The sequence below is a fragment of the Esox lucius genome, chromosome 10 (genome assembly GCF_011004845.1).
Source record: "Esox lucius isolate fEsoLuc1 chromosome 10, fEsoLuc1.pri, whole genome shotgun sequence".
Classification (NCBI taxonomy): domain Eukaryota; kingdom Metazoa; phylum Chordata; class Actinopteri; order Esociformes; family Esocidae; genus Esox; species Esox lucius.
Genome location: NC_047578.1, coordinates 26,114,503 through 26,258,681, shown reverse-complemented (window position 1 = coordinate 26,258,681; position 144,179 = coordinate 26,114,503). Strand labels below are relative to the sequence as shown.

The window sequence follows — 144,179 nt, the reverse complement described above, 5'->3', positions numbered from 1 at the left end:
ACGAGTCGAGAGCCTGGTGGACAAGGTCAGTCTGAGACTTCTAGCAGTACATTAGTACTAGAGTTCTACATTTAGTTAACATTTACATTAAGACATGCTATACAAGACATATGATATTGAGTGCTTTAGAGTGTAGTAAAATCCTAAACAGAACTAAAATGACCAAGCCCTTTTCTCTTCACCATTAAGAAGACAGTTGATGTTTTTGACCAGAGCATTTTTCCTTGACCAGGATCCAAAAGGCCCTCAGAGACATTAAGGCCACGGTGAACTCCAGAATGAAGACTAAAGTCATGCCAAAGCAGCTTGTGGTACATGGTTCCACCGTTGTGCACATCGTCACTCAGGTGTGTGATGGCAATTTCTTCAAGCAGAACTTTTAAAGGAGTAAGGACAGAGACAAAATTATCTTGCACAATTAACAGTTCATTTGCAAATAGAGAGACGCATCAAATGCTTACAAACATAATCATCAGAGGAGTCTCTAACTTAATACATGACAATCATCAATACTTATAGTGGAAATTAGGGGTGTGGTAAATGCTGCCCATCTGTCTTGTGTCACATAGGTTTTACCCAAAGGGCGGGCTGACCCCCACCTTATCCTTCCTGCCATAATGTTTACTGTTGTGTTTACCTAAAGGGGTCAACTGACCTTAACCCCCCCCCCCCCCCCCAAGGACCACATTCCTAAGAAACAAAAGGACTGACAACAGATGGTCAAAGTACCTAGTAATGCTCTGATATTATACAGACATGTGTGTCACAATCAAAGTCAATATTTACATACCAGGCAATTTCTCAAATGTACCTCAGTTCAAAATGTCCATAACAGGTGCTGTCTCACTTATATTAACCAGCCTATTTGGAGACAGCTGCTATCGTGGACAAGACCCAAGCTCATCTGCGGTCTATTCCCTGGGTTCAAGTCACGGAGGAGGAGGAGCTGTCTAACTCCCAGTGCATTGATTCCTATGAGGTGACCAAGGCTGTCATCAAAACCCTGGATCAGTTGCTAGGCCCCAAAACACTGGTGGGTATAGGCTCACAGATTTTGACAAGGTACATTGTTCATCTTGTTGGCCTGTCCATTGCTGAGACAGTACATGACATTTATGCTGCCAACCAAGAGGAGAGACGTATTAGCCAGGATATGGTGAACATCTGAGTCATCTGTGATGTTTTGGTGACGTTTTGGTGAAGTTCATGCTTCAAATTCACCCAATGAACAGACTCGGCTCCAAACAGCTCAACCAATAGGCCCTGCTCTTACTGGTGGTTAAAATGGCCTCAGTAGCGTTTAATGTCTTAAGGAAGACCCTGGGTGTTTCCGTGGATTAAAAGCTGTGTACCCCCATCTGCAACATGAGATGGTACTCCACATGCAGAGTACCTTGGTCCATAAGTTTGGCACAACAATCAAGATAAAACAGTTGGTGGCTAATAAGGACCCGCTGGTTATTTCCACCATAACCCAGGCCATCTGTGAGGGAATCTTGCCTGTATACAAAGGCATTGTTGTAACCCATCCACTTCAAGTCCCCGGCCCACAGCGTCCAATAGCTAAGAGCTATGAAGAGGCTATGGAGACAAAGCTGTTTGCAGTAACTCTACCCGAGGACCTCAAAAAAAATCTACCATCATTACAGGCCTCAGGTCGGGAAACTGCCACTTTTCCAGAAAGCTTTTCCACCTGACTAGCCGTGACAAGTTTGAGTACATCCGGCGTGTTACTCCACCTCTCTCCTCTAAAAGAGACACAGTGTGGATTCATCCTAAATACTTCTTTGGGGACGATGATGAAGAGGTGGAGATATCAGACAACACAGTGCCTAAAAACCCTCTGGCTCTAAATGTCAGCCATGCTGCCTTTTTAAACGAGTTTCCACTAATCGACGTATTCCAGTCCACCACAACAGACTTAATTGACCGTAAAGCAACCTAGGTATGTGCCAGTCATGGTCAAAGTGAAAACAGGGGTTATAACAGATGACTCTGAGGTGGCTAGTAGTAACTCATTTGAAGTGGAAACACAACAGCATGAAGCAACAGCTGGGCCTAAGCCTGACACCAAACCAGTGAGACCCCAGAGAAAGCATTCTGAGAAGATCAAAGCATACATCAAATCAGGACAGTATTTGAAAGACAAACATCTTTATGAACAGGCCTTATATGGCTACAGTGGACAGGCTGTAAGAGACCAGGCTCTGAAAGAGGCGGAGAGAAACAAACCCAATATTATTATCTTTCCTCTGTTACTAGTCTGGAACGTATTTAATGATGCATTCTTGACCTGGCGATATGTGTCACAGGACATTCGTCTTTGTAATGATATTGTTGATCACATCCACACACACATTTACAACTTAGCCTTCCTCAAACCACACACAAACCAAATGAATTTATACACACACATTTACAACTTAGCCTTCCTCAAACCATGGAATATTTTGCCTCAGATTAGGAAAGGATGCTCTAAATGTCACTAAACATCCTCTGCAATGTAATGTCAATGAAGCTGGCAAATATACGGTAGGGGCACTTTCTATAAAGAATACAAAGAATAACATTAGTCATCTAGACCACGTACTTAATGTTTACTCATTTGGAATGCCACGATCACCCCCTCACTTACTTTGAGGTGACTCACGTGCTTTCCCCCACACGTGCGCTGGTTCGATTTATTCAGTTCCCGTTCTCTCTAAAGTATATTATACATTTAAAGTTTACATCGGATAAACTTTACCACTGTACGAAAATATACAAATAAATCAATATACATTATATCCCTGGAAATGTACGTATGAAAATGAACCAAACTTACGATTTTGCGATTGCTAGGTCTGACGATTGTTGTTCACTAAAGGAATCCTTAACCATCCATCAGCCTTGACCATAATTCGCATTAACACAACTTATGAATCTCCACGTTCAACCACGTCTTTTTCCTAATTTCCAGGTTTTCCATCTTAACTTGCGCTGCGCCCACTGGTTCTATGAACAATATACACAAAACCATTTTGCAGTTTCAAAAGGAAGATGCATTTTTTGCAAAAACACTGTCCTTCAATATGTGAAACTCAACTTTTTACAGCTGACACTTTCAACACCGTTTTCGAGGTGTAAACACAGACAATAATAAGTGTAAACCAGAGGTGGCACCACAAAAAGGGGTGAGGCAAAATTTGGGACATATCGGGGCATTTCCCCAAATATCGGGGACCAGACCATTTTCCCACAATTTGTGAGGTAACCTTTTGTCCTACTTATATGCTTAGTTGACGAAAGATAATTGTAAATATTCAAATATATTTGAGTAACTCAGTAGACACTTATCCAGATGGACAAGGCATGTAACAATAGATAAGTATAAAATGCCGTATATCCAATTATTAAATTGATCAACAGCTCATTTCAGAAAGGTGTTTATAAAATGATATTCCCATTCCATACATCAGAGTTTATTGAATCACGTCATTATGTATTCCACTCTTCTTCCTAACTCGTTCCTGCTAGTTTCTATCGCTAGGTGTCATCATGGCGGCTTTTCACGATGACTGTCTGCGAAGGACAGTTTTGTTGGCGATAGAATCCATTAGCTACTTATCCTAGTGCATTAGTCGTCATCCATCTGTTATGGTTGGACAGAATTATTTATATTTTCCGAGTAGACGACTGGAATTTTTAGCTAGCTAGGTTTTGAAAGGTTTTACAAATGCCAACGTAACCAGTCTCAATTTAACAAACTGACTTAATTAGTGTCCCTTGCCCTGGCCTTGGGTAGCAGCAGCAGATCATTTCATCTGAACTTGTCTTTTTCCTATGGCAAACATGTAATCAGTGAGCCTTAAATAATACTACTTAGCTAGCTAATTTAATAATGTAAGCTACAAAATACAGGTTTTTTCACCAAATTGTCGATGACGACAATTTGGTAGTGAATGTCGGAAATCGGAACATTTTAGTGTTTCACAGATATTGTTCGGGACACGAGATCTTAATGCAGTGGTGAAAAGAGAGCACTATCAGCTACTGACGGTAGAGGAAATCACATACAAGCTGTCCAAAGCTACATACTTCACAGTCCTGGATGCAAGCTCAGGCTTTTGGCAACTAAAGCTGAGTGAGGAAAGCTCACGTCTATGCACGTTTAACACACCTTTTGGTCGTTACAGATTCCTCAGACTACCCTTTGGAATTAATTCTGCACCAGAGGTGTTCCACAGGACAGTGAAGCAGCTTTTTGAGGGTATAGAGGGCGTCAAGACCTACATTGATGAAATCCTCATATGGGGAGCACAAATGAACAACATGACCAGAGGTTAAGGCAAGTACTTGACAGAGCCAGAGCATTTAGCAATTGCTAGTGAGACTGAAGATGAACCTTTCCATGCCAGAAACAGTCGCAATATAACCGTATACAGTTTCAGTTAAGGCTTACTATAACGTAACTACTATATGTTGTAGCCAGCAAATTAGTTTGTCTATCCTGACCCAAAACGCATGCAGGAATGTGTACTTCGAAAATCCACCAGAAACAGTGGCAATATAATCGTGAACTGTTTTATTTCAGGCTTACTATAATGTAGATACTAACGGTTTTAGCCAGCAACGTTTTGGTATTTACGGAATAATTCATAATGCCTACATCGTTCGCCTGCGAGAAGATACAAACTCGAGACCTGTAGTTAAGTCCGCTTCTCTAACCACTACGCTATTTAAGAAGGGGTAGTCAGTCAGTCAACCACTACACTATTTAACAAGGGGTAGTCAGTCAGTTAACCACTACACTATTTAACAAGGGGTAGTCAGTCAGTTAACCACTACACTATTTAACTAGGGGTAGTCAGTCAGTCACTCAATCAGTAAGAGACATTTGCTCTTACTTACCACTTACGTGGTCCGGCAAAAACAATGGGGATGTCATGATATCATATAAGTTTGCCAGTCTGTATTGTGATGATATAAGGGTAATGCGACAGAACAAATCAAGATCGCTAAACCCCACGTTGTGTCCGGAGTCTCTCATCATAAGTAAAACGTAACAATTATCTGTGTTACTAAGCAATTATTTTTTTGAGAGGCATGGAGGAGATCACTGTGACTGACAGGTGCATTCACCTGTTGCAGTCAGCGTTTGAGGTAGTGCGTTTGAGGGTAGCACCCTCCTGCGCACTTAATGCACCCCTTTCGCAAGTGTGCATCAGACCGGACTTTGTTATTGGCTATTACCCAGAATACATGTAGTGTCGTGACGTTTCGAACAGCTAACCAATGGGGAAGCAAAAAGTTGGTTTGGCGCAGGTAGGACAACCGGGAAGAGTGGCGACAAGCAATGGAAAAGAAATAACTGTCCCAGTTCTGCTCTGAACAGCTTCAGGCCCATGCACTTTCAACAAGTGTGCAGACCTTAGGGCGTAGTGCGGATATTGAGACAGGCCGTTGGTTAATATTTTCTTCGTCGTCCAAAGCACTGTCATTATCGGCGGAGGGGATGAGGGTATATTTGCAAACCGCAAGTCGGGGGCATGACTTAATATTGGGGTTCCTTAATTAATTAAGTTACGACCATTGACGTGGTGTTTTTGATTTCGGTAAGTGCTTCCATATGACAACCTCTATATTTAGGGATAGTTAACGTGTTCACTAAGATCACTTATCTACTAAATTCTTTAAATCTGAGATTAGAATAGCTTGTCAGTGACAGAACATAGAAAACACGATAACCCTTATAGCTACGTTTAAAGATAGCTAGGTATGCGATGAAGTAGGCTACTTGTTAGCCAGCTCTAGTCAATTAGGGTACCTTATAACTAGCTAAAGATGCATATATGCAAGCAGGCAAGATCCATATATTTTCTGGCGCCCCCAAAGAGTTCTGCTTGTTAAACAAATTGGAAATAAATGCATTTCAAATCCTCTCCGAATGTGTTTAATTGCAATTTATCAAACAATTGTTTAACAAGCAGAACATAAACAGAAGGCTAATGAGATCCTCTAACTGACGTAATTTTCCCATGTTATTTTGTTTTTTCCTGTTTATACTTTCTCCTTAAATCATCCGCCCCATTCAGTCAGCAGCATGGAAGTAACATGGAGGAGAACTCAAATGTCGAGTCAACTGAATAACTTGTACCAAAGAAAATGTCAGTCGTTTGGACACATTTTGGCTTCAGTAAAGACGACACCTAACAAAATGAATTCACATGTACACACAGAAACAGTTTCAGCAACCAATGGTAATACCACCAATATGTTTCCACACTTGGAGCACAATCACGTTAACGGAATATGAACAGTGCATGGCTCATACAAAAGGGACTGACAAGCACCCAGCAACAAGTGCTTCCACAAAGCAGGTGTCATAACACAAGTATTTCCAAATGCTACACATTATGAAAGGATTCAAGAAGATGTTAATAAATGACTGACACAATTTGTTACTGCATTGCGAAGGACATGGCTTCCATAGCTAGAGTGGAGCACAGTGGGTTTAAACACCTTGTTAAAACTCTTCAAAGAAGATACACTGGGCCATCACAACCATATTTTCCCTAATCTGCACTGCCCAACATGCAAAAAAAATTTCGTAAAAAGGTAGCTGCTTAACTGAAGTCTGTTCAGCACTTTGCAGCCACATCTGATCTCTGGTCAAGTAGGATGATGGACCCATACTTGAGCCTTACTTTGTACTAACATTGAAGTTGCACAACAGATCCCTTGAGACAGCATATTTCCCAGTGGATCACACATCAGAGATGATCGCACAGGGCCTGAGAGACATGCTTTCTGCGTGGGAACTAACGGAAGAGAGCCTTGTTGCCATAATGAAAGACAACGGGGCTAATATTGTTAAAGCTGCACAGCTCAATGGATGGACACGGCAGCAGTGTTTTGTACACGGGCTGTACCTTGTAATCGGTAAGTGCACATCAGCTTAACAGACACAATGCTATAATATTCAATGATCTAATTGGGGATACCTGGGTGGTGACTGGCTGCTATATTCTTTCTGTATTTGTTGTTTATGTGTCATAAATGATCATGTCTAATCTTTTTAAAGTGGGGAGAACAAGTATTTGATAAACTGCCGATTTTGCAGGTTTTCCCACTTACAAAGCATGTAGAAGTCTGTCATTTTTATCATAGGTACTCTTCAACTGTGAGTGACGGAATTTAAAGATCCAGAAAATCACATTGTATAATTACTTTGCATTTTATTGCATGACCTAAGTATTTGATATTCTCCTTTTCTTTTCTGTTCTGATGTTCTTATTATGCACTTTGTGGCTGTTGGGCTGAAACAATTTATTTGTGTGAGGTTTTGAATGGGATTGTGTTTTCGTTATTATTTTGTTTGTACACGTTATTTTGGGTATTTGTTTATTCATTGGGTGTTGTTTTGTTTTTGTTTGTTCAAAGATCTTTAGGGGTTGGTTATTCTATGATTTCTATGCTTGTTTAGGCTTAATTTGTGTTATTCGATCCACCTGTTCCTCGTTTAGGTATTGTTTGCCGTTTTCCAACAAAAACACACTGTACCTAGATTTACCCATGTAAAATACTTTACACTCTTACAAGAAAGGGTAAGAGTGTAAATAGAACCATTTGATAGAACCATAAATGGTTCTATCAATTGCTTCATATTTGGAACCCCTAAAAGGTTCTATATAGAACCATTTTATGTGGTTCATTTTAAAGAACCCCAAAGGGTTTCATAAATAAATACTGATAAACCCTGTTTATGATATAATAAATAGTTAATACATAGATTATATATCCATCCATCTTCTTCCGCTTATCCGGGGCAGGGTCGCGAGGGCAGCAGTCTAAGCAGAGATGCCCAGACTTCCCTCTCCCTAGACACTTCCTCTTGCTTTTCCGGGGGGACACCGAGGCGTTCCCAGGCCAGCCGGGAGACATAGTCCCTCCAGCGTGTCCTAGGTCTTCCCCGTGGGTCTCCTCCCGGTGGGACGGGCCCGGAACACCTTCCCGGGAAGGCGTCCACGAGGCATCCGGAACAGATGCCCAAGCCACCTCAGCTGACCCCTCTCGATGTGGAGGAGCAGCGGCTCTACTCTGAGCTCCTCCCGGGTGACCGAGCTTCTCACCCTATCTCTAAGGGATCGCCCAGCCACCCTGCGGAGAAAGCTCATTTCGGCCGCCTGTATCCGGGATCTTGTCCTTTCGGTCATGACCCAAAGCTAGGTGAGAGTAGGGACGTAGAGAGCTTCACCTTACGGCTCAGCTCTTTCTTCACCATGACAGACCGATACATCGACCGTATTACTGCAGAAGCTGCACCGATCCGTCTGTCAGTCTCCCGTTCCATCCTTCCCTCACTCGTGAACAAGACCCCTAGATACTTAAACTCCTCCACTTGAGGCAGGACCTCTCCACCAACCTGAAGTGGGCAAGCCACCATTTTCCGACTGAAAACAATGGCCTCGGATTTGGAGGTACTGATTTTCGTCCCGACCGCTTCACACTCGGCTGCAAACCGTCCCAGTGCATACTGAAGGTCCTGGTTTGAAGGGGCCAACATGACAACATCATCCGCAAAGAGCAGAGACGAAATTGTGTGGTCCCCAAACCTGACACCCTCCGGCCCCTGGCTGCGCCTAGATATTCTGTACATAAAAATTCCGAACAGAACCGGCGACAAAGGGCAGCCCTGCCGGAGTCCAACCCTGCCGGCAATGCGAACCAAGCTTCTGCTTCGGTCGTACAGGGACCTGACAGCCCTTAGCAAAGGACCCATGACCCCATACTCCCGAAGCACCCTACACAGGATGCCGCGAGGGACACAGTCGAATGCCTTCTCCAAATCCACAAAACACATGTGGGTTGTTTGGGCAAACTCCCATGAACCCTCCAGCACCCTGTAGAGGGTATAGAGCTAGTCCAGTGTTCCACGGCTCGGACGAAAACCACACTGTTCCTCCTGAATCCGAGGTTCTACTATTGGCTGTATTCTCCTCTCCAGTACCCTGGCATAGACTTTCCCGGGGAGGCTGAGAAGTGTGATCCCCCTGTAGTTGGAACACACCCTCCGGTCCCCCTTCTTAAAAAGAGGGACCACCACCCCGGTCTGCCATCCCAGAGGCACTGTCCCCGACCGCCATGCGATGCTGCAGAGGCGTGTCAACCAAGACAGCCCCACAACATCCAGAGACTTGAGGTACTCAGGGCGGATCTCATCCATCCCCGGTACCTTGCCACAGAGGAGTTTCTTGACAACCTCAGTGACTTCAGCCTGGGTGATGGACGAGTCCACCTCTGAGCCCTCAGCCTCTGCTTCCTCAATGGAAGACGTGACAGCGGGATTGAGGAGATCCTTGAAGTACTCCTTCCACCGCCCGATGACATCCTCAGTTGAGGTCAACAGCTGCCCACCTCCACTGAAAACAGCGTTGGTAGAGCACTGTTTCCCACTCCTGAGGCGCCGGACGGTTTGCCAGAATCTCTTCGAGGCCAGCCGATAGTCCTTCTCTATGGCCTCACCGAACTCCTCCCAGGCCCGAGTTTTTGCCTCCACAACCACCCAGGCTGCAGTCAGCTGTAGATTATATTTTATTAATGATATATTTTCATAACATGTTTGTAATAAATGATCTATATTATGTGAATACTAGTAAAGAAGAGAGTCATGCAAGTCATTTAAAATATTCTGTATTAATCATTGCATCAACAAGTTCAATCCAGTAAAAAAGTGTGAACATGTGAATTAAAACACAAAAAACATGCATTTTTTAAATGTCTCTAGACTACCTTTTTAAACTTTCTTCAGTACTGGGATAAAAATCTTTTTTGCTGTGTTTTAGTCTAAACAAGTAGCGTTCCATAAATGTTAGTGTATGTGAAATAGGTTTGGGGTACTAAACCCCAAAAAGACACTCCAATGCTCTGGCCACATCCATTTGTGCATTTAGAATGGTCACATCATCCATCTTGATGCATATCTTTTCTGCTTCAAGGGGATTTGTTGATCCATGGAAAATGATGGTGGGGTTGGGACTTGTTGTTTCCTAATGAATTAAGAAATTTTTAAGTTCAAATACAAACAGAAGTGTACTTGACAATATCATTAGAATAGATGTAGGTTACGCAGTGCAGGAAGTATTTAATCCAAAACCACGAAGCATGTAGACTCAACATTTACCTTGTCTAGGCAGAATAGTAACTTTCTGTTCTCTCTAAACAAATGGGGCAGAATGATCAGGGCTGCATTCCTATCCAGATCTGAAATTATAGAAAAGACAACAGATGGACCCAATCGAAAGAACACGTTGAATGCTTTGTAATCTGTATGTTTCTTAAGTAAGGTTTGCATTTTATGGGAAACATAAATGATGAGATGTACCTTCTCCATTTGCCTCATTGTTTCCAAGTAGACTGGATAAGAGGTCACGGTCGATTCCCTGTTTTGCCAGCCTGAGGATGTTGGGGGTCATTCTACGTAATGTGTTGTTTAAGTTTAAATCAATATCTTCCCCAAAGCGCATTGCCATTTCATGTCGCATCTTCAACAGAAGAGAATATAGAACCCAAACAAATCATAAAAAATACATTATTATGCTTTTGCTCTGTGTTATGAAATATTACAATGGCAACTTACAAGCCGTGGAACTTCAAGAAATGGAAACTTTTCCATCACCTCGTGTGTTGGTTTCCCCATGTACTCCACTCTTTTAAACAAAGATAGCCTCATTCTATTTTTAATTGCATAGTAATCTGGCTCTTTTTTGTGTAACTCTGCAATTATTGTTTTATTGTGCTCCTCAAAACTTGTTTCATCTTCTCCGATGGTTTCCAGATCCAACTTAAAAAAACAAAAACATTGTGCAGCACCGTAAAGGATCAAAAGATATATCTATACAACAACATATAAATACTGTACTATACTGCAAAAATTTGGAACACATTTTCCTCAACACTTGATCTTTTTACTAGCTGGAATTTGGAAGGACACAGGTCAGGAAGAACATTGATAAGGTTTAAAAATTTGTTTAGAATTCTGAGAGAACTGATATGAAATAATCACAAAGACATTAATCTAATTTATACATTCAACAAATTAATTAATGGATTATTAAATGAGGCAAACCTTCTGTTATGAAAAATGGTCCCCAGTTGTCTGGTCAATGTTTCTCTTGCACCCATATCTTTTCTTCATGAGCTGAACTGTTTCTGAGTGGATCAAATGAATACTTTTTTTAAATTTATTTCGTAGGCATTCAAGTAAGGTGTCCTGTAGAGATAAAAGCATACTTTATATGCATGCACTATTATGCAGGAGCTTTCCTGTAAAAGTGACCATTGTGGCATTTCAACAAAGTTGTACACACATGGCCAGAGGGGCTGCCATCCTTTAAGAAGGGATATTTTGTATTCAAGCTGCCTAGAACTTTGCCATACATTATGGCTTGGATACCTGAAAGCAGAATATCCTCTCAATACACAGTGCTCACCACAACAAATGTTAAAATGTAGTTTTTTGCTTTAAAAATTATTCAAAAAATCACCATGTGTGTTTTGTAATGTTATCGAACAGCACTTGGATTAAAAGAGAGCGCAGGTGGGAGTTATCCTTTTTTTTAAAGGATGGATCCTTTCTTCTGTGAGCCTGGTTGACCTCTGGGGGAAACTCTGGGAGAAGGAATGCAGCCAGCCATGGTTGCCCCACACATGGCTGTTGATGTCCTTTTCTGTTTAAAAAAAGTTAAATCTTTCTTAAATATTTGACATTGTTACTTTTTTCTTGCATTTTAAGACCACTTTACTTACTCAGTTCATCGTGCTTGAACCTCATAGGGCACTTGGGTTTCCTGTCTGTATGGTTAAAGATACAGTTGAATTAGAGCCTGCACTTGCCCTTTATTAATCCCAGTGTAAAGGACCCTTAAAGTGTCAGAAATGTTTTATATTTGTGCCTTTATTTTCTACAAGCTTTTAGGTCATGTTTTCAAGATATTTTTTGTAACTTTTGAAAGCAGCTTTGTTGCCTACTGAATTTGGCGCAGTTATATATAGGGCACACCTGCGTATGCCCGAGCAGGTGGAAGGAATGGGGAAGTTTACTTGAAGCAAAGGTGTTGTGGCGAGAGATAATTACATGAAATTTGCACCTAGCTGAAACGTGAAAAAGGTGATGTAATTACTTAAAACATTGATTTATTTTTATGTTCTGGATTTAATCAAAACATGTTGAACAAACCGTTTGTAATAGTATAAATTCTAATATCAGACGGGGGTAGTGTATGAGGAAGTGAAGTTTGAGGGTGAAAGTCTCTGGGAACACTGACTGGAAAGATGAGAGGAATTCACTAATTTGAAAACTAAGGACAGGAATGAGACTTCTTCTTATGATGGGTGACAAGATAATCACTCCAATCTCTCTGCACTTCAGATAAACATCCCAGTATGCATCACCTTCTGGGATATAATGTCCAATTAGAAAAGGCAAAATCCTAAGTAGACAGCAAATTTGAGCTGCTGATCCTTGTAATTTGTCCTGTTTCAGAACACCTTGTGGTATTTTTGTTGGGATGTTTCCTCTTTCATTTTTTCCTATCTGAAGCGCTTCCAACTCTGAATTTATGTTATTCAGAGAGACACTATCCAAACAATGAAATGCCTTGCAGATCACTATGGGTACATTGCCTTCCAAGAAGTCATGCACTATGTCTGGAGGAAAAGCTTTGGTGACATCAAAGTATTCTAGATTACTGAATGGGCATTCTCTGACCACACCGTAGGTCAGTTTTGATATTTCACTATTCTGTCTGACTATGTTCAGATGATATTTGTGTACCTGTGAAGATCGGATGATGACATTGTCTTCATTGACATGAGACCTTAAGTCTTTGTGTGTGGTCATACAAAACCTGCACACTCAACCATTGTTGAAACAGCAAGTGAATCCAGCCAAGCTATGAGCAGATAAATTGTCAGCTGAAATGGTAGCCAGAACACACCTGATATTGAAATTGTGTCCATTCACATTGATTGACAGTCCATCTAAGTATAACTTCTTAAGGTCATGAATAAGTGGAAGCAAAATTTTTCTGTGAGAATACCTCTGAAGCAGCTGATATCTTACAAGAATGCATAAATGTATGTGTCTCAGCTGTGACTTGAAGTTGGACTCTAGATTTCCAATAGTGAAGTAAAATGCTGTAATTTTGTCAAGGGATCTTTTGGAACCCAAAGGATTCACCACCTCAAATTCATCTGTGTAGAGATGTATACTAAGAATATTTGGGTCTCCAAAAAAAGGGCATTCTTGGAAAATCTTTCCATCTGTGAAGTTTTCCAAAAGTGCACTTGGAGCTTTTTCACTGTTTCTTTGAAAAGACTCAAAAATTTCCTGTTTTTCCAAATTAATTTTGAGAACATCTTTTATTGGCACATACTGAAATGTGTCTTCCTTCCGCTTGCTGTTAACACCCAGAATGTGTTCTACAGGCTCCACAAGAATCAGACTTTCTTTGCTGTATTGTAGCAATTTGTATTCAGATTGCACATACTCAAAAGCAGACTCAAATACTCTCTCATCCAAAAGCAAGCTGTCTAAGTCTTCATTGTCTTCAAGTTGAAATTCTGACTGTTCCAAGTGAAATTTTATTATTGCAGCATAGTTTTCTTGAAAAAAATGCAGAATGAACTGAAGGTTGGTAACAATGGTTTATTGTGTTACTTTGGGAATGAGATGCTTTTCTTGGATGTTTATTATAAAAGGAGCAATATGTTGCTTTAGCCCAGACAAAAGTGTGTTGATATCAATGGCAGGCAAACCAACTGGTTGTGAATTTCCAGCATCTAAAATGTCCTCTTCATTGTGCTCTGATGGTGTATTTTCCTTACTGTGACTAGTTGCATGAAATGCTGCTCTAGATGTGGTTTCTAAAAACGGGGACCATTGTTTTCTGAAAAATAAAGGAGCTATTACAATAGCTAGGTGACGCTATATATTTTTGGACTGAGTCTTAGTAACGCAATCTTTTCTCTCTTAACGGCGCTGCTAAACACGTCCCATTCACCAGAGGACGTTAACTACGACAGGCACTTTTAGTGAAAGTAAGTGGCCGTAGCTATTTGGTCCCCGTAACAAGGAAATCATAAATGGCTAATTTAGCTGACAATGGATGGATGATCTGCTTCAAATTCTGTTAAGCCACTTTGGTAAACTAACGTCGAAATTTGTTTAAGTTATGTAGTGGCTGCTGGCTAATGTTAAGTTAGCTATCTAGCTAGTGGCTAGCTAGCTATCTTTCGTTACTTATCGGCCAAGGTCGTAATAGTTGGTCGTAATGACCAACATTAGCAACCCACTTGCGTTGTATAACCAGCTATTTACTATATTGTTATTCTAATTTACGGGACTGTAGCGTAAGTTAAAATATTCTACTCGAGTCAATATCACTATGAAGTGCCTTTGGTGTCCTCATCAGGACTCACTCAGTGATCGTGAAAAGTCAGAATAATGAAAGTCTGAGGTCTTATTATAAGTGGTCAAACATTTGCACACATATCAGTGCAATGATAAGTTTCCTTCATTTTATAAAATTTTTTCATTGGATGTACGTGATTTTGGCATAAGTGGTTAAATGATACTAAATCCAAATTTACGGGACTGTAATTATCTCTCGCCACAACACCTTTGCTTCAAGTAAACTTCCCCATTCCTTCCACCTGCTCGGGCATACGCAGGTGTGCCCTATATATAACTGCGCCAAATTCAGTAGGCAACGAAGCTGCTTTCTAAAAATATCTTGAAAACATGACCTAAAAACTTGTAGAAAATAAAGGCACAAATATAAAACATTTTATTGTTCACAATAAGTTATTTGATAAAACAAGTAATTTTGATCATATATATTGTGTTTTCATAATCATATTGAACATTTTGCATGTGTCCCTGAAATTCGCCTTATTCACCTACGGCACTTCCTTTAAACCACAGGTGTCAAACCGGTTCCACAAAGGGCCGAGTGTCTGCAGGTTTTTGGTTTTTCCTATAAATTGGTTCCTAGTTTAGACCTACACAACCAGGTGAGGGTAGAAACTAACCAATCAGTGACCTAATTAACCAATCAAGTACAAGGAGAGAGCAAAAACCTGCAGACACTCGGCCCTCCGTGGAACCGGTTTGACACCTCTGCACAGGCTGTGGGGTACAGAAGTAACGTTGGCCCGCCCATCTGTAGACTTCTGTCATAACGTAACCTACAATGCCGCTGCATTGTTGTGTTCCCAAATGTACGTCTTCAAAGAGAAAGAAATCCTATACAGGTCAAACCTTCCATCGTTTCCCCAAAGATCCTGTACTTTGCCGTGAATGGATTCATAAAATAAGAAGAGTTTATGATAATAACCATTGCTAATCTAGACCATGTTAAGCACACAACTACGTATAAACAGTAACATCCATTTTACTGGGTTTGGGCATCCCAGTAGACGACATTACTGATTCGTTTTTAGCATCTGTGTTACCTGTGAGACCTGAATAATACCTTCCCCGACCCTACGTAACATCGCTATGTGAATTGAGCAACCCATGCCTGTAAACAAATTAACTTATACTTAATATTTAATCATTTTATTAACCAACAGTAGCACCCTGCCTTGCTTTGTAGTGATACATTTGAAACAAGCTATTTTGACTGATGGTTCCAATACACTTTTAGCTAAAGATCACATCAACTGCACATAACATGTTATTTTTAGTCTAGCAGGGAAAGATGAACTGTTGATATGAACGATCAAGATGAACTGTTGATATGAACGATCAAGATGAACATTTGAACGTTTAGCTAGTGTATTTGTTCTAGCAGTGGCACCACTCCTCAAACTGAGCAGTTTGCGGTCATGATACCTGAATGTTGTAAGGTGCCTCGTTTTTTCGCATTGAGCGAAAAGACTTAGCTCTCACACTGACTGTCTCGCTCCTCTTGACTGTCGGTAAAATCATTTATTGTTAACACTCAAAATAAGTCAGTCTGGTTCTGGTTAATATATCTTAACAATGCTTAGCATCAGTTTGTAATGTTGTCACGTCCTGTTGTTTTATCTAGCTAACAAGCTAACTTTAAAAGTAACGTTAACTAATGTTGATTTCAGAAGAAAAGCAGTGATCGTCCGTGCATTACCTTCCACGTCGTGAACATATCCCTCAATCCAGTTGCTGTATCCTTTCAGAAAAACAGCCCGGGGAATCATGCAGTCCTTATTGGCCCATTTTTTCGACATAGTCCATTGTTATTTCTGGAAGACATGAAAGATTTGATGTCCACACAGGTATCGCCATGATGACAGACGCCCGCTGCTGCGCTCTGTCAATAAACTTCCGGTTTAGAGTGTACCCCCTAGCCTCGTTTTGGATTTCAAGATGGAGGCGCGGTGAATAAGGCCAATTGCTGTCCACCCTGTCATTATGGGGTAAATGCCCCTTTAAGAAAACCACTGATGTTTTCAGTGACATCACTACGAGCATTTTGTCTTTCTTCAAAGAAGGCTGAAGCAGTGTCTAATTGCAGAGTAAGTATTTATACTTATGTTTCACAATTTTCATCATATTATGTGTGTAGTTGGATGTTATCAAGCTTAACATGTCCACTCTGTCATAGTGAAATATCAATTGATAGAAAAATCTGAACTTTGAAATATATTTGTAAAACAGTACACAGTCAGCTTGCTAACTGTAGTATGTTGCTAAGTGAAGGTCCACCCTGTCAGCAAGCCTTCCATGACAGGGTGGACATGGTTCATGAAAGGAAGGACATGTGCATAGTTTAGGCCACATGCTGATAATGTTACACATATTACAGTGCATAGTAAGAATGGACAATATGGACAATTTCTTTGGCGATATCGGTATCAGCAAACCTAGTTTGATAAGGCAAGCCTAGTTTACCGGGACTGCCAATTAAAGTGTGTAAGGTGACATTTTGAATCGTCTTTTTCAAGGAATGAGATCAAAAGGAGCTGAGATAGCAAGGAGATATCGGGAACGTCGTGATGCTGACCCAGACAGAAGAATAAAGTACCTTGAGAAAGAAAGGGTCAAATGGAAGAAAGACAGAGAGACTGGAAAGAAGGTTGTCAATGAGCTCAGTGAGAGAGAAGAGGTCAAAAAGAAAGAAATGGAGAGGCAAAAAGTCAAGCCAGAGCCAGAAACAGGGCCAGTGCTTTGCTACAGTCAGAGAAACCACCCAAGTCCCCTGCTGAAATTCCTGAAAGTTAGCGTGAGCCAGGGCCCTCCAGGTTAGATCAGTGGATGCTGAAAACCCCTGGGGAAGAGAACATTCGTTTATCTCAGTGGATGACAGAAGATCAAGAAGGATGAGAAGGTGTCAACAATAACAGTGAAAAGGGAGATAACAACAACAGAGCATGACCTTAACACAGATTTCCAGGAGAGGCTTCTCCATTTTAGGAACCAAGCTATCAGTCCAAATGAAATAGAGACATTTCATGTCTTTGTAAAAGGGAGGAAGGTGTTTTGGACTGCCCCTGCTTAAACCTTCAAGAGGTCACTCTAGCTAAGTCCCCAGCATGTGGAAAGACACCAGATAATCCTAGGAGACCAGAAATGATTGAGGTAAAGCACATTGGAGAGTGGTGCGTCGGTAATTATGACAATGAAGCATACCCAGGGATCATCATGGATGCAGAATGGCACAGTGTGAAAGTTAAGTGTATGTAACGCCATGGCATAAACAAGTTCAAATGGCCAAGTCTTCGGGACGACATCTGTTGGTACCATGACTGGCAGGTACTTTGCCTAATACCAAAACCACAGGCTCTGAACAAGCGCTCTGTACAGATAGAAGCGTCTGCGTGGAAGTATGTGGAACAGCAGAACTGAGCCATGTCTCTGCAGAAGGGGAGAGTTTGGAGATGCGTCCAAGTGATCTTTCTGTAATATTTTGTTTTTTCAAATCAACTGTTCTCCACTTTAAAAACTTTATTCAGTGGCTGCATGCAGGTAGAGTGGATCAAAACCAGTCTGTTCAACTGGTAATTTCCCCCTACATGGGAAAAGGCATTTTTTACATAATTTTTTTGCATTGTTCCTTGCATTTATGAGGCCATTCAGTGACTTTTCACATCGTGTCCACCCTGTCATGCCCAGGGTCATCCCTGTCATGTCTGTGTCCACCCTGTTATTTTCATGTTCTATGAAAATAAACAAATAATTTTCACAAGTTAGCAAAATCTTTTGTGTGATTCTTTATAAACAAATGAGGGCCAAATAGTATTGTTTGAAAGTTTGACCAGATATCTTTTTTGTCTGAGACATGTGGGAGCGAAGAAGAGTGCAGGCAAACCACAGTAGGTTGGAGCAGTTTTGCCCGCTTTTTAGAATTATTTTGGCCTTTTTCAGAAAGTTGCTTGTAAATATTGTAGCGCGTTGTTTTTTGGGGTTGTTCCAAAGTGCACATGCTTATTTGGGATTGTGTATTGTTTTGACCATGAGCACACGAAAACCGAGACCTTTTAATTCAATAAAAGCTGTAATGTCCTCATCTACTTTCTAGCCGTGCTGCCTAAACTGTCTGAGCTACTAACTGTGATTGCTTCCCTGCCCCAAATTAGTTCAGTGGCTAGAGGTGCATTCAATTTATTTTTGTTAGCAAATAATGGCAAATACATTTCCATTAGCTTTGTATTCGCAATCAATGTGTTGACAGAAATGATTGAGGTATTGTACCTTTGCATAGTTTGTCAAAGCAAATGCCGACAGGGTGGACATCTTCGTTAATTACAAAAAGTTGTTAATTTGATCTTGGGATAGTATAAAAGTGTCACATGTACGTGATTTTCTGTAACATTATTTGCATGCCAGTGTGAACAAAACATTTGTAGCTTGTCATAGAATGTAAAATGTGTATTTGTCCATTAGCCCAGGGCTTAGGAATATTAGTGGGAATCCTTCTATGCTTAAGTCTATGCTTGAACCTTAGCTCAGGGTTAACAAACAATTGTGTGGACACAGGCTAAGCTAACACAGGGCCAGTCTTAGTCTGGGGTTAAGAATAATGCAGTGTGAAAAGGCCTTTTTCAGGTTAATTACAATAGAACGGAGTCATTACAAGTAGTTCACAGAGTCGGAGTAGTTATTCACTCACTGGCCATGAAATGAGGCATACCTGCTTGATAATGCAAACAGCAAGTTATGTGGCTGCAACTCAATATAAAAGCATGTTGACATGGTCAATAGATTTAGTTGTTTGGAACAATATTTCAATAGGGAAATGCAGTGACTGACCAGATCCCCCACATTCCTCTACCTATCTAAACAATGGGACTCAAGTCCTTTAATCAGTAAGAATGCATCAGGCTTCAGAAACTTCCCCAACACTGGCATGATATGATTGTTGGTGTTTCTGCCTTCACCACACATGTACATTGCCCTCTTGAAGTAATATTTGTGAAAAGAATAGGTTATGTTCACCAGTTTGCTGGTCATCTTGCATGTCAGCTGTTGGTATGTTCTGTGACATACCACTTGATCTGTAACAAAAAGGGACAAAACCAGACCTAGGAAACAATCCTGGGTCTGTCAAGTTAGTAGTTCTTTTGGTCAAGGCACTTTGTTGTCCAAAAGGGTGTAGCTGGGTGTGAGAGGGAGAAAAAATAAAACAAATCAATAAATGTTAATTGCAATTTCCAAAGAGTTCCTGGTAAAGTACAGCAGAATAATGTATTGCAGGCTTATCAGACACTCATTTAATGATTTCATTTATTGCCCTTCCCTCACACAGTCAGATCCCTGATGTGGTTTTCAACGTTGTTCAGATGCTGCAGCCATGTTTATTCTGAAAAGTTAAACAGAGATTATTACTTCTGTGTCTAGATTACACTAAAACAACACTGAATTATAAAAGAAGGTACATCATTTGTGGAAAGCAACTTTGCCATCATAATCATGTCATCAAGCGTATTTAGACAAATAGTGATGATCCAATTGAGGACTTATTGAGGACGCAGACACACTGTAGATATCATATCTGGCATGTATTGTTTTCTGTCAATTTTTAATATAGTCACAAAGTTAATCAGCAGGAACAACTATGTATCATCCCAGCAATGAATTCCTGATTTGAAAAGTTGCTTTCTAAAACAATTGCTGGTTAGTGGTAACATTATTAGCAAATACCTTTTTATATGCTTTATCTTATTAGCATCGGTGTCCAAATTGCTGGCCATGGGTTGACTGTGTTTATTCCGTCTTTACATTGTGACTTATGTTGGAAAACTCACAGCATTACAAGGTATCTCACAATGGCTTTAAAAAATGCATGGATGCATACATAAATACAAAACATAGATTGGTGTAAAACCATGCAAAGGATTATAGAAGAACACAAGTTGCAACTAACCTCTGTAGGCTCCAAATCTATTCACTTTAGAGTAACATTCAGTGCTGGCTTGAAAATATGTGATAGTCATAACTCTTTTATAAATTATTAAAATAAACTCAACAAATCCTGATAATTTCTTAATAAACACTTTCCAAATAAAGGACACAAAAACATATGATTTATTTTCATTGTTGATTACTAAAAGTGGTTTATTTGCTTAACACAATCTCAATTTCATGTGTGCAAAAGTATGTGAACCTCTTCATTCAGTAGCTTGTGGCACCCCCATTGGAATCGCTATCTTGGACTAAATATCTCCTATAGCCCCTAATTAGGCTGACATCTTTTTTGAGTTATTTTATTGCCCACTCCTTACAGAACTCAGCCAACTGAATGAGGTTTGAGGGGTGTCTGGATGATTTGCCTGCTTCAGGTCCTGCCACCTTGATTGGATTAAGGTCAGACCTTCAATTTAGCAATCCAAAATAAGTCTTTCTCTTGAGCCATACTTGTGTTGATTTGTTTGAAGGTTTTGGGTTGTTGTTTTGTTGGAAGACCCACTTTCGGAAAAGTTCAGGTTTGTCCAGGTGGTCAATGGACAAGTTAAGGGAAGTTTGGTTATTGTAACGAGGACGCGTGTGGAGGATGCGCGCCACCCCTCCCGACGTGGTGTTCGGCGCACGTCATCGCCGGCCTTCTAGCCACGCCGCTCCTCCTCCCACGGCACTGTCATGTCTTGTTATAGCACGCACCTGGTGTCCATTCCCTCATTAGATCGCATATATAAGTTCCTGTGTTTCTGGGTGTCTTTGTGTGGTATTGTTCTATGTCCTTTGACTGTACTGGAGTATACGGATGCACGCCTGTTTTGCGTGTCTTTTCACTGTGTTCAATACAAGAAACGTTCATCGCCTCCCTGCATTTGGCTCGCCTTTTTTCGACGCACTCCACTACACCCACAACGTGACAGTTATTCTTTGACAGCAGTAGCATCTTCCTAGCAACCCACCCATGGATGCTTTTTTGATTCAGTGTTCTTATTGCCGACGCCTATATGGGTAAAACCCAATTGACCAGGTTTGTTTTTCTCAGTCCCTCCTAAACCTTTTCACAACAGTGCTTATGTTGGAATTGCTCCTACCACAGTCTCAAGATTTCCTAATCTAATACAGCGGTCTGTTTAATTTGGTTTGGGTACTCACTCTGCTGCTCTTTTTTATTATGTGGTTGCTAATCTTGAAAGTTTTTTTGGGATTATTGTTTCTCGTTCCATTTCCTGAATCCTATTATGAATCATTAAAGGGGGTTGTTAGTGTGTCGCTTGATTGGTGGTTTTGTTTAGCAAACCAATCATTTCAATTCCATATTGGACCCAGTCAAGATTTTGTAGGTTTTATGCTCCTAGGAGGTGCTCCCATCCTGTCTCTCACAAAGGTTTTTTTGACCTCCTGCTGCAGGTGGTTGAGTCAGATTCCGCACAGTGTGTTGTGCAAACATGCCCCGCATTACGGTGGCCCTGAAGTGCAAAACACAACGACAAATCATAAAACACAACAGCAAATCATAAAACACAACAACAAATCATAAAACACAACGAGAAGTCTCATCACTGTGTGTCGTTTAATACGTAGCTTGTGTTTTTGCTATACTTGCCACATAGTCCGATAGCCGAATAGTTGCCCTGGTCCACGCAGCTCTGTAAGGATGGCACGTCTCACCTCATCCAGTTGTGAATAGTTTTTCCTTCTGTACAACCTTGCTTCTCTCAAACGTGACTTCAAAGTGCGTATACTCATCCTGATGTTGTGATTGGTTGACAACATATCAACTACCACGTCGTATGTATGCCCTGCATCAAAATAATTCATTATAATAGCGAAAGTATCTTCGGGAGTACTCATGTTTTGAAAATAGGCGCTTTTCCGTGTTTTTCACCTCTTCTTCCTGTTAAAAGACAGGCAGTCCTTCTGTCCAATCAGGAGGTTCCGTCCTCTGCTAGCTAGGCCCTACCTTTTCCGTTAGAAGTTAATGTCGTTGTGTTTCATGATTTGTTTTTGTGTTTTCCTATTTGCCGTTGTGTTTCATGATTTGTTGTTGTGTTTTATGATTTGTTTTTGTGTTTTATGATTTGTCGTTGTGTTTTATGATTTGTTGTTGTGATTTGCACTTCAGGGCCACCGTAGTTGGGCCAACCAAGAAGTTCCCTTACCGTCCATCTTTGCTGTGTCTCGGGATGGGGGTTCATTCTGTCATGGGTATGGTGGTAGGACACAGGCGCAGGGAAGAAAGGGTGGTAGTAATCCATGTTTAATCAAAAGAAACAAAACAAAAGCAGCAACCAGTGACGTTGGGCAGCATGTACAAACCTAAAGTCAAAATTATGTGTGGCCAAACATAGAACATAAATAGGGTCCCCAATTGGAGGCAACGATCTACACCTGTCTCCAACTGGGGAGACCACCTTCTGTCCGGTCCTGTCTATGGCCCCAGCGCAGAGATTGCTTGGGGCATAGCTAGGACGTGATACCACTGTCTGATGTGGACATCATCAGCTCTAATGCATTTACATTTGTGTCATGTGGTGTTATCTGTAGCTATAGCTGCAGGTTGTAGGCGGGGGTATTTAGTTGGAACTACATGATGTAGTAGTTCCAACTAAATACCCCCCCCGGTGCCTCATGACAGAAAAAACACACCCTCTACAGTGGCACAGTGTCCAAGAAAATGTGATGTAGTGTCCTAATGGGTAGTGTCCTTCCAATGGAGAAATTGTGATGCAGTACCCTTTAGGGTGCCCCTATTTGTGAGGAAATGTTAAGCGCCCTGCAAGGTGATCCTATGTGCAAAAACAATGGAATAAGTGCCCTCTGGGTGCCCTTCCAGTGGAGAAAATATGATGCAGTGAACTAATGGGTGCCCTTCCAGTGGAAGAATTGTGATGCAATGTCCAAGGTGCCCCTATGTGCAAAAAAATTTGATAAAGAGCTCTCTGGGTGCCCTTCCAGTGGATAAAATCTGATGCAGTGTCCTCATGGGTGCCCCTATGTTTGAGGAAATGTGATTAAGTGTCCTAGTGGGTGCCCTTCCAATGGAGATAATGTGATGCAGTGCCCTGTAGGCTGCCCTACACGCTAGAAAATCTATTGGCCTCTACGTGCTCCTACATGCAAGACAATGAGATGCCTCTATGGTGGAAAATACCCTCCTGGTGCCCCCTGATTTTACACATCCTTTTAAAAAACCGTTCAATGGGAGCTTGATTCTACCTCAATTGAATTTCTGTTTGAAGCCCATAAACTCATCCAGACAGTTTTTAGAATCATTAGCATGTAGAAGTTAAAGGCTTCCGTCTTGACACCCTACCCCATAGCCCATTCATATGAAGAATACGGGAGATTGTTGTCAAATGTAGCACACAGCCGGTACTTGCCAGAAATTGCTGCAGTTCCTTTAATGTTGCTGTAGGCCTTGTGGAAGCCTACCTGACCAGTTTTCTACATTTTGGAGGGGCGTCCAGTTCTTGGTAATGTCTCTGTTGTGCCATATGTTCTCCACTTGATGATGACTGTGTTCCATGGTATATCTATGCGTTGGAAATTATTTTGTACCCTTCTCCTGACTGATATCTTTCAACAATTAGAACCCTCAGATGCTTTAGAAGCTCTCTGCAGACCATGGCTTTTGATATACCTGATATACAACTAAGAAAATGTCAGGAAAATCCAACTAGAACAGCTGAACTTTATTTGTGATTAATCAGAGTCACTTTAAATGATGGCATGTGTGTATTGACTTCTATTTTACATGATTTTGAATGTGATTGGTTAATTCTGAACACAGCCACATCCCCAGTTATAAGAGGGTGTGCTCACTTATGCAACCAGGTTATTGTAAGGTTTTCATTTTTCCCCCTTTGAAGATTTCAGTTTGTTCTTCAATTGAATTGTTCACATTATAGGTCACATTAAAAGTGGAAAAAGTTCTGAAATGATTTATTTTTTTCTCATTCTTTTACATCACAAAAACCTGGCATTTTAACAGGGGTGTGTAGACTTTTTATATCCACTGTAGATCATTTTGTCGTTGTCTTCTCCAGCATCTTCACAAGGTCCTTTGCTGTTCTTCTGGGATTGATTTGCACTTTTCGCACCAAAGAACGTTCATTTCTAGGAGACAGAACGCATTTCCTTTCCGAGCTGTCTTGATGGCTGAGTGGTGTTTATACTAGGGTACTATTGTTTGTACAGATGAACATGGTACCTCCAGGCGTTTGGAAATTACTCCCAAGGATGAACCAGGTCTACAATTTATTTTCTGAGGTCTTGGCTGATTTATTTTGATTTTCTCACAATGTCAAGCAAAGAGGCACTGAGTTTGAAGGTAGGCCTTGAAATACATCCAAAGGTACACCTCCAATTGACTCAAATGATGTCAATTAGCCTACGGCACAGTCAACACATTGTATGTAAACTTCTGACCCACTGGAATTGTGATATAGTGAATTATAGGTGAAATAGTCTGTAAACAATTGTTGCAAAAAATTACTTGAGTCATGCACAAAGTAGATGTCCTAACCGACTTGCCAAAACTATATTTTGTTAACATGAAATATGTGGAGTGGTCAAAATGTTTTATTAAATTACTTCAACCTAAGTGTATGTAAATGTCCGACTTCAACAGTATAGCTCATTCTCAATTTTAATTTTAACTAGGGTTTGGAAAAGTTTCACCATAAATGCATCAGAAATTTCTGGGCGCTGGTGCCAAACCACATGCAGCTGGTGCCCTTTTAAATTTTTTCGCCCCTGTCCCTCAGACAGCCTGAGTCCACCACTTTAAAGAGCAGTTCGTGCTTAATAACCCACCAAGATTTCTAATTTATAGCAGCTCTGCAAAATGTAATATTGCTTATTAGTTGGATTTTACACAAATAATATGAATGTAATCTAATATTTTATTTAGGTTACAATGTTCAAAAAAAGAATACATTCTTAATCAAATAATGAATGTTGTCAATAACAGAAGATTCACAAAATGGACCTCATATTTCAATGGATTTTTGCAGTAAACATAAAAGGTACCTGGTTTTGATATAATAAAAACCGAAAACAAAGAAATACATTTTAAATTCAATTCTTTATTTGCAACATTATTTCTTTATTGGAAACATTATTTAAACTGAGATAACAAGCAGTGCCAAGCAACTACATGCAACCACAACCCAATGAGGATTTCTAGTGGCATATTTTCTGCACACCATGGTAATGCCAGATGTGGAGATGACCCAAAGATGGCCCAAGTCGTAGGTCACATACTTTATTTTTAAGCACATTAGGATTTGGCTCCATCCTGTGCCTTATACTGGCTGAGATGCCGTTTCTGGAATAATTAGTTGGTTACACATGTTTAAAGCTCTTTTTTTTTTAACTTTATTATCTGCGTACAGCCTTTGAGATATATACACTCACCTAAAGGATTATTAGGAACACCATACTAATACTGTGTTTGACCCCCTTTCGCCTTCAGAACTGCCTTAATTCTATGTGGCATTGATTCAACAAGGTGCTGAAAGCATTCTTTAGAAATGTTGGCCCATATTGATAGGATAGCATCTTGCAGTTGATGGAGATTTGTGGGATGCACATCCAGGGCACGAAGCTCCCGTTCCACCACATCCCAAAGATGCTCTATTGGGTTGAGATCTGGTGACTGTGGGGGCCATTTCAGTACAGTGAACTCATTGTCATGTTCAAGAAACCAATTTGAAATGATTTGAGCTTTGGGACATGGTGCATTATCATGCTGGAAGTAGCCATCAGAGGATGGGTACATGGTGGTCATAAAGGGATGGACATGGTCAGAAACAATGCTCAGGTAGGCTGTGGCATTTAAACGATGCCCAATTGTCACTAAGGGGCCTAATGTGTGCCAAGAAAACATCCCCCACACCATTACACCACCACCACCAGCCTGCACAGTGGTAACAAGGCATGATGGATCCATGTTCTCATTCTGTTTACGCCAAATTCTGACTCTACCATCTGAATGTCTCAACAGAAACCGAGACTCATCAGACCAGGCAACATTCTTCCAGTCTTCAACTGTCCAATTTTGGTGAGCTCTTGCAAATTGTAGCCTCTTTTTCCTATTTGTAGTGGAGATGAGTGGTACCCAGTGGGGTCTTCTGCTGTTGTAGCCCATCCACCTCAAGGTTGTGCGTGTTGTGGCTTCACAAATGCTTTGCTGCATACCTCGGTTGTAACAAGTGGTTATTTCAGTCAAAGTTGCTCTTCTATCAGCTTGAATCAGTCGGCCCATTCTCCTCTGACCTCTAGCATCAACATTTTCGCCCCCAGGACTGCCGCATACTGGATGTTTTTCCCTTTTCACACCATTCTTTGTAAACCCTAGAAATGGTTGTGTGTGAAAATCCCAGTAACTGAGCAGATTGTGAAATACTCAGACCGGCCCGTCAGGCACCAACAACCATGCCACGCTCAAAATTGCTTAAATCACCTTTCTTTCCCATTCTGACATTCAGTTTGGAGTTCAGGAGATTGTCCCGACCGAAATTGAACAGGTGTTCCTAATAATCCTTTAGGTGAGTGTGTGTGTAATATATATAATATATATATATATATATATATATATATATATATATATATATATATAAAAATCATTAAAATATGCTACATTCTTTGTAAGCATTTACATTAATATAATACTTTACACTGGGCAGGAGAGGACATGACAGTTGTAAACTAGGGAAGATTATATGACAGCCAGATTGGAAATGAAGCCAGGACGTTGACGTTAACACTCTTAATCTTATGTGCCAAGGGAAATGTAATGACCATACTGTCAGGAGGCATGTTTAATGTCACATCGGAAATATAGTACCTCAAGCAGGGTAATGTCCTTTTCACTATTCTGGGGTATTACGATTTGATCTTCAGAAAAGAGAGAAAATTGCCTTTGTATAATTGTATATTAGCTATGTGATGTTTTACAGCAGGCTTAAACAAAATGTTTGTTTTCTTAATTTTTTTATTCCCTCCATAACTCTATCTATGAATTTGAGTGTTTACTTCTCTCCTGCCCCATAACTAAGTCGTTTTGTCATGAATCCTGTATCCTTCTCTTTCTCCCTCTTCTGGCCACACTCGCACTTACACACACACACGCGCGGGCGCGCGCACTCCCCATTGCGCACACGCACCTTCACTCACCCTCAGCTGTTCCTAGTTGCAACCAGCTATCGCGCTAATTCTCCCACACCTGTTCTCTTTCACCCCTGATTGTGTTTGCTACTTCTAGCTTCCCCTTTTCCCTGCCAGATTATTCTGTGAGTTATCCATGCAAGAGACGCTCTTTCTGTCCTGTCCTGTCCTGTCCTGTCCTGTCCTGTCCTGGTCTGTAGATGTACTACGCTGTGTTTGCTGAATTGCTGCTTACTTTAAACTCTGCCTAGTTTGCCTGCTGCTGACGACCTGCCTGAGCAATCTCTCCGTCAGCCGTATTAGCGTCATGCTGGCAACATTACAGATTCCGTAGCAACACTAAGACTTCCGGTTTTCAGATTTTGCCTTCAAAATAGGTGTCCGCGGTAAAACGCGATTTTAATAATATTAAATGTATCGATTTTGACACTTTGCTTAGTGTATATTGTAAAAATGTACTCTAGGAAATGTTCAGGAGAGTGGGTAGAATAATTATATGTAAAGAAATCAAGGGGCACTGTGTATTTGCAATTGTTGCTGGCATTTTACTCCACCCATCCTAGATCCTATTGGCCACAATGTAACTCAATGGATATTAAATATATATTCCCCTATAGAAAAAAAACTGTTCTATACGCCGCAGTGAATGTACTGTAGGAAATGTTCAGGAGAGTGGATAGAGTAATTATATGCAAAAAAAATCAAGGGGCTCTCTGTATTTGCAATTGTTGCTGGTGTTTTACTCCACCCACCCCATTGGCCACATTGTAACTCAATGCATATGAAATATATATTGGCCTATTCCATTGGCCACAATCCAAATGACTGATTAGCTATCAATTTAGATCCATTATCCCTTGTGTTAATGGTGGTGATAATCACTACTGTACTTGGGGATTACTTAACAATTCAGCCAATGATCTTAAGTAGTGGTAAAACACCAGCAACAATTGCAAATACACAGTGCCCCTTGATTTCTTTGCATATAATTACTCTATCCACTCTCCTGAACATTTCCTACAATACATTCATCGTGGCGTATAGAACATTTATATTTTTATTTTTTTATAGGCCAATATATATTTCATATGCATTGAGTAACATTATGGCCAATGGGGTGAGCGGAGTAAAACACCAGCAACAATTGCAAATACACAGTGCCCCTTGATGTAAATGTTAATCTTTGTAGGTACACCAAATCAGGAGAGCTTTAAAACAGATGCTTTCTGGATTTCTAATTGACCAATGCTCTTCACTTACCTCCAACTTGCACCTAATTACCGGCCACATACTTGTAAATTGCAATTTGGTTGTTGACACCCCAGATCCCTGCTGATCCCACAGTAATATGCATCAGAGAAACAGGCAGGCGGATCCATTCGTCACCTACCAGGTAGTAGGGAATTTGATTTTTATCGGTAGCAACCGCTTGTCCAACTCCTGCATCAATCTGTACCAGATCCTTGATCATTGATATCTGGCATTCCCAAGCTAGGGACAACAAACACCATTATACCAACAAAAAAGACAGACAAAGATAAGGATATCATCATGGAACAAACTTGCTTAAAAGATCCAGTTTGATAATGCATGTTTCAGATGATGGTTATTTACCATGACTGACAGCCAGGAGACAAAAGAGAAGAATAGCTGCAGTAGCTCTCATGATGAAGTGTGGTTGTATAAAAGATGAATTGTTTCAGTGCAGTGCTTTTATAGCCCTGTATACATCTTCCTGTAATACCTGTTCATCATGGAGCTGACGGTGCCAGATGGAGAATGTTGGGTAATGTTTGCTATTACATTGTTCTGAAAGTTTTTGCTGTATTTACCTTTTAAATTGTTTGCTGTTTCAACACCGGCACTATAAATATACAATATTATATAAGATTTAAAGCACCTGACTGTCTAATAAAACCATGATAAGTAGTGCACTCAATCTGGGATCTGGTGTTTGCAGGGTGTCTGGGCGTAAACCCAGATGCAAAATAGAGGCACTTTTAAACATTCATGATTGTTCTTCAGTATGGATATCAATGCATGTTTTCAAGGTTGTTGTGAATATACTGGGTTTCAAAGCATGTAAGTGGCAGCATCAAAATAAAAATGACGTACAATTGTTTGTTGACATTCACATTTTAGCCATTTATTAGACACTAAAATCCATAGTGACTTACACTGAGTGCATACATTATAAGAAGCTAGATGAAATTACCACACAGCTTAGTATTGTGTTCTAAGCAACAAATTAGTTATTGGCAAATATAAGTTCTGGAAAGAAGGCCATACAAAAAAATAAATAGAATTTAAATAGACAATAGAGGTAACTACAATGGGTGTGAGCAGATTTCAAATTGAGAAGAATCAGGTAGGGAAGTAAAAGTAACAATATCATATATAATATAATAATAATATAATATTTGGATACATTTCATCTAGTTTAGACTTGTAAAAATGTACTCTGTGTTAATCTTTAAGTTGTGTAAGCCCAAGATGAGGACAAGATGTAGTGGAGCATACCCTGTCAATCGCTTCATTCCACCACTCTTGTGTAAATTTAAAGTCCATCTACTGCTCCCAAGCAGATTTAGATAGTTGGTGGAGCACTTGACCAATGATATAATACAAAAATAGATCTGATATGTTTATTGTTTCAGCCAAAGTATTAAATCAATCAATCAAATTTATTTATAAAGCCCTTTTTACAACAGCAGTTGTCACAAAGTGCTTTACAGCGACACCCGACCCTAAACCCCAAGGAGCAAACAACAATAGTGTTGAATTTCAGTGGCTAGGAAAAACTCCCTAAGGTCGAATTTTAGGAAGAAACCTAGAGAGGACCCAGGCTCAGAGGGATGACCAGTCCTCTTCTGGCTGTGCCGGGTGAGATATTAAGAGTCCAATTGGAATAATAAATACATTTCTCTGGGCTAAATCCAGAGTCTATTTGATTTTAGACTAGGTCAGAAATATGACCAGGTGGACAAGTACAGGGACAGCAACGGGCCCCCCAAACCAGGTAATCCGCAGGTGTGGACCAGGACCTCATCTCCTCCTAAAATGTAAAACTGGAGGAGACTGAGAAAAGTTAGTAGTGCATTCCTCATATCCCCCAGCACAATAATATAGCAGCGTAACACCTTGGAACTGAGACGGGGGGGTCCGGTGACACTGTGGCCCTACCTGGGGGAGGCCCCGGACAGGGCCCAACAGGCAGGAAATCAATCCACCCACATTGCCAGGCATCAACCAAAGGGACACCCACCAATTGCAACCCCCCTGAATGAGGGCCGAGTATTGCTAGCAGCGTTCAACCCAATTGCACAGGTGCGCAACAGAGAGTCAACGACAAGCCAGTGACTCTTCCCCCGAAAGACATTGGAGAGAGGGCATCCCAGTGGCGAGGAGAGCCCATCTGGCAAGACATTATATTATCTCAAACTTCAGATTGTTTGGTTGATTGTTTGATTGGATAAGGAGCAAAAGTACAGAACTAAACAACATCCAGATGTTAGAAATCGAGTGTCCATTTTTTTTTTTATAAAGCCAGTCTATTCCTCTGGTATGATTAATTGATTTAGTATTCCATGATAAAAATCTTATAGGAGACTGGCAGCCTAGCCCATTGTTACTAATGCTAGTTTCGGCAACCATAGAAAATATTGAAGTTAAAAAGGAGGTAAAACTAAGCATTCGCAAACAAAATTAAGAAATTGGCTAAATGTACTGTATATTTATCAATATGCATAATAATGGGTAAATACTTGAAGTTAAAGTGCATATTGACTGAATGAGTAAACCAGTAGATATCAATTAATTAATTTTTTTAAAGCTCTTTATAAATCAGCAGTTGTCTGAAAATGCTTTTATAGGTACCCAGCTTGAAACCCCAAAAAGCAAGCAACAACAATAATTAATGCACAGTGGCCATGGAAACAACCTAGAAAGGAACCAGATTGTGAGGGGTCCTCTTCCCAGTTCTCTTCTGGCTGTGACGGGTGAAGATTATAAGACTACACGACCTTTGGGCCAGATCAATGCTTTTGCATGTCCAAATAACTAGCAGCGTAATAAATATTTGTAGGCTGTATCCAGAGATATTACTGGGTCGAAACCTACTCCCAAACACATCCAACTAAGACTAGTGTTGTTTACCTCAAAGAACCTGTTAATGTTGTATTCTTCTAAATGATTCTGGCTACAGAAAAATTACTCCATGGGCCTTCAAGAACAACTCAGGGTAAATGTTATTTCACCCAAATATGAATCTTGGACAAACTATCCCTTTAAACAGAATCCAGATCAGCTGCAGAACCAGGTGGACATGAACAGGGATGACAGGATGACCAGGTGGGCTTTGGGCAGTGACAGCTGTAATCATCAGGCGGCAACTAGATCTGCAACACAACCAGGAGAACTTTAGACAGGCACAGCTACGAGTCACCAGGTCAGGTGGATCCACAGGACAACAGCAATATTTGAGAGTGCCTTCCTTGGATTTAAAAGGCAACCCGGCAAATGTTTTAGAGTGACCCTGTCAAATAAACTAATGCAACGTAAATCATTGGGACTTAAGACAGGGCAGACTGACCCTGGCAACCCTGGACAGGGCCAACTAGGCAGGAAATAAATTCAGCCACTTTGCCAAGCATCAAAAAAAATTCTCATTTGTAATTAGACACTTCAATAAATGTCATTTGCTAGTTCCTGTGGGTTCTTGAGAGCAGTATAGGAAAAATGAATAATAAATAGAAAGTTAAAGTGTATGGACGCATTGAGTAGAATTGCTCACCCATGAGTATCACCAGCCCCCACTCAGCGCATACTGGACTGGATGTGCATCAAGAGACTATCAGTTATTCTTATGGCACCTGTTGGTTCAAGGTGTGGTTCACAGATATCACTTACTGTCCTCGTGTGAGGGCACATTTGGAGTTTTTCCAGTAATCAACACAAAAGAAAATCCACAGTGTCAAAGTGACAAATAAAATCTACAAATGTATTGCATAAGTATTCACAAACTTTCGTCAATATTTTGTAGACCCATCTTTGGCAGCAATTATAGCCGTGGGTCTATTTGTTTCATGATTTCTTAATCAGAAAGTGTTTTTGCAGATAACCAGCCTAAAACCTCAAGGAGCAAGAGAGTGTTGATGCACAAAAGTACAGTAGTAGAAGGAGCACTTCTATTGTTTCTTTACCTCCCCAGCTGGCCAGATCTGCACACTAGTGGACTTTACACATTCACACCTATTGATCTCGTCCAACTCCCGCTGGAAAAAGTTCACTGAGAGAGTCTTTCTTCTTATTGTGCATCCCCGCTGGCCTAAGAAGTTTTCAGAGTGGCTGGAGTTAATGACCCAAGGTTGGATTCTGAATCCTCGCTTAAGCTCAGTTTTTCAAACCAATATTATTGCATATTTATTCAAGGGACAGGTTCAACAGAAGTTTCCCAAATTGTTTTATACATTTTATTAATTTACTTGATACTCCCTTCTATTAATAGAAGGAATTACGTGCCAATTGAAAGGTAAGTTTGCCATGTGGTATCAGGGCCAAATTGGAAAAATAGTGTCCCCTAGTGGCCATCTAACACCACTTCCAGCAGCATCTAATATTCAAACCAGGAATCGACCTGATCTGACCCTGCTTGAGTGACTGCTTGATTCTAGGCACCTGCCTAGTTATTTTCCCAAGTAAAGGAGAATGACCTGCGTTAAAATCAAATGATTTCTAACAATTTCTAACAACGTCTGAAGGTGCCTATAATATTTTCTGGGATTTCTTTGTAGAATAAGTTTATTAAATGATTCAGATGTTTTGGTTTGGTTCAACTACAAACCAATGTGGATGGGAAAATAATTTTGAATTTCAACAATTCTAGAGGAAATCATGCAATATTTCAATTAACATTGCTCACAATCACTAACACACTATAACTGATTCTGTGAACTATATACACAAAACCATTTTTCTAAATCCCAGGAGGAAAACAGTTCACCCCAACCCATTAGCACTATTCACTTGTTTTCATGCAAATCTCTGTTCCGTTACCAAATGTTTTAAAAACTACACACAACTCTCTTTGTAAAGTATAATTGTCATCATGCTGCCATGTAGAAAACATTGCCATTCAATATCCAAACTAAAATGATTGGAGTACCACCATTGCAGAGGTGTTAATACTAACAAGCCCAATAAGTCAACATCAGGATGTTGGTATGAATGAAAAGGGCCACAGGTAAGCTCATTTCTGTTTTCAAACAACGGATGACAACTACAGAGAGAGGGGAAGAGGAAGAATGAGAGGTTGTAGGATGGAGAGGAAGAGGAAGAACAATGAGATTTGTGACACTGTCAGAAAATATAGCCCAGGTTAGGTACAGGATGCTGAGGCAGACAAAGAACATTTGAATAATTATTACCGAATACCTTTTTAAAAACCCTTACTAAAATGAACAATTATGGTGTTTGTGTGTTGTCCGTACAATTCAGCATTCTCCCTTGACTTAATTTACTGTCTATAATATATGGCGAAGTGCAAAATCTGGAACAAATAAAGGTTATTGATTCATTAATCTTTTTATAATTGTGTTTTAAATTCCTCACACCAATGTATTCAGTAATGTCAATGTATTTTATGCTTTTATGTGACTTTTTGTGGGCATAGTGTAATTTATATGCCTAATAATATGATTTTGAGTACAATGTTTCATTTGGTGTGAGACATCTGGGTTTTGGTTAATATGTTGTGCATTTAAAGAAGTGCTTCTAATTTTCAGCATGACAAAGTAGTTGAAAAGAAAAGCTTTGAGGGAGGAAAAGAAGGGTTAAATTCTGGCTTTACTGGCAGAGGGATACAGTGAGCATCAGGTTGCTTCCATCCTGAAACTTACAAAGATGGCGATTCATAAGAAAAAAGCAACAGACATTGGGGACAACAAAGCTACAGACTGTCAGAGTGCGAAAACAAATGTCCACTGACAGAGATGACCATCAACTCATTCAAATGTCACTCAGAAACTGTAGGATGACATCAAGTGACCTACAAAAAGAATGGCAAACAGCAGCTGTGGTGAAGTGCACGGCGAGAACGGTTCGAAACAGGCTCCTAGGGGCAGGGCTGAAGTCATACAAAGCTAAAAAAATTAATCAAGCCAAGTACACAAGGTTATTCTGGAAGAACACCTGCTTCCGTCTGCTATGACATTGTTTCCCAACTCTGAGAATGGGTTTTTCCAGCAGGAAAATGCTCCATGCCACACAGCCAGGTCAATCAAAGTGTGGATGGGGGACCACCAGATCAAGACCCTGTCATTGACAGCCAAATATCCAGACCTGAACCCCATTGAAAAACTCTGGAAATTGATCAAAAGGAAGATAGATGTTCACAAGCCATCAAACAAATCCACTCTACTTAAATTTTTGTGCCAGGAGTGGCATAAAGACTGTTGGAGAGCATGCCAAGACTCATGAAAGCTATGAAAAATCAGGGTTATTCAACCAAATATTGATTTCTGAAGTTAAAACATTAGTATTTTGTTGTTGAAAAATGTATATGAATTTATTTTCTTTGAATTATTTCAGGTTTGAAAACAATGGATTTTTTTGGGGTTATTTTTACCAGTACAAATAAATACTTTAAATGACAATGTTTTTATTTGGTATTTGGGTGTAATGTTTTCAGTAGTTTATAGAATAAAACGAAACTGTTAATTTTACTCAAACACATACCTATGAATAGTAAATCCAGAGAAACTGACATTTGTGCAGTGGTCAATTTTTTTTCCTGAACTTTATATATTTATACACTCACCTAAAGGATTATTAGGAACACCTGTTCAATTTCTCATTAATGCAATTATCTAATCAACCAATCACATGGCAGTTGCTTCAATGCATTTAGGGGTGTGGTCCTGGTCAAGACAATCTCCTGAACTCCAAACTGAATGTCAGAATGGGAAAGAAAGGTGATTTAAGCAATTTTGAGCGTGGCATGGTTGTTGGTGCCAGACGGGCCGGTCTGAGTATTTCACAATCTGCTCAGTTACTGGGATTTTCACGCACAACCATTTCTAGGGTTTACAAAGAATGGTGTGAAAAGGGAAAAACATCCTGTATGCGCCAGTCCTGGGGGCGAAAATGCCTTGTTGATGCTAGACGTCAGAGGAGAATGAACTGACTGATTCAAGCTGATAGAAGAGCAACTTTGACTGAAATAACCACTCATTACAACCGAGGTATGCAGCAAAGCATTTGTGAAGCCACAACACGCACAACCTTGAGGCGGATGGGCTACAACAGCAGAAGACCCCACCGGGTACCACTCATCTCCACTACAAATAGGAAAAAGAGGCTACAATTTGCACGAGCTCACCAAAATTGGACAGTTGAAGACTGGAAGAATGTTGCCTGGTCTGATGAGTCTCGGTTTCTGTTGAGACATTCAGATGGTAGAGTCAGAATTTGGCGTAAACAGAATGAGAACATGGATCCATCATGCCTTGTTACCACTGTGCAGGCTGGTGGTGGTGGTGTAATGGTGTGGGGGATGTTTTCTTGGCACACTTTAGGCCCCTTAGTGCCAATTGGGCATCGTTGAAATGCCACGGCCTACCTGAGCATTGTTTCTGACCATGTCCATCCCTTTATGACAACCATGTACCCATCCTCTGATGGCTACTTCCAGCAGGATAATGCACCATGTCACAAAGCTCGAATCATTTCAAATTGGTTTCTTGAACATGACAATGAGTTCACTGTACTGAAATGGCCCCCACAGTCACCAGATCTCAACCCAATAGAGCATCTTTGGGATGTGGTGGAACGGGAGCTTTGTGCCCTGGATGTGCATCCCACAAATCTCCATTAACTGCAAGATGCTATCCTATAAATATGGGCCAACATTTCTAAAGTGTCACGTCCTGGCTGTGCCCCTAGCCATCTCTGCGCTGGGCTCGGGGCATAGCCAGGACAGGACAGGAGGTGGCCTTTAGCCACCTCTACTCCTTTTTTTGGTTTCCCCAATTGGAGGCAGGTGTTAGTCATTGCCTCCAATTGGGGACCCTATTTAAGTGTAGTTTGTAGGCCCCAAGGCGTGGTTCATTTTGGTTTTGTTTATCCTGTGTAAGGAATACCCACGTCACTGGTTGCTGCTTTTTTGTTTTGTTGGAGTCCTGCATTCTTTATTTTGTATTAAATGGATTACCTTACCTACCTCTACTCTGCGCCTGTGTCCTCTTCATCCCACAACCGTGACAGAATGAACCACCACCAAGAGACACAGCAGAAATGGACGGTAGGGGAACTCCTCGGTTGGCCGGACAGCGACACCGAGGAGGAGGAGAACCCCTACTGTCCTCTGCGGCACACCGGGCCTCCACAGCATCCACCCCGGAGGAGACGTCGACGGAGGCGACGTAAGCAAACCTCCGTGTGTCCGCCCCAAGAATTTCTTGGCGGGGTGCTGTGGGGGCAGGCGGAATGGAAGGACGCGGCCGTGCCACCCGTGCTCACGTGTGGGGTAGTCCAGGTGCCCCAGCCCTGCCCGGTGCCAGCTCCTAGGCGTCGGGCAACAACGCCGGGGGGGCCTATGAGGGCTTTCCCTGATGTTGGGAGATGTGAGGACTGGTGGGGCTATCGGGACCCGCCGTACCGGTTCTCGCAGCCAGCGCCCCCTGCTGCCCGGGAGCCGCAGCCGGCGCCGCCAGCGCCCCACACTGCCCGGGAGCCGCAGCCAGCGCCCCCCGCTGCCCGGAAGCCGCAGCCTGCGCCCCCCGCTGCCCGGAAGCCGCAGCCTGCGCCCCCCGCTGCCTGGGAGCCGCAGCCAGCGCCCCCCGCTCCCTGGGAGCCGCAGCCAGCGCCCCCTGCTGCCCGGGAGCTGCAGCCAGCGCTCCCCGCTCCCTGGGAGCCGCAGCCAGCGCCGCCAGCAACCCCTGCTGCTTGGGAGCCGCAGCCAGCGCCCCCCGCTGCTTGGGAGCTGCAGCCAGCGTCCCCCGCTGCCTGGGAGCCGCAGCCAGCGCCGCCAGCGCCCCCTGCTGCCCGGGAGCCGCAGCCAGCGCCCCCCGCTGCCTGGGAGCCGCAGCCAGCGCCGCCAGTGCCCCCTGCTGCCCGGGAGCCGCAGCCAGCGTCCCCCGCTGCCTGGGAGCCGCAGCCAGCGCTCCCCGCTGCTTGGGAGCCGCAGCCAGCGTCCCCCGCTGCTTGGGAGCCGCAGCCAGCGCCCCCCGCTGCTTGGGAGCCGCAGCCAGCGTTCCCCGCTGCCTGGGAGACGCAGTCAGCGCTGCCAGCGCCCCCCGCTGCCCAGTGGCCGCAGCCGCCAGCTCCTCCCGCTGCCCAGTGGCCGCAGCCGCCAGCTCCTCCCGCTGCCCAGTGGCCTCAGCCGCCAGCTCCTCCCGCTGCCCAGTGGCCTCAGCCGCCAGCTCCTCCCGCTGCCCAGTGGCCGCAGCTGCCAGCTCCTCCCGCTGCCCAGTGGCCTCCGCCGCCAGCTCCTCCCGCTGCCCAGTGGCCGCAGCCGCCAGCTCCTCCCGCTGCCCAGTGGCCTCCGCCGCCAGCTCCTCCCGCTGCCCAGTGGCCTCCGCCGCCAGCTCCACCCGCTGCCCAGTGGCCTCCGCCGCCAGCTCCACCCGCTGCCCAGTGGCCTCAGCCGCCAGCTCCTCCCGCTGCCCAGTGGCCTCAGCCGCCAGCTCCTCCCGCTGCCCAGTGGCCTCAGCCGCCAGCTCCACCCGCTGCCCAGTGGCCTCAGCCGCCAGCTCCACCCGCTGCCCAGTGGCCTCAGCCGCCAGCTCCTCCCGCTGCCCTGTTTTCGCCGCCGCCAGGACCCGCCGTGGACTGGCCGCCGCCCGGGCCCGCGGATGACTGGCCGCCGCCGCCTGGGCCCGCGGATGACTGGCCGCCGCCGCCCGGGCCCGCGGATGACTGGCCGCCGCCGCCCGGGTCCGCGGATGACTGGCCGCCGCCGCCCGGGCCCGCGGATGACTGGCCGCCGCCGCCCGAGCCAGCGGATGACTGGTCGCCGCCGCCCGGGGCCGTGGATGACTGGCCGCCGCCGCCCGAGCCAGCGGTTGACTGGCCGCCCGAGGCCACGGATGACTGGCCGCCGCCGCACGAGGCCGCGGATGACTGGCCGCCGCCCGAGCCCGCGGTGGACTGGCCGCCTTGTCCCGCAGCGCCTTCACCTGCCCAGGAGCCCCCGCATCGTCCTACGGCGCCCTCGCCTGTCCCGGCCTCAGCGGCGCCCTCGCCTGTCCCGGCCTCAGCGGCGCCCTCGCCTGTCCCGGCCTCAGCGGCGCCCTCGCCTGTCCCGGCTCTCCCTGAACCTCCGCCGGCTCTCCCTGACCCTCCGCCGGCTTCCCTGTCTCCGGCTCCTTCGCCGGCTCTCCCACAGGGTTCTGACCCTCCGCCGGCTCCCCCGGCTCCTGCTCCTCCACCGGCTCCTATTCCCCCGCCGGCTCCCCCGTCTCCTGCTCCCCCGTCTCCTATTCCTCGGCCGGCTCCTATTCCTCCGCCGGCTCCCCCGGCTCCTACTCCTCCGCCAGCTCTCCCGCCGGCTCCGGACCCTCCGCCGGCTCCCCCGGCTCCTGCTCCTCCACCGGCTCCTATTCCCCCGCCGGCTCCCCCGTCTCCTACTCCTCCGCCGGCTCTCCCACCGGCTCCGGACCCTCCGCCGGCTCCCCCGGCTCCTGCTCCTCCACCGGCTCCTATTCCCCCGCCGGCTCCCCCGTCTCCTGCTCCTCCGCCGGCTCCTGACCCTCCGCCGGCTCCCCCGTCTCCTATTCCTCCGCCGGCTCCCCCGGCTCCTACTCCTCCGCCGGCTCCCCCGGCTCCTGCTCCTCCACCGGCTCCTATTCCCCCGCCGGCTCCCCCGTCTCCTGCTCCTCCGCCGGCTCCTACTCCTCCGCCGGCTCTTCCGCCGGCTACTGACCCTCCGCCGGTTTCCCCATCTCCTGCTCCTCCGCCGGCTCTTCCGCCGGCTCCGGACCCTCCGCCGGCTCCCCCGGCTCCTGCTCCTCCACCGGCTCCTATTCCCCCGCCGGCTCCCCCGTCTCCTGCTCCTCCGCCGGCTCCTGACCCTCCGCCGGCTCCCCCGTCTCCTATTCCTCCGCCGGCTCCCCCGGCTCCTACTCCTCCGCCGGCTCCGGACCCTCCGCCGCCTCCCCCGGCTCCTGCTCCTCCGCCGGCTCCTATTCCCCCGCCGGCTCCCCCGTCTCCTGCTCCTCCGCCGGCTCTTCCGCCGGCTCCTGACCCTCCGCCGGTTTCCCCGTCTCCTATTCCTCCACCGGCTCCCCCGGCTCCTGCTCCTCCGCCGGCTGTCGACCCTCCGCCGGTTCCCCCGGCTCCTGCTCCTCCTGACGACCCGCCGCCGGCTCTCCTGCCGGTTCCTGTCCCTCCACCGGCTCTCCCGTCTCCTGACCCTCTGCCTCCCTGGCCTGTCCCTGCGGCTCCGCCTCCCCGGCCTGTGCCGGCGGCTCCGGGCGCTGAGCCTCCGCCGGTCCGGGTGTGGTCGTCCCGGTCTTGCGGTCGGGAGCCCGCGCCTTTGGGGGGGGGTACTGTCACGTCCTGGCTGTGCCCCTAGCCATCTCTGCGCTGGGCTCGGGGCATAGCCAGGACAGGACAGGAGGTGGCCTTTAGCCACCTCTACTCCTTTTTTTGGTTTCCCCAATTGGAGGCAGGTGTTAGTCATTGCCTCCAATTGGGGACCCTATTTAAGTGTAGTTTGTAGGCCCCAAGGCGTGGTTCATTTTGGTTTTGTTTATCCTGTGTAAGGAATACCCACGTCACTGGTTGCTGCTTTTTGTTTTGTTGGAGTCCTGCATTCTTTATTTTGTATTAAATGGATTACCTTACCTACCTCTACTCTGCGCCTGTGTCCTCTTCATCCCACAACCGTGACATAAAGAATGCTTTCAGCACCTTGTTGAATCAATGCCACATAGAATTAAGGCAGTTCTAAAGGCGAAAGGGGGTCAAACAGAGTATTAGTATGCTGTTCCTAATAATCTATTAGGCGAGTGTACATTAAAATAATTAAGAATTTGGAACAGACGTTTGTTTAATATTGATAAATATATTGCCTTGTAACAAAAAATAGATGTTGTAAGGTGGAACATGGCATTTGCGAATAACTCGGTGGGGTATAAAGAATCCATATACTGTCAATTCATGGGGAAAAAACAGGGTAATGCCAGCAGCACTTTCTTAGCCACCCACTCCATTGCCTCCAGTGCAACACTCAATACCCAAAAATGGCCTATGCAAATTTCCTAATAAAAAAAGAAAGTGTGGCTTAAAAAGTCCTGCCGGCCATATCCCCTATTTTCCGCCATGTTTAAGCTGCAGTGCACGTGAAACCATCAAGTCCAAGCAATTGTGGTAGTTGGACTGCATGTGGAAGACCTGGCTGAATCCCATATTTGCCTGTACAGATCCAGCCTGGAGGTGAGACTGTCGATGATGGCCTTGCACTGAACAAGAGTAATACCTTTTCCTTGGAGCTTTAATGTGACTGTTCATTATTATTTATTAAGTCTGCCAGGTACGTGATGTCACAGCGGCAGGATAACACCTGTTCTCCCAGAGCTGCATCAGCCTCCTCTAGAAGTCAGCACATGCATGACCTGCTCCTTCAGCAGAGCTGTAAAGCCACGGTACCTGCCAACCATAGAGTGGGCACCATCAGTGGAGCATGCAAGGATGTGATTGGGATGGACTTTTCCTGTAGATAAGCATGAAGCTCATTAAAAATGGCCCTTCATGTCGGTTTCCTCTGTCATCTCCTTACTGCTGGAGCCCAGAAAACAGACATAGACCATCAACAGCACGTTGTTGTCCGAGGTATTTGTCACATCCAGCTGAAGGGTGAATGAAGGATGGCACCCAGCTGCTCCTCTGTATCAGCACCCATTTCATCAATCCTGCATACCACGGTGTCACTGCTGAGTGGGATGGATGTCAGCAACTACATGAGGTCGCGCTCCAGCACAGTAGAAATGACCTCTTTCCTGGCAGGGAGCACCAACTTCTCTCCAATGGTAAACGGCTGTCCATATTTGGCTATTAGCAGGGAGATGTTGTAGGATTCCACTAGCCCACTACCATTTTTAACTGCTTTTCCTGGCAAAGAGACTGCTGAATCTTGCTCCTACCATGCTTCTCTTTGAGGACATGGAAGAAGGGACGCTCCTTGTCTGCCTTGTCCGAGTGGATCTTCGTAAGAAGCTCCTTCAGACATGAAGGTTTCATTGCCTCTGTAGCTGAGGGGTCAGCAAAGGACGGTAATTTGTACTGGGATGACTTTAGGTGTTGGTGGATAACTGGCGTTCCCCCCTGGGGGGTCAGTCAGGACACAGAAGTGGAGAACAGGATGAAGTTCTGGGTTCTTTATTGTGAACCTTAGACATATGGGCAGTTTTGGCACTTAGAAAAACTGTAGTTGTTTATGCTTGTGGTTCTTTGAAAATGTAACAATCTGTGGATGATGGATAATGCAAGTTCTTGTGCTGCTGTTTAGACATCGATGTAGGGTATTATCTCGCAAAAGGACTGATGAGTTTATCCAAGCACTGGAGCGCGAGGATTGAGATACCGGGGTGGTTCAGTATACAGTTATGGTAACTGTAATTCATTGAGGATGAATATAAAATGGAGACAGCCGAATAAGACATCGATGCAAAGATAATGTCACAACTGACGGGTTCGTCCTAGTGCTGGAATGTGAGGACTGAGATACCGGGGTGTGAAGTTCATGTACAGTCCCCCTGGAGACAGCTGAGTTAGAGAATTGTAACAATCTGACTGTTTTAATTATATTGCATTTTTATATTTTTCTTTTCATTTTCAAGCACATTGAACTGCTTCTATGTATGAATTGTGCCATATAAATAATCTTGCTTGTTTTTAATGAAACAGAAAGGACAAAGCGTCACTCACGCAGCATTAATCATAGCAATAATCATATTGAATGTAGTAGGCTACAATACTGATTTAATATTTATATATACAGACTAGTACATAGCATACATACATACATTCATTCTTAACTTCCAATATGCATGTATATACACACATCTCTGCACCAACTGAACAACAAGGCTAATTACTAGTGATGTGCAGTTTGCGAAAGAATTGTTCGTTTTGAAAAAACATTTAGTGACTTGGGTCTCGTGAGTCCTTTTCCTAGTATCATTCATTCGAACGTTTGACAGCGGATTACTACAACATGATCACTTGCTTCATAACCGGTCCTCCAGAGACTCAGTGAATGCTCTCTCTGTCTCTCTGTCTGCCCCGTTGGATATGAGCGGTGGCGCGAATGAGCTTCTTTTCCCTCATTCTCACCCTGCAGGTCTTCTAATGTTTTTGCTTGTGCACGCTCTATTCCTTTCCCTATTCAGAGTAATTGTAAGAGCTATGTTAGCTATTTTGGGTAGGGTAGTGGGGGTTCTCAGGGAGTTATAGGTATAAATACTCTCCCCTCTCTACCCGCCACCTCCAATAGACATAAGCGCTGGCTAGCGGGTACAGAGGCGTCTCTCATTCCGCTGCCTGCCAGTCCCGAGTGTGTTCGCTCTCAGAGTTTTGCCTGGCATGACCGTCTGAGTGAGAGTGTAATGCTAATTGTGCAGTGGGATAGTTAAGTGGTTAGTGCTCGGCTCTCGTTTAGTAGACCCGGGTTTGCCTCCCGATGCAGCTCTGATCTTTCTCTCCCTGCCCTCTCTTCCTCTCTGGTCGAGCTCGGCGGCGGTAAGTGCAGAGATGGAATTCAAACGTTTCCTGACCAACGCCCCCAACTTCATGCTTTTCCTCTCTCAGGGCGTTATTGGGATTGGCGTCATCACTGTACCATGTCAGCCTGGCTCGATCGAACGATCAGACTGGTTTATCTGGTTCAGTTTCACTCAGCTCCACCCCCCTTCTCTGGGATTGTGGAGAAGGTGATGTCATCACCCGACAGAACATCTGCTGTACTGTCAGAGGTGACAGAATTGTTGAGCAATGGAGTGATCTCCGAAGAAGATCTCAGACAAGACGGCTTTTACTCCCGTTACTTCCTGGTTCCCAAAAGAACACGAGGAGTGAGGCCGATCTTAATGCGCACGTAGCCAAACGTTCCGTATGCTCACCACCAGTTGCCTGCTGTAAGCCTTCCTGCCCGGGAGATTTCTGTTTGAGCATAGACCTCAAGGATGCTTACTTCCAAGTCCCGATCGTTCGCAGACACGTGAAGTATTTCCGGTTTGCTTTTCAGGCGCTGGAGCCCCTTTGCAGGGAAGGCATCAGGATTTTAGCCTATCTAGACGATCTCCTGATTCTAGCATCGTCTCTGGAATTGGCCAGGATATACACTGTCCGAGTGATGTCCCTTCTCACGCGATTAGGTCTCACTGTGAATTGAAAGAAGAGCGTGTCAAGGCCAGCCCAGCAGGTTTCTCACCTGGGTCTGATCATGGACACGTGCACGATGAGAGCGCGTTCTTCAAACACGCAGGCTCTCGATCTGCTCTCTGCCCTCAACCTGTGCCGGCCGCCATCATGTCCCTGTTGGGTATGATGGCTGCAGCGCACATGGTAGTCCCGTTGGGCCTACTGCACATGCGCAGCCTACAGGCCTGGTACGTCATCGGAACCGGACTTTGTCTCTGCCAGCTCATCTACGAGGGGACCTGGACTATTGGAGAGACCCCTTGGTGCTCTCTCAGGGCGCTCCTCTGGGGAGGGTGTCAGAGTGTGTTCAGGTTTCATAGACGCTTCTCTCCACAGATGGGGCGGTGTGTGCCGGGGTCAGGCTGTTGGGGGCGTGTGGCCTCCCGGCCCTCGCCACATCAACCTGCTGGAACTGGACACGGCATTATTGGTGCTGACGCACTTCTCAGACCTAGTCAAGGGCCGCGATGTCCTGATTCGGTTGGACAACTGGGCTACGGTCGCATTCATCAATTGCCAAGGGGGGATCAGGTCTCCTGCTCTCCACCGGTCGGCGACACGTCTTTAGCTATGGGCGTCTCCACCCAGACATCGTCTCCCTCATCTGGCAGAGGTTTGGGGAAGCCCAGGTGGACCTATTTACGTCCAGACAGAACACACACTGTCGCCTGTGGTTCTCCCTGTCCCAGGCGGATTGCCCCCCTCTGGGGGTGGATGCGTTCATGCACCAACCCTGGCCTCGGGGCCTCCTTTATGCATTTCCCCCGGCAACACTGCATAGCGCGTCTGCTGGCTCGGATCAAGGCAGAAGGGCTTTGGGTCATCCTGGTGGTCCAGTTGCTGGTGGACTGCCCGTGGTCAGTTCCGCTCAGATAGGATGCACTTTCCCAAGCGGAGAGCTCGATTCTACACCTTCCATTGCTGTCAGGAACTCTCAGGGTCTGGCTCCTGAGCGGGACAGGCTTTTGAATAGATGTTTGTCTGCAGCGTCTACATCCAAATTGTATTCCACTCGCTGGAATATGTTTGTGTCGTGGTGTACGCAGAGGTCCTCAGACCCTTCGTGTTGTCCTGTGGAGGAGATTGTCATTTCTGCAGTATCTCTTTTATATGGATAGGTCTCCTTCGACCATCCGTGGATACGCCTCAGCCATCTCTACGTCTCATGAGGGCTTTGCTGGAAACACGGTTTTCAGCTACCCTCTCCTCCACCATTTCCTTTTGGGTACTTGCCGTCTGCGCCCAGTGGCCAGGCTGGGCGTACCGCAATGGGACCTTGCTGAGGTGCTGGGCACTCTCTGTGAGCCCTTGCAGCAGTGTTCTCTTAAGTTGCTCACCCTTAAGACTGCCTTACTCATCGCTTTGTGCTCTGTGCTTTCTCGGTGCGCCCGGGCTGCCTGGCTATCAGAGTGGACTTAGGTTGCGCTACACTAAGCCCTAATCCGTCCTTTGTATCCAAGGTTATCACCAGCTCTTTTCGGTCGAGGAATATCGATTTACAGGCCTTCTTCCCTCCTCCGCATGTCTGTGAGGAGGACAAGAGGCTCCACTGTCTGTGCCTGGTACACGCTCTCGCCCTTTATGTAGAGCACACCAGGTCTATCAGACTGACTCCCCAGCTGTTTGCTATTTGCTATTCGGATTCCCAGTTGGGTCATCCGCTTTCTAAGCAGCGTCTCTCCCTCTGGCTTTGTGGCTGCTTCATTTTGGCCTATAACTGATAATTGAATGACTGACTCGTCAGTTTTATCATTCAATTGAACAGTTGTTTCATTCATTTGAACGTCTGCCAGCGGAGTTCTACCCCGACTGCTTGCTTCAAGCTCAGTAGCCTACGCTCCGTCTAACAGCTGTTAGTTTGACGTTCTCAAAGAAAAGTTGATCTAGAAAGTAGCATCGTAAATGCATGTTTGCAACAAATAATTGGACGCATATCCGACAGTAAATAATGTAGTATTTGGTTTTTGATAGAGAAGGCATGTGAACGGCATTATGATGATGAGCATGGCTTACATTCAGGGCGGGATGTAAAAGTACCATATTATTTGTCTAAAATAAATCACTGCACAAAAATGAATCACTGCATTTGACTCACACAGCCTCAGTCACTTACTCACCTCATCCACTGTGTGTGTGCCTCTCTGTGACATACTGTAAGCTAAACATCTAGCTGGCTAGCTCATCATGTCTCAGTCAAAACTGTACACTCAAAAATATAGTAAGGAGGGGGAATCAAACCCTGAATTTATTGGAGATGATACACGGTCATACTGCCTGTATTGTAAGGCTACGCCAAACTCAGTGATGTAAAAAAACACGAGAACTCGAAAACGTACTCAAAAGGCAAAGCCTTATAACAGTTCCACCCAAAACAAGCTGCCATTTATCGTAAATACATTTTACTCTGCAAAAAGGCTGAGGCCACCGTGGCATTAGTTATCACAGAACATTGTTCCATGCTGGCATGTGATCACATTGGAGAAGCATGTAGAGCTGTTTTCTCAGACTCCACTGCAGCTTTCCACTTCAAAATGCACAGGGCAAACAACACAGAAATGATTAATGGTGTTCTAGCACCAAGCTTTCTGAAAAAGTTGGTCGCAGATGTGGGTGCAGTACCTGGGGGTTGTGATAAGGTACTTTAGTGACACCCAGCAGACAATTGTATCAACATTTCTGGGATTGCTGAGTCCGAGGGAGGCTGCCAAATCTATATGCAAATTAGGCAATGTTATTTAGCCACTTCTAGCTATTTTTAGGACAGCCAATAGCTACTTTCATTACTGATGAGTTGGCAACAATGAATGTGGATTGGTTGGAGAAAGTAAGAAGCCATAACTAAGGTATTCAGTTGATTACTGACAGCATTTTTTCTTGTTCTGTAATTTTTTTTATATGTTGCTTGTTAGCGTGGCAAAAAGTAAAAATAACAAACCTCGCAACAGTAATACAAATGTATCAGTTTTGCACTGGACACATCTTATGCAGTATAACTTAACTGACATTAAGGCAGAATCAATTTAGCATATTTTTTGGAGTGGAGTTTGGTTCGACATTTTGTACCATTCCAGACAAAATAAACCCCCTTCATGTTACATTATTCATAGACCTATTAAAGATTAATGATTTTAATGTTTAATGAAGACTTTAAAGTTCACGACAAGACCGATTTATAACGCTGCAGAGAAAAGTTGCAGCGATGTCTCAGCTGAAATTAAGCTGGCTGATGGCATTTGCTGTGATTCACTTGTCAGGTTGCAGGTGTCTGGTGGTAGAATATTGTTCATGTTTTATTGTATAGGCTAGTTAGTGTTCATACGCTTTGGCAACATATTGCAATCATGTATACAAAGCCACTTATGTTGAATAGTGTTTTAATGTGCGTACAGATGCTGGACTCTTAAGTTGCTTTCGGTGGAAGTCCGACAGCGGAATTACCCTTTTGTAAATGTGTAACCACTGCAATAACAAGGCGTTCACTGCATATCCCTCAGAGAAATACATTATTCCATGGGTAATACCAAGAAAGAGAGTGTCCATTTTCCAGAGAATACTCAGTAAACGGCATGTGGGTGGAATGTTATAGATGATACTCTGACGTCCCGTTCCCGTGAAGGCAGCTTAGAGCTGCACCACAAAAAGCTGACAGAAACACTGAAGAGAAGAATAGTTACGATACACCGTCTTTTTTTTTTTTTTTTTTTTAGTTACGATACACCGCAGTGGCAGGTTTTAATGTTGCAGACCACAATTCTTTGCAAGTAGTTGGAACATTAAATTCATATATTGTTATGAATCTTCTGTCTAAACTTGCCTTAAAACAAACGCCCCCCCTTTCCACAATATTGCTTCCAGCGCCTCTTGTCGTTTTCTGAACGCCCCCTGGGGGGCGGTACCGACCCTGTTGAGAAACACTGCCCTATTGAGAAACTCTAGAATGCCATTTATTATGCGATTTGCTTAGGCCATTTTGCCTAGGGTATAGAGTCTTTCACTGTGGCCAATGGAGTGGGCGGCTAAGAAAGTACTGCTGGCTATACATTCTATTTTCCCCCATGACACTATATGGATTCTTTATACCCTACTGAGTAATTATCAAATGCCATGTTCCACCTTACAACGTCTATTATTTTTTTGGGGTTAAAAGGCAATTTATTTAACAATCCAGCCTGTATATTGTATGTTTATTGTCTGTTCCAATATTGTGCTGAATTATTTTAATGTATGTATAGATATATATGTGTGTATATGTGTGTGTTACTAATCACTATTCAATGCACAATCTTTATAAAGAATTATACACATTGCCATGCATTTCAATGGTAGCTTTTATTTTGAAAAAGGAAAGGCCTGCCAGCATAATATCCTGCTGCTAGCAGAATGCTAATGTTTGATTTCCCCACAGTTTCCGCCTCAACGGGGCGTGGAGATGAGAGCTTGCTGTGGATGACGTATTACCGGTCTAACGTATCCATTAACATCTCAGTGGTCATATGACTCAAGTGTGTCTGTAAGGTGGATGTTGTTATCTACTGTTCTACAGTTGAGTCAAGTTTTGTACTGAATACAAATGATCATTCACGACTTTCTTCGGTAGAGAAGACATTTGAGTATACAGTACGGACCTAACAACATGGTTGCAATGGCTGGTTTGATAGACATAAGGAGCCGACTCGCAGGGCTTTTTTTGGTTGTGCAAGCTCTGTGTGTACAAGTATGCATCTCTTTCGGCCAGGTAGGAATCTTGTCAGATATTCTGATAGACTGTAGGTCGGTCATGGGTTATGTTCTTTAATTCACTATCTATGAATGTATTACAATGAATAGATTTACTATAGGCTTGAGGTTCTATTTAAGTCTCTTACCTACTCAGTTCTACTATGGTACTTTCATTTTATAGAACAGTGGCATTAGCCTATGTGGTGACTATCCAGTAGTATTATCTGAATTATTTAAATGAGCTATTATGGTATTTCCATTGTTACTTACACTTGTTATTAACCATGTTTTTGCTTTATGTATACTATGGTATAGATCTGAATCATCTAAATATTATTAGTAGAATGGAAATACGTTTTTATTAATACTGTAGTACTACTATGATATCTAAGTAATATAACATAATATAACATATGGCCAATATACCATGGCTAAGAGCTGTTCGTAGGTATAACACATCACGGAGTGCCTGGACACAGGTCTTAGCCCTGGTATAGTGGCTATATATTACAAACCCATGAGATGCCTTATTGCGCTTATAAACCAGTTACCAAACTTATTAGAGCAGAGAAAAGTGATTTCATGATATACAGTCTCATATACCACGGCTATCAGCCAATCAACATTCAGGATTCAACTAATACCATGTTATATATAACATCCATGGAGGGAGCGGAGTGTGGGGAATGTACACACCAAAATGTATATGTGTTACAATGGAAATGGCATGATACTTTTATTTTTTGTTGGTCACACAGCATAGCATTTTTTAATTTTATTTACATTAGTATTATGACTTTTCCTGCCATGGTTATTAGCAGCACACCATGAGGGCCTAACTCGACTTTGGTTCATTTTGGTTAGGGGTACAAGAAATCACAATGATTATCATGTTGCAATAGCTGTTATCTCTGTGACCTGCACCCACTGACTTGAAATTACAGATAATAATGTCCTGCTAATCAGAGTCAAACAGTAGTGAACTTTGATGGCACAGAAAATGATTTTACTGACTCATTACGCGGACCTTTTTCTGTCATTGTCACATGCTGTTTCTTTCACCCCTGGCTGGGTTTGCAAAGCAGCATGCTCATTCTCCATATCTCTCACCTTCTCTTCTTCTCTTTCCTCCAGATTGACCCTTTGGTCTATGATGAGCAACTGCTGTGGGTGAGTGGCGGGGCGGGGGAGGTGAGCACCTACCGCATCCCCCTGCTTTCCTTCACCCCGAAGGGCAGTCTGCTGGCCTTCGCTGAGGCGCGGAAGGAGTCTGCCAGCGACATCGGGGCCAAGTTCCTCGCCATGCGACGCTCCACAAACAGAGGTAGACAGGCATTGGAAAAACAATGAATTATTGGAATTTCCAGTTGAATAGGTGTGCAGTCGTATGTAAAGCTATTTCAAAAATCAACCTAAAAAAAAAAGCTCTGTCGTTGAACCTCCTGTCTTGCATGAAACACTGTCATATATACATTTGATAAGGGAAATTAGAGAGGTAGAGAATAATCCATAGCAAATCCGGTGACGAAATCCAGGATTCAAATATGTGCCACTACTCTTTCAGCAGAAATTCTTTATTAATCCCCACTGTCTCTGAATATATGCCAAAACATTTACATATGTCTTGATTTATTATAGAATGAATGAGTGGTATATTTATTATTTTGTGTCCATCACCCATTACACTGAGTGCCATGATAGAAAACAAGACAATTATCTTAACTACAGGAACTTCCAACATGTGTTTACTCAAGATTTAAATCTTAACTTTAGTCACCCAATCCAGAGACTAGAGCAGACAGAAAAGCACACAGGACTTCGCACTCTCATTTGATTTGACTGTGCTTCCCATCAGTGCGTCTTCACTGGAGCACATTTCATTTTACTGTGCTCCGCTTATGACTTACACCAGTGGTCCCAACCAGGGGTACTAGGACCCCTGGGGGTGCTTGGCCTCTCCACGGGGGGTACTTGAAAACACTCATGACACCATAGACTTACTAGTGAAATTAACATGAGGGGGTACTTCAGGGGTACTGAAAGCAGTGCAAAAACATTTTGGGGGTACAGTAACTGAAAAAGGTTGGGAGACACTGACTTACACTCTCCTCCTCCCCCTCCCCACCACCGTAGGTGCTACCTGGTCTCCAACCTCCTTCATAGTGGATGACGGCTCCCTGGCAGATGGGCTGAACCTTGGTTCGGTGGTGGTGGATGAGGAGACTGGCTCCGTGATGCTGATCTACTCTCTGTGCTTCCACCAGTACCAGTGTGAACCCGCCAGTGTTATGCTGGTGGAGAGCTTGGACGATGGTCTCAGCTGGAGCCGACCGAGGAACCTCTCGATCCAGCTCGGGGTCAAGAACTTTGCCCCTGGGCCCGGCTTTGGGATTCAGGTGGATCCTCAGTTATCACTTGTTTTTTCCATCTCGCTATGGTTCTCCCTGTCTCTTTTCCGATCCCTCTCCCCTCTCCACCCTCAGCAAATTGATATAATTCATTTAAATGTGTTTGTCATCTCTGCCCTTAACAAAAGAGCTTCTGTTTCCTTCCTCGTGATACCATTGCTGACAGCCTACTTTTGCTTTGTGAGTTTGATTCATATCTTCCATGAGGCGCTACCTTCTCCTTTTCAATTCCTCTGTATTACCCACAATGTTGTTAACCTGCTTGGAAGCGCTTGGCAACAGCAGTATTTAGCAAGTCATTCATCCTTTTATGAGCCCAATTTCTATCACCTGTTGCCCTATCCCTTGTGATTTAATCATAAAACCTCAGTAATAAATCTTTGGGTCAATGCACTGTGGTCAGTTGACTGAACTATTGCGCTTTGGTACAGTACAGTCTTTTGACCAACTTTTCATGTCTCTGCTCACAGAAACATTACCCTCCAGCCAAGGGGCGTCTGGTTGTGTGCGGACACGGAACCCTGGAGGGAAATGGAGTCTTCTGCATTCTGAGCGACGACCACGGACGAAGTTGGAAGAACGGCGCCGCGCTGAAAAGCATCCCTTACAACCAGCCCAAGCAAGCTCTGGACTTCAACCCGGATGAGTGCCAGGTAAAGCTAACCAGGGAGGGAGTGGGCAGGATGGAGAGGTAGGCACCAGGCACCAACACCCATAACAGTTGATAGAGTTTGTACTTTGTCCAAAAAAAAGGATAAACTGACAACATTTGTATTTTTACTAGGCTGGCAATATATTATTAGTCTGCAGATTTTGTTTTCCGGATTTGTACAGTTGTGTTGGATATTGATTCCAAGACAGTTCCTAAATTTTTTTTTTTTTTAGGAACTGCAATAATATCTACTCAATGTAGGGCTACTTAAATCAATTCAATCTGACAACAGTCAGTATCCCTTGTTAAGAAGTTGTTGAGACACCCAGTATTGGATTGAAACTAACTGAGCCAGCAATCACACTTCCCATAATTCTTCAACCGAATGTCTCTCCGTCCTCTTTGTCTGTCCCCCGTAGCCAGTGGAGTTGGAGGACGGCAGCATCGTCATCAACGTGCGCAACCAGAACAACTACCACTGCCACTGCCGCATTGTGACGCGCAGCTTGGACGGGGCCGAGACGTTACCTCTGGAGTACCTGGTGTTTGACTCCACCCTGGTAGACCCTGCAGTAGCTGCAGGGATGCTGCAGAAGGAAGGCGTGATGTACTTCACCAACCCAGCTAACAGCTCCCATCGTAAGAAGTAGCAATTGGAATGCTAATGTTATGTGTGTATCTGTATGAGGAGGTCCCCTGGTGGACAAGAGTCCCAAAGTTGAGGGGGTGATAAGTTTGACTTATTAGACCTTCCAGTGGCCCCTTCCAGCATGTGTGCAACAATCCTGCCTACCTGAGCACATATTAATAGATAGGTGTGTTGAATTATATGACATGCATTAATGCCTGGTTTTGAGACTTGACACGACAAATTATGAAATACCTCGTCAATTCAATAATTACGTTTTACTGAAGTTTACATCTTGTAAAACTACTGGGGGAATTTGTTCATTTGAATATCATGCTTGTTTTATTATTTGAAATCAGAACATGATTTTCATCATTTAAGTCAAACTGTGTCTTAGAGTTCATTGATCCCCATCTCATCTCAGTTTCATTGGCAAACACATATGTTATTAATATTCATGGTTTCTTGTTCCCAGGGATCAACCTAACCCTGCGGTGGTCTCTGACCAATGGTACCTCGTGGGAGAAGAATGATGCCCAGATTTGGGAGGGGCCGAGTGGTTACTCCAGCATGACATCATTTCCACATGGTGGTGCCGAGGACAGGAAGTATATTTTCGTCATCTACGAGAAAGGCCACAAAAACTATGACGAAACCATCTCTTTTGCCAAGATCCACCTATATAGTGGGCGGTAGTCGGAACTAGGATTCGTTTGAACCTTTTTCGATCAAAATGAATTCGTTTATATTGACGGAGGCACATGGCGGAAGTAGGAACTAGGAACTGTTTAACCTTTTAGATGAACATGAATTGGTTTATATTGACAGGGACACCTGATTCTTGATCAGCACAGAAATATTTTTATAAATAAAAAAGTAGGTGGCTGGCGGTAGGAAATACTCAACCTAGATCAGTGGTTGAGAGGCAGATCCCTTCTCCAGCTAGGGGGGGATGTAGGGGAGGTAAAGGGAACAAAACGATCAAGTTGGGATTTAGCAGTACCACTGTGTTTTAATAAGTGAATGTAGATGTGTAGAAATGTGAACTATGGCCCTTGTCCTGAGGATGGCTTTTAATTCATTAGGGTTGTATTCATTAGGCCAGGTCTAATGAATACAAGGCTCCCGAAACTAAGCAAGTCTCAGCCACCTTTTTTCTTCTGGAAGGATATGCTTTTAGAGTGTTTAGTAAGTTTAGTATGGTTCATAAGTATTGGGACAGATTTCTTATATTTTTACTTTGCTGTTTCCAGATATATTACCTCTCAGTCAGTGTAGTTCCCAGCCCATCGTGTCTAACACAAACTAGAGTGGTTGCATTTTCAAAATGTCAAGGAAAATCTTTTGAAGAGGGAGTGTTCATATAGAGAATATAATTATAAGGTTAACATTTTAAATCAACCAATTACTGTAAGGTATGCTTTGATTTGAGGGTCTGTTTGCATAACGTTTTCACCGTTCAGAAATGACAACACTTTCAGGGCACTAGATTATATAAGCACATATATTTACAACATGGTTTCATATCTTTTGCTTGTAACTGCCTCAAGTCTGTGGCCAATTCACCCCTCCAGCTGCTGAGTATATTTTACATCAGTTACTTTAACAAAGACAAATGAGCCAGTTCAAGTGGCAGTTATACATCCCCATGTCATAACACCCCCTCCGTCATATTTCACAGAGAAGGTGGTGTGTTGCGGATCTTGAGCAGTTGGTTTTCCTTTCGTACTTTCCTCTTGCCATCACTTTACAGGTGTGCATCACATTTTCTCTGTGTGGAACTGGCTGACACATCAACGCTTACCTACTAGAGATGGTTTTTGATCTGTGGGACATTTATTTATTTTTTATTATTATGGAGCATTCTCTTCTTTGGTCATCCACAGTAGTGGTCTTCCTTGGCCTACCAGGTCTTTCACATTTGCTAAGCTCACCAGTGCTGTTCTTTGTAATGGATGTTTGCAATGTCTATGGTTTTGGCTTCATTTTAGTTTTTTTGCCTCATAATGGGGTCCTTGACTTTTAATGACACCTGTTTGGTCCTCATGTTGACAGACTGTAATGACAGATCCCGAATGCATTTTCAAAACCAATAATAAGGACTAAACATTGACAGCTCCCTTAAGGCTCAAAATTATTTTGACAGAACACACCTGACTAATCAGTAACACCTGTGAAGCCAACTGCGCCAATGCTTTTGGTTCCCTGCAATGTTAAACCATGTATACAACTATTTCAACCAATAATGGCAGAGAGTCTATAAATTACTATTTAGTGTAATTGTTTGATTTGGAGTGTGGAGCCAATTGAATCTTTTTTTCCCTCTTTCACACTGTGACACCATACCACGGATATGACAACACATTTTTAGTATTCTAATTAACTCAGGTTTCCATAGCATGTGTTAACATCAAGACAGTAGTTGTACTTTTTATCCCTATGTAGTTTTTCTCCATTATCTCATCATTAGCTGACATGGTGGTATGCAATTGATTCTTTATTTAGTGGTAAGACATTCAAGAGTGTGGATGGTTGTTAATTTAAAGTTATTTTGTATTTATTGAGGATAAACTGGATCTCTGGGATGGAAATGTCTAATTGCCATATGTTAAGGTCCCCATGAATATGTATTTTATTTTGCATATACCTTTAATGAAACACTTGATTTCTTACAAGGTTTCTTCCTTTAAACTGTTTCTAACAGAATTCTCGTTTTACGATGTTTGAATTTTTACCTTTAACTCTGATTGTAGTGTTAATGTCTCAAAAGATTTTCTGAATGATACATTTAATTTCAAATGATGAATAGTGGTAAAGGGAGGCATGTGTGTGAGATTTACAAAAAGATGTGCATTTATTGTACTGTTATGGCACAATGCTGAAATAGAGTTTCCTGTGTCTGTATGGGTTGGTCCCAGATCGGTTTGTGTGATTTTTCTATACAGTTCAAACCCATCTGGGACCAGCCCACACAAGCCAGAACCAGTTTACAATAAACTTACAAAAATGCACAGAGTATCACTTATACTTTCAAGTTTTCATTTCATGCTTGCAACAAACTTCTGTGAACTAGGATATTGACCTCTTAGGCATGAATAAATCTTGCATACTCAAACTATTTAATGCTGTGGTTTGGGTTCCAGTGATCACTAGGTTCAAACTTCTCTTTAAAACAAAGGATATTCATTACATCGTAAACTGTTCACAATGCCAGCGCATAGCGTTTTAGAGCACATGACAGGTAATGTTGCTAGATTGAATCCCTAGGCCAACAAGTTGAAAAATCACCTCTGTCCTGTTACATTAACCCTAATTGCACTCCAGCTCGTTGTTGTAAATGAGAATGTCTTATCTTCCTCTGTGTGATTAGGGGAGTAAAGGAATATACTGCATATACACTTTTTCATGAAGGTAATATGTTTTAAAATGAAAATGCTGAACAAACCATATTTTCAAATATTTGTTGGCACAATTACATGGGCAGTACAGGAATAATAAGTAAACATACAGTGTTTGCTCATAAGCTGAGCCTTAGTTTGTTGACAGGACATCGGCCTTCATTTACTTTCCAAAATGGCACTATAAGTAATGTGTTATTGTGGCTTGGGTAGTCGGTTCACAGCCTTTGGGACTCTCAGGATAAATATCATTGAGTCTGGGTCAAACAGTCTCGATGAGAGGGCAAATGTTCAAGCACTGATCCCACAGAGCGTGTCAAGCATTTTTAATTGCAGGTAGATGAGTCTGTAATCTCTCTGTATCTGAAAACATTGTTTCTAGGAAGGTTTCCAAACAAAAGGAGGCAAAAGCTCATTTATGATTAGATACTTTAGATACCACTTTGTATGAATTTGTGAACCTTCCCATCTCTCAGCAGCCTCAGTTATCATCAAGGTTGTTTTTTTCTGTATGTTTTTTATTAATGGACTGCCCAAATACCCAACATGAATAAAAATGTAATTAATAAAAATGTCATTAAATTAAGATTGAGTTCTCATTGATGAGCACAAAAGTCCATCCGTAGTGTTAAAATGAATAATACAAAGTTATTCTAAGTCAGTTACAAATACAAAACTTGAAATAAGTGATTGCGTAAGTGTTCACCCCCTTTGCTCTGAAACACCTGCATGAGCTGTGGTGCAACCCATTATCTTTAGAAGTCATGTGATTAGTAGTTGAATAGAATCCCCCTTTGTGAAATAGCTGTCCAATACTCTCACATTCATAAGACAGATGGTGATGTTCATATAAACAGCCTAGTTTTATTAAAGGTTACATAACAGCAGTCTTGTTTTCCTCTCACAGTTAACTCCATCTCCATTTATACAAACTGAAGCACTTAGGGCCTATGTTACAGCTGACAATCATCAACAATCAGTTCACAATTAAAGGGACATGGCTCAAATAAAATGCAAATGCTTAATAATAAGAGTCTGTAAAAATTCCTTCACAGATGTCCATTTGTTACCAACAAAAAATGTATATATGGCTATAGCATTTTCAGCATTCAAGTAGTCCTTTCTGAGTTTTTCATAGCATAAAAAACAACACAGTAGTCTTACATTTACTGATTATCAATTGGAATGCAATTGGGATTCTGAGAGATATATCCAAATCATATTATTAAAAGAATCATACCTAACCTGTGTTATAACTGCACCAACAGTTGTTTCCTTCTCACCAAGTTGCTTGCCTATTGTCCTGTAGCCCATCCCAGCCTTGTGCAGGGTCTACAATTTTATCCCTGATGTCCTTACACAGCTCTCTGGTCTTTGCCATTGTGGAGAGGTTGGAGTCTGTCTGATTGAGTGTGTGGACAGGTGTCTTTTATACAGGTAAGGAGTTCAAACAGATGCAGTTAATACAGGTAATTAGTGGAGAACAGGAGGGCTTCTTAAAGAAAAACTAACAGGTCTGTGAGAGACGGAATTCTTACTGGTTGGTAGGTGATCAAATACTTATGTCATGCAATAAAATGCAAATTAATTACTTAAAAATCATACAATGTGATTTTCTGGATTTTTGTTTTGAAGAGTTGAAGAGTACCTGTAATAAAAATTACAGACTTCTACATGCTTTGTAAGAGGGAAAATCTGCAAAATCAGCAGTGTATCAAATACTTGTTCTCCCCACTGTATGTATGTATGTATGTATGTATATATATTATATACACACTCTGAACCAAATTATAAACGCAACACTTGTTTTTGCCTCCATTTATCACGAGCTGAACTCAAAGATCTAAGACTTTCTCTATGTACACAAAAGGCCTATTTCTCTCAAATATTGTTCACAAATCTGTCTAAATCTGTGTTAGTGAGCACTTCTCCTTTGCTTTGTGTTAGTGAGCACTTCTCCTTTGCAGTTTCCAACGCTGTCATAGAAAGAAAACTAAAAAAAAGATTAGAAATGTCTGCAACTCTCATTCTTGTCCTCACACAGTATACCGGAGGGTCTTAGTATGTATTTATTTTATTCTGGACCAGTAAGAACTTTTTCTCTTTTCTCTTTTTCTTTTTTCTTTTTTGTATTCTTGTTGATGATTTATATGATGTGTGATATGTGTGAGGACTCTACTGCAAACAAAATCTACCTTCGGGTATAAATAAAGTAACTTGAACTTAGGTGTTGTGCTTAGATGTGGGAATCTAATGGAGACATTGGAAACATTTCAGTCCATGTCACACAAGCTGTTCCCTAAAGAGCTGTGATAAAGTATTTGCCCCATTAGTGATTTCTTATATTATAGCAAATCTGCCACACTAAAAGGTTTCAGATCCTCATTGAAATGTAATATATGACAATGTGAACCTGCGTAAACAAAATTCAGTGTTTAAATGAATTTTGAAGTTATTCAACACCAACTGGCCATGTGTGAAAAAAGCTCTGAGGTGTAGTGGTTAGCGACATAGCCTTTCATGTGGGCGACCTGGGTCAGAAGCAACACTTTCTATTCCGGGCAGGCTGAACTAGGCTTGTTCTTTCATTTGTGAATGAAATTGATACAGTAACTATAAATGTAGGTGGTGATATCTGACTTTCTCATCAAGTGAGAAGACAAGAGAATTGTGCAAACCCCTCCTTTTTTCTGCACAAGGAGTTGTGGTCTATATTACCCCGAAAAGCATGCACGGATGCATACTTCGAAAATCTACCAGAAATAGTTGCAGTATAACCACAAACAGTTGTATTTAAGGCTTACTATAAGTGGCTACTGAAGCTTGTAGCCAGTAAAGTTTTTGTCTATCCTGAACAAATCCTAATGCCTATTTTGTTTCGTCCGTGGCGAGGATTGAACACCAATCGCCTACATGGCAGTCAGCATCTCTATCCACTACTCTATTTAATAATGGATAGTCAGTCAGTCACTTAGTAAGAGACATTTGCTCTTCTTGGCTGGCTCCGCTTACACAGTCAGGCAAAAATCGTCCATTTCCAGCTAAAATAGTCATAAAATAGTCATTTACAACATCAACAATGTCTACACTGTATTTCTGATACATTTAATTTTAATGGACAAAAATGTGCTTCTCTTTCAAAAACAAGGACATTTCTAAGTGACCCCAATACTTTCTACTGTATATTGCATCCTGGTGCCATGTGTTCTCCAGGTAAGCGACACACATGCACCCGGCCATCCACGTGATGTAAAAAGAAACGTAATTCCAATGCTCCGTGGTCCAGTTCTGATGCTCACATGCCCATTGTAGGTGTTTTCAGCAGTGGACAGGGGTCACCATGGGCACCCTGACTGGTCTGCGGCTACGCAGCCCCATACGCAACAAACTGTGATGCACTGTGTGTTCAGACACCTTTCTATCAGTACCAGTATTAACTTTTTCAGCCTTCTCTCCCCATGTGCATCAATGAGCCTTGGTCACCTATGACCCTGTTGCCGGTTCACCGCTTTTCCTTCCTGGGACCACTTTTGATAGGTACTGACCACTGCAGACCAGGAACCCATGCCCATTTTTCCTGCTTCTAACACATCAACTTTGAGGACAGAATGTTTACTTGCTGCCTAATATATCCCACACACTGACAGGTGCCATGACAACGATATTATTAGTGTTATTCACTTCACCTGTCAGTGGTCATAATGTTATGGCTGATCAATGCGTATATAAGGCTTGAATTTTAGTACATTATAAAATAATTAAACAAAAAAAAAATCTAAAATGACTTCTAGTAATAACTATACTGGAACATTCAGTTGTAAAAAAATAAGTAAATGTACCAGACTTGACTTCATCTTCATATGATTTCATTATCTGGCATGGTTTTATTACAGTTCTTCTGCCATCTAGGGATCCATGCATGTAATGTGTGAGGCCAACCCTGTGCTTATTGAATAAAACATTGTTACATTTTATTTTGAGAGTCCCAATTTCCATCTGTAGATGTTCTATAGATAGTAATACTATCAACAAACATTCAACCGTCCATTATAAAACATGTCAAATGTCTGCGCCCTTTCTGTGTCACCAATTTCTTGGTAGTATTTTGAGGAATATGGTTACAAGTTAAATTTCTCTGTGCTTCTTGCTTCGGCTACTGTCTTTGATTTAATTGTCCCCTGGAGTCATTTCCCCCCTGGGGCCTTGTAGTTTATGATTGTTTCAGAACCATTCCCGGCTTGTGCAACTTCTGTCCCCTGCCGTGCCCGACCACTTTCAAGAGGAGGGTCACCATTCTGTGGCATTTGAATCTCAATATGGGCTTCTCTTCTGTGCGCTGTTTGGTGGCTTTGACCCTGTCTGTCACCTCCAGCTATGAGGTGGGGGCTTTTTCACACTTCCTCTAGGCTCCCAACAGACCTGCACACTTCACCAAGTGTCAAAGGTCCACCACACATGTGTAAAAGGGTCCACCTACAGGGAGAACAGCAAAGACGTTCAGCTTTCACAAGATACCAACCCAACCCGTAAAGGGAGTCTGTGAAAAAATGAAGCCCCATGTAAACAAAAACGTAACAATTGAAGCCCCACTGTAAAAAAAAGAAATGCAGGAAAAGCAGCTAGAACCAGCACCCCGAGGTGTGAGAGGGACACCTAGAAAAGACAGACAAAGGTGAAGTGATGGGTTCAGGCTTGTGGCCAGCAGCAGAGTTGAAGTGATCACATCCACAACAGCCCGAGAGGGATGGTGGACATGAGTGGAGCCATCAATCACAGGAGACAAAGGTAGGCGTGAAAGCGCACAGACACTCCAAAACCAAATTTGGAATAAAATAAAAACTGCAACCCAACTGGGAATGGACAAGAATGCATGGCTGAGAACCCAATTCAACTTGACTAAAGTAAACACTGAACCCATAGAGTCAGGATTCAGAATCAACACCCGAATCTCTCCGAACCCCCAAGAGTAAATGAGTGAGAAACAGAGCAGCGTGCACCGCCACCAGTAAGAATGCCTCCGCAACAACCTGCCAATTGCCCAAACAAACAAGCACTAAGTCCTAATGCAGCTGAGCACCCCAGAACGGTGTTGGCCACGAGACAAACCAAAATCTGCACACACGCATCACCAAGCAAGAGTCAACTTAGAGACTGTGCATGCAGGACCGGAGGAAAGGGGTTACGTGGTAAAGTAGCACTGGAGTAAGTCCTACACTGGGGGCAAAGAAATGTAGAGGGACAGTGGCACCACCAAAGACGTAATGGTTACAAACTGCCCATACAGTGGGAGAGAAGGCAGGTCCGACACCCTGCTCACCACCCCACAGAGGTAGTCAGGAGTGTCTTTATCACCCACCTCAGCGGAACAGATAAAACCCCATAAAGGAAAAAGCAAAAACGGCCCACACAGCCCGACAAGCCAGCAGAGTTAGCTAAAAGGAAGAAACCCACAGCGGAAATTCCGGGGAAACATCCCCATCCCACAACCATAGTTCAAATAGGACGAGACCAAGGTAGACACCAACACATGCATTGGCAAAACCTGGGTTCAGTTCACGTTAGGCACACTCCTTCTTCACTCACTCCTGTGGGTGAGCATGGCCATAGTAAACAATGCAAAGCCAAAGAAAGGACCTGTCCAACAAATACTGCTAGTCAAGCTCTATGAGACACCATAGAGAAATCCACAATTCTTGCCATACAGAAAAAAATCACAGCCTGCAAACTACGAGAGCAGTAACGGCCCCACATGAGGAGAAAAAGTCAGTAGAATCTGTACACCGCCGAATGTAAACAACGTGAACCACGACATCAACAACCAGGACAGCAAGGTAGAGTAGCATGCCAGCGGGAGTAAGGTAGTATCAGACAAACTGAGATGGCCTAAAACAGGAGAAGCACTTTTGAAACAAATACAAGGGGTACATTCAAAGCACAGCATGGACATGCGGTCATCCATCTTTAAGCGCTTCACGCACTTTAAGCGCATCACACACTCAGATATGTCTTATGTCCTGCGCCCATTTTTTTTGTTTCAGCACATGCCTCTCAAAAGTTCTGTGCACGGCCCAGGCCTTATCAGGAATGATTGCTTTTGTATACATGAATATGCTTGACTCGAGCGCTTTTCCATTATGGAACCGAAGTGGCCAACCGAAATGGAACAAGATTTTGACCTTAAAAAATTATTTTAACTACGTGGGCATAAAAATGCTTTTCGGATCTTTACAGAAAATACAATTACTATGTTGCACATTACTATAGCTATCGCTACTATGTTATATGCTCCAAAGACCGCTCATTGATAACCTATTACAACGATTTGGACTGGGAGTGATTTAAATCTATCCCAGTGAAAAATAATTACACATTGGAGATCTGATTGGTTAAAAGGGGGATTCGGAAGTCTTTATGTAAATATGTCCCCGCCCTCTTTGCGTGCTCTCCACCCCCTATTTGCGCTACCGTCTCTAGTAGCCGTTGACGGCTCTTGTAGTGACGGATCAAGCTCCCCCTGTAATATTTTTCTTTTTACTTTTTCATTTGTTTTGTGGAAAAAGAAAAAGGAGTACAAGTAAGCCGCTTTACACACAACAATATATTGTATGCCCTCTGTTTTTATAACAAATCAATTTGTATTTTGAGCGAGCTAAGACGTGTTAGCAAGGTAGGGTAACGTTACTTGTTAGCACCAGCGTGAGCATTAAGCTAGCAGGTAGCTAGAGAGCTAACGCGATTAGTTGCATTATTCTGCGATACAACCTCGAGACAAGTCGGGACAAGACCAGGTTAGTAGCTACATCTTGTATTTACTGATGTTAAATAGTGGAGATGTAATAATTGTAACCGGAAAAAGATGTATGCTCACGTTAATCAGATGGATAACTCTTAGCTACGTAAGGAAAATAATTAGCTACGCTGCTAACTGACTGGTTTGGTTCATATCAGGGTGAGTAGTAAAGCCAGTGCTTATTATGAGTAGGCTAGATAGGTTAATTTCCTAATGTCGGTACGATAGTTATTTGGCTAATAATCTGGTAACACAAGAACGTCGTCTATTTTCACGGTGTGAGTCATAAACTAACGTCCACTGCCTACGTTATAATATTTGCATCGTCAACGCAAGTAGTTATCGTTACCTTAGTAGCTAATGTTAGCTTTGTTGCTAACCGGTTGCAGGTGGGCCTAACATTACCCGCATCGCCATTTTGTTTTGTTCTCTTAAAATAATTTCTAAAATCGCCTCTGTTCCTAGTATTGGCCGTTGTATGATTCATACTATCGTGTCGCAATTGATTTACGATTGACATTTTCCACTTGTTTAACGAGGAATGTAAATATACTTATTTCAGCACCGCGACGTAGTCGGTTATAGTTCATTACGAAACATCGCAGTCCCCCTCCCAACGTGAATATGGAGGCCGCATTTGCTAGCTTTTCTCATATTTAACACTGGCGACAATCAATTTGATGTGTATGTAAAAAAAAATAATAATAAGCAAATGGTTGGACGATGTATTGTGTGGAACTTTGCACGTTTATAACGTAAATTTACCGTGGTCGGTAGCTGTTATGATTCTGAAGATGTCATGCTTGTCCTGAATTAATTTGTTACCATTACCAGGCCGGTTCACGGTGTATTGCAGTGATTGCGTGCATGCTTAGCTGCCCCGTTAATCCCTGCACAGCATGTAGTTTGCCGGCCATCCCACGACGACCTAATTTTCTAATCTTATCGGGGTATTGAGGCACGAATGTTTTTTTATTTTTTTATTGGGGGTGCTCAATATGCCAGTCTGCTTCGCCATTGCATTGAATACGTAATGTTTCAGCTATATAATGGGTTGCGGTGGTTAAGTATCTGACTCTAATAATATTGTTGCAGTCTTTAAACGGGCCATGTTATATTGCGTTTTGCCTTGAACAATTGAAAAGCCCCTCTACGACTGATACTGTTTATGCTGGTTTGGTTGCCATGGATGATAACAGTTCGTGTCACTGCTTCAGTTTCATTTATCTCTCTTGTATGAGCTCGTTGATGCTGCCTTTTTTCTGGCAATATTTCCAGTACACACTCATTTATGTTTATTTATAGATATAAATACATGTCATTTACAATTGTGTGCATACATTTTTACATATGGGTGGTCCATGGAATTTAATCCGTGGTCCTGCTGCTCCATGCTCCCTTTCTTTATCAAGGAAGGGATCACAGTTGCGTATATTCCTTTTATTTGTCCACTTATTGTTCAGCTTGCAAATGACCTCCAGCAATATCAAATTACATCACAGTAAATCTTGTTTTTTGCATGAAAGATAACTTGTTTAAGGAATCTGTAGAAAACGTTTCTCTTAGTATACAGACATGGCAAGTCTTAGTGTTGCCAAATTTTGATTCTGAATTGGACAGATGTCAGCCCAGTGGCAGTTTTTGGTGAGCAGAAGAATTGTCTCAACCCTGTTGTTGCCATGGAGGCAACCCCTCTCAAGGCAGACCCAGAAGAACTGAACATCATTTATAATGCATCACCATGGCAACCGTACCATGGATTGCATTATTGTTAACCCAGCATTTCCTGTGTTGATGTGCTCATGGCAGTCTTCACTTGGACAGTGTTATTGGTCAAACACACTTGTCTCTAATGTTATTGGTTTGTTTGCATGTTAGTCATTTAGCAGACGCTCTAGAGACTTAACATGAACATTTAAGGTTACTTGTCCTGCTCAAGGGCCCGATGGCATTTCCCTCCATGTTTCGAACCGGCGTTAACGCATTTCCGGGTTTGCCTCCACTTTCAGTGCTGTTTAACTACATGGTGTCCAGTGTCTTAACTTCATCTCTATCCCCCTCTCTGTCAGTCTCAGGGCTCACCATACTCAATGAGCGGACAGCGCAATGTCAGAGCGCTCTGGGCAAACTGCAAAGGGGAAGGATGGCAAATCAAAGTATGCGTCTCTCAACCTGTTTGATACATACAAAGGAAAGAGCCTTGAAGCACAAAAGCCTGTTGGTGAGTATTCTCGTTTCCAAGTGTTTGTCCTGTGTGCCTGTGCAGGTCCTTGTGTTGTGATCATAGACAATTGGATTTGTGGATACAGGTTATATTGAACACTGTCTTTCAGCCTGTGTTGCATCAAATATATCTAGGCTATATCTGCGTTGTAGATCCTGGAGTTAAACTCTTGTTGGATTTGGCCATTTGAATGCCGTGAAGGTTTCTTACCCCTTTATCAGTTAAACTCTGTTATCCATTCAAAGGAAGCGGTTGCTTACCTGGGGTGGGGTGTGCTACCTTTCAGTAATCTGCATTTTTTAAATGCAAGGAATTTATGCCATTCGCCTATGTTTCTTTTGAAAGACAGTTCTGTTATGTTTTTTTAACAAAGACATGCAACCTTATGTATGTTCATTGCAATTTTTTTAATGACAAACAACACAATTAGGTTAATGCAGTGGCATACATGCCTTAACTTTCTTAGTGTGTTACTCTGAAAGAAAGGAAGTAAATGGCAAATCTATATTAGGTATTGTCTGGAGTACTGTTGGAATGTTTGTGGCTTAGCAGTCCATTGTGCTAATGATTCTCTTGACTGATTTCTGTCTTCAATGAGACGGCTATGTGTCGTAAACAGAAATTCACTTTTTCCTTGATGAAGAGAAACAGACTGTTCAGTAATGGGAATTATTTGGGTTATGGTTGATGAGCTTTGATTCAAATAGGATGAATGGGTGCATGTCTGGTGGTCTAAGCATTGGTACTCATCCCTGAAGAACAGGATTTGCATTCCACACTTTCCAAACTGTCTGAAAATCAATAATACCCAGAAAAGCTGCAATATACCGGGGGGGTATCTCTGGCTGTGCTGCGAGAACCTCTAACCATTCAGCCTGACCCAGCCGAGAGGGACAGAGCCGTACTTGTAATCACAGTTTGACTTCCGCGTGTCGTCTCTTATGTTTTATTCAGGAGCTGCCTTGCACATACATCTCTGCAGCTGTCCCTTCGCTTTCTTTTCAACCCCCTCCCCGAACGCACTCTAGTGCCTCAAGAAACAAATGGGAGACTGATATTCGGTGTGTCACTTTCTACAAATAGGGCGATGGCCCGTAAACGACAGAAGCTTTTCCATCGTTGTGCAGGGTTAATACCTATTGTCTTGCTGAATTCGAATGTAGGTGCTTCTAGCACAACAACAACAGTCTAAGTTGAATGGAACTCTCGTTACACTGGTTCTTACATTGAAACCTGGCCTGTCTGAACTCGTGTCGTAACATTGTCTTTGTCGAAAGCCTACGTGTTGTGTCAAAGGCGGCCACTGTCCTCATACCTCCCTCCCAAGGGTTCTCGGAGGTGTCAATTAATTCGGTCTTCCTGTTAACGATCCTACCCTTTATCCTTGTCAACAGTTCCCCCCCGCCATGGCCTGCAGTCTCTTGGTAAAGTTGCCTCCGCGCGGCGCATGCCCCCCCCTGCCAGCCTGCCCAGTCTGAAGGCGGAGAACAAAGGCAACGACCCCAACGTCTCGCTCGTTCCCAAAGACGGCACAGGATGGGCAAGCAAGCAGGAACCAGCAGACCCAAAGAGGTGCCAACTTGATTTGACTAAACTCTTTTCAGTCAGGACTACACACTTTTATAGTCTTGTGTTTAACAGAAATGTATCCGATATATCATTTCATAATTATTTGCGATGACTTCAGTATATAAGAATGGGCGGCCGTGTCTTGTAATATGGTGATTCCCAGCTCTAATACACCCAACAATACAAATCTTTATCTTAGCTCCAGACAGGTTTGGCCAGGTCTGTTAGCAAAATGTGTACTGGTTGGGGTTCTTGAGTTGGTAACCACTGTTCCAATAGTGATTTGAATGCACACATTTTTTCTCAAGAAATGGCAGCAGTATTGTGATGGAACATGGCTGAACTGTAACTGGTGTGCTTGTCTGACTGACACACGTGATGCTTAACCATCTGGCGTTTGTTGCACCCTTTCTGTTTCCATCTCGTAGTACCGATGTATTGTCAGCACCGCAGCTGGAGTCGCCGCAGCCTGTGGTTTCACAGACGCCTGCACCGACCCGCCCGAGAACCCCGCCAGCTCCAGAGGTACGGACGCAGCGTGCGCACATTCATTGTGGGCTTTAAAAAAAGGTTTACGTGCCACTGTGGCACTCAAATCTCTGCGTTTCTTTCAGGCCCCGCCTCCGGTTTCAGCCCCGGCTTCGGCCCAGGCCGCAGGGGCAAGGTCCTGGGCTCAGGCCAGTGTTACACATGGAGCACAAGGAGATGGTGAGTATCGGGGACCACGGTCTCGTCACGGTGCTCAGGGGCTTGTCGGTGGACTTAACTGCTTCTCTGTTTTGGTATGCGACTCACCGACTCGCCGCCCTTTTCTCTCTTGTGCCGTACAGGTGGAAAGGGATCAAGCCAACCGTCGCCATTCTCTCGCGAGGAATTTCCCACCCTGCAGGCGGCTGGCGATCAGGACAAAGTTGGCAAAGAACAGGGCACTGCAGATCAGTGGTATGGGCCCGGACCAAGCCTCCGCCCACCAAGTGAGTAACTAGCTACTGGTGGCAAAAATGGCGGTAGTGACATTCTGTTATTGTTTTTGATTAAATACTGTTTTGTATCAATATGGCGACGGTTAGATTTCTGCACCCGTGTTCGGTACCTGAACCAAACCTCCTTTTTGGGAAAGTGGATTACACATTAGTAAGAAAGGAATCGCTGTATTTATTATCATTATGTCAGAAATGCAGGCAGTTTTTGGCTATGGATCGGCCCCTCATTTCAGCCAGCTCTAGGTATAAACCATTTATCGCAGGCTTTTTGCTGGTGTCGTTCATTATGATGAGTATACTCTGGGAATGCAATGTTTTAGATGAGTTACATTTGTTTGGAGCCTCAAGTGGTATAGGTCAGTAGTGTTTTAAATGGTTTTACAGAACACTACTGTTATTTAGCTCGCTGTCTGTTAAAATAGTTGCACTGTTTTGTGCGTCTGCAAGTTTAAATTACCTTTTTAATGGTGTTGTGCCAGCACACATTTATTTACAGAAGAAACGTGAATCCGGACATTAAAATGTCATTGAAAACATGTTTATGGCATCTGTGAATTTTGCCTTAGAGCAGAGCCACAGTTGATGGATGCAGTGGAAAGCACTTTAGGGTTGCAAGCTTATTAACTGTCATTTTTACATTTTCCACATATCCCAATTTTTCAAGGTTTCCAACTGGAACTTAAAAAGCTTCACCTATGACCTTCTATGTTCAGTGTTCCTTCCTGTATACAAACACTGGAGTTCTGTAAGTTGCTGTTGTTAACCTCCCTCTCTTCTCAGACATGACAAGCTGGCGGGAAGGTGGGGGCCACGCCCTGGCACCCACCGCAGAGGGGGTTGCAGAGGGTGGCCCGGGCGGGGCAATGGAGGGGGAGGCCGGGAGTGGCCTGGCAGGCCCCCCTCTCCAGCAGCAGCAGAACCCCCAGTCCCATGTGCCACCTAGGAACCCCCCCGCCGGCAGCCCTGGTCTGCCCCTACCCCAGCCTCCCGTGGGCCCAGGGTTCCCCCAGTACAGAGGAATCATGCCTCCATTTGTATGTTTGTTTTTTTCATTCTCTGAGTGTAATCTCTGAATCTTCTATGTATATTGCTGATTTTCCAACTTGTGAAGCTCTGTGATGTGGTATTACGTTGTTACGTAATAGCTCTATCTTTCTGTTAGGGATATGGCATGGACAGGTTTCCTTTACAGTTAAATCTTTTTAGTTTTTTGAAATTTCAGTTAAAATGGATTTGAGGAAAATAAACATTTGTGATGCATGAAGCTTGTAGTCATCCAGTCACAATTTCATCAAACCAGCGCTAGACTAAATTCATGCTAGAGCCTCTATGTGGTAGGTTATTTGGAGGTATTTGGCTAATCAATGGAAGATGGAATAAAAATGTACATGTAAATGTTAAAAGGAGTAGCACATTTAAGTATTTTATTTTCGATTTGCCTAGCTTTAGATTGCAGTCTAGCAAATTAGCTTGTCTCTGTTGGATGCCACTACTATGTCATCAGAAGAAATAACAAAAAATACAATTGTTTAAACATCCACAGCTCTGGTTTTCAACTAGGAGGTTTTCAGAGTCCTGGCAGTCCTTTCGTTTTCATTAGGTGGTTCTGTATATCATCTCACTGGGGACGTTTCCTGTACGGTGTCAAATCAGTGTCAGAATGTCATTGTTAGGCATGCGCACAGATGAGGCTGTTAGTCGTCAGAGAAGCAGCAATAGTTCTCTAACAGGAGGAAGATTTTTCACGTGTCAGGGCAGGATCAATATACATTTCTATTGTTTTAATGCATTAAATATATTTAATTAATCATAGTTTTGTAGAGGGTAATATTCCCCTAGTATTGGCACCAGCTATTTTTATTTTTTAACAAAGAAATTCTCAGATGGTACAACAATTTTAGTTTGTCAGTATAAGTACATTTACAGTGTTGTAACTTTTATACACTTTCACAAATTGAAATGATACCACAACGTGTGTTTTTGGGGTTCTGTGGTTTTATAATTTGCCGGGTTTTGGGACAGTACGGGATAAATATTTACAGGACGGGGATGAAAAATGCACTCCCCTGGCCACCTCTAGTGGCAGGTAGCCTACAGTTCAGAGCCTCTGACCAGTATCTGAAAGTTTAGTAGATCAAATCTATGAGCTGACCATGTGAAAACTGTTTGGAAAATATCCCCCTTCCCTAAATAGTTTGTTCTTCTCTTTCTCTCTCCTAGATGTACACTCCCTACCTGCCTTTCCCACCTCCCTACGGCCCCCAGGGGCCCTACAGGTACCCTCCACCCGGTGAGGCTCCGCCCCGGTTTCGCCAGCCGGGGGGTCCGGATGGTCGTGGGCGTCCCCGGGGTGGCGGAGGTGAGATGGTGAAGCGGCCGTCCATCCTAAAGCAGGATGACCTGAAGGAGCTGGATGAACTGGACCACCAGGATGGTGACGAAGGCTGGGCAGGTGAGAGTGAGCGCAAGCAGGTGTCCGGACTGAACCTGTAAAGAAGCTGTAAGGCATGAGTGTGGTATATGCCTAGTATACCCCCCTCGCTAATAGCTGTTCTTATGCCTGCATGCAACTCCGTGGTGTATTGATCATATTTTTCAAACCCTCAAGGTGCCTTAATGCTTTTGTAAACTGATCACAGACATAATTTGAACTGTAAAAATTGTCGGGTCTGTGGTGTCTCATATTTCGGTTAGTCAGTATTCTGGTTTGGAACCAACCACGGAAGGTTGGAATCATGGGAACAGGAGCTGGTGCTGAAGGGTAGAAACTGGAATTAAACATTGGTCTCACGCAAACATTGGTCAGCACATTCTTAAACATTTTGTCTGCAGTTTTAATTATCAAATTCTTTATTTTTTACTCGGAGAGGCCCTCAAACATGTATATGGTCAAAGTGAGAGGAGTGTTTGCTAACACACAGATAAACCCAGTGGGTGTCATGTTTCTCTGCATCATCCCCCAGATCGACTAGTGCTGTGGATGGGGGGGGGGGGTCGGATCAGGTTCTTCTAAGCGGAGAGGGAGGCATCAGAAGCATGCGTTGTTTCAAGTCTGCCTCCCTCCCTCCCTCCCACGTGTGTGTTTTGTAAAATGGTGGACCATGGCAGCATTTCAAAGGTGTCTTGCATGTCGGTTGTGTTACCACTCTGAATCCTTGGGTCTTTCGAACAGGGGCACACGAGGAGATTGACTATTCTGCCAAATTGAAGTTCAGCGACGATGAAGGCGAGGAAGAGGGAGATGAGGAGAGGTGTGAGAGACCCGAAAGGAGTGAGAGCAAGAACGGCCCACGGTACGTTGCACGGTAGCTGCCTATCAGCGGAACACCTGAATGGTTTCTGACTCCCAAGAAAGAACAATAGTCTGGAAATAAATTGGCTATGGGTTAGTGCTGCACGTGGGACCGCTTTTGAGATGACATGTCTGTTTTCATTCTGTCTCCAGGGAGATGCAGAGGTCTCAGGAAGGGCCCCCTCAGGTGGTCCCGCGCTCCCGAGCCTCTGACAGCGCTGGGGACAGGGACACCCGACGCACACCTCCCTCCAGCACCGACCACGACGGGCCCCCGCTCCCTTCCGGCAAGCCAGGATGGGTCGAGGAGGGGGTTGCCAGCGGCTGGGGGGGCCAAGGATCCCCCGCCACCTATCAGGTATGACCCGTCAACGGCCAGTCAAGTGTTCAAAAGCAGGGCAGCGCAAGCAGACGGCGACCCTTTTCTGGTAGATGGTTAGGAGTGTGTTTAGCGTAATAGCTGACTGGATGCGTCTGGCTAACTGTAACCTGTGGCTGCCTGTAAAATCCAGGGGCGTAGGCCTGGACTGGGTGGCCCCCGGGAGCAGCCCTCCCCCCCACCAGGGTCTCTTCACCAGGGACAGGGGCCCTACTCCTACTACCGACAGGTATCTGCCTACCTGGAGAGTGAGAGGGTCTCATAGGCGTATTGATATATACAGTCACCTTCAAAACGATTGGCTTCCTTGATATAGCTAAGCTAAAAAGGCTGTATCAAATGAGCACTGGTCTGTTGTAATGTGAAATAAATTATATGTTGTGAGTTATTTAAGTTATTCGTCAACCCTGGGGATGAGCGGAACTCTTTATTGCCCAATAAAACAGCTCATTAACTGTGTTCATTTTATAAAGCCTTTTGTTCATCTTCATCACGGTTGGTGATGACTTTGGAAGTGACTATATATTTGTGTATACAGGTAAACACAAAATAAAGGAAACACTGACAGTGTTAATAGGGAATTGGGTTACCAGAACAACTTTATTGTACCTTTGTGAAATCCATTAAAGCAATGCAACACCATTGTTCAATGAGAAATTGCATTATTTGGTATTTTGTTGGGTGCTGTGGCGATATGGATCTGGCAATTTGGTTGATATCTGCCAGTAAAGCAGTATTTTTCACTGAAGCTTCTGCCATGTCTCCCAACGTTCAAGTATTTCATAGTAACTGAGGTCTCCAAATAATGGGCAGCTTTTTTCTACTTGACCCTAAGCATAAAGGGATTTTAATAACTTAATGTGGGACACACTCCTGTGGGAAGCACCTTCTTTGAATGGGATGTTGAGATTGTTTCCTTGATTTTGAAAACTGTATATCATCTATATTATCCAAATAACGAGAGTGAAATCCATAAGTATTTGGACACCAGTTGTGTTTTGGCTCAGCACTCCTGCAATTTGGGTTTAAAATGAAGCAATGCTATTTTCATCTTCTTGAATGATTCTTAATGTTTAGCTTTTTAGCTCCGCAATGGCTGATTTCCAGTTAGACTTAGGTGTATGAATGCTTACTGTAATGAAGAAAACAACTAAACTGTCCGACCGATCTGGAACACTGGGCGGTAGGTCTGGATGTCGGCAACTACCATTTGCAGAAGGCCTTGCCTGCCATATTCCAAAAAGCTGTACTTCAAGGTGAAAAACACCGTTGGCATCAAAATATGATGGCCTGAATCGTACATGAAGAGTCTGCAGAATTCTTGGCAAGATATTTTGGATAGATGAGAATATGCCTTAATTCGTTGGACAGCACTTCACCTTGTAGCAGAACGCTAAACATAATGCTGAAGGAACTTAAGATGTATTCAGGGCCAAAAAGTAGAATGATGTTTGGAAAATACCTGACCTGAATCCAGTTGAGCATGCAAATCACTTGCTGAAGACAAGACTGAAATATAAAATGCCCTGAAAACACAAACACACTGAAGATGGCTGCAGTACCAGTCTGGAAGAGCATCCCCAAATAAGATGTACATCTTCCGGTGATGTCTGAGTTGTGGTTATTAATCAATCATTAAATCCAAGTACTAAATATGACATTTAAGATTGTTTATTTCTCAGGTTACTCTTGGACCCCTAAAAAGGGGGTATGTATAAAATGGATGTAAAACGTCCACATTTTATGGATGTAATTAGTCTTTCATTTAAACTGACAGTCTGCACTTCCTCTTAGTCGTTGTTTCATTTCAAATCACGTGCTGTAGTACAGAGCCGAAACAACAACCCTTTCACTATCCATATACTTACTGCACTGTATATCTGCATCAATTGTACATTTTCTTTTCAGATGAGATTTTCTTTAGTCCATTCTGGAAGTTATTTCTGCAGTGTTTATTGTTCTTTGTGTCCTTATTCCAAACTCAGGACCGAAACTCTCCTAATCTGTCTGGCCCTGTGGTGGTCACTGGAATGGGCGCTGTTTCCTTGGCCCCTGGAAAACCCGCCCCCTCCCCGCAGCTCCAGCAGCAGTCTACTTCCCCCGCTCCGGGAGGCCCGACTCCTCCCCCTCAGGCTGGCGGCCTGCTGGCCCCGCCCCCAGGTGAAGACGAGGACGAGACGTGGCGCCAGCGCAGGAAGCAGTCGTCCTCTGAGATCTCGGCTGCCGTCGAACGGGCTCGCCGGCGCCGTGAGGAGGAGGAGAGAAGGATGGAGGAGGAGCGTCGTGCAGCCTGTGCTGAGAAGCTGAAAAGACTGGACGAGAAGGCCCAGCAGCAGGGCAGTGGAAGCAGTGGAGGCTCAAAGCCCCCCAGCCTGGATGGCAACTCCACCGTTGCCACAGCCGGGAGCCCCAGTCCCTCCCTGTCTGCGTCGGCCTCCTCCCCGAACATCAGCCAGCCACCGTCCCCCTGTGTGGACCCCGAGGAGCCACCCCTGGCTCTCCTGGCTGCACAGGCTGCGACCAGTGACCTGGTGCCAGGGCCCAGTCCCACTGACAGACAGAGGGCCAATAGCAACAGCAGCTATGACTCTAATACGGGTGAGTTTTCGGGCTGCTTTCTGGGATGTACCTATTTAACCTATTTGAGATTTTATTTGACATATCGTACCTCCCCGATTTGCCAAACTGAACGAAATGGGAGGATCATATCTGTTTGTTTGATGGAAAAGTCTCTCTACTAAGTACCAGTTAATCAGTCATTTTTGATGGAGGTATCTGTAAAAAGGTCTGTTCTCCACTGATTTCTTAAGTTATTACATCCTAAGTTCAAAAAAAGTCCCTCAAGTGATTTGTAATTAGGGGTTATTGTACTCTTGTTGCTAACCAGTTTCCAACAACCAGTGGTAATTCATTGCTCTGTAATTTCTCCCCTAACCCACATCCAGAGTCCCAGCTGTGTCCCCAGCCCCCTACTCCCCAGCTGCAGCTGCTCCCAGTGGAGGTCATAGTGCCAGGGGAGAGTAAGGAGGAGGCCCTGGCTAGTGCTCACATCCGCGGAGGAGGAATGGCGGACCTATCCAAGGTGGAGGGCATGGGGGGTGGAGTCAGTCGCCAGGTCAGCGGCCCCCCTGGACAGGGCTACTCCAAGTACCAGAAGTCTCTGCCACCTCGCTTTCAGAGGCAGCAGCAGGTATGTTTCATGGCATTTTAGATCAGTGATATTCAATCCTGGAGCTCCGTTTCATTTGTTCAGTTTCCAACCCAATAGTTTTTGTATGCGTCTGATTGTGACTGCATACATGAAATTGTTAAAATTATCTCAACAGCGGTCTTTTAAAAGCAGGAATATTTTTGATAGGTTAATACGTTGAACAGATTTAGACCTGATGGGAAGACCACACAACACACACAGAGGTAGACTGACTGATTTGGGATATTTTTGTTATCCCTTCCCCATCCCAAATTTGGGAAAAAAGGGAAACATCCATTCTTTGTCCCAGAAAATAGCCTGGTCAATAGACAACCCAAATACATTTTTGACTGGAATAGTTTTCTCATGTCAGCTTCATTGAAGAATTAGTGCCACTCTCTGAAGGATTTCTCCAGCACTGTTTCCTGGTCCTGGGGACCCAAAGAGTTGAATATTGTTTGTTTTGCCCTAGTGCTCTCACAGACTTTGATAGCTTTTATTATGTCAATCAAGTGTGTGAGTTGTTGGGAAACATTTGAAACAGGTGTGTGAGTGCTGGGGGGGGGGGGTCAACCCTTTGGGTCAACCCTTTGGGTCAACCCTTTGGGTCAACCCTTTGGGTCCATAGGACCAGGATTGGGAAACAGTTCTCCAGAGCGTATGTTCTGTGAATCACTGAAAGGATCCTAATACAACAAATGCTCTAAACAATGTTCTAAATAAAATTTTTGAATGGGTGTGCTCATACCCGGATTCATTATAATCATAGTAACTCAGTTTGTAAAGAACATTTACGATGCCAAAAAAAAGTTTGATCAAAGTGAGCAGCAGTAAACTAGACAAAGTAGCTGCAGATGAGCAGCAGTAAACCACGGGTCCTAGGTGTTTGTTCGGACCCTCTCAGACAAACACATCGCCTGCTTGCTGTGTTTTCAGGAGCAGCTGATGAAGCAGCAGCAGCAGTGGCAGCAGCAGCAGCACAGCCAGGCAGCCCAGCAGAGCCAACAGCAGGCCCCTCCCCCCGGGCCCCCCCCACAGACCCAGGGCCCAAAGCAGCAGTCAGCCGGGCCCCTGCAGTACCCGCCCCAGGGCTCCTTGGGCCGAGGGCCCCTGACCATGAACTATGACCCACGCTGGATGATGATGCCCTACATGGACCCTCGCATGATGCAGGCGGGCATTCAGGGTCGCCCCCCGCCCATGGACTACTATTCTCCCAACATGCAACACGCAGGTGGGCGCACAAAACCGGGTCAATAAATGAACTGCTCTGTCAAGTTTTAGGCTGAATCCCCATTTCCATCAAACGTTCTAAATGAAACAACTCATTTTTAAAATGACATCTTGGTCTGTGGCTGTTATGTGAATATGCAGTGAAGTCGCTATACGTGCAAAGTGGCACTACTTTTCTAATGCAAAACCCTCTGTTGCAGGGTTGATGGGGCGAGAGCGTTCCGATTCGGGGGGCTCTGGATCAGACCCCTTTGACAGGCAGCAGCACTCAGGGCACCCCCACCGCGGGACGCCGCCCATGGACCCCAAACTGGCCTGGGGTCCTGAGGTTTTCCCCACGGGCAGTGAGGGCAGGGAACTGAGCTCCCCTCTTAGACAGAAGCAGGCGCTGGATGACGATGAAAGCAGCGGCAAAGGACCTAGGTAAAATGTCACTCATGTCTTTTAATGTCAAATCACACAACTGTGTTAGCAATAAGACACGTTAGTTTAAATTCTAAAAGATGGTCAAAATCCCATTTTCATTTCAGGAGTGACACCCCACCAGTCCGTGGCATGCGAGAGGGGGGCCCAGGTCCCATCCAGCAGCCCAACTCTGGGTCGGGCTCCTCGAACCAGACCCCACCTCCCGTGGGCACACAGCAAGGTGGCCAGGGCGGAGGCAGCCACCACCCCCACCACCACCAGCCCTACATGGGTGGCCGTGGCAACTACAGCAACTTCCCCGACCAGGGATCCCGCATGGCCCCCCATCAGCAGCAGCCGCAGCGTGGGAGCGGCTCCTTTGGCCACCAGGATGAGAATCACCGGGTGGGCCAGCAACAGGGCCAGATCTGGGGTGCCCCCCCGCACCCCCACTACGACCGGAACGGGCGCGCCGACCTCTCGCCCTTGGAGAGTAACAACCCCACCCACCACCCTCAACAGCATGGCCACCAACACCACGGCGCCCCCCACTACCCCTTCCAGCCCCACATGCCCGAGAATGGACGGGACAGAGGCGGCGACGCGCCCAAGAAGGGCGACCCTTCGCCCCCGCTGCAACAGCCGTCTCTCTCCTCGTCCTGCTCCTCGTCATCATCGTCGTCCAGAGAGGATGGTGCCAGTAAGGCGCTCCATCACCTGCCTCCTCAGCGCGAGGCGGACGCAGGGAGCGGACAGAGGGCGGAAGCGGGAAGCGGCCGGGAGCCAAAGCAGCAGGACAAAGGGGGACCAGGCCACCCTCCGGCGTCGGCGATGTCTCTGCAACAGCGGCAGGTCCCGGAGCTACAGCACCACCGTGAACCCAAGTCAAACCAACGGGAGCGTGGCGGAAGGGACCACCCCACTGATACCAAGTGGGGGCCACGGCCTGGAAGCAGCAACGCTCCGGGCCCCTCCTCACACAGCAGGAGGACAGCGGGTGGAAACGCGCGGGAGGAGCTGGCCAGTCACCCGGCAACAGCCGACCACAGCAAACCGGCTGGTGGGGGCCAATCGAGTGGCGGAAATGGCAATAAGAGAGCCGGGCCAATCAAGCGGCCCGTCTTGAAGGAGATGAAGAGAGAGGGTGGGGAAGGGGAGGGGGTGGACAAGACCGGTGGGGGCGGCTCTGGGAAAGACGAGAGACAGGATAGTGGACACTTGTCGGCCAAACAGGAAACGTCCTCCGGCCCTCAGACTTCCTCCGCTGTGCCTGGTGAAGACGAGTCGGCCCAGACCGGTCTCAAACCCAGGAACGGCGGCAAGGACCGAATGGCAAATGAACGTGGAGCTGGCAAGGGGCCAAAAGATATGGACAACCCCACCCCTTCTTCAGGGTACTCCGGCCCCCCTTCCAACAGGCGGGACAGAGAGCGCTCCTTTGAGGGTTGGGCGGGCGCATCCTATCACGCCGCCTCAGCCCGTGGCAACCGAGCCAGTCGAGGGCGCGGCGGTGAGTTCTATGGCCGTGGCCGAGGTTACCGTGGCACCTACACGGGCACGGCTGGGGGCGCCAACGTTAGCCGTGGGAGGGCAACCGGTAGCAGGAGTAGCCGAGACTCCCGGTCTGGTGGAGGCTACCAGCAAGAATTTAATGATGAGGGGGGAAGGCGTGGCCGAGGGGCGTTGCATGCCAACCCGGGGCGTGCCCGCAACCGCAGTGAGACCCGCAGCGAGGGCTCTGAGTACGAGGAGGTCCCCAAGAGGAGGAGGCAGAGAGGGTCTGAGACAGGCAGCGAGAGTGCTGCCAGTGACCTAGCCCAGTCGGACAAAGAAGACCGCAAGCCCAGTGCCAAGAACGGCAGTGGACCCGATAACCACAGTGGCAGCTCCGCTCCACCCAGAGGCTCCCAGGCCCGTGTGTTCACCCCCAGAGGCGTGCCCTCTAGAAGGGGCCGGGGGGGAGGGGGAGGTGCAGGAGCTCACAGGACGGCCTCCAGGGCCGAACCTCACGGCTGGGCCTCCAAGTCGTCGTCCGCTTCCTCAGTCCGAAAGCAGCAGGTCCCGGCACAGTCATCTGCGCCCAAAGATGCGGGCCGTGGAATTGGAGGCGAGAAGAAGGAGAAGACTGTGGATGGAAGCCAAATTCAGAACCAGGGAGGGGCAAACCTTTCCCAGTCTACTCCGGCAGCACCTGCTTCAGGCCCTCAGGGCTGCCTGGAGAACGGGGGTGTAGGGACACAGCCGCCCACAGTTAACCCTGCCAACTCCGGCGGCCCCCTTCCGCTCCCCCTCTCTAGCTCGGACAGTCGAGGCTTCCCTCGCATCCCCCGAGACGGCTTTGAGCGCCCCCCGAGACGCCGTCGCCATGGGCGCTCTCAGCACCAGCAGGACAAGCCGCCACGCTTCCGCCGGCTGAAGGAGCGAGAGAACGCCGCCCGTATCAACGGTGGTGTAGGGGTCATTGGTGGAGGAAGACCATCCTCACCCGGTCAGATTGCTACTGACACTGCTCCCAGTGCTGCACTTACGACTGTGGCACCCAACCCTAACCACAACACGCCCATTACCACCACCAACAACAGCAACAGTGCCGGCGGCCATCTTGGAAGCTCTAACTCAAACAGCCACCACCACCATCACTACAGCCAGGGCAACTCCCAGCATCACCACAACCACAATCCACCAGGGGGAGCCAAATCCCCCGACTTCTCCAACCAGAACTCAGACCAAGCCAATGAGGAGTGGGAGACCGCCTCCGAGAGCAGTGACTTCACTGAGTTCCGAGAGAGGGATGGAGGAGGCAGGAAGACTTATTCCTCCCATCCTCATCATCACCCGCCAGGAAGAGGAGTTGGAGGAGGAGTGCCTGGTGAGCGAGAGATGACTGCGAAGGAGCAGGCCGCAAACAAAAGAAGCTTTTCCAGCCAGCGTCCCGGCATGGAACGTCAGAACAGGAGAGTCAACGCTGGAGGACGAGAGGGAGGAGGAGGAGGTGGGGGGGGTGGAGGAGGAAGAGGTCCGCGGGGCCCGCCTGGTGGGAGTGGAGGTGGAGCCAGCAACGGAGGGGGGAACCGCGGAGAGCGGCGCGGCAACTGGCCCTCCCCGAAAAACAGGAAGTGACGGAAGATCTGGAAACATTTCAATGACCCCCCCTCCCCTTTGTTTCTGTCATTCCTTCAGCCTCTTATCTGTTCTTATCCCTTAACATATTAGCACATAATCGTACAATAATTAGTTATGGAGACAGTGTACACTCACGTTAGACCCATCCCTTTTCTCCCACCGTCTGCTGTCCACTGTTTTTGTAACATCACTCTGCTCCCTCATCGTTTTCAGTTGCCCCCGGCACCCTTCCGAATTCCACCCCACTGTAGAATCAACAAACGCTTATTCGTTCAGAACGCACGCCTCTTGACTGAATACATTTAATAAAAACACGTTTCCATTCACAAGCACAATAGGACATACAACAGATACACAATCCACGCAACGTAGCGTGCGTGTGGGTGGGTGTGTTGATAAACACGGATGAATTGGCTAACCAGGAGATGGCAGGTTTTTATATTTATGTACCTGTGTAATGTTTGTACCACGCTTTGGGCTGGGGTGGTATTCAGTAGGGCATCTGCGTTGTTTCCCCACATGGGGGTGGGGGGGTGATGCAGGTTCTTTTAACAAGAACAGTTTTGTTTTTTTTCTTCCCTTGTATTTTTTTCTTTTTCTTGTTGCCTCATTTGTGAGTTTTGCTTCAGCCTCCCTCCCTTAAAGAAGTTAGGGGTGTGTCTTTTTTCTTCTGCAAAGCAGGTCATTAAAATACCTTTTTATACAACCCCCTCCCCTCCCTCTGAGTTTTTGATCTCCTGAAAAACAAGTACATCTCATTAAATACTGTGACAGCAACAGCAGACCCATTGAAGTACTACTACTGCTCCACACATCCACACTCTACTCACATTGATGTTGTCTTTAATATCAATGTATTTGCTGCTTGTTCAGAACTAGACAGTGTGTTTTTTGTTGACCTGCCCTGATTTACTTTCCATTGCTCTTTTGGTCCTGTAAAAAAGGCTTTCAGCCTCAACGTAGCATTCTCTTAACATGCTGCAACACATTACATGCACTGCAAAATTACGTTTTTTGCGGATTGTCTCTGGTTCATGTTCAAGTTTGATTATCCTAAGACTGAATTGATGGCTTTGCTTTATTTTACACCTGAAAAAAATACATTTGATTTTCTGTGAAGGCATTTTTTTTCTCAAGATTCTTTCACATGAAATGTCTTGTCAGGGAAAATGGGTTCAGTGAAAATGCAAGTCATTTTGCGAGAAGGAAGTGCAACGTTATTTGCTGTTATTTCAATTTGTCTTCATTTGTTGCTTCATTAGATACTTTAAAGCACTCCTATAGTATAAAGAGCTGGTTGGTGTATTTTTATTGAGCGAAGTTATTACATTATGCAGCGGGTGTTGTACTATGGTTCCAGAGTGCTAAATTTGGCCATTGGAGTATTGTACTGCTAGAATTTCTGTGCTGCTACTCAATGCAGGAAGGATCTCTACTCAAACAACTGCACTGTGCTGTAGGAGAGACCCCTGTAACATTTATGGCTAGCAAGAGCTCCATTTTGAAGTATCTTCAAAGCGTGCATTGTTTCAAGATGATCTTTCCAAAACTTCAGTGACAATTGGACTGAATCCTGGACTATAATGGGAAGGGGCAACGGTGGCCTGTTGTCACTCCGGTGGTATACCACATTTCCGAATGCATTTGCAAGGTATAATACTATTTCTTTCAAAGTGTTACAGGGATCACATGGAACTTCGATGTACACTGACCGATGTATCACACAGCTCACAAAATGACACACGGCTTGTTTAGAAAATTGGATGGGGCAGCATTCAAGTTGAAATAGATAAAGTTCAAACTTTTATTTTTATCTGCATTTTTCACTGCTGTAAGTTGGGGTTTGTTTGTTTACTGACAGCCACCATTTTAAGATTAGCTTTGGGATGTTATGAGTAGGGAGTTTGAGTGTATATGTGCACACTTGCCTGGTTTGCCCACACTTGGTTTTAGCAGCTATATAAGGACATTTCTAGTTATTTTTCTTCTGCATTCAAGTATATACATTCAAGTGTGTGTATATGTTTATCCAAATGAAGTACATGCAATGGAGAACTGTTTGTCAGTTCTTTTGGTGTGTTGACACTGAAAACCATACTCTAAGGCAGGCAAAATGGAGTGGGTATATTTTATTTTTCACTCTGACTTCTAAGCATGATCACATTCATGGGTGCAGCTCGCCTTGCCTGTGATAACATCGGTAGCCATACACTTACTACAGGCTCACGAGCCATCCATCCTTCCTTTACTCTTAGTATTGATGTGCTCATTGTATGTACCCATGTTTAAAGAATAAACAATAGTGTATTCCAGAAATACTTAAAAGATTGTACTATATTTCCAGCATTACCGAGGTACCTGGAGTGGTTCAAGCAGTTCTAGCATTTATGGTTTATTAATGGAACCGTAATATACACACACGTATGTATATTGGTATGTATCTTAAGTTTTTGTCTACCCCAACTTACATTCCCACCAACAAATGTTGCCATTTCTTACGTTCAAGGGAGCAATGTACAAGCAGAGAAGTGTCTTATTATAATAAAATTATACAGAGAAAAGTTAAATAAACTTTTGTTTTAATGGAAATTTGCTTTTGTCTTGAGTTTATCATGAACGGCCATACAGCGAATACTGTTAAATAACGCTAAAACCTAGTTTAGCAGATTCTGTGGTTGTTGCACGACCTCAACTACAGTACCCATAAACCGTCAAGGATGAACGTCTCTGAATTTGTACGTCATGGATTTGCCTAAAACGAAAACGCCTACCTCTGTAGCGGTGGACTGGGAGTTGGTGTCCATTTTATTTTGAATTTGCAACACTAAATAGTACGGTTATTACGTCTTACTGGCCTGAAAACCATTAAAGAGGGGGTGAGTTAACGGAATAATGGCATGTATTCATTTAATGTCTAATATAGGTTGCTACGAGGGGACTCGGGACTGAAAACGTCGGATCAATGTTCATGCGGCCTGGATTGGACAATGCGCCATATTGAATATCTATCTTGCTTATAGCTGCCAGCAGAGTTCTAGCTAAGGATGTATCTAGATTTTTGCTTGTCATTTAACTAGCTAAATATTGGAACACTTGCGTCCGCTACCAAATACGATATTATAAAGTGATGGATAACTAGGTAATTTCCCTGGTGATATTATTTTGTAACTTCCATCGTCATCAGTTATTCTAGCAACTAGCTAGGTAGTTAGCTATAACATAACAATCATTCGCACTGTAGCGCTAGTTTGTAACCCAACTACTAGCTATGTCGTTGGCCTATGCCTTTTTACAGTCCTTAAATCACTACACACCAATACACGTGTGTATATTATGTCGCATTTAATATAACATAAATTATTTGTGCTTGTACCACACCAGCAACCTTGGTAATACCATCTTGAGACACTTGGGAAATACTTGGGTTCTTTATTTAAACTTGGGTACACATGAGCATAGCAATTCAATTGTTACAATCTTAAAACTGACTAAACGAATTGCTTTGCCATGGTTCTTGTTACAATCTATTTTGTGTCTTTGTTTTGAGTATCTGTCATAATAACTATGTGCTGTATATTTAATGTTTGCTGAGCGAGGTCGTGATTTTTGTAACATTACTGAACATTATAGACCGTAACCTCTCCTTTGAAGGTAACGTGATCTACTCCTGTTAAGTGTCCCGAGATGAGCAGTTCAGAGGAAGTGTCATGGATCTCCTGGTTTTGTGGACTGAGGGGAAACGAGTTTTTCTGCGAGGTTAGTGAACATAACAGTACCTGTACAATTTCAACCATATCCTGGTTTTTTCTGTTTGCTTCAGCGCTCTGATTTAGTCCTGGCAAGGTCCTGGTGGCTAGGTGTTGAGTAAAGTTGCACAGAATCAATGTAGGTATGGTATTTGTCACTAATTCATGTTGTATGTTCTGATGTCAATTAACAGGTGGATGAGGACTACATCCAGGACAAGTTCAACCTGACTGGGCTCAATGAGCAGGTTCCCCACTACCGCCAGGCCCTAGACATGATCCTGGACCTAGAACCAGGTCAGCTCAACTCCAGAACCATCTCTACTGCGCTCAGAAGTACAGACCATCCCACCCAATTTAGATACAAAATGTCATGGATACAACACACATCACTGTTAAAGCCATGTGCGCACATTCAATTCCTTCCTTGCTCACTAACACTGACACTGGTGTGCTTAGGTGTGTGACTGGCTTTTGTATTGTTCCAGCACCAATGTTCCCTTTCCTTTTATATAGGATTGAGCTCATTTTAGTCTGCTGAGTGCAAATGTTGTGAAAAATTGTTTTTTGTTGACTTCGCTTGTTCAGTCAGACAGTCAGAATTCAGCCTTTGATTCTCTTTCTCTTTAAAAAAACCTTTTCTCTCTTGTCTGTTTTCCACAGATGAGGAGCTGGAGGACAACCCCAATCAGAGTGACCTGATTGAGCAGGCAGCTGAGATGCTCTATGGGCTGATCCATGCCCGCTACATCCTCACTAACAGGGGCATCGCTCAGATGGTACGTCCTCACCAACATGGCCGTCAGCCTACCTGTGTCAGGATGCTCTGTTCTACAAAATCTGCATGTCACAGAGCATTTCTCCCAGGATGTTTTTTGTTGTTGTATGTTTTTTTAATTGACCTATTTCTCTTTCAGTTGGAGAAGTATCAGCAGGGGGACTTTGGCTACTGCCCCCGTGTCTACTGTGAAAACCAACCTATGCTGCCCATTGGTAAGTAAATGTCTTGGGTAAAAGAAAAAATGTATACACCCTTATTTTGACACAGCATGTTTACTGTGGAAACATCTAATTTACAGCATTTTTTTTTTACCTTGCCCAACTGAATGATTTGACCATAGACTGTATATATAATGGACGACGCCCTTTCGCTCTTTTCCATTGGTGAAAAATGAAGCCACCAGTGTCCTGATACGGCGCTGACATCTTGGACTTGCGTCTGCGCAGATAGCGATCTTGGGACCAGTTCTGCGCAGTAGTTATGCGCAGTAGCGAGAAGGAAGTAAAGCCGCCCTCACTCTCCCTCGCAGAATGCGCATACCGTAATCAATTGCAAGTCCAAGTACAGTACAACCTTTGCTTGTTAAACCTAGACGATATGTTATAGCCTAACTTACATCATGTTTAACCTTAATTTAGAATAGGCATAATACAAAAAGAATTGGTAACTTCTAGCTAACGATCACCTGCTAGCTATTAACATGGCTATTAACGAGGCTTGTTGTCTTGTAGCTAACGTTAGCCAGCCCATTACATTTATTTACTAATTAAATAGCTTATAAATTTAACTTACCGAAAAAAATTCAAAGATCGATTGGAAATGCCAGATCGGTTAGCACAATGTACTGCAGAACAACCCATTATGTCCGTGTGAAATTATAGAAATTTAGAGATTAAATGTAAAGTTCCAATCTCCTCAGTCCTCCGAAGATTCAGTGGCTCCTCGGCTCAGATAGCTGTCAATCACAGCTGTGAATCACAACGTCACACCACCGTTTTTAGAGCATTAAATAAATAACTAAAAACAAACTTATTTTAAAAACAAACTCTTGAATTTACATTAGGGTGATACAAACTACAGTAAATGACAGAAACCAGCTTCGGAAAAAATATATTTGAAGGGTAATTTAATTGTTTAGTTGGTCTCGCGTCCCATTGAATAACATGGGGAGGGCGGGGTTTATGACCTATACTGGGACCACTCACCAGGGGGCGATCGAGACGTTTTGGCTTCACTTTTCAGGGCTTGTGCGGCACGCTTGGATTTGACCTGTAAGCTTCTGGTCGGAAACACTTACCTGTAGTTTACAATTTCAATGTATTGTTCAGATATTATATTTTTGTGTGTGCATGAGCGTATCCACAAACATGTATTTCAAAATCCCATTGATTTGTGTTCTATTGACCCCGTCCCCCCATTTCCACATAATGCAACCAATTGACCGAGGAATTGCTTTTTACATAGGCCTAAAGCAATTCATCTGTCAGTGTCAGGCGTGTCAACAGAAAATCATTGCTGTTGTGTGATTCTGTGGTCCCTTCTCACCTCCTATTGTAGAGAATGTCTGTGCGGAGGGACTGTAGGCTTTTTTTTTTTATCAAGGGGATTTTGAGAAGGATATAAGAAATGGCAACTGAGAAAAGGCCTGCCATTTTGCGGCTTCTGAAGGCTTAATGTAGCACACTGATTAAAAATCCAACACCGTTTTCGAAGCTATTTAACAATACTGATTCAAGTGATTTAATTAAATGAATATAAAAAATATTTTGAAAACTATTTAGATTTGAAACTGGTTAAACATTTTATTTTGTTGGTAGGAACAATTAAACAGAACATAACTCTTCTGTAGGCCTATCGGACATCCCAGGCGAGGCTATGGTGAAGCTGTATTGTCCCAAGTGTATGGACGTGTACACACCCAAATCATCCCGGCACCACCACACAGATGGGGCTTACTTTGGCACAGGATTCCCCCACATGCTCTTCATGGTGCACCCTGAGTACAGGCCCAAGAGACCAGCCAACCAGTTTGTGCCCAGGTGAGTAGCAACTTTAGCCTTACAAGAAGGGAGGAGTTTAATGTATGTGTTAAGGACTGTACCCATCAGCTTTTGAAGCTGATCCGATTGCTGGTTGTTTTTCTGCTGCATCTGCAACATATTTTCATCCCCCTTTTGTTCTGGGGGGATTGCTGATTTGTGACAAAATCGCTCAATTATGTTGACAAATAAGCCTCTTATTGCTGAATATTGTTCAAACATTGAGAATTAAGGAGAATTGGGTTTGCGCAGGGAACAATTGGCAGGAATAATGCACTGTAAAGGATTTAAATCATAAATTTCTATTATAACCTAAGCTAAAGTGTTTGCCCACTCACCTGTGTGTGTGTGCGCACAGCCTGGCTGTGTGTTGAGTTATTTTGAGGGGACAGCAAATGTACACTTAAACAAGCTGTACACTCACTACTTTACATTGTAGTAAAGTGTCATTTCTTCATTGTTGTCACATGAAAAAATATAATCAAATATTTACAGAAATGCGAGAGGTGTACTCACTTTTGTGAAATACTGTGTGTGTGCACGTGCACATACATACATACATACATACATACATACATACATATATACACCCACACACACATACAGCTCTGGAAAAATTAAGAGACCACTCCTAATGTTCTTAAATCAGCATCTCTACATGTATGGCAGCCATTTCAGTGTCTTTAAAATTCCAACACAGACACACCTCATTTTACTTAGAGGTACTGATTAACTGAACCAAATCTAATTTAACCGACTGAATGGCAAAAACAGTGCAAGTAGTACCTCAATGGTAATTTGAATAAAAAAATAATTATTCAGCATGACAAAAGAGTTGAAAAGAAATGCTTTGAGTGAGGAAAAGAAGGGTTCAATTCTGGCTTTAATGGCAGAGGGAAACAGTGAGCATCAGGTTGCTTCCATTTTTTTAATTTCAAAGACCGCGGTTCATAAGAATAAGGTCAAGCAACACACATTGGGGACAACAAAGCTACAGACTGTCAGAGGGCGAAAACGACTGACCAAGATGACCGTCACCTCATTGGAATGTCGCTCAACAACTGTAGGATGACATCAAGTGACCTACAAAAAGAATGGAAAACAGCAGCTGGGGTGAAGTGCACGGCGAGGACGGTTCAAAACGGGCTCCTAGGGGCAGGGCTGAAGTTGTGCAAAACTCAAAAAAAGCCTTTCATCAATGAGAAGCAAAGAAGAGCCAGGCTGAAGTTTGCAAAAGACCATAAGGATTGGACAGTAGAGGAATGGAGTAAGGTCATCTTCTGTGACGAGTAAAATATTCAGCTTTGCCCAACACCTGGTCGTCTAATGGTTAGACGGAGACCTGGAGAGGCCTACAAGCCACAGTGTCTCACACCCACTGTGACATTTGGTGGAGGATCGGTGATGATCTGGGGATGCTTCAGCAGGGCTGGAATCAGGCAGATTTGTCTTTGTGAAGGGCGCATGAATCAAGCCAAGTACAAGGTTATCCTGGAAGAACACCTGCTTCCTTCTGCTCTGAAAATGTTCCCCAACTCTGAGAAATTGTTTTTCCAGCAGGACAATACTCCATGCCACACAGCCAGGTCAATCAAGGTGTGGATGAAGACAACCAGATCAAGACCCTGTTGTGGCCAGCCCAATCTCCAGACCTGAACCCCATTGAAAACCGCTGGAATTTGATCAAGAGGAACATGGATGTTTTTTTTTTAGGGGGGGTGCAGTAACATTAAATAAGTGCAACCATAATTGGGGGTGAAAGTAAAGTGAGTACATTACAGTAATTATAATGCAGTGCCAACAAAACTTTAGGTTACTACAATGTTATTTACTCTGGCGGGCCCCCGATTGGAAATGACAGAGAGCCTGCGAATGGTCATGTCTGCAAGTAGGCTGTAGCTTAGTTTTAGATCTGCCTGTATGATGTTAAAGTAATGATTTCCACCACATTGAAGGGGGGGAAATTATACCAGTGACAAATGGTAATACATGAACCATGAAGGGCAAGAAACAAGCCATTTTTTGCTGTGGAAAAAACCCTTTGCAGTTCAATAAAATGGGTAAAATGCAATTGTGTAGAGTGCCTCCTCTGTAAAGACGGCCTCCTTTTTAGCAAGGGGCAAACATAGTTAGACTGTTGTAGCCTACCATCAAACGTCTATGCTATTTCATTAAATTTCTTAAAACCGCTTTGTTTCTTAATCTGGCATAGTGTAACTAGAAGGCGTGAGTAGTTTGCTAAATGGAAGCAAATTAGTTGCCTGTGTGATATAAATCATCACAGACCAACTGTAAATCTCTATTTAACTTCTATCCACTACGGACTTGCATGGACTGCCCTCCCTTCAGGGCTTGGGAGGATGATCAGGGGATGCTGGCAATGGCCAAGCTTAAGTTGGTATGCAGCAGGTCCGGGTGTGGTGTGCCCCGTTGGATATATTGATGCACTGACTGACTACACACAAACAACACACGCAAATCAGGCGTGGTCAAACTCGGGACTGCAGCACCCCTACTTGCCTTAGCTATCCCTTCACGGTGATGTGTTACTGAAAATTCTGAGGGTGATTTCCACGACGTGTATAGGAGTTTAATAAAGGCAACAGCTTTGGGGTACAGTCATGACATGACTGATCCAAAAATGGTTTTAAAAAAAAAGAAACTAAATTCCAATTTTTAAAAAATTGCTATTGTTTAAGAAAATTTATTTAGCAAATGCACATCTTGAAATTAGGCACACCTATCCATTCTTTTGTGTGAAAATATACAAGCTGAAAAATAACATGGTGCCATTCTACCTCTCTCAAGAGGCTGCATTGTGGGACACACGCTGGTGTGATTAGCCCCTACACACTTGATCATTTTCACTCCCTCAGCAATTGGGACACTTGTGCAAATGGAGGTTGAGGGTAGAGTGGTGTGAGGAGCCTGTCTGCCCAAGCTCCTCTACAGCTCACAATGTTTGAGAAATGGAGTCACAAGTCGAGTGGGTCTTAAATCAGTCCTGGACTCAAGTACTTTCAGCACTGGTCTCTTTTCCAGATCCTAATGAATCTTCATGTTCTCCCTAACAGGCTCTATGGATTCAAGATCCACCCAATGGCCTACCAGCTCCAGCTGCAAGCAGCCTCCAGCTTCAAGAGCCCTGTCAAAGCCATCCGTTAAAGAGAAGGAGGGAGAAGGGAAGGATGAGAGGATGATTAGGAGGGGAGGGCTCATCTGCCCAAGGCTCCGTACAGATACTTTCTCCCTGTCCTGCAGACTGTATTATTTGGTGTAGATTAGGTGGACTGTTGAGAACAATGTATAAAAATTGAGTGTGAGCAAGACAATACACACATTCTCTTAGGATTCCATGTATCTGTTTTACCAAACTTACCTGTGCCAAAACAGGACGGGGGGGTAGAAAGTCCATGGATGTTATAGGATGTTGACGCTGCTGTTTCTTCCCCCCCTCATAAACTCTCTCCACTTGTTTTCTGTCCTCTTTTGGTGAAGTTTGGTAAAGAGCCATGATAGACCACCCCCCCCCCCCAATCTGTTCTGCCCTCGTATGCATGTACACTGGCTGCCACCCACAGAGACGGCGTGGTTGACGATAAGGACGAAGTCTGACTGTAAGTGTGTTGCCATTTCACTGGCTACTGTAAACAATGTAATTATTTGGCTTGTATCAGTCATTTGTATAATGCACACTGAGGCCAGTGTGTCAGGGGGGGGTTCATTCACAGTATAAAATATTCTGTCACCTTTGCCTTAAAAAAACAGGTTATTAAGGTTACAGTTGCCGTGATTTGCGGTTTACAGGAAGGGCATGTTTAAGACCTATAATTTCAAATTTGTACACATTCCGGTTGACGTTAATAAACCTGCAGTGAATACAGTGTTCCAGAATAAACCGGACAAGATGTCATTATAACCTACCTGCTGTCTCTGTGTGTGCCACCCTAAACAAGTCCTGTTTGTCCTGATATGGTACAGTGACAATGTCTCAGTTACCATCACACGTTGCTGAGCCATTATCAACACAAAGGGACACCTCTTCCCAAATGCACTGACTTGATTGGTGGCCTACCACTCACAGTTGGATATTTATGTGACCGAAAATCTGCATTTACTTTAGGGAGACATCTTTTTATTTGTGTGAGGTAGTTTTCATGTCACCCTATTGTACTTTTGAGTGCTTGTGGCAAAAAGTTGAATGCTTGATCTATGTTTTGAATCCAGAACGAAAGGATAGATTTGGCAAGATTATAATTAATGTATGTCTTATTTTATTTTTTTGCAACTGTGGAAGAGTGACAAGGATTCTGACTTCTCAATAAACTTTTTTTTTTTCTTTTCTTAGAAGTGTGTTGATTGTGTTCATTTTTTGTCTGACTTGATAAATTCTGTTTAATCACCCCCAATATATAATTTGAAATCTTGGTGCCATGGTTCCAGATTAAGGGGGGCAATAGTCACAATCACCCTATTCAAATGCCCAGTCTCCTCCAAATACTTGTCACCTTTTTCTCCACTGACCCCAATTCCGTTGAGGATCAGGTGTCATTTGGGGGATTGTGCTGTGCTAGCTCTGGAGTATAATACATGGTATGGATGGGTGTACCAGTGAACAAAAGGTTGGTGGATTGTACCTCTGTGCGTTCAAGGTGAAAAATCTGTTCAGTCCTTAGGCAATTAATCATAATTGCCTCAAGGTTGCTGCTGACAATAAGAACTTGGATTGTCTAATGGATCCAAGAAAATATCTATACACACCCCTCATAAGGAACGTCACTAGAAATTCATGGATGGGGAAGCTAAGCCACTTTTTCGGGGTTCATACGCCCCAAAACATATTTTCATAATGTATTTTTGGAGTAACAATGTGTGTAAAATCGATCAAAATAAGGTTATTTTTGGTCAAGGTTGGTTAAACGTATACCTGTCTCATAGTTTGTGATAGACATTGTTCTAATTTGACTTTAATTCTATCCAAATAAAGAAATTAAAGTCCACTCTGTCCTCATCCATCAACGCCAACAAAAGGCACAAAAACATCTGTACTATGTAGCCAAAATACTTTTTTGTCAACTATAACTGGCTAAAACCCCCCTAAAATAGGCCTAATGACATCCCTGCCCCTCATAATGCTACTATTCTGCCTCTTGGCCACATGGTGTCAATAACTGACCTGGAAAAGTGTAGTCAATCTCAGTGTGTTTATGATTGGTTTGTTTTAATTATTATTACCCTATATACTGGTAAGTGGTTGGACCATATAACAGATACAATATATTAATGTCAAGGCCCAAATTAGGGGCAGGTCCACTCTTTTCCTTCAGAAAAGCTCCAATCCCTATTGGAATGCTGTAATTCAAGTCCTGCACTAAATGTAGTTGGATATTGCGTGTTTCCTCAAGAAGAAAGGCCTCCAGTTCTACTCTGTGCTCCAGACCTTCCCATAAAGGTTTCATGATGTTCAGATCTGATGATTGGTGAGGCCATGGATTGTGTTTGAGCTCATCCAGGTGTTTATAAAACAACTCTTGAATTTGTTTAACAGTGTTTATGAGGGCATTATCATCCTAGAATATTGGAAGATTATCGGTTCAACTGGTCCTATAAAATGGCCTTGTATTCTCTGGCCATTACAGGGCAAACATTGGACCCAACAACACCCACAGTATGGCTGCTTATGCCATTACGGATCTCCCACCATGTTTAACAGTTGGCAGCAGACATTATGGGCTGAAGGCATCCTTTGCCCAAATGTAAATCCTTACAGATATAGGAAATTGGGTGTATCATGACTCATCAGACCAAGTTACTCTTTTTCATTGCTCAGGGGTCCAGCTTTGAATACAAGCAGTTTCCAAATGACAGCTCTGCCATCAATTCCAGCATTGTGAAGATCACAACATCCAGTGTGATTCAATACTGTGGTTACTTTTGAGAGTTAACTTTTGGGGCAATGAGCAAGTATCGTGTTAAGTGTCTGTCTATCCTGGTCAATCAGCTTCAACTTGTCATCACTTCCTCTTTGCCAATGCAATTTTCAATCTTATGTGACCTATGCAAGTGCATTTGTGATTGTGATTCAGTTACTTCAGTGATGTTTTACTTCTTGTTTCCATTATTTAGTCCACCCACTGTATGTCACAATGGACTCTAATTTTCAGCTGTTTATTAGTGAGTGTGGGTGTTTCTGGCATTTGGTATGTGCATTTGAAATATACATGCAAGCACATGCTCTGAGGTAACATTTGTGAGAATGTGAATAATAGCAATACTTCTCAAATCAATCCCATTCCAAGGGTTTGCTTTGCTTGTGTACTCATTACTGACATGTGGTGTGTAACGAGGTTGGGAAATATATAAAACACTGCACCTTCTTTCTCTTAAATAAAATCCAGTTTGACACTTTTTTCCCCTCCCAATTAAATGGTATTCAAGTCTTACAACCTTTGAGCAACAATTCCCAAAGTGCACATTGTAGTAAAGCATCAGGATATACATTGAAAAAAAACACTTGCTCAACTTTGATGTCAGTTAACTTGATTGTGCTGGACCCACCATAAGAAGTTTAATGTGCAATGAAGCAAGGAGTGCCCTGCCAATCCTACTGTTTACAATGGTCATTCAAAGGCTTCACATTTAATTTCTTTGTTTCTTGCAGATAACCAACACTGCCAACTCACGCCTACCCAAATATCTTCTTTTGTTCCTTGTGAGGCACCAAAGTACAGCCTCACAGGCCCAACACACAGGACTGTAATCTTGGGGAGCTCTATTGTCACCATTTTTTGAGCTGAGTGTTTTCCTGGTGCGAGAGTGCTTGACATCGAGAGTAAGATTCCTGTACTGAGACAGCATTCAGATGTAAGCAGTGTCGTGGTACTTAATAGATCAAACAATAATAGGCTGTAACAGTCTGAAATCAGATTGTAGGTGTTTACTTTTGGCACTATCTTGAAATTGGATCTCTGATCTGTGGTTGTATTCCAACCTTTGGGCATGGCTGTGGGAATTTTGGTAGGCTATGCCTCATAAGATATTTCCCAACATAACCTTACAATTAAGTGTGTTTCCACCTAGCAAGCTAGCAAACTTGTGGTGTAAAACTTATAACTGTACTGATTAAGGCTACCACTGACTCGTAAGTCCAAGTTCTATGAGCCTAACTTTGGATAATCTGAATACTCCATCAAAATGTAAAGCACCTAGAAGGCTTAGACTGATGCACTTAAATGTGCGATGTTTGCTGCCTTTAATGGATTTGATTTTGAGTTAAATATTTATGTATCTGTTGCTGAAAATGCCAAATATTTAGGGTTTTTGCTATTAATATTAGTGATCCTTGTCCAATAATTTGTATTAGAAGTATTAAACAAAAACATGCAGGCCCTTGCCTAATTAAGACGATTCAATTAGAGAATGGTGGATTCAATTCAGAAAGCCCAACCCAAAGACCGTCTTACAGGAAAGCTGTGGGAGCAGCAAAACAGGTTGTTCTATAGTAGTGGTTCTCAAACCTGTCCTTGGGGATCGGCAGACATTTTTGTTCTAGCCATGAACCAACTCATCTAATCAAAGTAGTGATAATTAGTGGGCGAGTTGGATCAGGTGTGCTAGCTCTGGAAAAGGTGAAAAAACACGGAATGGCTGCTGGTCCCAGAGGAGAGGTTTGAGAACACCTGTTCTATAGCCTACAAATAAACGCTACCTTTCAGGTCAGAGTTTTTTAAACTCACTTCTCCTCATTGTATTCCAAGGGAAGTGTGGTGAAACACTAATAATATCAGAGGGCCATGGTTATGTAAATAACCTTAAGTTGTCTTTCTTTACTCATTCAGCATTGTCCTGATGTTCTTTTTGCCGGACTGCGTAAGCAGTGATTAGAGAAGCGGACCTGCAAGCCACAGGTTCCGCGATCAAATCTTCTCACAGTCAAAACAAAGTATGCATTTAGATTTGTTCCGGATAGACAAAAACTTTGCTGGCTATAACCTTCAGTCTACATTATAGTAAGACTTTACAGTTTATGGTTATATTGCGGCTGTTTCTGGTAGATTTTCAAAGTACGCATCCATGCATGCTTTTCGGGTCAGGATAGACAAAAACGTTCAGTAGCTGCCTTATAGTAAGCCTAAATAAAAACTGTTTACGGTTATACAGTATTGCGACTATTTCTTGGGGATTTTGGAAGTATGCATCCGTGCGTACCATAGTTCATAGACGCTATTTGTGGTGGAGGTAAACGTAAAAAACTTTTATGGTTCTAAGAAATGTTACTCAGTTTAATTAACACAATGGTTAATGGTGTCTAAAGACATATTCAAACTTGACATGATGTTAATGCGTGACAGAATTATATAATGTCAAGAGGCTATCCTGACACTTGGCAGATGTATAGCTTGGTGGCATAGTGGTTAAAGACAGCCTTTCACATGGGTGCTCTGGGTTTGAATCTCGGGAGGACAACAACGTTCAATGCTTTTTATTGTGGGCTGGCTGAACTAGGCTTGCCTGGTTTCTTGTTTGAGAGCATGTATTGTAGGCCTGATCCCATGTAGGCAAAGTTTGTGCAGTCTCTTTTTGGCAGTTGACTCATGATTGGGGCAAGAGAGATGATCCATCGAACAGTGGAATGATTTATTGCTTTGAATTGCTTGGAAATTGCATTGAAACCCCTCCCAGACTCATGGGAATAAGTATTTGGATCCTGGCATGATATGTTAACACACAACCATATTTTTAAGACCAAACCGGATAACATTTTTAATCTTTATTGAAGCTTTCACCATCACTATTTGCTCTCTAATGATTTTGGTAAAATCCAGTTTTGGTGCACCTGATTCTAGTTTCAGCCATTTCATGTGATTGTAAATGTAGGGGTGAATTAACTTTTTCAGCATAAGGAAATTGCATTTCTGCTTATTTTAAGTACATAATCGCTTTTTGTGAAATTGTTTAATTGGGTTACCTTTATCAATGAAATTGTTCAGACTTTAGCTAAAAAATCAAGGTGTCCAAATATGTAAAAACTAAATACAATTCCAGGATGTTAGTTTTAACATGATTGTATTAAGTAACTAAACTCTTTCATTTTAACTAAAAAATTAGCTCATATTTTAGTGAACGGTCAAGCTGATAAACAACAATGAAATTTTTTCATAGCTGCTTTTACTCATCTTTACCAAGTGTGCCAACAGTTGTTGAGGGTACATGGTCAACTTCAAATAATTAAAAGTCTGTCCCTATTACACCAAGTAAACATCTTGGGAAATGTGTAAATGTACTTAGTGAAGTTAAGTTGATTCTGATTTTGTAGTGTTACATTGTATCACTTGCAGAAAGTATTTGTACAATAATTCAATCAAAGCATTTGGGGTTGTCTTGGCTGGCAGGCTAGCATTTTGTCTTCCTATCAAATGTTTGTTAATATACACATTTCATTTTGTCACCAGTTCCAGAAACCATCTTGAATCTTTATTCGAAGGGGACCATTTTGGGTAAAGAATAGAGGAGAGTCTTGTGTATTATCATGTTATCTTTCAACAAGTGCCTTATAACGTGTTCTATCTTCCAAAGAGTGACTTATCATAAATGAATTTATCTTACAAAGAGTGTGCTTTATCCCTGCATACTAGAAGTTGTTTCGCCCGGTTGTTAGTGGACACATGTCGCTCCTATGTTGTAGTTCAGGCAATATAGTGAGTTATGGGGTCATTGTGACATTTTCCCCCTTCCATTTGTATTCAGTAATGCTATTAACAAACCTTGGCTGTTAATATGTTTGACAGACCTGTGCATTAGCTGTACCAAGGACCTCATGTTATCTATTAAAAAAGGTGATATGGTTGAGTTTACAATATCATTATATTCTGTCCCCTCATGACGATGAATTGCTTCTTGTCTTCCTCTTTTTGAAAATTGAGAGAACAATGGCACAGGTATGAAGTGAATCATGGTAGAAGTAGTTTATTAACAGCAAAGTTCACTAAGAACTTTCTCTCTGGCCAGCCGAGGAGTCCCCTACCGTCCATCTCTGCTGTGTCCCTGGGTGGTGGATTATTCTGTCATGGTTGAGGAGGCAGGACACAGGCGCCGGGGGGGGGGGGGGGGGGGGGGGGGTCAAATCCATTTCATTCAGCAAACCAGAAATAAAAACCAAACCAGCACCAAATGCACGAGGCATACACACAAACAATAATCCACACAGTGGCAAAAGGCTGAACTACATAGGATCCCTAAAAAAAGTTACTGCTGCTCACTGTTCACTATAGGCCTTGTAGGCACATCACAAACAGTTACAGACAGTTTTTGCATGATCAGTCATATTTTCTAAATCAGTGACAAAATTTCACAATTTCTGCCAGGGTATGCAAACTTATGAACATAACTGTACCATACTGACAGGTTGTTTGCTGTTCACTTCTTGCCGCAGTACCTTTACTTACGTTTGGTGTCCTGTACTCCGCCGTCTTTAGAGTTTGGTTTGAACGTTATTGACCTCTCTCTCAACTTTTCTTTTGAATTTCTGTGTGTGCAATCTGTGTGCATAAGGCCCTGCAGTCTCGTGCCCTTTTATGGGGATTGGCAGGGCGTTTACCTATGCTAATTAGGAACAACTAGCATGCGCTTTTAATTTATGAGGACAATGGGATTCATCATTATAAGAACATAGGTGGGAACAATTCTGTGGTTTAAGAACACGTCATGAATCTGATGTAGACTCATGACTCTTCAAGTCCACACCAAAATCATGCCTTTCAAAATAAATGAAGGCTTGGATTTGTTACAAACTTTCCAAGATGTATCTGCCCCTCATTGCGTGAAAGACAGTGTCACCATCATATTTGTCTTCCATTTGGCTGTCAATCCACTTCTGTGCCTCTTGGTCACTGGAATGAATGAGAAGCCTTCGGACAACCACAGCATTTTCTGTGGATGTAGCAGGGTTATTTCTGCAAACAGTCCCAGCTTCTGCCAGATGCTGTGTTCCCAATTTTACAAGAGATTCAGGCTGTTTGAAAGCTTTAATTGGAAGATCCAGTCATTCTCACTCAGATATCACATCAATGTGGGCAAAAAGTGTATACTTTTTGGGAAATGTAAACTTGTAGTAGTCCCTTTCCACCCTATGACAAATCAGTGATTCACCAGAAGTAAAACAACTTTTTTTTTCACTGTCAAGAGGTGTGCCACTAAAATATTTTGCTGTAAGGTGAGGGCCCCCACACAAACAAAGCTTAGCTTAGCTATAGCTTGAATAGGAAAACCAACCAAAAGTCTCATACTATCCCCTCTTCCAACTTAGCCACTGTTTTAGCAGCCCAAAAAGAATTCACTAGGTTTTATACAAATTTGAACTGCTTATAAAAGCTATAAAAACAATATTTTCTTTTAAAATTATGTTTTCTTTTAATTTGTAATAGCAATTTAGATAATAATAATAAATCCCTACACTATTCTGTGCTTGTTTTCTTACTTTAATAACAGAAATGTAATGACCTGTGTAGAAGGATTTCGCTTAACCCAGTTTGTCATTGTTTGTTGATGGACTTGAGGAGATAATTACATCTCTTATTGACATTGGTGGAGGAGAGGGAGTGTAAATCTTTGCTATTTAACAACAGAAGCCCTCTGTTGACAATGTCTGATGTCAGTAGCTGTGGTGTAACAGCACAGTAACTAGCTACTTTTTGCTACCATTTTACACATGTGACTCACAAGTGGAAATCTACCTATTCAAACAAGACTACTGTTTAACTATTTTTAGAGGAGATTGAGCTCTGGGGATAAGTAGCTGTGTTTCAGGGTGTGGCTTTAAAAACATTTCACATGACTCTGTGTATAACTCATAGTGGAGGTACTAAACACACACACACACACACACACATCAAGCACATCAATTCACATTGCAATACAATATTTACATTACACAGGGCCTGAAACTGTATGAACATCATTAGGGGATAAACAAGAACAGACTGTATAAAATTTAAAAGGTAAAAATCACAAATGTTTTCTATTGTATGTTTTGTTATACTACCAAAGATGAACAGAGACCAAGAATGAACAGACGCCAAGCATTGTTTTGTTACAATCAAAACTATGGTACGCCTTGCCTGTGGCTGTGCCTGTTCTATGCGATTATTTGTCTTCTACTTTTACCCCAAACACTGTCCTGTTCCTATTTTGTGAAATGAGCACTATGTGTCTGCCCTAACTTGGTCACATTTTCCAGGGAGAGGAGTCATGCCCACATGATCTCAAATGTTTCTACCCAGAAAATCTGGAGGAAAGATCTCTCCCTTACTCCAAGACACACCTTGGCCACACTAGGCAGGATGCCTGAACAGCATGTTTTCGATCAACACTATTTTGTTATTGACATTAGGTGTTCAAATGTATATTTCCTGGGTAGCTCTAATTTCAGATTGTTCAAGGGAATTGGTGTGAGTGGTGCCACAAGGGTCCACTTTCCACATGACAACTGACTGCTGGTGTTATTGGTGACATGGTTTGCTACCACATCATGACTGTGGCAAGACTGTGGTAACATAAAAAACACATACCTTCCCATTCTTTCAAAGAAAGCAGTTTTTTTGTCCTCACCAACATTATGGAAATAAGTGTGACAGCCTTTTGCCGTTACAGTGTGCCTGTTGTTCAGAGTCATGTGAATTATTCTCCTCAGCCACGCCTGCTGGCCTCACCGCACCCTCTTCTTCATTTTTATATATCCAAATTCTAATCCTACCATCTAAAGTGTGCTCTTAAGTGTTTCTTTATATATTTTCAGCCAGCTGCAACAAATGAAAAACACAACATTTTGTATTAAGAACACCGGTCAACTTCATTACATTCAAAATCTATAACTCTCCAGTCGTTTTAATGTTGTTGTTCCTCATTCCTTCTTGTATTATCGGATTCCTTAAATTTTTTGTTTACTCACAATTGTCCTCCACATCAATGACAACAGTTGAGAAACATGTCAGAGACTCTGGGATCTGTGGGCAAAAACAAAGACAACATTCTCCCGCTCAAAACAACTTCCTTCTTATTTTAATTTTAAGTAATGACTGATAATGGCATTTCATAATAATGTCCCTCACAGCTAGAGACACACAAACGACCCTTTAACCCACAGTCATTCCTGCTCTCACCACCCATGCAACTCATATGAAAACACTACAAATATTAAACCCTAAAAAGCCTTCCTTATTCAAGACACAGGGTTTAGGGAAAGTATGGTTTCCGTTACATAAAACGTTTGCAGTTTTTAGTGCAGTAACTTCAGATGTTCTGTACTCTGCAATCTTTTTTGTAATTATTAATTTACAATGTTGCCACAGCACCTTGTTTTTTTTTGGGGGGGGGGGGGGTGGGCTTTTCCAAAAGGCTATTGATTTACTAGTCTTTTATTGACTCCTGTAAAGCTGATGAAAAGCTGATGTTTCAACTTAGAGACTAACAATTGGTATCAATTGTTAACAATTGGAATTAGCTTCCTCAGAGTACATGATGAGACTTAGCATTTTGCCATTTTGTTCAAGTGTACAGTTTCTTAGTCATAATCTAGTGCATGTATTATCTTCCTTTTCTCACTATCGCCATCACCATCATAATCAACAGTGGCGTCATTGTAATTAAAATGCATGATGCTAGTAGAACGACATGATGGAATTGAATCAGTGTCTTAACCTGTCTGGTGGTCCAGGTCAGGGATAGCGCTTTCTTATGTGACTGTAAACAAACATATTCAGTAAGTAATTGTTGCAGCCGGTATTCTATTCACGTTTATCACAGCAGCCGATAAGCTATTACTGTAATGGACACTCAAATCTATTTTCCTCCTTCCTTCTTTCTTTCTTTCTTTCTTTCTGCTTGGCTCACATACCAGCGTTTCATATTTGAAAAACTTTGCTGTCCATCTTTGGTGTAGTCTAGCAGGCTCAGGTTGACTGATTAAGCTATCTAACGTCTTTCAGGCTGCTGTGAGAAACAATCTGGGACAGACCATTTGAGTAAAAGAGGGTGATCGGTCTGAACACATAAATAATGTATAGGGAAGGCATGATTTAATTTGAGTATCATTTTGAGTAACACGATCAGATGTAAAGACAAAAAATAATTATTGAAAAAATGTATTGTATGTTTATTTCCGTATGCATTTTCACTGGGCCCTAGGCCTTCTGGGGTCATAGACGCCTAATGGTAGTGAATACCATTGCTACAGTGTTGGAAGAAGAATGTATCTTTACTAGTTTGTCAGTGATCTGTTTAAACATGTTAGCTTGGCAGCCTTTGTGTGTGATCTTAATATATAATAAAACCTGACAATTCCATCATAGGGTTTACACTATGCAAAAATAATTAATACAAACATTTGTAATAACAGTAATGATGAAAGGCTGTCTTACCCTTTTTTTCTATCTATTTCTATATAATTACCTAGAAATATGTAGAGGTTTAGAAATGTTTGCCTATCACCTATAGGAGAGCATGGTGTTTTGCTAGGCATTGTAAGGAGTTGGAGTTATTTATTTTCATTGTAAGGAGTTGGAGTTATAAGACACAGCTTAAAGCAACTGCTTCCCGTTAACATGACTGTAATCACGTTGAAAACTATGGGCGATACTAATAATTGTTGATGTTTCATCATTTAATTAAAGGTATCACCCACATTCCATGTCTACGGGTGGGAGGGAAAACGCAGCATATAACGTTTTTTATAACGTTCAGACAGAAATGTTCTATGTAGAACAAACAGGCCTCTCGTCATAATGCAAGAAATAAAATATAAACATGTCGGGTCTATTATTATATTTCTATCCGCGACGTTCGAAACCGTTGTGGAGCTGAATGTGACCAGACACTTTGAATTGGATAACGGTGACGTGAGAGATGGGAGGGATATTATAAATAGCGAGTTGGTGACAAACTCCCTAGTTTCGCCGCATGAGCTAACGGTCTATATCCCCTCGGAAAAAATAAGCAACATCTGCACAACTGTTTTCTTTAACGTTTTCAAATATGAACAGAATTATTCTCAGCATATTCGCACTTGGCCTCTGTTTTACAGTCGGTAAGATACAATTGCTTGTCAATCTTTCTGATACGTGTAGTCCATTAGTATTTTTTATAAGCCTATGTAACCTCTTATGTAATTGGTGTGACTAAATAATTATCAACACTTTCATGATTTGAATGCTTAGGCAAATCTTTTTTTCCGTGCAAGCTTTCTTCTAAAAGGAGGCATGGTAGTTTATCATAAGTAGGCTTACATTTGAGTACTATCAATTAAATGTTGATGTCTAAAGTCTTGGTAAAGGTGTGTATTTTCGATGGATACAATTCTGTGGACACTCTAGTGCATGTCAGTGGAATCCATAGACGCCCTTGTATCCAAATTAATCCTAACGTTTTATTTTTGATTCAATTAAGCTAGTTGTTAAAATGTTATGTAGTAGAAAAACCAAGCATACTGCTGTTCAACCTAAAAGATGTAATGTCAAATTGTACTCTGGGTGAACCGTTTCTTCATTTTGCCTTTGAGCTACTCTTTCTATAGACTGGTTGCTGTTCTCACCATATTGGACGTTTACTGTTTGTTAGTCATTTCTAATCCTTAGGTATAGATCCATGCTAGGCTCATACATACCTGGATTGCATGTCACAACCTGTGTACATTCTGCAATTGATTTAAAGGGCTGAGAGTGAACAAAATTCACTAAACCTACTTACAAACTGTGATACATTTTGGAGAATGGTTAATTCAATGTACATATGTAATGAATTATCTGTTTCCGTTATGTATGAGTCAGTTCATGTATATTAGTTTTGCTAAGTTGCTTCTGTCCATCTCAAGTTCATAACCACACCCTTACAGGATTTAGTTGTCAACCTTGATCCAGTTATACTTGAATTGTGACTTGAGTGAAAATCAAATGTTAATTTGTTGCAAAATGTTTAACAACCTTTTGCTTCAGTCATCCTATCTAATGAACAAACCCTTGGTATTTTGGGTCGCTGCCATATCTGGCTCTGTACATATTGACCAAACTCACCAGAATGTTGGCATTTTAATTGACAATGGAACCTTTAGAAGACTTCAGGGAACCTTTTTAATTTGAGACAAGCATTACAAAGACTTTTAATCAACTTTCTGAATATTAGTTGGATTTAACAATGCAGTAGTGGTTTTAACAATGTACTTTGTTCACGTCTAAGTAAAGCCAGGCTCAGTTTTAATAAACCATGTTTGGTTATTCTTTATTTGACCCATCAGGTCACTGTCTTCTCCATTATATAATGGTATACATTAAGATGTATATCTTCCTTAAGCTGTAGCAACCTTTTGTTAACAAGGTTTCAAGCCACAACGTTTGTTGAAAACCTTCAATACTCCCTGATCTAGACTCTAGGTGGACACTGCCATATCTTATCAGGCAACATTGCCATCAAGTGGATGACTTTTGTACCAACTGTTTTTTTGTAATAAAAATGTCTTATTGTTATCCCAATTAGAATTATTTATGAATATTATTCCTAGAATGCATTGTGCCCATGATGGATGTTTTGGCATCTGAACTATATTTATGCACACATGTCATGGTTTCGTTATGAACTGAGATGTTATGAACTGAGATGTAGTTGGAGTGAGTGAACAGTAGGGTGCAGCAGTGGTCAGTTTGGGGGATTTGCTTGGTTTCCACTGCTGTAGATTCCACAACCACTAAGTTGAAAATCCATGTCTTCTCATTTTTTTTCTTGGGCTTAGACTAAGCCTTAGTAAAATAAAGACACTGCAAAAGGCAGAGTTTATGGTTACATTTTGGACTATGGGAATACCCATGTCTTTATCCTCAAAAGCTCCCTTAGGAGTGCTGATCTAAGATCAGTTTTTGCTGACATAGTAAAGACTTTATGGACCGATGGGAACCTACTTTTACTCTGAAATGGGTGATTGGATGTAGGCACTGATCTGAAATCAAATTAAACATGTTTTCTCCTATTTCGTCAATGCCCAATAACCCATTTGTTGTTTTCTTGAATACCCAAACTATTTTGCTCTTCCTCCTTTAGCAATCTCAAATCCTACTTGTGCCTTCAGTCCTTTATGTATTGGCAACTTTCTATTTGATCTGATGTTGTTTTGACATTCATATAATGTTTGCCTACCCATGAATCTTTGTAGATTCTCCCAACACTGACCAGTTCTATTATACATTAGTATGCACTTGTGCATAGTCCCATTACTGCAATTGACCTAACCTGGACAGATTATTTCCCCATGTTGGATGTGGTGGCACGTATTGCATAAGTGTTCCATGGTACATTTCAGACAATGCAGTCAAGCCATAGGAAATGGTGGATTTGCCATACTGTTCCTTTCCTTCCTTTAAGCCGGTAGGCTGAGATCTTTTCTAAGACAGTGTTTTATGGCCGTTCTCTCAGGTAGATTCTAGGGTGCATTCTTTTTGCTAAACAAAATATTTTAGTTGCAAAACATTTGCGTTATCATTGGACGCATTAACCGAAGTCCCTCTTGTTTGGTTTGAGGACGTTTGTGACGAAAATATTTTGTTTGGACAAATGAATACACCCACGATGGAGTCCATGAATACTGCGTAGGACCAGCAGCAGCATTTTTGCTTTTGGGGCGGGGGAGTTTAAAGGCAGGCTGTAACTGTTGCAACAGGCCACCGACACTCCCCTTAATTACTGTCATCCAATAAGCTCTTGTGTATAATTGTCTGCCTCATACTTTGTCCTTGTAATTATAATTCCCCTTTTGTGGTATTGATACTTGGAACGCATACCATGAGGTTAACAATGGTTATCCGGAACACTTCCTGTGAAGAATGTATGTTCTGTAACTTGAACGTTTCCTATGTTGTGTAGTTGAATGTCTTTCCTAAATATAGTGTGTTCTAATTTGCCCTGAAGCAAAATCTTTGATCATCAGCCACATGATTGTCACCTGACAGGCCCCTGTTGTGATTGGTGATGTCACTAAGTTGAGATCCCTTAATGATGACATGCCAAATAATATTCAGTGGAAAAATTTTTGGCAAATTGCAATGTTGTCAATAGCTAGCAATGCTAAAAAGGTTGGTGACATCATGATTATGACCAGTTTACATACTCATGAGACTTGTTTGGGTGGAGTTCCTCTTTACTGCGTTGGTGAATAACCACAAAATCCTGTGAGGACCATTATGGTGTACGAGTTGGTTGTTCCATGTGACTCATTGTATCGCCCAGTGCTCAGTCTTTTGTCCCAATCAAGGCATGTCTGCTTTTAGTTGGTAAATGAGCTGTTGACATCTGACAAGACATTTTCGTGTGTAATCCGAGCCACAGCGTTCTTTGCACAACACCGCTGACTCTCACCTTTGTGTGAAATGAGGGTGGATGTGTCGCGTAACAGGTTTGACTGGATGTGTGAAAGATGTTTAGTTGAGACGTGGCTACAAAAGACCAGGCGCATCTTGACTTATGTATGATTGCTATATACACATTTGTGCTTTAAAGTATGTCTCCTTAATGCATGAGTTTTCTTCATATGCAGATTCTGAGTTATTGCACTTACTGCAGTGGTTGGGGAATTGACATTTTCACTGAAGATGGTTGATGAGATTTCACTTATAGAGCGGGAAGGTTTCCCACACACACATCAGGTCTAGTTGTGAACTAAAAAGCATGAAGAATCACACCTAATGGCTTTTTTTTATTTAAGGTCTTTGTTATACTGCTACAGAGACTGCATTTACATTGGCAATTAAAATAATTTAAAAATTATTGTCAAAAGAGCTGAATCTGATTGGCTTAAGGATCAATAAATGGAAGTGGCTCAGCATTTGTCGCTGTGTTAACTGGTGGTCGCAGAATTCGTCACTGATGTTCTTTGACAATGTTATATTGTTTTCTGACCTTTGACTTGCCTGCATTCCATAGCTATTCTCTTGGATGTATTTATCAATCGGAAGGACACCTTGTTTCATAAAACATGGAATTTAAACAATGATTCAATTCTAATTTACTTGGCAACAATATTTTGTATGTTTGTGTGTATGTGGTTGTCTGGATCAGGAGTGGCACTGTCTTTGTAACATAAGTGTCTTGTGAATTTATCTTCCATGGGGTGTGACCGAAACCAGTCTTTGAGGAAAGGCAACCCAATGTTCTTTGGCATCACATGTTTAGATAATTTAGTTTTTGTCAAACAGACATTTATCATTGACGGCAAGGTTTTTTCTTTTATAAAATTATGTATTTGACTATCACACATTTAAAAACAAAGTTATAATCTTCTCATCCTATTGATGGGTGTTTAGTACTTGAATGACTTGAAAGCAAATACAAACAGACAGTAACTTTACTCAAACAATGTACAAACCATTTTTGTTTAAATGTATGAACAGGGTTGGCTCAAGCTTTTTGGGGGTCCTAAGCCAAGCCTGGTGGTGGGGAGAATCATTTGATTTAATTACTGCAAATGTTTGACAGCAAAATTTGTTTCTGCAATTCTACACATTATGCTACAATGGAGTGAAGAGTTTGAGATTTCATAACTCATTTCAATACTACCCTTTGACAGCTTTTTATATAGGATTGAGATTAACTAATAAAATCAGGAACCCTGGCCATGTGCCCAGCCTGGTCAGTATGATTTCTACAAGCTTGGATAGCTGGCTAGATAATGTCAGCTAATGGTGATTGACATAAGAGAAACTCAGTTTTCAACAAAGTTATGACATGCAACTAGCATTTTTTTTTTTTTGCCCTAAAGAGAAAGCTGATGTAGACTTAACACACTGCATTCATCACTTATGCCTAGAACCAGCCCTTTATTAAGCAATATCATTTTCAAAGGTATGTCATTCCATGATGGCCCAGGCCTGTGCCACGTCTTACAAGTGTAACATACTTGATGGACAGGTTTTAAACCTGTGTTTCGTTCATGGGCTTAAAGTCTACTGTTAATTAGTTGAATCTTTCACAGTGCCACAGTTTCCAGCTCTACACAGTATCTTCTGTCACCTAAATGCATTTCTCGTTAAAAAGGATGTTATTGTTATACCATGAAAAAGTTCCTGGATCCAATGTGTGGCACTTGTCAGTCCCAGAAACTAGATGCTTCTCCTAAAGCGTCATAATGACATGCGCCGGCTGTGCCTCTTATCCCCTGAAGTACAGCTAACAAAACCAGGTGATGTTAAGCTGTTGCAGTGGGGCCCATTCCATGTTTAGAGACTTTCCCAATGACATGGGATCACATCAACAAGCATTAGGTCAAGTTTTCCATGTCAGAAAGTTTACTTGAACAACTGAATTTGTAAAGTGGCACAGTAAAAACATGCTTTTTCTCTTCTCTCCTCTTGCCCTTTGATCTGTCATCACAGGCCATGCTCTGCAGTGCTACAAATGTGATTTGGGAATCTGGAACCTCTGCCTTACCAGCAGCGTCACCTGTAGTTCTGGGCAGCAATGTTTCAGCGGTGTCGGAACAGCGGGTAAGGATTCTTTTAGCAGGCAATTTTAGCAATGGAGGCATTGTTTCGTTGGTTAGAAAAGTAAAGTACAAGTGTGTACTCATCATAAAATGTAAAAGCTTTGCAACAATGGGAAAGGTATGCAGATAAAAGCTGAAGACTTACTTGCCAAGAAGCCATTTGATATTGTTATATAGTATGAGGCACATACTAACTTCCTGTCATTTTGCCTTTTTTCTGAGTAGTACAATGACATATCCAGTGAGGTATCAAGAACTAAACTTTAGTTTTTTTCCTTTTCATCCATAGCTGGGTTTGTGGACATCAAGACAAAAGGCTGTCTGGCTTTGGGTTCCTGCAACCAGACCACAACAACCAGTTTCCCCGCTGGCTCAAATACTACAGTGTACTCCCTAACAAAAACTTGCTGTAACTATGACCTGTGTAACGGCGCCCCTGGATTGCCCCGTGCAACCTTCCTGACCTTGGCCCTTGGCACCCTGATCACTCTTTTCATGACTAAAGTATTGGTGTAACATCGTAAAGCCTTTTGAAGCCAGCATACGTTTGTACGTACATGCATACGCTCAAAATACAGATGAAACGATCACTAGCACCAATCTGTTCATGTACATAAGATCAGCGTAAAATTTGTATCGTTGAGGCCAATTATTAAATCGTTATTTAAATGAGTAGATTTATCCTGGTCGAAACTGGACATCTGTAAATTGTCACTTTGTTTTATGGCTCACTTCCAATTATGTCCCACAAACGACTAGCTTTCCTCTCCACCATAATTCCATTGCACTCAAACGCTAAAGCCTTATTTAAACCTACGCTTTCATTTAATGCTTTTGGCAAGTTTCCATTGACCAAACTGGTTGGATTACTTCCGACACCTTAGTAAGTTGAGCTCTCCTCTACAAATGCCTAATGTACATAGTAACAGAAAGGCATTAGTCGTCAATGCTAAAAAAAGACAATCTTTCCCTATTTGGTGTTGGTAATACCTACTAGTATGTGTTGTGGGTGATTACCTGCATGTAATGTCATAGTGTGTCCCATTTCCCATGCTTTATTGTATACTATATGCTTAGACACCACTGGCAATCATCAGTTTGTACATTAAATGCATACATTTCATGTTACCTGTATGCTAGTGGTGCTGTTCTACATTTGTACTAGTGTGTTTTGTATACCCCCAATTCCCCTTCACACACTGAATGAGGTCACTGCTAGGAATCTGCTATTGTTGATGACAAATTAGGGTTAATTTTGTTATACTTTAGTTTGTCCTGCCTTGTTGGCTTGGGCTATATTTTATTACTGGCCCAGTGCTCTAACTGCTACCTGCTGTGATTAGTCACTGTTCATTTCAGTTGATTGGTTCTTTCAAAGAGATTTAAGTTTAGTTTGTTGCTAATTCTTGATATTCCAGCCCTAGGTGACTGATAGCTCCACTTATCACCCTGTTTACCATGAATAATGCAGTTGCTGTATGACGTCGCGTCCATTCTGGAGCTATGTGATGATCTAGTCCTAGAACCATGTCAACAATGTCGTACATCTTTTTTTGACCAGTCATCTTGCACATTTCATTTCACATATAATATGCTTGTATTTGTCTTACGTTTTAAATGTATGTACATGTAGAGAATTCAATCATGCTTTAAAGTTATATTTTATTATTTTTGGGATTATTTTCTGTTACCTGGAAATGTCAGAGGTAGTTATCTGGGAACTTGTGTATGCTAATTTGACGTTAGCTGTCTACTAACTGTAAATGGCTTGACTGATTGGGTATATCTGAAATCTTTGATTTAAAACATTTTTAAGGGGAATTTTACATGGCATGGAAGTGGGGATGGTTGGATGACTGCAGATTTGGTGGTTGAAAGAATTTATTAAATGGTGACTTGATAAAGTGTCAGTGTTTTTTCTGAACTCTGAGAATGTTTTTGTGGTTGGAGTTTTTCTTGCTTAGCAGAACATACAGGTTTTGCATGTCCTCTCTAGTGCGTCCTCAAACATTCAACTGGGGAAATATGTGCCATAACAATCTATCAGATTGAATCCAGACTCCTGTACAACATGGCTGTTTATCGGCGTGACTGACGTCAGTGGTGGTTGTTCTTATAAATTGTTCTTTGACTAGCACCATTAATTCTCACTGTTTAATAATTCCATTGATAAAAGAATCTGAATATATTTGAAATGATTACACTGATTTGCATAGTGATGCCAATGTGACATTCTTCCATATTCTATTCCTATTTAGCTGAATTGAGATCTGTAGACCATATTTTTCTGTATCTAGCTTGGAATATGAGCTTTTCAGGACCTGCTTGTATTCTACAGATTATTTTTGGTTGTCCAGTTATTTATAAATCCTATTTAAAGTTGAATAGTGAATTGGTATTCTCAATGGGCTCTATAGGCCAGTAGAGCTGACCTAAGTTGTAAAGAAAGAATAGGATTTACTTGGTTGTGTCTTTTCTGGTTTTGGAATGTTCTAAGACCATTACAATCCATGATATACGTAAAGACACATTCCACTTTCGCCCCGTTGGGGAGAAACAAATCTGCCCCCCAGATTGTTAGGAACTATGAAATGTTGAGATCTGGGCATTTTTTATTATTATTTTTATTGCTTAATGTATATACCACAGAAAATCAGTGAGTGATTATAGGACTATCACAGAAATGTGACTAACAGAAGATTGTAGTGCTACTGTTCTCAAGACCGCACCTGAGAAATGTGGTTATATGAATACATGTTGAAATGGTAGGAGAGGAGGAGTGGCTGCCCCATTCAAAGATACATTCCAGTGCAAAGAAAATATACTTGGTCATTTCTTTTGAGTACATCTGTTTTACATTGAAGAGTGCTCCCAACATTTAGTTTTTAACCATTTATAGACCTCCACAATATTCTGCAAATGTTATTGATTTTGCTGAACTACTCTGTTATATCTGTTAATTATAACTTGTTTATTAAAATAGGGGATTTTAACATTTACATAGATAATAATACAGACAGTAATGCCAAATAACATTTTGCACAACATGACACATTTGCTCTCACTCAACATGTGAAAGAGCATACACACACTCAAGGCCACATTCTAGATCTCTAAAGGTCTCGATATTTCCTCTGTCATGGTAAAAGACATGGCCCTGTCTGATCATTTCTGTCTTTTTTGAATCGCTGATCACCCCGGATGTTCAAGAAAACTCTGTTTCTGTTAAGAAAAGGTACATTAATGAGAGTACCAATGCTCATTTTATGGAGGCCATAGCTACAGTTGTGCTCAAAATTTGCATACCCTTGAAGAATATGTACCACAAACGTCAACTTTTGATAAGGGACATTTGGAGTATTTCTGTTATCATTATGATTTAGAAAGGAGTCAAACAACTATGTGTTAATTAATGTCTTCATATGAACACTATCCATACCATACCATCTTCTTCTGCTTATCCGGGGCCGGGTCGCGGGGGCAGCAGTCTAAGCAGGGATGCCCAGACTTCCCTCTCCCCAGACACTTCCTCCAGCTCTTCCGGGGGGACACCGAGGCGTTCCCAGGCCAGCCGGGAGACATAGTCCCTCCAGTGTGTCCTAGGTCTTCCCCGGGGACTCCTCCCGGTGGGACGGGACCGGAAAACCTTCCCAGGAAGGCGTTGTGGAGGAGCAGCGGCTCTACTCCGAGCTCCTCCCGGGTGACCGTGCTTCTCACCCTATCTCTAAGGGATCGCCCGGCCACCCTGCGGAGAAAGCTCATTTCAGCCGCCTGTATCCGGGATCTTGTCCTTTCGGTCATGACCCAAAGCTCATGACCATAGGTGAGAGTAGGAACGTAGATTGACTGGTAAATCGAGAGCTTCGCCTTGCGGCTCAGCTCTTTCTTCACCACGACAGACCGATACATCGACTGCATTACTGCAGAAGCTGCACCGATCCGTCTGTCAATCTCCCGTTCCATCCTTCCCTCACTCGTGAACAAGACCCCTAGATATTTAAACTCCTCCACTTGAGGCAGGCACTCTCCACCAACCTGAAGTGGGCAAGCCACCCTTTTCCGACTGAGGACCATGGCCTCGGATTTGGAGGTACTGATTTTCATCCCCACTGCTTCACACTCGGCTGCAAACCGTCCCAGCGCATGCTGAAGATCCTGGTTAGAAGGGGCCAACACGACAACATCATCTGCAAAGAGCAGAGACGAAATTGTGTGGTCCCCAAACCTGACACCCTCCGGCCCCTGGCTGCGCCTAGAAATTCTGTCCATAAAAATTACGAACAGAACCGGTGACAAAGGGCAGCCCTGCCGGAGTCCAACATGCACTGGGAACAAGTCTGACTTACTGCCGGCAATGCGGACCAAGCTCCTGCTTCGGTTGTACAGGGACCTGACAGCCCTTAGCAAAGGACCCAGGACCCCATATTCCCCAAGCACCCTCCACAAGATGCCGCGAGGGACACAGTCGAATGCCTTCTCCAAATCCACAAAACACATGTGGATTGGTTGGACAAACTCCCATGAACCCTCCAACACCCCGTAGAGGGTATAGAGCTGGTCCAGTGTTCCACGGCCCGGACGAAAACCACACTGTTCCTCCTGAATCTGAGGTTCTACTATCGGCCGTATTCTCCTCTCCAGAACCCTGGCATAGACTTTCCCTGGGAGGCTGAGAAGTGTGATCCCCCTATAGTTGGAACACACCCTCCGGTCCCCCTTCTTAAAAAGAGGGACCACCACCCCGGTCTGCCATCCCAGAGGCACTGTCCCCGACCGCCATGCGATGTTGCACAGGCGTGTCAACCAAGACAGCCCCACAACATCCAGAGACTTGAGGTACTCAGGGCGGATCTCATCCACCCCCGGTGCCTTGCCACCGAGGAGTTTCTTGACCACCTCAGTGACTTCAGCCCGGGTGATGGACGAGTCCACCTCTGAGCCCTCATCCTCTGCTTCCTCAATGGAAGAAGTGACAGCAGGATTGAGGAGATCCTCGAAGTATTCCTTCCACCGCCCCGACGACATCCTCAGTTGAGGTCAACAGCTGCCCACCTCTACTGTAAACAGCGTTGGTAGGGCACTGTTTCCCTCTCCTGAGGCGCCGGATGGTTTGCCAGAATCTCTTCGAGGCCAGCTGATAGTCCTTCTCCATGGCCTCACCGAACTCCTCCCAGGCCCGAGTTTTTGCCTCCACAACCACCCGGGCTGCAGCCCGCTTGGCCTGTCGGTACCCGTCAGCTGCGTCAGGAGTCCCACAAGCCAACCAGGCCTGATAGGACTCCTTCTTCAGCTTGACGGCATCCCTTACTTCCGGTGTCCACCACCGGGTTCGGGGATTGCCACCTCGACAGGCACCGGAGACCTTACGGCCACAACTCCGAGCGGCCGCTTCGACAATGGCGGTGGAGAACATGGTCCACTCGGACTCAATATCTCCAGCCTCCTTCGGGATCCAGTCGAAGCTCTGCCGGAGGTGGGAGTTAAAGATCTCTCTGACAGGAGACTCGGCCAGACGTTCCCAGCAGACCCTTACAGTACGCTTGGGCCTGCTGAGTCTGTCCAGCTTTCTCCCCCGCCATCGGATCCAACTCACCACCAGGTGGTGATCAGTTGACAGCTCCGCCCCTCTCTTCACCCGAGTGTCCAAGACACACGACCGCAGGTCAGATGAGACGACAACAAAGTCGATCATCGACCTGCGGCCTAGGGTGTCCTGGTGCCACGTGTACTGATGGACACCCTTATGCTTGAACATGGTGTTCGTTATGGACAAACTGTGACTAGCACAGAAGTCCAATAACTGAACACCACTCGGGTTCAGATCAGGGGGGCCGTTCCTCCCAATCACGCCCCTCCAGGTGTCACTGTCGTTGCCCACGTGGGCGTTGAAGTCCCCCAGTAGAACAATAGAGTCCCCAGTCGGAGCACTTTCCAGCACCCCTCCCAGAGACTCCAAGAAGGTCGGGTACTCTGCACTGCCGTTCAGCCCGTAGGCACAAACAACAGTGAGAGACCTATCCCCGACCCGTAGGCGCAGGGAAACGACCCTCTCGTTCACCGGGGTAAACTCCAACACATGGCGGCAGAGCTGGGGAGCTATAAGCAAACCCACACCAGCCCGCCGCCTCTCACCATGGGCAACTCCAGAGTGGTGAAGAGTCCATCCTCTCTCAAGGAGTGTGGTTCCAGAGCCCAAGCCGTGCGTAGAGGTGATCCCGACTACCTCTAATCGGAACCTCTCAACCTCATGCACTAACTCAGGCTCCTTCCCCGCCAGCGAGGTGACATTCCACGTCCCTAGAGCTAGTTTCCGTGTCCAGAGATCGGGTTGTCTAGGCCCCTGCCTTCGACTGCCGCCCGATCCTCTTCGCACCGGCCCCTTATGGTCCCTCCTGTGGGTGGTGAGCCCACGGGAGGGCATATGAACACTATCCTTAAATAAAATATGTTTTTTGCATGATCAGTCATATTTTCAAAATCAATGCCAAAATCTCACAATTTCTGCCATAGTCAAACGAAATGCTCCTAACACAGGATACGGCTTAAACAATAACTCACAAAGGAAGGCCGACAAGAACCCCCACTTAATATCCTCACAGATGTACACAAGGTCTAACATGTGTACACAATAACGGCGAGTGGCTGATGAGACGTCAGCCGGGGCGCGTTCAGGGGCGAACAAGGTGCAGGTGAGTGGCAGGTTGCAGGAACGTCCCGGTACAGGAGGACCACGAGCAGCATGGGTCCTCACACAGTTCAACATCTTAAAGCTTCCACATGACACACTGCCATCAGACTTTTTTTAAATTTGATTTAGCTCTCTAACAATGGGTGGACAACAAATAGTTAATGGCTCTCTGCAATCAGGCATTTTCCCAACATATTTAAAAACAGCTGCCATTAAGCCCTTATTAAAAAAGAGAATAGTGGATGCATCTATATTGAACAACTACAGACCTGTATCAAATCTTCCTTTTATAGCCAAGATCATTGAGAAGGTTGTCTTCAATCAACACAGCAGTGTTGATTGAACTCAAGCAGTCTCTTAAACAAATTTCAGACATGCTTCCAACTTCACCACTGTACTGAAACAGCTCTGATAAAAGTTTTAAATTATATATGGCTGAATACAGATTCGGATAAAATAACAGTTCTCGTTCTATTAGATCTCAGTGCAGCATTTGACACTGTAGATCATAGAACACTTCTAGACAGGCTGGACGATTGGGTAGTGTAGATATATTGATTGTATAAGTTAGTGAACTGTTGTAAGCTGTTGTAAGCAATGAAGCAAAATATTAAGTGTTTGTAACAAAAGCTGAAACTGAAGGTGCAAGTAGGAGAACAAGAAACCCTGTTCAAGCGGTTGCCGGGGAGAGAAAGATTTAGTATGTCTGTCTTTTGAGAAACAGGACACAGGTTAGAGACACACACACATAGTCTGACAGACAAGACAGAAACCAGAAGGGGGCAAGAAGATGTTTGCATTATCCTTATAAGGTATAGAACTGGGATTGGGCCAATGGCACACTTGCTTTGCTAACTTAACGCCTCTATCTTTTGGCGTAGTTGAAGTATAAAATGCTGTTTTGACTGTTGATCCTTAGACATTGTGCGGCGACACTTGTCTCCAAAAGCTTTTGTAATAAACGGAATATGCGGTACGGTAATTGACCTGACTCCTGGTGTTTTATTCTCCTTTCCAACAAACCAACTCGGGGAAGTGTTGACTTCAACAGTAGGACAGTCCTTAATTGGTTCAGATCTAATTTAGATGGAGTTACTTTGGCAATCATGAATCTGATAGGGTGGCTATGACATGTGGAGTTCCCCAGGGATCAGTTATCGGACCGCTTCTGTTCTATCTCTATATGCTACCTCTGGGCCAAATTCTATAGAATAACAACATTAACTACCAGCTATGAAGATGATACTCAAATATATATGGCCCTCGGATGAATACAGTGCAACAGACTCACTGTGTCATTGTATAGAGCACATAAATACCTGGATGAACCAAAATTGTCTACAATTAAATCAAGATAAAACAGAGAATGTTGTGTTGGGCAACAACATAACTAGTATTAGTAAAGCTGGATTCTCTGGCCCTAAAAACCAGGGACGTAATATTGGTGTTCTCATAGATTCAGAACTGCCATAACCAAAGTGGTCACCAAAATAGCATTGTATCATCTTAACAAGAAACCAGGCAAGCCTAGTTCAGCCGGCCCACAATAGAAAGTGTTGATTGTGTCTGCACTCTTAAGATTCAAACCCGGGTCGCTCATGTGAAAGGCTGTGTGTTAAACACTTCGCCACAGAGCTGTACATTTTCTGTGTGTCAGTATAGCCTCTTGACATTAGATAATGTTGCCACGCATTAACATCACGCCAGTTTGAATATTTCGTTAGACATCATTAAGCATTGTGTTAAACTGAGTAAAATGTCTTATTAAGTTTACCTCCACCACAAATACTATCTATGAACTGTATGGCTTTTGCCCCTGGCCGTTTTAACAGCTTATTAGCCATTCGTGAATAACATTGATACAGCATCTATCAATATAGGTGACGATAGCTGACTTTTTTGTCAAGTGAAAAGACAGGAGAATCATATAGCCACAAAGTGTCTATCCTGAACAAATCCTAATATCCGCCAGCACAGTTTCAATTTAGGCTTCCTATGTGTATTGACTGCTAAGGGAGTTGAACATGAGACCTGTTGTCCTGTAGCCACCATCTCTAACCACTATGCTATTACCTGGGGGTACTCTGTTATTCATTCATTCATTTGCCAGAGGGCTTGGTGTTCCAAAAAGATGAAGAGAAGCTCATCCATGCTTTTATCTCTAGTAGGGTTGACTACTGTAATGGCCTCTTAACTTGGCTCCCCAAAAAGACTGTAAAACAGTTGCAGCTCATTCAGAATGCTGCTGCTAGAATGTTAACCAGGACCAAGAGAACAGAGCACATCACTCTGGTTCTTGTGGTTAGAGTCCCCCTTGTTAGTTAAGATGGTTTGAATCAAATATTTGTATTTATTCTATTGTATTTTTATATTTTTTCCTTTTCCTTGTAAAGCCCATTTAATTGCTTCTATGTAAATTGTGATATATAAATTAGCTTGCTTGCTAAAGCATAGCTATTTTGCTTTTAGGAAACAGTATATTGATGAACTCCAAACTTAAAATTGGGACAGAATACTAAAGCCTGGAAATGTAATTAAAATGTCCGTACTGATAGTCTTCCTGTGTCTTTCCCTTTGTGAAAGTTCCTTAACTTTATCTGGGATCGCTTACCTTATTGACATTCAGGCAATGTAACTTTAAATTGCCATACCAACCTGGTTCTGGGACTATAAAACCTGACGCCATCTCCGGCATCTTCTGTTCCGCATACTCAACCATTCTCCCAGTATCATGATTAGCCTCGAGCGTCATCAGTGGAATTGAACAAAATCAAACAAAAGCGTTCTGCACCCTCCATGGTACCTCTGCCATGCTCTCCTCAGGTTTACACCAGCATTCCTATGGGCGATCAGAACCAGCCAACCAGGATCTCGAGGCAACCCTCCACTGCTTCATCTCCTCAAACCCCACCACCTGGACTTGCCAGCTGGTCTGGGTTTATTACGCCCACAACTCCCTCCCTAGTGCTGCCACTGGTCTTTCCCCCTTGGTGTGATCCCTGGTCTACCAACCTTACTTCTTCCCAGACCAAGAGGCTGAAGTCGCTGTCCCCTCTGCCAGATGTTTGTCTGCCACTGTCGCCAAGCCTGGTGTAGGGCCCAATCCTCACTCCTCAAGACTTCTTCCAGGTATCGGCGACAGGTGTATCAGCATCAGATACAGCCCGTACATACTGCACCAGGCATGTAGTTTGGCTTCCCACCTGTGATCTATCCCTTCAGGTCGACTCCAAGAAACACGCTCCCTGGTTCATCAGCCCCTTCCCTATTTCCAGAGTCATCAGTCCTTCCATTGTTCTCCTCACTCCATAATAAAATGGAATATTTCAATATGTTTTCAAACATATTTTTAAATGTATTCCAATATATTACTTTTAAGTATGGTTATGAAGGACACGGTTTAACATGAAGGACAACTGTCACCTTCTGGTAAAAATAGCAACGTTAGAAGCTTGGCTTCAGACGCAATTATCAGTCAATGGTTATCTTAGAGTAGAAAAGGTAAAAACTGTCTGCCGCCCAGCAGAAATGTTAACTCATGTACACAGTTCTTGCAGCCAGACCACTTTCTCTGGGAAAAAAATTCTGTCGACCTGCTAAACATGGGTTGCTTTTTGAGCTCACTGAAACATTCACACAGTTTTCCCAAGTAGATAATGAGATGCAATCAGAGCCTGAGTAAGATAGATATAGAGATTAAAGATAACTAGCTCTCTTTCTGGCACTCACCTATGAAATTAGGCTAGCCTGACTTGTTGAAGATTGAAGTGTTTCTAATATGACAATTTACATAATATGTTTATTAATTTATACTCAAATACATAACTGGGTTTCCGTCTTTTGAGGTTTTTGTTATTAAAGCAATTGCTTCGATTCTACTGAGCCCGTTTTTGTATCATCCTATTTATATAGTTCTTGCCTTCTGTGTACCGATGTTTTCTCGTTATCGATTAGTCTGTTCCTTTTGTACTTTACAGCCTGTTTTTGGACTACGCCTTTGCCTGACCCCTTGAATTTTCTGCCAACTCTGACATCCCGTGATACTGATGTTTGCCTGTACCTGGACCACAAGACTGCCTGCTCCTGCTGTGTTTTTGGGGAACAAATAAACATCAGCTGCACTCTATGCTTGAAACCTACGCTCGTAGTCTTACAGGCCCTTTAAAAGCCTTTTCATAGATTCTATTACAAACTCCCTTCACCTCCCTAAAGATGTCATAGTCAATACATCTGTTAACAATCTTAATGAGGATCTCAACTCACTTGAAAAGTGCTCACATCTGCTCAATTAGGCTACAAACCTTATTAAGGAGAACAAAAGCAATCAAACTGTATTTTTCTTAGAAAAAACTATTTTGTCTTGAGATTACACAGAATTATCAGGACCTCAGATCAATGGGTATACTTGAAACTTTTAATCGTGTTGTTTGACACTTTCACTAAAATAGTAATGAGCTGCCAACTGGACCCTCTTCCAACTAAACTTATTGAGGTGCTACTTTCTTTGCTTGGCCCACTAATAATGAACATATTAAATGATTACCTATCTTCCGGACATGTACCTAACTCACTTAAAGTGGCAGTAATAAAGCCTCTATTAAAAATGTCAATAAAGATCTGCATATTTTAAACCTTCCATTACTTTGAGCATCTATAGACAAATCTTTTGAGCAACATATTGCCTTTCTGAAGAAAAATAACATTTACAAAATGCTTCAGTCTGGTCACCATGAATTAACAGAACATATCCAACATTTTGGACTCTAAAACAAAATACACATCCTCAGCTTGGGGATTAAAACCAGCAATCTATTGTATACCATGTGCTATATTGTGCAGACATTCTTACCCATTGGTCTTCATTATTGCCCATGTCATTTTGACCAGAAGAACAGGTTAGAAGATAACGACCTACATTTGTTCACAAAAACATATTTTGTATGTGATAACAGCTTCAAAGAATGTACAAGTGCACAGGTAAGTCATTGCGTTTGTACTTTCCACTGTCTAGAGGAGCAAGCACAAATTGAGTGCGGGTTATGTAGTGTGGTAAATCCGATCATCTTTCCAAGTGAAATCAACTGGAACAAATGCAAACTGATGCCCACACTGAAGAAATAACCATCTTGTTTAGGACGGAGGGGGGTTGATGTCTGGCATCTCTTCCTTTCTATCAAAAGAAAAAAAGCATCTAGTTTAATTTATTACCAGTCCACTACTATTTATAATACATTTGCTACCACATACCCCCATCTGGACAGCCCAAAAAATGTACCCTTTCTAGTTATTCCATAGATAGAAACACAAAGTCTGTGTGTGTCTGTACTTTTGGCTATACTTTCTTAACCCGCTTCTCTTCCTCCCTCTCTGTTATAGTCTAGTAGTAGTCGTAGGGGTAGGAGTCGACATGCCATTGGCCCTACCACTCATCCATTCAGTGTCAGATGACCAATGTTTTTACACTTCACACCCTATTTCTCCATTCTCCGTTGTCCATCGTCTCAGTAAGCGCCACATTCAAGCCCACTACATCCTCAGCATATAAGTGGACGTCCAAAGTTGGTCGTCCTCATTCTACACACCTCATCAAGCTCCAACTTGTTGTACAAGTTTCCTATTGCATTTTTTAGTTGCTTTGTTTCAATTCACTTTTAACTGAATTTTTTACTTTTCCATCACTAAAAGGTCTATTAGGATAAAAATGAAGAAATTCCTGTGGGGATGTGTGGCTCTAGTGGGACTCTTTGTTGTGGGTAAGCTGATTTTATTCCTCCTTGGCAGGTTATCCAGGACTTTATCCTTCTTGGTCATGAGTAAAATGGGCTAGTTTCATTAACACATCTTATGCGTTTTATTTTTGTTTAGAGAGTGCATTAAGACATTTAAAAATATATTTTTATTTGGTATTTGTAGACATTTCAGTCAGGATTTTTTTTTTGCTTAAAGAGCAATGGAAAGGTTCTAATAAATGGTGCAACAGTACAAATGTAACAGATGCAGCAGCTTAGTCTGCTGAACCACCCTAGGCTAAGTACTTTATGAATGGCTTGTTTCTTACACATTCTTAGCCATCTGCCTTTGGTGGTTTTACCTCCATCAATGTAAAAATAACCACACTGTATTGAGATGAAAGATAGGAATCAATATGAGTAGATGCCAAACCATTTCAGAATGTTTTATTCTTAGATGTTAATATTGATTTTCTATGTTATTATTGAGTTGTGATTATGGAATTATTGAAATTCCCTTAATAATCTTGTACTAATGATTAAATATAGGGCTTGTTGATGGTACATCAGAATACTTTATTGTCTAGGACATACCTTCAACCTTAAGAAATAAATACTGAATGATTATTGTATTTATTATATTTGCTATGATTATTCTCTTCTATACGTTTCATGAGGGGAGTGGTTTCTATTTACTCTTCCCAGTAACAGTCCATTTATACTCAGGAGGGGTCTCTGTCGTGCAGATCTAGACTAAAATGATAATTTGCACCCTCAAGGAATATAATACAACCTGCTAAGAGAATGTTTGTCAAGAAAGAAGGAAGCCAGAATGCATAAAAGTATCATTCACATTGCAAAAAGTGAATTTACTTCACAATCATTATTATTATTTAATACTTGCTCACAAACACACATAGACATAATGTACAATTGCTTAGTGGTAGACCTTTTAAGAATGTCTGCTGTGTAGGTATGCCATATTGGGGTATTCAAAAAGCATAGATTACATCTGTTCCATTGTTTTTTGGTGAAAAGGTAAGATGGTGAGTTTGACAAAAGATTGGTTGGAAAAAACTTTCATCATTATACCTTTGACTAGTTTATAATGTCCTGTATTCATTCTTGGGGTAATGCAGCAGTTATTTAGAAATACATAGTCAATAGTCTAATTAAAATCTGCTAGTACAATCTGTTGATTCAATGCAATTCAAAAGGTTCATAATACCAGTCATAATACCATCATAGTACAGATAAAATATGGAGAAACTATTGTCCCCAAAACATTTTGTAGCAGCCAACAAAGAGGCATAAGTTTGTTAAACAGCATTGGCACTTGGACTTGGAAATAATTGTATAATAAAATAATGAAAAGTACTTCCGTAGTATTCCGTATTTTGGATAACTAACGTATAGCTCATTATGTGTGTGGTCTATTTATACAGACTTTCATCTTAACTTTGGAGGTGAATGTACTGTATGTCACATGTCCCGGGTGTTACCATTTGGGATGTATAGAGCATATGAGGAAGCGTGATGTAAATGTTGTGTATTATGGATTAAACCAAACAGCCATGTTTGCAAAATGTATTTGTAGCAAACTAAATGGAAAAATGGAAAAACAATCTTTCACCTTTGTCCTTTTGTTTGATGGGCCAATAATAATAAAAAGTATGGCAAAAATAGGGATTTCCACAGAGCAGATGGGTTTTTATAACCTATTAACCATTATAAGAACAGAAATTATGTGTATTTTTTATACCTGGGGAGGCTAAAGCTTTGTTTATCTGAACGTTTTCTAGATTTAATTCCCAAGCCGCAAGACACTGTCTTTAAGCATGACAATGGTTGCTACCCAGAGATATTCTTCAGCTTCAAAGTCTTTTGATTTTAAATGACTATTTTGCATTTGATGGCAGACATTACTGGGACTCTCATTTTAAAAACTCTACAGATTCTTCATATACTGATGGTAAACAGAGATGGTTAATATTTTTATTGCTGCTTTTATCCGGCAATGTACAGCCAAATCCAGGCCCTGAGTTGCAGTGTATTTCATTGCCATCTGATGTGAGATCCATGTCTGGTTTGAGTGTAATTCACCTTAATGTTCGCAGTTTGTTACCCAAAATGGATCTGCTTAGAATTTGGGTGAATTCAACAGATGCAGATATTGTTGTGCTATCTGAAACCTGGCTGACAAAATCAATCACTGACATGGATATTGGAATGGGTGGTTATAATGTGTTTCGTGCTGATAGACCAAGGAAGGGTGGTGGGGTTGCTATTTATGTTAAATCTAAATTAAATGTGAAGCTAGTCTATTCAGAATCAATTGGTAAGCAGCTAGAATTTTTGGCAGTAAAGGTGGAGTTGGCCAAGGGCCTTTATGTTACTGTTGTTGGGTGTTATAGGCCTCCTTCTGCCCTGAGTACTGCATTGCAGACTCTTATTCAACTTTTATCCAAAATGGACTACTCTGAAATTATTTTAGTAGGTGATCTAAACTGGGATTGGCTAAAACCTTGTTCAGATGAATTTAAGTCATTTTGTGATTCTGTTAATTTTACACAGTTAATCAATTCTCCCACTCGTTTAAATCTTAAGTGCCATGAGAAATCCACCTTAATTGATTTAATTTTGACTAATGTCCCGCACAAATTTTCTGCTGTTGGTGTTTTTTGTAATGACCTAAGTGACCATTGTGTTGTTGCTGCTGTAAGGAATACCAAGATGCCTAAATGTAAACCTCGCGTAATATGTAAGAGGAATCTCAGAAAATTTAATGAACAGGGCTTTTGCCATGATTTGTTTAATTGTGATTGGAGTAGAATAGAGCTGATTCCCGATGTGGAGTCAGCCTGGATCTTTTTCCGGGATAGCTTTTTGCAAATAATAAATAGACACGCCCCACTACAGAGATTTAGAGTTAAGGGGCGGGACAATCCGTGGTTCTCTTCTGAGCTTGGAGATATTCTTCATGACCGCAATTTAGCTTGGGCCAAAGCAAGAAAAACGGGATCTTCGTCTGATTGGCTTGTTTTTAGGCAGTTAAGAAATAAATGTTCTTCTTTTATTAAGAAAGCAAAATCTGACTTTTATCTGTCAGCCACTACTAACACCTTAAATGATCCCAGAAAATTTTGGAAGGCTATAAAATTACTTTCTCTAAACAAAGATAGTATTAATGTTCCTTCTTTTATTATGAAAGAGTCTGCAGTAGTTCATGACAAGCTGGAGATAGTGAACCATTTTAATGAGCATTTTATTCAGTCTGGTTCTTTGTTTGACACTGCTTGTCCTTATACTGTGACACCTTGTAGAGATGAACCAGTCTCTACAAGTGTCTTCAATCTCACTCCATTTTTAGTGGCTGATGTTCAAAAAGCCCTAAAAGGGCTGGCTCCTGAAAAACCTTTAGGACCTGATCTTATAGAGCCCTATTTCTTAAAAATAGCTGCAGACTGTGTAGCACAGCCTTTAACATACCTTTTTAATCTTACTTTAGAGAGCAATACTATTCCCAAAATATGGAAATCTGCATTTATTTGTCCTTTATTGAAAGGGGGTGACCCGTCAAATTTAAATAATTACAGGCCAATTTCTAATTTGTCTGTTTTGGCCAAAACGCTTGAATCCCTGGTGAGTGATCAGATGAAAAACTTCTTGCATGTTCAGGACATTTTATCCCCAGTTCAGTCAGGTTTTAGGAAAAAACATAGTACCATCACAGCTGCAATGAAGGTGATAAATGATATCTCTGTTGCTCGTGACAAGAAGCAGCACTGTGCATCACTGTTTATTGATTTGTCAAAAGCCTTTGACATGGTTGATCATGATGTCTTAAAGATTAGGCTTCTTAATTCAGGGTTTTCTGAGAATACTGTCTCTTGGTTCTCAAACTATCTTACTGACAGAACCCAGTGCATTAAGTATGAGGGTGTTCAGTCTGGTATTTTACCAATCCTTAAAGGGGTTCCACAAGGTTCTGTGTTAGGCCCTTTTTTATTTACTATTTATATAAATAACCTTCATCGGCATGTGTCTGATGCAAACTTTCATTTTTATGCAGATGACACAGTTATTTACTGTTGTGCACCCTCTCTTAAACAAGCCATTGCACATTTACAGAATGCCTTTACTGTGGTCCAAAACACGTTGCTACAGCTGAAACTTGTGCTCAATGCAGAAAAAAACAAATGTATGCTTTTCACGGGCCCCCGGAATAGACCGCTGAATGTTCCCTCAGTGACTACTCTTGACGGACGTGAAATACAGACTGTTTCAACTTATAAGTATCTTGGTATTGTGATTGATGATTGCCTATCATTTAAGCCTCATGTTCACTGTTTAGTGAGAAAGTTGAGGCTAAAATTGGGTTTTTATTTTCGAAATAAGCTGTGCTTCTCTTTTAATGTAAAAAAACGGCTAGTGGCATCCACTTTTTTATCTGTGTTGGATTATGGTGATATATTGTATATGCATTCATCTGTTAAATGCCTTCATATGATTGACGCATCCTATCATGCATCGCTGAGATTTATTACTAATTGTAAAGCTCGCACTCACCACTGTGAGCTGTACTCTCGTGTAGGGTGGCCTGCTCTGGCCACACGGAGGCTTTGTCATTGGTACACATTTATATATAAGGCTATTCTTGGTGTGCTTCCATCCTATTTATGTTCACTTCTTATGAAAAAAAGTGCTGGTCATTATTCTCTCCGTTCTCAGGCTGTTGTCTTGCTTTCTGTCCCACATGTAAGTACTGAGCTGGGTAAAAAGGCCTTTGTTTATTCTGCTCCCTTTACATGGAATTTGCTGCAGAATAACTTAAAACTCAGTAAATTGATTCCTTTGAGTGTTTTTAAGATAAGAATGAGGTGTTTTGAGTTGAACTCCCTCACATGTCAATGTTTTTAATTGTGATTTCCTTGTAAGTGCAAAATTGGCTTTCGAATTGTTTTTATTGGTTTGTTTGTCTTTATGTGTTTTGTTGTGTCTTTGTATGTATGTAATGATGTGATGTGGTTCAGCTGCCTATCTTGGCCAGGTCTCCCTTGCAAAAGAGATTTTTAATCTCAATGGGCTTTCCTGGTTAAATAAAGGATATATAATGAAGCTTCATTGCTCTTGTTAGTCCCTCTGGATAACCACACTTGCTAAATGAGTTCCCTTTGATCTGTTTCCCCATCTCATAGCTGAGTCCCTGAATTGCAACACTTGTTCTGTGGGTATCGGCGGTGTTTGCCTGTTTGGCAAAACTACAACATGTAGCATCACCCAGCCCAACTGCTACACTGGACTTGCAGGTACTGACCCTGTGTGAAGTTACAATAAAATTGTATAACTAACTAACTGCGTAATTCCTAAATTATAACTGTTTAATTCCTGGGCATAATAATCGTGTCAATACCAAGTAATATCTCATTTAATACCTATACATTTATGTACTATAAAATAATCTACAATTACTCTTCTTCCATTTCTTAATTTTTCAGTGTTCAACTTTAGCAGCACGCTTAAGATCAAAACCAAGGGCTGCCTGGACTCACCTTCCTGCAACATGACATATGTTAACAGTGTCCTGGGTGCTGGCTACTCCGTTACAACGTTCTGCTGCAGCAGCACCGACCTGTGCAATGGGGCAGGAGTTATCCAACCCCATCTAACTGTGGCCCTTGGCGCCGCCCTGGTGGCTGTCAGGAGTATTTTTGCCTAAACACACCATTTCCAACAACAAAAAAATCCATAGGTTGGTCAAGTTCGTAATATACAAATTGTACTGAAACTGTTTGCAGTGTTGAAACTCGTCTGCAATGATGATGCAGACGAGTTTCACTAAGATTAGTTCCAAACAGCAACTGGAACTGCTTTTACCTCTAGTATCTATAACATCCTAGTTGGCTTTTTCAAATATGATATAATTCAGTCAATATAACTTTATTTACTTTGGGAACACATATATACTCCAGCATCTTTGCAAGTTAAATTAATTATGACTATTAATATCATGACGCTTTTTAAATTCGATACATTTTCAACCATGTCAGTAGTAAATTCTTATCTCTCCAACAAGAAAGTTATTCTCACTTTGTACTTGTTGATAAAGATAACTTTTTTATGTATTGTATTATATACAACAACAACGAGGCTCCATTTGTCTATTTTATGTGAACAATGTTTAATAAAAATTGTAAAACATATTTGAGCAACATTTATTCCATAAATATTAGTCTAGAACTCATAAGTCTGGAATAGATAGGAATAATGGCTGCCATCTTGATGGCAATGAATATTCTCAGGAAAGAAAGTGGGAGGTTTCTCCAAAATGTAGTGTTTGTTTTAAAATTCTTCTTCAGTGGGCAATATGTGAGATTTAAATAGTAAGGAGTAAAGCATTGTAACTCCAATCCTCACGAGATGATATAACCAAAAGATGTTCTGTGTCCTTACAGATATTAATTCACTCTTAATTCCTTTTCATAGCCAGAGAAGGAATCAAACAGGTCTCTAACACTTAGCATAGTTACTATAGTGGATTGAGGTTTAGTTACAAAGAAGAACATGTTATTCCTACAAGAGAAATGTTATTTGGGGTGAATTTTGTGTTATGACCTTTTATTTCTGGTATGGGCAAGAAGATGAATGGCTAATGCTACGAATAGGAACTACAAAGTGCAGCCCTGTCTTGTCCCTTTATAAAGTTTAAATCGAGGAAATAGTGATTGGTTTTTGATTCGTCTTACCTATTATAAATTCTTTATCATCCTGTCTCAGATATTACATTTCACCAATATGTATGACCATTCAACTTGGTCAAAGGCCTTACTTTAGGTAATAAAGTAATATTGATGAATATAACCCTCTTAATTGAATACATACTAAGCTAATTAATACAATTGTTTTACAATGTTCATAAGAATGTTTGGCAATTTCAATGTTGTATTTCAATACTCCTGTAGGTATATAAATAGAACAGTTGACAAAATTATTTTAAAGGGACCATTTTTACAATACTGCTAGAATTAACATCTGATTTTGCAGGGAACATATTAATCTAATATTTCAAATATTTTTTCTTTCTACAAAATTGTTCCACATGGCTGAGATATTCCCCACTAAAAGTCTCTCACCACTCTGTGTTGTTCATTTGCATTGACTTATTGTCTCCTTACATTTGCTTAAGACAGTCACAATACTCAGCCCCACTCTACACCCACTCATTTTCCATGTGGACTAGGTAATAATATTCCAGTCTTTATCGGGAAGAGAAGGAGATGAGGAGAACTGACCCAATCCCCCAGCACAATTGTAGTGCAGCGTAAGACCTTGGAACTGAGAGATGTTGATTTAGTCTGTGAAAATAGCATAAATAGAATTTGTCCTAAAAATGGTTGCATTCGTTATCTAATAATATGCAATGGGAAAACAAATTATTGCAGTAAGTAAAAAATGTATGTCCCTAAAAGAGAAAATCATTAAATGATCTCTGTGCTGTGTGAGCCAGGTAGCTAAAGTAAGGTAACACGTAACAATTTGAGGACTCAAACCCCGAAATTTGCGATCTGAGACTTGACTCAAGCTGAGAAGAGATAATTGGGATTTCACTTGAGACCATCCTTATTTGAAACTTGAAAATTCATGACCTGTTTATTATTACCTGATTGTGACTTATCCCCTGACATGACAGAAAATGCTTCAGGAAAGGTTCTATGTTTGTATGAAAGGTTAACGTAGCACCAAAACCTGTCACACATTTGAGTGTGACAGGTGTTCAGTGATACATAAACATTTCAAAAATCTTCCAACATTCCTCCCTCCTCTTCCATTGACTATGGTGTCTTTCATTTCAACTGCACACACCTTTCCTCATATTTACCCCACCCACCGCAAGCAAACTCTGGCAGTATAAATGTCCAGGTCTTTGATTCAGGCTTTAGTACTATTGTCACTGTCTGTACCAAGAAAAGGAGCTGTTGATTTTGCTTTTAAGTGCTTCTGAATAGAAAAGGATATTTTTGTTTGGGATCAAGTTTAAGGGATCACTTGTCAAGATGAACAAAATCATTTTTGGAGTTCTAGCGGTTGTAGGATCTTTCATGCTGGGTAAGTCTAATCACTTTTGATTGCCATACATTTCTGTGATGAAATAGTGTAATCTACAGTCTAGTCCACCCCCAGGGTCTTGGCTTATCTCTCTAAAATTTACACTTTTACAGTCTTTCTTCCCAAACCTCACACATTTCAATCCACTCTGTATTCAGATTGCCTTTTACAATGAGTGTCAGAATTTGGAATATAGTAACAACTTGTGAATATTCAGGCTCCCAAATGGCACATCAGTAACATACTGTCTCGCAACAGCTACGCCATTGTAATCAGGATTTTGATTCAGATAGCAGTGTACCGACAGGGCCAGGGAAACCCAAAGAGTGCAGTACGTATTGGCAGAACACCATCCAAGCTGGGTGGTAGAGGTATTGGACAGGTTAGCATTGGCTCTAGGGACTTTGTGTCCAGGGTGCCTGCAAGCTCAGTTGTGGCCAGTGGCAAGGAAATTCTCTTTCCTCAAAAGTTCTGGTAAAAACACCCTGGTTGAATGAGCAGTGTAAAAAGAAGAAGAGCAGGTTTAACATGAGAGGCCGATTTTGTGGTAACCAATTAAGCCTAGTCTAGGTTTACAAAATCAAGTTCAATGGAAAACTCTACATAGTTTAAGAATATAGACAAAGCCCTCACTATTGTCCCTCACTATTACCTAATACTATATATTCTGCTCTATGCAGAATTTATTCAAGCTTGGGTACAAGGTAATCATAAAACGACATTCCATACCAGTGCTGTGTATTATCTACAGTATCAAAAATAAGGGTGTGCCCATTGTTTCAATATCTGGGTGTGGCCTTCGGCCTTTCATTTACTTATTTAAATTTCACCAATTCTGTGGACTATAGATACATTTGTCCTTCAATGCACATCTTGCCAGACTACTGGAAAATGCCCTGCTTGCTCAACCAGGTAGTGCTCGCCAGAACATACCTACCTGGACAAAAGAACATACACCAGCCAACAACCATATATAAGCTGGCAGGCATCTGACCAATCAACTGTAGTTGCCAGAGTGCGTGAGTTTGGTCTTCTACTCACTTGCACCTGCTGTGGATTTGATGCAATGAAGAAACACCATAGTCACAAAATTAAAAGGGTACATCATAACAAAATGAACTAGCAATGAACTCGCAGCATGTAATGTGAAAAATAAAATGTATATATTATTATCCTAGTATTAAGTTTCACTTTTTCAGGTGAATTGAGTAAAACAAACAAATGAGTGAAATGTTCAAAGCACAAAGCTAATTATTATATATATATACCAGGTATACCATGTGCAAAAACCGAAAGCAATGATTTTTCACAGTTGAGTATATTAACAATCAATTTCTTATCATTCTAAACACATTACATTCCTGGTCCAATTGTTTTTACCACAAATGAATGATGCTCTATTTCTCCCAAATAACCCGGAGACTCCTAGAGAGACGCCAAACGTTTCTATGAAGGCCAGCAACACATACATTTTACATCAGTGTTTATGGAGTCAAAAGCATATATTTTTATATATTTTTTGTTGTTGATTCCAGTCACTAGGCGCAGCAACCTGAAAGGAGGAGTTTCCTAAAGATGTTTGCTTTAGGGATTTTTTATTGGATATACATCTCCGTAAAAAATTAAGAGACCACTGCACCTTTTTCTTTCCTTTCCAAAAAATTCAAAAAGGAAGGTTTTGAGTGAGGAACAGAAGGGTTAAATTTAAGAGACCACTGCAAATTTTACGCTTCTGTTCCTCACTCAAAACTTTCCTTTAACATTTTTTTGGGGAAAGGGAAGAAAGGTGCAGTGGTCTCTTCATTCTTTCCGCCGCTGTATAGTGATGAACAGTGTGTGGAGGTGTACAGAGTGCAGTGATGTGTCCTGTACACAAAACTAATGGTTGAATGGTACAGAACATGCAGCCGATCAAGAGCCCCGTTATTTGTCAACTTGTAAATAAATGAGCTTGAGTTTAGCAGATTTTGTAAAAATGTATGATTATAATAGTGAAACATAAATCTTTCTTGTGATGAGAGAAGGACAGTGTGCTGTCTAGCCAAACTCTCAAGTACTTGTATGTCGCTACTTGCTCAAGCGCCACACCCTCAGCTCTAGTACTTTCAACAGGACAAGAGGTGCTTTTTGTCCTAACAAACCACATATTTTGATGGTTACTTATCGGAATGCAGGGGAACCTTCTGTAGGGGCTAATCTTCTTTTCAGAAGGTCTTGGATTTTGCATCCAATTCAGACCCAGAAAAAAATATGTATATCAGACAAGCGCATCTGAGGCATTTAGGTTTAAACCGTATTTTTCAACAAAGATGCTCCCTGCTGATTCTGTAATGTAAGTTGTTGCGCATCTAACAAAACAAATTAACACTTATCTGTGCAACTTCTCTGCCTCTCTCCTGGTCTCTCTTGGTTCCATCAAAGATGGAAATAAATGTTCAGCTTCTTATTCACTGAGTGAAATAAATGGTCAGTTTTTTGTATAAGGTCATGTGATCTTAACATCTAACCACACTCAACATTGTGTGTTTCAGTGGAATCCCTGACATGCAACAAATGCACTGTGGGCGTGCTAAGTCTTTGCCTGAACCCTAGTACTCTAACCTGCACAACAAACACAAGTGCCTGCTTCACAGGCAAAGCCAGTAAGTACTCAACCCCCGCTCTACCATCATCTTGATTTCCATGAGCTGTAAGCCACAATCATCAGGAATCTTTATTTGAATAATGGAAGAAATTACCTTTTACATGATATTCTAATTATTTGAGACCTGTAGTGGTTTACCAAATTTCGTTTTTCTGGTTTTCCTCATTTTATAAGGTTTTGACCATAAAAATATATTTTTTTACCTAAATACCACAAATGTGGATTTCAAAAGTCTATAACAATGCTTAAATCACATCAGGTGAGCTCTAGAAAAGTTGGTGAGGTTAAATGACTTCATATGCACAGGCATCACTAACCCTTCTATCCTCTCTCTCTCTCTCTCTCTCTCTCTCTCTTTATCTTTCTCTCTAGCCTTTCCATCCATTAGTAATTCCATAGGCTTCAGCACCCAGGGCTGTCTGAATAGCGATTTGTGCAACAGCACCAACGCTACAAACAGCATCCTTGGTGTCTCCTACACCATTGTAACACAATGCTGCTCCACAAACAACTGTAACCCATCATCAATCAGTGGCGCTACCTCTGCTAAGCTCTCTGTCACCGCAGCCATAGGTGCCGCACTTGTGGCCTCAGTATGGGGCAGCATGCTTTACTAGAACTAAAGGGCATTGACTCCTACTTTGTTTTGATATAATGCCAACTATGGCTAAGGCTTTTAGTTAGGGCTAGGGTTTTTAGGGGTTTATAATAATTTTTAGGGCTTTAAGGGCTTTATTGTTTTAATTTAACTTCTATCACTGATGTTTTTTAGCGTTTTATTTTCAGGAATTTTGTATTGTGTATTTTATCTTGTGTTTTCTATATCTAACTTTGTGTTTATTTGTACCTGATACTGCACTTGAAATAAATAAACTTACTTACTTACTATGGCTTTGTTTCAGAGCTATGCAGTCTGGGTCAGAACCTAATGAGGTAGTTATTAAACAAGGAATATGACATCTGTTATTGACCAATCGTGTGCTGTGGGTGTAAAACTGCATTCATAATCCTTCTATATTTTTGTTTTCTATTCCTTTTGTAATCTATAATCATGAGTGATTAAATTATTATTATTATTCATAAATAATAATAAACAAATTATTGATCTATTTCCTATTTTTCTCATTCCTGGGATTCCATACAAATCATTCTTATGTTTGAAGATTTTTTGAAGGGAATAAACGAGACATTCCAGAAGGTTATTTTCATTCACCTTAAGCATGATGAGATTAAAGTGGAACAGACATCAGATTAACATGTTGAAATACATCACATGGATGTGGTCATTTTCAAGTTTTTACACTTTCATAGAATGTCTGGGAATGACATAGAGTAAGCTAGAGTAAGAATTCGATATCAATGTAGATCGTAGAAATGGATGTGCGTCTAGATGTGTAATGTTCACTGTAATGAATAAAAACAAATAAAATCATCTGAGTTACAGAAGGAACATTTGCAAATTAACTCAATCTCATTCACTGAACTGTTTGTTTCCAAGCAATAGCAAAAGCGCATCATAGATCATTACAAAAGCATTTGCTAAAGCCACAAAATTAACCTCAATGTTTTTATTGAATATGTTAATAAAGGAGCCCTCTCACAAATACACTCACCTAAAGTATTATTAGGAACACCTGTTCAAGTTCTCATGAATGCAATTATCTAATCAACCAATCACATGGCAGTTGCTTCAATGCATTTAGGGGTGTGGTCCTGATCAAGACAATCTCCTGAACTTCAAACTGAATGTCAGAATGAGAAAGAAAGGTGATTTAAGCAATTTTGAGCGTGGCATGGTTGTTGGTGCCAGACAGGCCGGTCTGAGTATTTCACAATCTGCTCAGTTACTGGGATTTTCACGCACAACCATTTCTAGGGTTTACAAAGAATGGTGTGAAAAGGGAAAAACATCCAGTATGCGGCAGTCCTATGGGCGAAAATGCCTTGTTGATGCTAGAGGTCAGAGGAGAATGGGCCGACTGATTCAAGCTGATAGAAGAGCAACTTTGACTGAAATAACCACTCGTTACAACTGAGGTATGCAGCAAAGCATTTGTGAAGCCACAACACACACAACCTTGAGGCGGATGGGCTACAACAGCAGAAGACCCCACCGGGTACCACTCATCTCCACTACAAATAGGAAAAAGAGGCTACAATTTGCACAAGCTCACCAAAATTGGACAGTTGAGTCAGAATTTGGTGTAAACAGAATGAGAACATGGATCCATCATGCCTTGTTACCACTGTGCAGGCTGGTGGTGGTGGTGTAATGGTGTGGGGGATGTTTTCTTGGCACACTTTAGGCCCCTTAGTGCCAATTGGGCATCATTTAAATGCCACGGCCTACCTGAGCATTGTTTCTGACCATGTCCATCCCTTTATGACCACCATGTACCCATCCTCTGATGGCTACTTCCAGCAGGATAATGCACCATGTCACAAAGCTCGAATCATTTCAAATTGGTTTCTTGAACATGACAATGAGTTCACTGTACTGAAATGGCCCCCACAGTCACCAGATCTCAACCCAATAGAGCATCTTTGGGATGTGGTAGAACGGGAGCTTAGTGTCCTGGATGTGCATCCCACAAATCTCCATCAACTGCAAGATGCTATCCTATCAATATGGGCCACCATTTCTAAAGAATGCTTTCAGCACCTTGTTGAATCAATGCCACATAGATTTAAGGCAGTTCTGAAGGCGAAAGGGGGTCAAACACAGTATTAGTATGGTGTTCCTAATAATCCTTTAGGTGAGTGTATATGCCCACTTTGAATTTGATGCCAGCAACATGTTTCAAAAAAGTTGGGACAGAGGCAACAAAAGACTGGAAGAAAGTGTATAAAAAAAAACTAAACCTGGAACATGGAAAATCACACAACTAATTAGGTCAATTGGCAACAGGTCAGTAATATGATTGGGTATTAAAAGATCAGTCCAGAGAGGATGGGTCTGTCAGAAGTGAGGATGGGGAGGGGTGGGGAGGAGTGTGTGGGCAAATAGTGCAACAATTTTAGAATAACATTTCTCAAGGTAAAATGACAAAGACTTTTGGTATCTCATCATCTACGGTACACATTATCATTAAAAGATTCAGAGAATCTCGAGAAATCTCTGTATGCAAGGGACATGGCCGAAAAAAACAATACTGGATGGCTGTGATCTTTGAACCCTAAGACGGCACTGCATTAAAAACAGACACGATTCAGTGGAAATCATTGCATGGACTCCAAAAACTGTTGTCTGTGAACACAATATGTCGCTGCATCCACAAATGCAAGTTCAAACTCTACCATGCAAAGAAGAAACCATATAAGACCCAGAACAGCTGCCGCCTTCTCTGGGCCCGAGGTGAAGTACAAAACTGTCCTGTGGCAGATGGACTCCAGTCAAAATGTGAAATAATTTTTGGGAATTATGAAATTCCGCATCCTCTAGACTAAAGAGGAAAGGGACCATGAGAATTGTTATCACCACACAATTCAAAAGCCAGTATTCATGATGGTATGGGGGTGCATTAGTGCACATGCCATGGGTGACTTACACATCTTTTTCAGGGAATGCCATGCTTCTTTCAGCAAGACAATGCCAAACCACATTCTGCACGTATTACAAATGCACAGCCCAGTAGTAAAAGTGTCTGGGTGCTAAACTGGCCTGCCTGTGGTCCAGACCTGTCACCCACTGAAAATATTTGGTGCATGATGAAACAAAACATACGACAAAGGAGACCCCGAACTGTTGAGCAGCTGTAATCCTATATAAAATTTGTTTTTATTTTTAAAAATTCAATAATTATTTGTAGCCTTGCCTTTAAATTGTTTAACTGGGGTCAAACGTTTCGGCTAGTCTACCTCAAGCCTTTGGGTGAATTTTGGCCCCTTCTTCCTGACAGAACTGGTGTAACTGAATGAGATTTGTAGGCATCCTTGCTCACACAGGCTTTTTCAGTTCTACCTACACATTTCTATAGGATTGAGGCCAGGGCTTTGTGATGGAAGACCCATTTGCGACCAAGCTTTAACTTCCTGACTGATGTCTTGAGATGTTGCTTCAATATATCCACATAATTTTCCTTCCTCATGATGCCATCTATTTTGTAAAAGCGACCCAGTCCCTCCTGCAGTAAAGCACCCCCACAACATGCTTTTTTTGGCCAGTTTTTTAGCAGTGATTTCTTCCTTTCTGGTTATGTTGATAAAGGACTTGTTTTATTGTGGATATAGATACTCCTGTATCTGTTTCCTCCAGCATCTTCACATGGTCCTTTGGTATTGTTAAATACTGTAGTGATTAGAGATGCAGACCTGCAATTAATAGGTTCGAATGCCATCACAGTCAAAGCAAGTGCTATAACATAAATACCTACAGTATTTATGTTATAGTAAGCCTAAAATAAAACTGTTTGTGGTTATTTTGCAACTATTTCTGGTGGATCTTCGAAGTACGCATCCGTGGATGCTTTTTAGGTAATGGATAGACAAATACTTTACTAGCTACAACCTTCAGTAGCTATGTTATTGTAAGCCTAAAATAAAACTGTTCGTGATTATATTGGCCCTCATTTATCATTATTGCGTAGAAACGGGCGTATATGTTGGCGTAAGATTTTGCTTACACTCCTCTCATCGCCTGATTTATGAAACTGTGCGTACCTTTAAAATCCAGGTGTACGCAATACCTTCCCTTGATAAATGCCGTGGCTGAAAACGATCGTCATTAGAATAACACGCCCCTATATATTCAAGTCTCCGCTTCCCCCACGCCCTCATTTTACGCCATGGACACACGGAAGACGGCAAAAAATAAAAACTTCTCTGACGTGGAGATTGAGACGATCACCAGGGAGGTAGAAAGAAATAAAATTGTTTCATTTGGCAGTTTAAAAAGCGGAATAAAAGATGATGTGATGTGGAGTACCATTCATTCACATTAATAACTGCATGACAATTTGTAATATTCGTCTTATTTCATGATATTCATCAATGACGTTTATTGTTATTTAGAAGAAGAATGTCGTTATTATTATTATTTCTATTATTGTCTAAAAGAAGAAGAATGTCATTTTTATTATTTTGTCAGTCTGAATTATATTTTGGTAATTCAAAGCCTTTTATTACTGAACCCAGTCCATGCGCAACTGCCGGGCCTAACCCTGAAACGTCATGTAAAGCGCACAGGCTCGCATCTGAAGGAATACATATAAGTCAAATCCTTTGGTAAAGTCACACAAATGAAACCTTGAAGTCCATGTTGCACAAAAATAAACACTGAAGTTGTAAGTTTTTTTTACAGTAGGTCATAATATATCACATCTTTTAGTTTGTCAGTGCGTTAGGATTTTCTTTTCTGCGCTATTAAGGTTTCATTTCTCTCCGCCATGTCCATGTGCAATATGTTGTTGTCATCCATCCACCAAAGATCACTCCAAATATAACTATTAATACTGTGTTATTTTCAGTTTACATCTCAATGCACTGGCATAACATCAGTGCACGAGGGAACAGCAGCAGGGGCTGAGTATACGGCTACACATTTTTTACTTGAGACAGGTCAAAATAAAAGTCCCGTCTCTTCACACATGCGCACAATTAACTCTTGCACAATTTTGGGTATACAACCGTCAGTATCATAATTAAACAACATAATATAACATAAATGATGAGAACATATAACTCAACATGCGCATTTCCGCACTAACTCAAAACGTGCGTACACCACCTCCTGAGCTGGCGTAGGATTTGAGAGTGCCGTACGCCAACGTCCATATTGATAAATCTCAAAGTCACCGTGGTTTTGGGTGTACGCCAGGTGTACGCTGGAAATTTGGTGTACGTACTTTTGATAAATGAGGGCCATTGTGACTATTTCTGGTGGATTTTCAAAGTACGCATCCATGCATCCTTTTCTTGGTTAGGATAGACAAAACCTTTGCTGGCTACAACCCTCAGTAGCTACGTTATAGTAAGCATAAAATAAAACTGTTTATATTGTGACTGTTTCTAGTGGATTTTCGAATTACGCATCCCTGCATGATTTTTATGGTAACATAGGCTAGATCAAAACCCCTTGGGCAGTAAAATAGAAGGGGTTTCCACAGTTCTCTTGTCTTTTCACTTGACGAAAAAATCAGTTATTGTCACCTATATTGATTGTTACTGTATCAATGTTATTCACAAATGTAAAAAAACAAACACCTTTGCGCCATGAAATAGCTTTGGCTGTGTTAAGTTCAAGTAGTAAGTTAGAAACTAGTAAGCATATTACTTGCTAATAAGTTGTAAAAACGGCCTGTGGCAAAAGCCATACATTACATAGATGCTATTTGTGGTGGAGGTAAACTTCAAAGTTGACGTGATGTTAACGCGTGACAAAATTATCTAATGTCGAGGTGCTATCCCGACACTGTACAAACATGTAGCACTGTGGTTTAGTGGTTAAATGCACTGCTGCTCATGTGGGAAACCCGGGTTTGAATCCAGTGAGGGTGGTAAACACTTTTATCACATTTAATTGTGGGCTGGTTCATTTGTCATTATGGGGTATGTTGTGTAAACTGATGCAGAAAAAAATGCTATCCGTTTTTATACATTTAAGAAATCAGGCTATAAGGTAAGAAAATGTGGAGGTGTCTGTATATTTTCTGAATGCGCTGTTATACATTCTATACATTTGTTTTGGACAAAAGGCTTACAAGAAAACCCCTATTGCCACATTGCAGCTGGGTCTCTCTAAAGGGTTCTGCATGTATCGACGCTAGAGCAGTTAGCAATTCAACAATATTACAATTATCGATCATATGCATTCACACTCCCCAGCGAGCACTGTGTCAAAGATAAGTTTTGTGCATGCAAGCAGTAAATGTAGGGTATATTGTGTCACTTTGGTGATTTATGACCCTGGTGGGCAGGGCTTCCAGATTGATTGGTGGGCGGGACATCCGGTTTGCAGGGTGGGACTTCCGGTGTGATGTATGGACTTCCTGTATGACGTGTGTTAGAGCAGGACTTCTGGAATGACATATGCATGTTCGGTGAATTTGTAATTTATGATTACATTGATTGAGTGTCCATGTTTGATGTTTTACAACACTGGTGAGCACCCTGGACAAGTGTTATAACAGGTGCAATATGTTTGATGCTTAACAATGGGGGTCTTAGGGTTCCGGAATGTTAAATTCCCAGGCAATTAAAAAGTGTTATATCAAATGGGGCGCCAGGGTTATAACCCCCCGGCATTTTATGCTCTGATAAATGCTCCAACATATGTCCTACAACCGGTGGGTGTTAACCTTTCATGTTTTATGAGATGATTGCCATGGTCTGTGTATTTAAACCACGCAGACCGCTGTGATGGTCATTCAGTCTTGCCTGAGTAAACTTACTTACAAATTACAAACCATGGCGGCTTGTGCAGCGATCAGCGTTTTGGGTTAAACACCATTGAAAGCTAACAGCTCAACCGCTGCTCAGCGAGTTGGTAAGAGATTACAAATGGACAGAAGAGACGCAATCAACATGCCAGTCCTGAAGAAACCGATGCAGAGTTTAACCAAATCCATCAACTACACCAGGATATGTTGGCACGGGAATAGAAGTTGGACGACGATCGGGTTGGTGGATACATTTTCAACCCAGAGATACTGGGGGTTGCATTTTATGAATTACCCGAAGGCCAAGAGTTTAAGGCTGGTGTGACTGATCAAATTGTGGGAATCTACATTTTACTATTGATTGTTTTGTGTTGAAACATTGTACCCATAACATGTGCCTTACTTTAGCTTGTGCTTAAGCTGAAACTATATTGCAAGCAGTGGAAAAGAACAGACAGGCTGTGGTTACGCTTGGGCGCAGATGGTATTAGACTGTCTAGTATATATCAATTTATGAGGAACTGATCGGGCCTGAATTAAGATAACAGGAACAGAAACTTCAGTTTCCAAGCATAAGGCTATAAGAATAGATAATTTTCAAGAAAACAGACTCGTCGGACACGCTGGACAGATGGAACGCGCCTAGAGGCTGGGACCAGCCTGTGCGCCAGCTATAGGCTGAACAAGTCTAAACCGCGTTCAGCCCCATTCTGATAGGCCTGCAGTGAGCAGGAACTACCACTGTCAGAATGTATATAAGATCTTTGTCAACAATAGTTAGTTCTCTGCTGACCCTATGTGGTGTTGCAGTGAACCCATGTACATGAAGATTGCATTTGTCATACTTAATCAAATCAATCAGAGTGTCCGCTAGTGATAAGATTTGTCCTCAACACCAGATTTGAATCACGCCCTAATAAAATGGTTTTTAATGCCAGTTTATGGATCACCTTTCGAAAAGTGTTTTATTTGGGGCCAAAACAAGGCCCACATAATACGGTAGATGTACTGTTTAAAGTTGTGGAGGGAATGAAGCAGTATGACTCTGTTAGAATGGAACAATTTCCAGAAAATGTCAGCAGGTTAGATTATGACAGCGACTGCGGACTGTTCGACTGATGTAAGACCCTGAAGCCCCGCCTTAAGCTAACACAGTCTTCAACATAAAAACAGACAGACTGCCTGTGAATATCAAGCAGTCAGAAGAATTTACAAAACATGTCTCAATATTACGACCAACCAGAGATTGGAGAACCCAAGGCTGAGGACTGGCTGTGTGATGCCAATGCTGAAGCCTTCTACGGAACCCCAGAAGCCGACATACCGACACCGACATACCCAACAAGAAACTACCATTGGCTTGACCGGTTTGGTGATTAGCTAGTGCCTCTTACTCTGTCATACCTTTCAAATGCTAACAAGAGTTATCACAAAATGGACAAAGTTTTAAGATAGTTTGCCTACATTGAAGTACCATTCTCTAATAGTAGTTCATGAACAATTCTCAGTACACCTATATAATTTACATCTGATTGTGTTGTATCGGAAATACAATTAAATTCCCAATTGTTTCACATAAATGATCAAATACCTTATTGCAAATCAAACATTTCACACCATCTTGAAGGTCAGCTAACATAACTGTTATTTAGCCTAATTTCTCTACAAGATGAAACTCAGTGTGAATGTATCCAAGTCTCCTATAATCCTAGCACATAAAAGACACTTCTATAATCCTGTCATAAATCATGACCCCCCCATCTCTCCAGAGCTCTCCCTGGAGTGGGGGGTGGTCTACTAACCAAAGGATAAATCCAATCTCATAGGACTGAGTAGTGTTATCTTGAGGCCAGACAATAGTTAACAAACATTTTTGTCTCATCATTCACCTCAAAGAAACATCTGTTAACCATTAACATTCCAATGATTGCCTACTAGGACAGAAATTGAATTAGAATTAGAATACCCAATTTTTATAATGTCTCCAGTAAGTTTGTTTCTCTTCTAAGAGAATTCAAACATGTAAGGAATAACAAAATGTGCTCCCTGCATGTTTTTACCCACTTATTTCATAATGCATGAGATTAATATGATTACTTCTAATCAAATATTAAAGTAACTGAACAGTAACACTCCCATCAAATTAGTTATTGCTTAGCTAAACCATTTCAAAATGGTAAGATGTATTCCACTCAACCATAACCATGTTAGATTTTGTATAAAACAAAATTCTCAAAAAACCCAATTAGACAAACACTGTAAAGGGATGTTGATTTTAACAGATGCCAGTTTCTGCTATAACTTTTGGAAACAGAAAAACAAAAATTCTTCATGTAACTCCCTAAATACCTATTTAATTCGCTTTGAACTCTAAATTCAACTCTTTTTCATCTCATTTTTCATAGATAACATTTCATACAATCCCCCCCTGCTTTCACGACAGAGTCAACGGAAAATGACTGAAAGTGAAAGCAGAACCATTACCGGACGGACATGAAAAGAAAATCGACAGTTGGGAGGAATCTAACAGCCAGTCAATAAAAGTCGCAAACCGAACATCCAACAAATTCAAATGTGAAAATGATAAAAACACCCACAAAGAAAATCTGAAAAACGATTGTACCTCACAGTCGCTCGTGGGAAGGAAGTATATTGAAACAACACCCAAATTAGCATCTCAAAATCAGCCTTTCCACAGGCAACAGCCAAACCAAGGTGAAACAAAACAAGCATCATTACTCAATTTACCTCCTAAAGTCTAGGGAATTCTCTCAACTTTATATGTATGTCTATGTTATACTAAATAGTGGCGGACAGCCAAAATTGCTACTTTCATGTATATGTCATGCAAAGACATCACATTTGTTCTAGCAATTAACAATGTTGGATGACGTAAGGTCTCCACTCCTACAACAATTTGTCCCAAAGTCTTAAATGTCAACACTAAGGCTATTAAGAGGAAAATGCATTTAGCTTTCACTTAATGGTTGAACATCCCATACCTGAATATGCTTGTGTTGGTAAAATTACCATAGGTGAGAACAGTCTGAACACTGGAATTTAACCCTCAGTAATAGGCTACCTTGATATAATTTTAAGGGTGGCAGAAGCCATCCCAGTGGATCTGCCCACCCTTCCTGAAGCTCTGAGCTCCAAACATTTATGGTGATCCATTAACAAGGCCACATGTTTGTTTATGGTCCTCAGACTATACTATCAATTTAGCCTACATTGTTCGTTAACTGAAGATTCAGATGTGGTGTCCAACCCATCCCATAGTTTCACATTTAATTAAAAATAAAAAATACATTGGCTTATCAATATCTACACAACAATTCAACAGAAAACAGACATATTACTTCACTACAATCAAGGAACAATCAGTGAGCGAACCCCATGATACCCCAGGCTAGAACTCTAAACGCAGACACATCAATCAACCCCATGTGTCAGTTTACCAGGCTTGAATTTAAAAACGCCAGTAACGGGCATCAGGCATAGGCCCGAAAACACAAGAATTAACCCAGGTATCATTGGAAATACAAATAAGAGAAACTATATTATTTAACCAAACTCAATTTAGCATTAAAAAAATAGGTCATCTAATTTTGTGGGGAGTAAACTCTTGGCTGTGTAACCCTCTTCATAGGCCATGACTATATTGGATTCAAATGCGGCCCTCATGGAACACAGCGTGTCTCCTTAACGTTCAAGTCTATCACCATGTGGATTCTTCATTCTACCACTTATACAAGATATAAGGAGAGCGAAAACACAATACGTTAACCTTGTGTAAGACAACCATGAGACTATTTTACCAGATTAGAAAATCATTGTACCAAATTCTAATTCATCACTAGGTTTCAGACCTACCCACTTGTGCTAGCGAACAGCCGGGTACCACGTGGTGGGCCTTGATTAAGGCCTACCTACATTGCCGTGAGACCCCCCTTGAGGCCTTAAGGTTTTAAACATTATCATCAATGCAATAAATACGTTTGACTCAAAATTACATATGTACACATGACAAAGCACAACAAAACAGGTTATTTCTTGAATACCTACTAAAACATGGTCAAGCATGACAGAACAAAACAGGCTATGTCGAACACCTATTAAAACATGCAATATAACATTCAAGTGCTTTTCATACTACACGTGATATTCAATTAAATAAGCTTGGCTATTACCAAGGAAGGTGGTCAGGTTTCCTTGATAAGTTCCAGCTTCATTTAATGGTTAGGCACGATACATTTTAGGAAATAAACATTTAAGAACTCTGAATCAATGATTATGAAAGCACACGTCAGTTTCAGCTGAGGTGGCTTGGGCATCTGTTTCGGATGCCTCCGGAACGCCTTCCTGGGAAGGTAGTCCCGTCCCACCGGGAGGAGACCCCGGGGAAGACCTAGGACACGCTGGAGGGACTATGTCTCCCGGCTGGCCTGGGAACGCCTCGGTGTCCCCCCGGAAGAGCTAGAGGAAGTGTCTGGGGAGAGGGAAGTCTGGGCATCCCTGCTTAGACTGCTGCCCCCGCGACCCGGCCCCGGATAAGCGGAAGATGATGATGACAGTCTGGACTGTAATGATGTTTCTGACACAAGGGCAGATCCTAAAGGATTCCTGAGATGGATCTTCTATGAAAACACCTGTAGAATTCTGCTAATTTGAGATATGGGCGTGTGGCTGTCGCTTTGTTGTCTGTATAAAGTAGGTTAGTTGTACAGGGTTTAGTTTGTGACTGGCAGGTTAGAGATGTAGGAAAGATCTGGGCCTTTATTATCATTTAATTGCTTTGACAAACCGCCAGCACAGCCCATCTACCCTTTAACAGCTTGCCTCCCTCCTTTGTATGTGTCCATTATTTTTCTGTATATCTGTATTTCTTAGTTTGTATAAAAATAAAAACCCCTGTGTTGGCCCATTGTTCCTTCTACTATGGCTGTTTGGTACTTTGTCTTTAGATACAGTACGTTTCCTGCCCCAGTGTGTTTGCGTGTGGGCAGTTGCGTTTCCCTCCACTTGTTATGTAGGGGGGACATAACAAAACAATATTATTATTTATCTATCAACGAAATATTACATGTAAGGTTTTTCTCTATGACTGTCATAAGTGTAATTAAACATTAAGGAATTTTACTCCACTGGAGATCAGTGAAGATAGGGACTAACATACTGTATCAAGGTTACATACAGTGGGGAGAACAAGTTTTTGATACACTGCCGACTTTGCAGGTTTTCCTGCTTACAAAGCATGTAGAAGTCTGTAATTGTTATCATAGCTACTCTTCAACTGTGAGTGAAGGAATCTAAAACAAAAATCCAGAAAATCCCATTGTATGATTTTTAAGTAATTCATTTGCATTTTATTGCATGACATAAGTATCTGATACATCAGAAAAGCAGAACTTTGTAGTTACAGAGATCATACGTTTCCTGTAGTTCTTGACCAGGTTTGCACACACTGAAGCAGGGATTTTGGCCCACTCCTCCATACAGACCTTCTCCAGATCCTTCAGGTTTTGGGGCTGTTGCAGGGTAATACGGACTTTCAGCTCCCTCCAAAGATTTTCTATTGGGTTCAGGTCTGGAGACTGGCTAGGCCACTCCAGGACCTTGAGCCATTCCTTAGTTGCCCTGGCTGTGTGTTTCGGGTTGTTGTCATGCTGGAAGACCCAGCCACGACCCATCTTAAATGCTCTTACTGAGGGAAGGAGGTTGTTGGCCAAGATCTCGCGATACATGGCCCCATCCATCCTCCCCTCAATACGTTGTAGTCATCCTGTCCCCTTTGCAGAAAAGCATCCCCAAAGAATGATGTTTCCACCTCCATGCTTCACAATTGGGATGGTGTTCTTGGGGTTGTACTCATCCTTCTTCTTCCTCCAAACACGGCGAGTGGAGTTTAGACCAAAAAGCTCTATTTTTGTCTCATCAGACCACATGACCTTCTCTCATTCCTCCTCTGGATCATCCAGATGGTCAGTGGCAAACTTAAGACGGGCCTGGACATGCGCTGGCTTGAGCAGGGGGACCTCGCGTGCGCTGCAGGATTTTAGTCCATGGTGGTGTAGTGTGTTACTAATGGTTTTCTTTGAGACAGTGGTCCCAGCTCTCTTCAGGTCATTGACCAGGTCCTGCCTGTAGTTCTGGATGGATCCCTCAACTTCCTCATGATAATTGATGCCCCACGAGGTGAGATCTTGCATGGCGCCCCAGATCTTGAACTTCTTCTATTTTCTAATAATTGCCCCAACAGTTGTTGCCTTCTCACCAAGCTGCTTGCCTATTGTCCTGTAGCCCATCCCAGCCTTGTGAAGGTCTACAATGTTATCCCTGTTGTCCTTACACAACTCTCTGTTCATGTTCATTGTGGAGAGGTTGGAGTCTGTTTGACTGAGTGTGTGGACAGGTGTCTTTTATACAGGTAACAAGTTCAAACAGGTGCAGTTAATACAGGTAATGAGTGGAGAACAGGAGGGCTTCTTAAAGAAAAACTAACAGGTCTGTGAGATCCGGAATTCTTACTGGTGGGTAGGTGATCAAATACTTACGTCATGCAATAAAATGCAAATAAATTATTTTAAAATCATACAATGTGATTTTCAGTGATTTTCAGTACCTATGATAAAAATGACAGACCCTGCACATTTTTAAGTAGGAAAACCTGCAAAATCTGCAGTGTATCAAATACTTGTTCTCTCCACTGTAGTTGTTGTTACAAACAACAAACCCAACACATTTGTCACTGAGTAGTTGTATATTCATTTCTGAGCAAGGTCGTTCACTTAAAGCTAAGCGCCAGCTGTGGGTGGTCAACAAAACAAAGCACAAGCATAGTTGGAGGTTAGATAGTGATTGGAGGTAAGATGAATGCCAAGTGATCACCAGGCCTACAATCAAAACAGACCTTTTTGGCAGTTCCTGGGTGGTGTGACATGGTTTCCTCTTCCTTATTGAAATGTGATCAATGGGACATCCAAACACTTGCATATAATTTGTACCCATTTCCTAATTAATTAATTTAATTTCTTTATCTCTTACATCTGTTGAGTGCTCTTAAGGTAACTGTGACCTTGTTCAGACAATTTGCTTCCCCAGCACAGGGGTTTAAAATAACTATTTAATCTATTTATTTTTTAACAATTATTTCCAAACTGTGGCGTGGAGGGCAACCTGCCTTCCATCAGCATCAGACCAACTCGCCCATAACAACAAGCTGCCACTGAACTGAGCCTGGCAGCTTGCCTTATACGACACACACCTACTCTCAATCTGGCCTCATTTAAGGGGAGATCCCTTGGGAAGCAGCCCTATGGCGCAGAGAGAAGGCGCTGCAGATGACGAGGGAGCGTACAAGAAAAACTGAGGGAATGTAAGACAATAATATGATATTGCACTGATGAGCAAAAAACGTTATGACCACTCACAGGTGAAGCAAATAGCATGGATCATCTCGTAACAAGGGCACATGTCAAGGTCTGGGTAGATTAGATGGTGAGCAAACAATCAGTCCTCATAGTCAATGTGTTGGGTGCAGTAGAAATGGGCAGGAGT

The 144,179-nt window shown here is 42.4% G+C and overlaps 6 protein-coding genes and 1 non-coding gene across 12 annotated transcripts; all 7 read left to right on the top strand.

Moving 5' to 3' along the window:
• Positions 1–38,882: 38,882 nt before the first annotated feature.
• LOC117594966 (vegetative cell wall protein gp1-like) lies at positions 38,883–39,890 on the top strand (the record flags this gene model as incomplete). Its single annotated transcript, XM_034294704.1, has 1 exon — positions 38,883–39,890. A coding segment is annotated over one exon (1,008 nt), but the record flags the coding sequence as incomplete, so codon positions are not given.
• An 8,592-nt stretch (positions 39,891–48,482) lies between these two features.
• Positions 48,483–55,533, top strand: neu1 (neuraminidase 1). The gene is made up of 6 exons (XM_010900475.3): positions 48,483–48,743; positions 49,862–50,051; positions 50,861–51,123; positions 51,606–51,788; positions 52,207–52,426; positions 52,891–55,533. The coding sequence occupies exons 1-6, from the start codon at positions 48,642–48,644 to the stop codon at positions 53,109–53,111; spliced, it is 1,179 nt and encodes a 392-aa protein (XP_010898777.1). The 5' UTR covers positions 48,483–48,641; the 3' UTR covers positions 53,112–55,533.
• Positions 55,534–62,273: 6,740 nt separating this feature from the next.
• Positions 62,274–81,590, top strand: prrc2a (proline-rich coiled-coil 2A). Of its 3 annotated transcripts, none has more exons than XM_010900471.5 (16): positions 62,274–62,387; positions 64,673–64,824; positions 66,222–66,399; positions 66,825–66,921; positions 67,011–67,104; positions 67,227–67,370; positions 68,160–68,413; positions 69,600–69,831; positions 70,552–70,672; positions 70,825–71,029; positions 71,184–71,279; positions 73,036–73,648; positions 73,996–74,240; positions 75,177–75,474; positions 75,674–75,896; positions 76,004–81,590. In XM_010900471.5, the coding sequence occupies exons 2-16, from the start codon at positions 64,710–64,712 to the stop codon at positions 78,996–78,998; spliced, it is 5,910 nt and encodes a 1,969-aa protein (XP_010898773.2). In that variant the 5' UTR covers positions 62,274–62,387; positions 64,673–64,709; the 3' UTR covers positions 78,999–81,590. The 3 variants fall into 3 exon arrangements, with proteins under 3 accessions (XP_010898773.2, XP_010898776.2, XP_010898775.2); XM_010900473.4 differs by lacking the exon at positions 62,274–62,387 and adding an exon at positions 62,407–62,601; XM_010900474.5 differs by lacking the exon at positions 71,184–71,279.
• Positions 81,591–81,735: 145 nt separating this feature from the next.
• On the top strand, positions 81,736–89,910 carry LOC105028035 (casein kinase II subunit beta). 4 transcript variants are annotated; one of them, XM_010900468.5, is made up of 7 exons: positions 81,736–81,877; positions 82,677–82,757; positions 82,942–83,083; positions 83,411–83,526; positions 83,665–83,740; positions 85,378–85,567; positions 88,642–89,910. In XM_010900468.5, the coding sequence occupies exons 2-7, from the start codon at positions 82,686–82,688 to the stop codon at positions 88,730–88,732; spliced, it is 687 nt and encodes a 228-aa protein (XP_010898770.1). In that variant the 5' UTR covers positions 81,736–81,877; positions 82,677–82,685; the 3' UTR covers positions 88,733–89,910. The 4 variants fall into 4 exon arrangements, with proteins under 4 accessions (XP_010898770.1, XP_010898769.1, XP_010898772.1 ...); XM_010900467.5 differs by having other exon boundaries at positions 82,653–82,757; XM_010900470.5 differs by having other exon boundaries at positions 81,738–81,877; positions 82,653–82,757; positions 82,942–83,044; positions 88,642–89,490.
• Positions 89,911–100,500: 10,590 nt separating this feature from the next.
• spaca4l (sperm acrosome associated 4 like) lies at positions 100,501–107,984 on the top strand. The gene is made up of 3 exons (XM_010900466.4): positions 100,501–100,646; positions 105,970–106,080; positions 106,369–107,984. The coding sequence occupies exons 1-3, from the start codon at positions 100,595–100,597 to the stop codon at positions 106,593–106,595; spliced, it is 390 nt and encodes a 129-aa protein (XP_010898768.3). The 5' UTR covers positions 100,501–100,594; the 3' UTR covers positions 106,596–107,984.
• A 10,287-nt stretch (positions 107,985–118,271) lies between these two features.
• On the top strand, positions 118,272–124,699 carry lye (lymphocyte antigen-6, epidermis). The gene is made up of 3 exons (XM_010900465.4): positions 118,272–118,520; positions 123,695–123,805; positions 123,995–124,699. Exons 1-3 carry the CDS (start codon positions 118,469–118,471, stop codon positions 124,213–124,215), a joined length of 384 nt encoding a protein of 127 aa, XP_010898767.1. The 5' UTR covers positions 118,272–118,468; the 3' UTR covers positions 124,216–124,699.
• Positions 124,700–126,431: 1,732 nt separating this feature from the next.
• On the top strand, positions 126,432–130,696 carry LOC105028032. The gene is made up of 3 exons (XR_004576243.1): positions 126,432–126,602; positions 129,134–129,244; positions 129,619–130,696. It is a non-coding gene; the product is annotated as an uncharacterized LOC105028032 (transcript).
• The last annotated feature ends 13,483 nt before the right edge of the window (positions 130,697–144,179 follow it).

Bases quoted from the DNA above. Each gene is read 5' to 3' on its own strand.
- neu1 (XM_010900475.3), top strand. From the start codon at position 48,642: ATGGTTGCAATGGCTGGTTTGATAGACATAAGGAGCCGACTCGCAGGG. The intron at 51,124-51,605 runs GTGGATCCTCAG...CTCTGCTCACAG, and splicing joins GGCCCGGCTTTGGGATTCAG to AAACATTACCCTCCAGCCAA. The intron at 51,789-52,206 runs GTAAAGCTAACC...TGTCCCCCGTAG, and splicing joins TCAACCCGGATGAGTGCCAG to CCAGTGGAGTTGGAGGACGG.
- prrc2a (XM_010900471.5), top strand. From the start codon at position 64,710: ATGTCAGAGCGCTCTGGGCAAACTGCAAAGGGGAAGGATGGCAAATCA. The intron at 70,673-70,824 runs GTACGTTGCACG...TTCTGTCTCCAG, and splicing joins GAGAGCAAGAACGGCCCACG to GGAGATGCAGAGGTCTCAGG. The intron at 75,475-75,673 runs GTGGGCGCACAA...CCTCTGTTGCAG, and splicing joins TCCCAACATGCAACACGCAG to GGTTGATGGGGCGAGAGCGT.
- LOC105028035 (XM_010900468.5), top strand. From the start codon at position 82,686: ATGAGCAGTTCAGAGGAAGTGTCATGGATCTCCTGGTTTTGTGGACTG. The intron at 82,758-82,941 runs GTTAGTGAACAT...GTCAATTAACAG, and splicing joins GAAACGAGTTTTTCTGCGAG to GTGGATGAGGACTACATCCA. The intron at 83,741-85,377 runs GTAAGTAAATGT...ACTCTTCTGTAG, and splicing joins CCAACCTATGCTGCCCATTG to GCCTATCGGACATCCCAGGC.
- spaca4l (XM_010900466.4), top strand. From the start codon at position 100,595: ATGAACAGAATTATTCTCAGCATATTCGCACTTGGCCTCTGTTTTACA. The intron at 100,647-105,969 runs GTAAGATACAAT...CTGTCATCACAG, and splicing joins TGGCCTCTGTTTTACAGTCG to GCCATGCTCTGCAGTGCTAC. The intron at 106,081-106,368 runs GTAAGGATTCTT...TTTCATCCATAG, and splicing joins CAGCGGTGTCGGAACAGCGG to CTGGGTTTGTGGACATCAAG.
- lye (XM_010900465.4), top strand. From the start codon at position 118,469: ATGAAGAAATTCCTGTGGGGATGTGTGGCTCTAGTGGGACTCTTTGTT. The intron at 118,521-123,694 runs GTAAGCTGATTT...CCCATCTCATAG, and splicing joins AGTGGGACTCTTTGTTGTGG to CTGAGTCCCTGAATTGCAAC. The intron at 123,806-123,994 runs GTACTGACCCTG...TTAATTTTTCAG, and splicing joins CTGCTACACTGGACTTGCAG to TGTTCAACTTTAGCAGCACG.